The 123,064-nt window shown below is 35.9% G+C and overlaps 2 protein-coding genes across 2 annotated transcripts; both read left to right on the top strand.

The window, feature by feature from the left end:
- Positions 1–1,060: 1,060 nt before the first annotated feature.
- Positions 1,061–10,789, top strand: LOC149800915 (uncharacterized). The gene is made up of 2 exons (XM_089954978.1): positions 1,061–3,257; positions 7,410–10,789. Exon 1 carries the CDS (start codon positions 1,547–1,549, stop codon positions 3,233–3,235), a length of 1,689 nt encoding a protein of 562 aa, XP_089811104.1. The 5' UTR covers positions 1,061–1,546; the 3' UTR covers positions 3,236–3,257; positions 7,410–10,789.
- Positions 10,790–40,324: 29,535 nt separating this feature from the next.
- Positions 40,325–97,321, top strand: LOC149800916 (protein misato homolog 1-like). The gene is made up of 14 exons (XM_089954979.1): positions 40,325–40,492; positions 48,115–48,204; positions 52,252–52,370; positions 59,705–59,777; positions 60,569–60,674; positions 63,674–63,809; positions 64,927–65,044; positions 72,273–72,407; positions 75,953–76,105; positions 77,533–77,661; positions 83,770–83,945; positions 85,554–85,655; positions 94,591–94,706; positions 96,873–97,321. The coding sequence occupies exons 1-14, from the start codon at positions 40,415–40,417 to the stop codon at positions 97,079–97,081; spliced, it is 1,740 nt and encodes a 579-aa protein (XP_089811105.1). The 5' UTR covers positions 40,325–40,414; the 3' UTR covers positions 97,082–97,321.
- Positions 97,322–123,064: the final 25,743 nt, after the last annotated feature.

Below are 123,064 nucleotides of genomic sequence, written 5' to 3' on the forward strand. Positions count from 1 at the left end.
ACCTTAAAAAATAATGCAACAATTTGTAGCAGACCATGTCCATGAAACTTTACTAATAATAATAATAATAATAATGAGGACTTTGTATAGCGCCTAATCTTTAGAAGCTCTAAGCGCTTTGCAACATTAGACAACACCTATAAGATAAAAAACATATAATATTATTACAAAAACAAACACCATGAAATTAGAAGAAGAAAAAACATTTAAAAAAATAAAAAAACATGCTGAGAATATTTCAGGTAGGAAACATTATTTAGATCTTTAAGTTTGTTCTTGCAGTCGAAATGAGTGAGTTTTGAGAGCACTCTTGAATGTAATCACTGTGTAATTGTGTCTAAGTTCAGTGGGCAATTTATTCCACGTTGCTGGGCCTTGGAATGCAAAAGAACGCTGTCCATACGACTTTGTTTTCATAGCGGGAATAATGAGTATACGATTGTCAGAAGAGGAGCGTAAGTAAAATGAAAAGTACATGGGTCGATAGTAATGGTCCCCGTTAGATCAATCCTACCTTCAAACTTTTAGAACTAAAGTGTGAAAATTTTCTTAAGATGTTATTGAACAGATGAAAGCGTAACCTTCATCACTGTGAAATATGCCCTTACCATCAGAACAATTTTGCTCAGTGTTTATCTATTTTACAAATAATTCTTGAAAAAGTGTATTGATTGAGGCATTCCAGCAACATGGAATCACTTTTCACAAATATAATGCATTATTTAAAAAATAATAATATTTTATTTCCATAAACATATTTCAAGGACTAATATTTTTTAATAAACTATTTCATTAAAAAAAATCTGTCAATAAATATATCCATAATTCTTTGAAAACAATTAGATACTTGAGATAAGTAATAATATTCTATTGAGATTCTTTTATTATTTTACTTAATGTACTTTATACACACACACACACACGCACGCACGCACGCACGCACACACACACATACATACATACATTAAAATATATAAGAACTTGAAAATTCCAATATTGGTTGCGCGCAATTTCTGGATAAATGAGCTGTTCGAAGTTGAGCACAATGACTACACTGGTCAACAGTGAAATCATTACTGACTTGAAAAGGTCCTAATCTGTAGTATTTTGGTGTGCCGAACACGAATATAACCGTGAAAAATTTGTATTGGCTCTCGTTTTGAAGATATTCATATACCTCATTTTCTATGTTTCACTGTGTAAATTTCTCCAGTAGGACTGCAGCAACATCCGGAATAATGATGTAACATTGCATAATACCATCATGCTCACATCATCCACAGTTGATTGCATCATTTTCTCATGCAATGCAATACTAATGCCATGCGGCTGCTGAAGTAAGTTGACGTCAGCAGTGTACTATACATGTGTAGGCCTATTATACTAATGCCAGGCGGCTGCTGAAGCTGACGTAAGCAGTGTACTATATAAAGCCCAATCAGATAGGTTCAGCATTTAAAATATTTTAGACGTTGTGCGAGACAGTTCAAGCTACTGTTACATAAAACTTATTATTTTATCCATTTACGTACAATAAAGAACAGTAATGCCTCGAAAGTGTGTTAATACCGCGGACAATTTTTGCTATATTTGTGGGGAAGTGACATTTGCCAACCAGAAGAAAAGTATCAATTCTCAAGTGAAGAAGGCATATCATCTTTACTTCGGATGCAAGGTTGGTGACCAAGACAAGCCTTGGGCTCCGCATATATGCTGTGCTACATGTACAACACAGCTTTCACAGTGGTTGAATTGCAAAAGGTCATCAGTGCCGTTTGCAGTCCCAATGCTGTGGAGAGAGCCAAGCAACCACCTAAATGACTGTTACTTCTGCTTGGTTCCTCCTCTTTCCGGCGGAATAACGAAGCAAAAGAAGTCGAGAATAGTCTACCCAAACATTCCGTCTGCATTGAGACCAGTTCCACATGGTGAGGGACTTCCTATTCCAGAACCTCCAGCAGAATATTCTCTTGATTCATCTGACGAAGACAAAGGTGAGTCGACCTGTTCTTCTCCTGGTCCATCAGCATGCAGTGATCCAGATTTTCACTGTGGTGCATCATCAACCCCACACAGAATAACACAGGAAGAACTAAATGACCTGATTCGTGATTTGGACTTATCAAAGAACAAGGCAGAATTGCTAGGATCAAGACTCCAACAATGGAATCTTCTAGAAGAAGATGTCACAATTACTGCATATCGAAAGCGCCACCAGCAATTGGAGCCTTTCTTCAGAAAGGAAAGTAATCTGATATTCTGTTCCGATATTGAGGGCCTCATGAATGCTTTAAAAATCACTCATGACCCACAAGAATGGAGACTATTTGTGGACTCTTTGAAACTGAGTCTCAAGGCTGTGCTTTTGCACAATGGAAACATTCTTCCATCTATTCCAGTAGCGTATGCTGTCCACATGAAAGAGACATACGATAACTTAAGGCAGCTACTGAATTCCATTGAGTATAACAAGTACAGCTGGCACCTCTGTGGTGATTTGAAGGTAGTTGCCCTTTTAATGGGACTGCAGCAAGGATATACAAAATACATGTGTTTCTTATGCGAGTGGGATAGCCGAGCAAGGGAAATGCACTACATGAGGAAGGAATGGACTCACAGGCAGAATGTAGCCATTGGAGAGAAGAATATCCAACACCCAGCTCTGGTTGAGGCTCAGAAAATCTTGCTACCACCCCTTCACATCAAACTAGGTTTGATGAAGAACTTCGTGAAAGCCATTGACCGGACTTTGCCAGCATTCCGATACCTGCATGAAAAATTCCCTCGACTCAGCGAAGCAAAGATTAAAGAGGGAGTTTTTGTGGGTCCTCAGATTCGAGAGCTTTTCAAAGATGACCGGTTCAACAACTTGCTGGAAGGTGACGCGAAACAAGCATGGAATGCTTTTCACCTAGTTTCTACAAACTTCCTCGGAAATGTTAGGGCAGAAAACTATAAGGAACTAGTAGAAGACATGTTGATGAAGTATAAGAAACTTGGCTGCAATATGTCTCTAAAGATTCACTTCCTTCATTCCCATTTGGATTTCTTTCCTAGCAACTGTGGTATTGTTAGTGATGAACACGGCGAACGTTTTCATCAAGATATCGCAACAATGGAACAAAGATACCAGGGAAAATGGTCCACTACAATGCTGGCTGACTACTGCTGGACACTCCTCAGAGATGCTCCCGAACAGCTGTACAAGAGACAGGCGAAGAAATCTAAGATGTAGTCAATGACTTGATTTTTTATAGGTAGGCTATTACAGTTGACCTTTTACTATTGGAATGCATTTCGTTATGTAAACATTAATTTCTTGCAGATTACAAAAAAACTAGAGCCAATTTTGCAATTTGACTGTCATATTCGTGTTCAGCACATAAAAATTGATAAGAATTGACTAATTTTATTTCAGTAACATGACTTTTGTAAAAAGCTATCCGATTTCTTGAGAAAGAGCGCAACAATTTGGAATCCCAAGTTGTTGCGCGCAATTTGCGGAATAGGCTGCAGGAGACACGGTACTAATTCAACTCCAATAGTAAACATATGGAAACAACATCATATTCAAAATTCAATAACTTAAAATTTCTGGGTGCTGATGATGAGACCTATAATTCTCCATGCACATCTAACCTTGGTGCAAGCTTATGTGTGGAGAACACCATATGACCCGTGGCATTTTGTTTACATACTTGTGCATAAAACACGTTATTCATTCTGCACCAAATGAATCAGGTGCTACTTTCAGTATTGAGTACTCCTGAGTCAAGCCTGTAAGAATGCTAAAATTGCATCAGTAGAAATTTGTCAATATTTTTTTTACCTTATATATAGGATAAGCTCTCAAAATATATTTTTCCTAAAATTTTAACTTTCATTATTAACCAATTATGGACCACCAAACCCGTAAATACTGTATTATTTCTTTTGCCCATTTCTAGACTGGTTCACAGTTCTTCCGTATAATTAGTACCGTGTGTCCTGCATAGGGCCAATGAGAATCTGGCTCTTATATTGAAGTTTGTTTAATATCATACCTAATTTCATGAGATGTTTTTCTGTGTGTGTCTACATTCGTTTGTCTTTTTTGAAATCGTTGAGACCCAAATCATTTAGTAGCACATAAAGAAAAACGGTTAAATTTAAGGGACAATGGCCGAAATTGCGATCACAACGTGGTATGTCACTATGTGCTGACTATCGATTAAACGAAGTAGGCCCCTGGGTCCTAAGTCTCCTCTCTTTTTATTTTGTCTTTCTTTCCCACTATTGCATTGCTGATGGCGAAGAACTTGTTGCTCTAGCTGTGGACTAAATATTTATGATTTTATTGTTGGCAATTTGATTTAATCGACTTGAAAATTAGTCCTACACATCACCCGATAGTTTTGTTCAGGGGTGGCACTAAAACAAAACCAACATGTGCTATATCTTACATTGTAGGACTAACTTTAAAACTAACCACCCCATGTCCTACAATGTAAACACAGCACGTTTTTGTTTTAATGCCATTATCACCCACCCACCCCCCAGAACAAAAATATCGGGCGATGTGTCTTACGTTGTAGGACTACAACCACCCCCACAACATGAGCGAAAGCACATGTGCTTCAATGATCTAAAGGAACAAAATCATACCAAGTGACAAAATTACTTCAGACTACCCTCATGACGAGGGGGCCCCGAGTGGTCTCTAAAGCGCTCTCCGTTACGGATCACTGCCATCTCACCTCTGGCTGCGTAGGTTCGAGTCTCAGATTCAGCCAATGTGGGTATGTGAGAAAGCTTTCCAGTAGCTTCTCGAGGGTCGGTGGTTCTTTCCTGTGTTTTCCTGGGTTCTTCCTCCACCATTAATACTGGCCGCCATGTATAGCCTATCATGTGCTGAAAAATGGCGTTAAACCCTACAACAACAACAACAACCCTCATGACCCTTTCTGGGTTAGGACCCTGTATATGATACTATACTACTGTATAAAGTATGCATAGTTACTTATTCACTGTAGCTGCCTTGTGGTTAGACCATCTGCCTCGGATGCCATAAGACATGGGTTCGATCCCCGGTCGAGTCATACCAAAGCCTTACAAAAATGGTACTGAAACCTGCATCACTTGGTGCTCAGCATTAAGAGATTGGTGTTAGGACTGGTTGGCCTGGTGTCAGGATAATGTGACTGGGTGGGACATCATGCTGCATATGATGCCCCAGTGCTAGACATCACTATAAACTGTCATATTGCAGATATTGTAGCGATGTGGCTGAAAAATTGTTAAAGCTACATTAAAAATCCAAATCACACACACATATTCACTGTAGATCTTACAAGTATATGCACATTTCCAGGCAGACGCAGTATGTCCTGTTGCATATCAGTTTTGATAATAATATATGTAGCAGATGGAAACAATGTCACGGTGATTCTAGAGATGTTTTACTGATATTGTCAGATATTATCAACAAAGATAGGTGTTACAAACTAAATCCCTTCAAAATAAGAAATAAGTGATGCATCAAGTATGGCGTGCACATTATATTCTTGATCTTAATCGACTGTTTAGTAAGCCTAATGGAAGGGGGTGTAGTTTCCTAATCATTTTGATTACTGCAAACCATGAATACTTGTAGAATTTGGACTAAATGTTGCAGCCTTACGTAAAACAGTTAATTTAAGCTAAAAGAGTTTTACAGCTCACCTTTAAAAAACTGGATGTATGGCACCACACAGGATTGAAATTGTTGATGTCAGTCATATCTCATTTTTAACCAAGATTGAAAATAAAGCAAAATAATGAAAAAAAACCACTATTTTATTTAAAAATTCAACCCAAGAAAACATTTTCATAACTGTCCAAACATTGGTAGATTCTCTTTGTTTATTTATCTTACTGTAGTTAACATTTCTTTTACAGGCAGTCAACAGAAAAATAACTGACATTTCTCCTCATTCGACAGCTTCTGTAACAATACATCTGTTGTACTCCTATTGATCCATTATTGTCAAACACACATTGTACATTCATATGTAAATTTCTAGACTGTTATTGCAGCTTATTATGTAAATAACAATGTATGTCATTCCAAAAAATAGTTTTGAAAATAATACCTGATTTATTTGTTTTACCTGGGCAATTGCTTAGATTTTTTGAGTAAATCTTGGAAATATGTTTCAGATTGATGCTAAAATATCCCTTTATTCGGAAGAATTTTTCATTTTACAGACCTATATTAGACAAACTATAATATCATGATGCCCCAGTGCTGGATATCACTATAAACTGCCACACTGCAGACATCATAGCGATATTACTAAAAAACTTAAAGCTATGTTAAAAATCCAAATCACACACACACACAGGTTGTTACAGCAGTTGTTTAAAAACAACATTCAATTCATTTACTTTTTTTGTTACTTTCGGACTTGACTTTTTTGACAAAAACCTTGTTAGAATGCTTGAAATAAAGCACAAATTTAATATGGCTTTTTCAGGGCCTTCCATTAGATTTAAAGTTGGGGGTTGAGTTGCCAGAGTAGGCAGGGGCAGGGAGTTTGGGGGAATGGTGGTGATACCATTGTTGTTGTTTTTTTAAGTAGCCAGGTGTAAAGTAAAGGTAACCTGACTGCTGGCTGATAAGGAAAGCTCTGTATTTGTATGCCAGTGTGGATGATGTTAATAAATTCTACTCCAAAGCACTTATTTTTAATATTATTTTTTAGATTTGTATCCTATTTCAATATATATTAAAAAATTGAAAAATATGTGTGGTAGTCAGAGGAATCTCGGTATGCATATTATTATGCATACTCTGTCATTATTATTTTATCAATAGCCATTATATTTTGTCAATGACCATTTACTTCATCAGAATCTGTACAACCCTACATGATCGTACAAACATTTTGGTCTTGCAAAGGTTTTTGAAATCACGTTCATTTATGAAAAGTTGATCAGTCCTAATAAAAAGCTGCAGTTGATAGTTTTGACTATATATATTTAATAGTGATAACTCTACATTACTTGTATCCAATTTCTCAATGTTTTCATTCTGTAATAGCCATTATATTTTGTCAGTGACTTCATCAGATTCTGTACCTGATCAAACAAACTTATTCTGATGCCACAAAGAGGGAAAGATTTTGAAATCACATAAATTTACAGGAAGTTTATTTGACCACTCCTCCTGAAAAACCACAATAGATTGTTTTGACTAAAATATATATTTAATGGTGATATATCTTCATTATTTCAGTTTCTCTTTTTATGTTTTATTTTCTTTTGAGTAACAGATGACAATTTTTAAAGGAGTGTTCCATTAAATTATTCTGTATTATGTGTGTGTGTGTATGTATATATATATATATATATATATATATATATATAATGTACATATCTCTATATTTAAGGCTGTCTGAGAATCTCTTGATTGAAGGAAAAAGAAACACAAGCCTTGATGATATTATTTCTAGGCTGACCCAAGATATTCCAGCATCTAAAGATGTCTGCAATCCAGGATTGCTGACTTACATAATCTTCAGAATATTTCCAAATGTGAGGAAGTCTTCTTTGAGAGTTAAGGATAAGGAGTATACATGGTATAACTATAGATTCATCAAGCAGTAAAAGTTGGCAGATTCCATTTGATGCATTGTTTACCATGAAGCCATCAGAATGGTTTGTGCTTGAAAAATCTGAAAGTGTTGGCAGGTTTGGATGTTTTTCAAGGGAGACTTTTAATGGTAACCCAATGATAATGGAAATCAGCATAAATAAGAATGGCATTGTACAGTTGTCTGTAGCTGGAAGATTCATAGATCTTTCTGAGTTCAACATCAGTAGCAAACTGGTTTTCAGTGCCAACGCAATAAATGCTTTCTTTCGTTCTCTGAGAGTTATTTCTCTGTGTCATGGATACCATGACAAGAACAAGGAACAGCCATTTGTATTTTTTAATGATAAATATGTGTCAGAAATATGCATGTTGCATAAGGAGACTGAACCGAAAAGAGTAATCAGGCATATTAATTGCTATAAAGTAGTTCCTATAGGCAGTGTTTCTCATACATGTAAGAGGTGCATTAGGTGTAAAAGCCGAAGTAATGAAAGAAAGAAACAGAAGCAATTAGAACATGCCCAAGATTCCCATTAGGATAAGAAAAAAATGAAAATTCCTTTGCCAAAATGCAAACATTTTCAAATGTAATATCAGTTTTCAGAAATGAAATTCGACTGATATTTAGCTTACATTCCTATGTTCACAAATCATGGCTACTAATATGCAAAACAGTGAAGGGATGAGATGGTGATGGTCTGCATTGCCATTTACTGAGGAAGATCAGGAACAGTGTTTTCGAAGTACTGATTTTGTGAACTTTCATAAGGGGCTTTTTACTGTAGATGGCTTTATCATCTGGAAGATGTCGATAGATGTTTATTAGTGGGACTGGAGTACAAACCCATTTCATCACAAGCTGTTTGTTGAGCATGTTTTTCCAAATGGTGCTCATAACATGAGAAACAAACTTGCTTTCACAGCTCTAAACAAGGACATGTTGAATTTGATAGTATACCAAAAATATCTGCCTGAGCCAGCAAAGGAGAAACTGACAGCAGCAGTTAATTTTCTGCAGCATACACGTTTCATGGTTTCCATTTATCAATGACAGTCAACCTGTAAAAGATATAATAGAGGAAAGGCTAAGAAGAAGTACTTAAGCATATGACTGATTCAAGTCATGGGAGAAACAAGCTCAGATTCCGATAGTGTCAGTAATAGATATCAGAGTTCAATGACAGTGGAGTCTAGGGAAGATTTTCATTTTCATGTATCATTGATTCCTGTCATTAACAATGTTGTGTGTGTCAAAAATAGATCAAGGCATTGTACCTTCCTTGTCATTAACAGTGTTGTGTGTCAAAATAAATCAAGGCATTGTACCTTCCTTGTCATTAACAATGTTGTGTGTCAGAAATATATCATAGCATTTTAATCAAATGTGACATTGTTCAAAATATGTTCAGCCAAAAGAAGTTTCTGTATCATGGTGCTGCTACCAACCCAGCATAGAATTCCTGTCGTACAATAACAAAGTCCAAAGTGTTGGAACAAGCAATAATTCCAAAGTGTTGGAACAAGCAATAATTCCAAGAAAATCAAATTCTGGTGGAATGCATGCTGAACCTGAAGCAGCTGCAAGGTAAGCTTTGCAGTCCAAAACATTTTGCCTACTGGTTGACATTTCTGCAATTGGATCATTGGATGAACAAATCAATAATTTACATAATGGAGTCAGTGGAGTTTACATCACTTTTATTTTCACATGATCTGGATACAAATATGAAATAACATCAAGTTATTGATGACAAGGAATTGAGGAATTTATTCTAAACATGATAATACAGGACACATTAAATCCAGAGGTTGTGCAGATGAAAGGACTTCACATTATGTTTGAAAAATAAGCATTGATCTAATTAGATTCAAGCAGACCTCGTTTTTACTTTTCAAAAAAGCCAATCATATGATCATGAATATGATGCATAAGCAACATGGACAAAGAAATAATTTTTCATACAAGGCAAATATGGTAGCTGTCCAAAAGACTGAACAGGGCAATAGCTGTCTGAATGACTAAACATGCTCAGGGCAATAGCTGTCCAAAAGAATTAACATGTACAGGGCAATAGCTGTTTGTATGACTAAACATTTACAAGGCAATAGCTCTATGAATGACTAAACATATACAGTGCAATAGCTGTCCAAAAGACTGAACATGTACAGGGCAATAGCTGTCTGAATGACTAAACATGTACAAGGCAATAGCTGTCCAAAAGACTGAACAAGTACAGGGCAATAGCTGTCTGAATGACTAAACATGTACAAGGCAATATCTGTCTGAATGACTAAACATGTACAAAGCAATAACTGTCCAAAAGACTGAACATGTAGATGACAGTAGCTGTCCAAAAAACTGAGCCTGTATGAGGCAATAGCTGTGCAAATGACTGAACATGGGAAAGACAGAATAATTTCAGTTCATTTACACTATCTGGTAAAGTAAGTTGAAGGACAGCTATCAGTGTTGTACAGTAATGAATTAATAAAGTAATCAAGTAACTGATAACTTGAAATATAAAACTGTAATTGTAATTAATTCCTGTACAAAATAATTAATCAGTAACTATAATTGATTACAAATTCTGAAAAAGTTATGCAAAGTTATAAGTACCTGTAAATTGCAATTACTATGTGTCATAGTTACAGTTTAACAACATAACATATGATTGGAATAACGGAGATTTAAATTATTATTTTTTTACAATTTTTAAAAATTAGTTGTACAATATTGTATTCAATGTTGTGTTAACATTGAACTCTTAGTGAGAAAAACATTGTTCTGTGCAAGAAGTGAATTAACCTATGAGAGCTATGCTTTATGACAGACCGAACAGAAGTAATGTTTTTCTACTCTAATTACCTGGATTAAAAGTTTAATTGTAATTGATTACTTAAATGTGAAAGAATAGTATTAGTTGTAATCAGCTGATAGCAGATTTTTAGTAATTGTGATTTTTATCTATTACCTTTACAACTGTAATCTATATAACACTGACAGTCAGGTATGGGGTCGATTACAGGTGCTCAGTTACAATTATGATTACAGTTACAGGTTATTTGGCACTGATGATTATGATTACAATTACAGGTTATTTGGCACTGATGATTATGATTACAATTACACTTTATTTGGAAACCATCATTACAATTACAGGGTTATGATCTCGATTGTATTGTTTTGTATTTACTTATCTTTTTTCATTATGGGCAGATATCATACTGGACATTGTTTTTAACTCTTTGTAAAAGTTTATTGACAATTCTTTACATACAGTTTAACGAAATGAGCTCTACTTGGCAGTGTTTACATCAATTCACTTCAACAATTTTAGTTGTTACTGTTGTTACAATGAACAAACATGATTACACTGACAATGAAGGCCAGTTATGATTATAGAGATTCTCAAATCAATAATTCCAGTTACAGCTCACACTGTAACCAATTATGATTACAGCCATAATCGACTATTACCAGCAATGACAGCTATGATACAGAATTTACTACTTAGCATAAGAAAAGTTAGTACAGTAATAAAAGAGAAACTTAATTCCATATGGACAGCAAGACTATACAGATACATGCCACATACTCGCTTATAAGTCAAACCCAGTGGCATAGACCCAGATCTGCCTTCGCATAATGCTGCAACAGATCTGGCTCTTTGAAGTTTGTTAGGAATAATCACTAGAATAAACGATATATACCATCTAATGCAGGTACATTATGCAAAGGCAAATGATGATCTTTATTATATGCAATTAGACTCAACTTATAAACTAGTATATATGGTAGTTTTAGTGACCTAATAGTTGTTGACATGGAAACATGTAATATATTTCTTGCTGGATTCAACTTTATTGATGCAGTGACTTTCCCCCCCCCACCATCAGAATAGTGCATTGTGGTGGGACAATAGCGAAAATTCATTGTATCTTATGTAGTCACTCATATGTCAAGTTAAACTGCACACAACAAAAATCCTGATCTGCGAAAGCATAATACTCCTAACAAACTGCACAGACCCAGATCTACTGATTCATTATGTGACGATAGATTTGGGTCTGTGCAGTTTGCAGTTGGATTCATCTTGTAAGTGAGTATATACAGTAAGTTGTTTTTATGAATAACATTGTTAAAACATGTACAAGACTTGTAAAGTGATAACTTCATATAAAGACCACCTTTTTTTAAAGCATATTTACCTCAGACTTTCGCTCTCCATTATGAATCACTGCCATCTCTCCTCTGTCTGCGCCGGTTTGAGTCTTGGATTCAGCCAGTGTGGATATGTGAGAAAGCGTGCCAGTAGCTTCTCGTGGGTCTTCCTCTACCATTAATCCTGGCTGCCATGTATAGTCTATCATGTGCTGAAAAATGGCGTTAAACCCCACAACAACAACCTCAGACTTTCATGTACTGTTCTGATGAGCAAAATAATTTCTGTACCTGCAAGTTTAAAAGTATGTTTCTGTTATTATTTTTTCTTCATAAAATAAAGTTAACAGTCTGATATTTAGACCCTTCTATGTAAATTTGTTTTCTGAATATTTGGTCTTTGGAATATTTTATAATGATATAAAGAATACTTGATAATAGTAAATTTTAATGTAAGACATTTGACAATTCAAACACCTTCTGTTTGGTAAAGACTAGGTGACCGTGTATTTGGTAGGGTTTTTATTCATCCCCACCAGTGTTGCATAGAAATGAGATAATTTTATTTGTTTTGACAGTTTTTCCATATTACTTTTGGTTGGTACTATAATATTATATTTTCCTTGGACACTTACAGTATTGCAGTTTTCTTACGTGTTCAAGCAACTTTTGAAAATGTGGACGTGTTTGGATATCTGGTTATGAGCTGCACCATGGAATCTCCCTCTTATTTAATTTAAGCATCTGCAGTTTTCCAGTTTCAATCACAAGCTCAACTGGGTCGACACCAACAACAGCCCATTTACTCAATACCAGCAATCCACTTTGGGGGCAAACCTGGTTAAATCAACACCGGGGCTGTGTGTTGTCGCTGTGCTTGCATGTTCATGACTATCAACAGGCGTTGTATGTTACTATCAGGCATAGTAAGTTTCTAAGTGACAGCATAGTGCCAATGAGACCTTGTGGTGTCCGTTACTATCAGGCATAGTAAGTTTCCCAGAGACAGCACAGTGCCAATGAGACCCTGTGGTGTCCATTACTATCAGGCATAGTAAGTTTCCCAGAGACAGCACAGTGCCAATGAGACCCTGTGGTGTCCGTTACTATCAGGCATAGTAAGTTTCCCAGAGACAGCACAGTGCCAATGAGACCCTGTGGTATCCATTACTATCAGGCATAGTATGTTTCTAAGAGACAACACAGTGCCAATGAGACCCTGTGGTGTCCGTTACTATCAAGCATAGTAAGTTTCCCAGAGACAGCACAGTGCCAATGAGACCCTGTAGTGTCCGTTACTATCAGGCATAGTAAGTTTCCCAGAGACAGCACAGTGCCAATGAGACCCTGTGGTGTCCATTACTATCAGGCATAGTATGTTTCTAAGAGACAACACAGTGTCAATGAGACCCTGTGGTGTCCGTTACTATCAGGCATAGTATGTTTCTAAGAGACAACACAGTGCCAATGAGACCTTGTGGTGTCCGTTAATGCAAGGTGTACTCAGTGCCCTTAAACTAAAATATCCAAATGCGTGGTCATTTTTTTTTTTTTTGAGTATTCAATAGTAGCATTTAAAAAAAACAGTGGTCAAGAAACTCAGCATCTGTGTAAATAATCAACAGCTTCACATGTCGGTGGCAAGGTGTCACTGTGTAAGCAGCCCAGTGAGTTCCGGGTCCTGCTGAAAAATCTAAGTTGATGATGCCGATTTCCTGTATCCTTGGGATCATCAATTCTAGTTCATCCTGCATAAAAGATGCCACAGAAGCACTTCATTGACTTTGTCATCGCAAGTAAATCAGAATATCTCAACAGACATGCTGCGGTCATCAGCAGCAAGGCCATAACCGGAGTCGTCATTGGTAGTCAAATACATCTTTCGCTCAGAGTCATCTCCGGTAATCGATTCCATTACTTACAGACCAGCCAATTTCCTTTTTCAGGGCCATCCCGGGTGTGGTTCCGACAGCCCCTAATGCAGCTGCTTTTGCAACTACAGTCGCCAACAGCACAGGAATCACTCCAAGAAATCTAAATTGTATTTTGGGATTTGCATCGCCTTTGACTTTAATGTTATTGATGTGTTCTTTAGTTAGGCCGCATTAAGCTGATTCAGTTGCATTTTAGTTTAACACAGAGGGGGGGGGGGTAATTTCCAGTCAGATTTGTTGGAGAATGTATTGTTGTTACCAGACAACCATTTCTAATTGTTCTCTTTATTCTTGCAAGCTGGTGTTGCCGAAGGCCAATCTTAACTTCATGTTTTGACATTATTTTCGGCCCACTTGGAACAGAGTATATATGTAGTTTTGCACATCTTTCGCAAAGTTAAATTTCCTTATTGCACACCCAGTTTGGAACTATGTTTACAACTTATAAATTATATGAGAATGATTTATTACTATACGTTTTAAACTTTAAAAAATATCAAAACATGTTTGTAAATTTAATACTGGTTAAAAATGGCACTTTTGCTGCTGGGGATAATGGGGCAGTACCATAAGTAACGGCAATGAGATCTGAGTAAGTCATTGATTGTATTTACCCCGAGAAATCAGTTAGGTGAGGTTGACAACACTATTTTGGACCATGAGTTTTCATATGCAGTTGGTGTTTCCAATTGACACCAAATATAAGTGAAGAGACCAAGTACTTTGCGGCTGAAATCTTTCGCTGAAAGTTAAAAAATCCAGACTAAATAAGAAAGACTTAGAGAGTCTTGTGAAGATTGTAGGTATGGTTAGACATGCCTATGGCCACTACGGTGGTCTAGTGGTTAGAGCGTCCGCCTTGGATGCGAGAGGTTGCGGGTTCGAACCCTGGCAGAATCATACCAAAGACTTACAAAAATGGTACTAACAGCTGCCTCACTAGGCGCTCAGCATTAAGACATTAGCGTTAGGACTGGTCAGCCCGGTGTCAGGATAATGTGAGTGGGTGGGACATACGTGCTACATGTCTGCGGCATGATGCCCAAGTGCTAGACATAACTATGAACTGCCACACTGCAGACATTGTAGTGATATGACTGAAAAATTGTTAAAGCTATGTTAAAATCCACATCTCAAACACAGATATGTCTCCACGTTTGAAGAAATCTTGATCCCTCTTTAATCAGACACTTAAACTGGTGCATAACTGATTAATTTAATGAAACCGGATGACGTTTACTTTGAATCGGATCCTCCTAATACAGTGTAGTTACAAAACAGCTATAGACAGATAATTAAGGGACATTAACTGCATCTACAGCATTTGATCAAGAAAGAACTTTTATGCATTTAGCCAATTGACCATCAGCAAGTATATACATATACATTTGTTATAAACATTGATGGTGATACATTTAATACATAATGAAAAACAAATAAATTGAAATTACAAACATTCAAGAGATACTAAAGATATATACTTATGTATACCTAAATTCCCAAGGACAATGATCATACATGCACATATCACAGGAGTCTGACATTTTATCAATAAAGAACAACAAAATCTCGGACAACATGAAATCACCTTATCGGTACTATAAAATGTATAGTACCGATAAATGTGATTTCATGTCAGATTTTGTCGTACTTTATTGATAAAACGTCAGACTCGAGTGGAACATATACACGTGTACATTATATATGTATATGTATATACCCATTGACATGCTTACATAGATGCACATAGATAAATACGCACCGAGCTAGTGATAGGCAAACACACTTACATAAGCATCCATACCTGCATTGAGGTATACAGGGTGCATAATATGAAGTAAGAATACAGCATGCTAATTTGCAACCTGTAAAATACCCCAGAATATGCTTGTTGAATCACATGCCTGAGCTTCAATACAAACTCCTTCGGGAGAAAACACAAAAAGTGTCATCAATATATAAACAGTATTCAGCATGCTTTTACCTCATAGTATCATCAGCATATTATACTTGAATTACGACATAGTCTTCAACAATGTAAAGAAGAATATAAATTTAGGTAGTATTCATCATATTACGTTCAATTAGTGATCTATGAATATAATTTCACAGATTTCCAACCTCAATGGTTTTAGTGGAATTGAGTAACTGGATAAACACCAATAGTAATAAATTCTTCAATGTCATTAATAAACATGGAAAATAAGAAGATCGACAAGTATTCTCCTTGAAGCATGCCAGTTACACATATAAAATCTCCCGATAAGGTATTCTTGAATTTCTCTCTACTGCTGACACTTTTATACATTGATATCCAGTATTAAATATTTAACCTTTTATCCTAATTTAATTTATACCATGAAATATACCATATAACATAACAAACGCCTAACAAAATCACACAAATATGTTTTACGTTAGTTCATATAGTTATTTATGGATTATGGACGTTTCGCCCCATGGACGTTTCGGCCCAGGACATTTCGCCCCACTTCAATGGACATTTCGCCCCATTTCAATGGACATTTCGCCCCACATGGTATATGGACGTTTCGCCCCATGGACGTTTCGGCCCAGGACATTTCGCCCCGCATCAATGGAAATATCGTATATTATAGAAATTCACAAGCATTACACCATTGTCTTCATTTTACTTTAGGGGCCTACCGTTGAGATTTAATTTCATGCCCCATAATCCCATCACTCTCATCCGTTTCAATTACATTCAGCGTGCCGTTATATCAGACAATATTTTCCTTTTTCTTTTTCATTTATGTAATAAGACTGATCAGAAAATTAATATATAGTTTACAGTGATCATTTTCTATGCGGCAGTATTTTTATTTTCGCTGTTACACAAACTAATGAAAACCACTTTTACCGTTTGTAGGAAACTGGCATATCGCCACTTATCAATCATGCTGTTCGTTTACCCAATCAGTGAGCGTAAATTAGACACAACTTAAAAGGGGACTTTGTAATTCTAACAGTCAATATTAAGCTCGTATATATGGAGTTAGGTTTATTCCTTTCGCGAAACATAAAAACTACGATGATTAAAAGACTTGTGGTCGCCCGCAAAATAGCTTTTTTTTTTAAATGTTGAACTTTACTCATTTTTTTCAAGCTCGGGTTAATTGTCTTTTTATCTCCTGCCATTTATTGGCATTGTTACTTTGAATTTTGTAAAACTAGCTATAAATCGGGTCCTAATTACTCGACTGAACTGCTGACAGAAACAATCCAAATTAATGTATTTCATTTCTATAGCCCGATCGTTATACATTACATCTTTTCAAAGCTGTGCACAGAATAGCCCGACATATCGCGAGCAAGGAAAACACGGGGGCGAGGAATGTTAATTGTAATTAACAATAAAGAGATATAAAAATGGTTTCAGAGAATTATATTTTTGAAATATGAAGCATGTATTTGCATTTTTAAATCAACACACATCACTAATCAAAATTACATCTCATAACAAGGTATAGGTGTCAAATTATGATGTGCAAAAGTATACTTCTAAACAGTAACTATCTACGATTTTATTTTTTTTAAAAATGCATGCAAGTAAAACATCAGCTACTACTATACGAAATTGAAATACAAATATACATATTATCTCTACTGAAGTATAATGTTTGCAACATATGGACAACGCAAAAGGCACGTGTATATAAAATATGCCCAGTTTTGGAAAGCAATACTCCGTCCAGCTTTACTGTTGCTATGTCTAACACGGGCCATACAATTTGGCACAGCATTTAAGCAAGGTGTTCGTGCTGATTTGGTGGTTTCCATACTTCTCCCATAACTTGATAAGGCGACCCTGAACTTTTGTTGTCTGTTTCTTTTGATGCCGTCTTATCTTTCCCTCTTGCAATAGACGAACTACATTTCCAATTTCTCTGTCTTCCTTTTAAAGTAAAGTTATGAGGAGATAGAAAGGCAAATTTCCCTTTCTTGCTCTCCTGTTCATACGATTATGCCACCCTTCCACATCATTATTGGTTCGGATGCTTCTGTCATAAACTGACCAGGAGTCAACAGTCCATATGTCATTGTGAATCCAGGTGTCTTCCACATATCGTAGGAATGACTGCACATTCACTGCCTCTGGATCAATTCTTCGTTGTAATTCTGCAAATGACAAAACTATATCCAGCACTAGATATTAATTTCCTTTTTCCTCGAGTGGATCCTGTGGCTACTACTTCAAAGGTTATACGATCCTCAGAATCCACTGGCACTTCTCCATAAACAGTTTCATTCCTAACTGACCTAAAGAAAGGAGAAAAATCGTGATTATCAAAAAACAAATATTTTACATGAACAAAAAATATGCATCAGTAAAATAACACATGTTTACAAGATACCTAACAAGACTGAGTAAAAGAGGATCATTCTTTGATTAGAAGATAGGCTCTATAATGATTTATGTACATCAATATTACTGAAATAAATTGTTGCGATTTTCTGTGCTTTCTTGTCCGCTTCGATTTTTAACTTACGCTTCTTCTTCTTCTGGTGTCAAAGATCTGTGTGGGCGCTCAACGTCAAATGAAGAGATATCGGCTGCAAGTGTTGATGCAGCATCATTGTTGACCATAAACTCGTTCACTTGTTGACTTCTATCCAGCCTGTAATTAGAAATATGTTTGAACTTGTCAGAAAATGTTGAAAACATACAAGCAAATATATAGAAAACCAAGTTTAACTATACCGAATATGGTATTTACACATAAAGACGTATGCAAGCACCCGTACGATTCTAATAAATAAAATTAATGTGGGGCGAAATGTCCTGGGCCGAAACGTCCATGGGGCGAAACGTCCATGTACCATGTGGGGCGAAATGTCCACTGAAGTGGGGCGAAATGTCCACTGAAGTGGGGCGAAATGTCTTGGGCCGAAACGTCCATGGGGCGAAACGTCCAGGTACCGTTATTTATCAACCCCTGTAATGTGAAAATGTTATCAAATGTGGACATATTTTTCCTAAGACCAGCCTGAGCTTCAACACACACGTGGTGATCCTCAACCCAGTTAACAAGTCTGTTCAAGAGCCAAGTAACCATTTTGCCCACACAGATAAAAGGGTGATACCCCTGTAATTAAATACTTTATTTACAAAGCCTTTCTTATCAATAGGTAATAACCATACCTTCAGACCTAAAGCCTGGAAAGCATCCAGTACTGAGATCAACATTCAAAATATGAAGTAAATATGGTCTGAGACCATCCTTGCCATATACCAAAAATTAATAAGGTAGATTAACCGGGACACTACTTTGACCAATCTTTGAATCTTTAATTGTTCTCTGCAAGTCACCTATCGTAATAGAAATGTTTAATTCATCAAGCAAAATATTTTAAGTCACATGTACATAATCATTACAGAAATATATTTCCTCATCGTCTGCAATAAAAAGTTGGTCATCAGGCATACTGGCATGCTTGAAAGGAGCTTCAAATTCATTTAAATATTTTTAAATATACGCCTTACAAGAATATCGCATCTTGACCAAACGTTTCCCGTTTTCTTCGGACTCGTGTTTTTTTCTTTCTTTTTCTTCTGTAAACCCATCCCCATTTGTGAAATTATTTTCGTTTGCTTTTCTATTCACCGACAAATCAAGATGAACTCGAACTCGAATGTCTCCGCTGATGAATATGTTTAGGCATTTAAAGTTTTATATGTTGACCATTTGCTACCGAGCTAATTACATCTGAAAATCTCGTAATCGATTCGTTAATCATTTCATGATTTACATTAATACTTAAACAATTTTCAGTATTCATCGAAATTCTCTCTACTGGTGGAGAGCTTAATTTATCAGTAAATTCATTAATTACAGCAGGCTTCTAAGTATAATTCGAATCAAAAGTACTAGTTTCAGGATTGATACTATTTTTTAAAAAAATAATTATTTATGTTCATAATAAACTTTATCGCACAATGATCAGAATACGAAGGGTGGGCTTACAAGATAAGAATCAAAGGTAACGGCAACTGATTACATATTATATAATCGACTACACTTCCACCTCTCGTGTTTACAGAAGTTCTCACCTATATTTGAATCACAGCCGGCCCATCAAACCATCCCAAAGCTACGAAACACTCCAAACCACCCAAAATCCTCGAAAACACACCAAACCCTGTCGTTACGTATATCAAGAAGTAAAAAAAAAAATACTTTTTTATTTATATAATTTACTGTAATTATCGGCAAAAGTGAAAAAGTGCTTTATAACAAATTTACATAGAAATACATACATACATACAAACATTAAAGAAACTTCACAACAAAAGGAACAAAATGACCATTGAACTTATTCAAACAAACAAGTGCATATTTAGTTTTAGTTAATGCATACATAGGTACATAAATATATACACATAAGCCTACTAAGAATACGTACATACATTCATTCATTCATACATAAATACATGTAAACCTACGAAGACTTCATTACAAGAGAGAAATAAAGGGATACATTATCGTAGAGAACGAGGGACAGAAGGACGGTGGCATTTGGGTAGGAATGCTTTTGGATTATATAGATATATAAATATATAGACTAACAGACATGTAGAAAGACAGATAGACAAATATAATGAACGCACAGACCTATTTACTGAGTGCACGATACTAGAAAACAAGCAACTAAAAATATAAAGGAGAGAAGAAGAGAAATAACTACACTGCTCCATAAATATCTAAATGGACAAATAATACATAGATTGATTCACAGGTACAAGTAAAATCAATCTAAAGCTATCCAGCCCACTATGTAGTCAAAATAATATATGTACATAAATTAGTACTCTTGCTGATCATTATCGTCATAATCATCAACTTTTTATCATCATCATCACGAACAGTATATTGTTTTTTCTGGTCAGTCTGTGGTTCTTGTAAACAATTGTTGTGATATAGAAGTTGCTAAGATTAAATGTTCTGTCCATTTCCACTGGCTGGCACTTCGCATATTTCGACCGCTAGTGATCAGAGCGTCCGCCTCGGAAGCGGGAGGTTGCGGGTTCGAACCCTGGCCAAGTCATGCCAAAGACTTACAAAAATGGTACTGGCATCTGCCTCGCTTGGCGCTCAGCATTAAGAGGTTAGTGTTAGGACTGGTCAGCCTGGTGTCAGGATAATATCATGACTGGGTGGAACATCATGCTACATGTCTGCGGCATGATGCCCCAGTGCTAAACATCACTATAAAAACTGCCACACTGCAGACATCGAAGTGATATGACAGAAAAATTATTAAAGCTAGGTTAAAAATCGAAATCACAGAGAGAGAGAGAGAGGAAATATCATATCTTTCATCTGGTCTGAAATATAACAGATGACTGATGGGACTTTATTTTTATGAGGTGTAATTGTTTGAACGAGAGGGTGGCGATTTATCATTCCAGCTGCTTCCAGTAGTCCTTCAAAGTAAGACCTATCATATGTTACGTATGGTTTAGTGCCATCACTCCCACCCCCAAGCAAAATTAGCAGGTGATGCGTCTTACGTTGTAGGACTATTACTTCCAGCAGGTAATCGGCAATATTGGCAATGTTTGACGTGACTTTCTTAGCCTTTATCTGATCACAGTAATTTTATTTCTGATAACTTCGTCATCATGTACACATTTCTTGATAGATATTTCTCGGCTTACGATTGAAGTTTTTCGTCTACATTATTTTGTCAGATGTTGAGTTACCGCTGAAAGAAACGAACAAAGATTACATTCACATTTCTATTATATAAATCGTGGATCAAGTATGTAATGGGCTAAGTACAGTATAGTCCGAGTTGGGTAGGCCAGTTTTGTTATGGACCGAGAAAGTTATTGGGCATACTCCTCACTAGACCAAGTAGTCCCGGGGCCTGCAGTTGAATATGTGTTAACTGATTACACTATTTAGTACCTTTTGCATTTTTCTGCATGTTAATAATTAATACACCGGCATTGCAGCTGATTAACACTTGGTAAGTTTAAATAGTTTATAAACACGCATACAGATATCTTCGCTAGCCAAGGTTCTGACAACCATATCTGAGCATTTTATAGTTTATTTCTACTGATTTTGGGATTGTATGTTCCACGTTGTGTGAAGTTAATAAACTGATAAATTTTGGGTAACTACCCGTTGATCCAGCATTCGTAATGTTTAAGCAGAATTTCATGAATTGTTATGTTTTAGGTTTTAAGTTTTGTAACTACTGATCAACTTGTACCTGTATTAATCGGATTAATTGAGAGTAATTGTAAGGAAGTTAAATTTCATTGCTGAAACACTGGCTGCATACATAGGAACTGTCAACATTCCGAAATATTCCAAACTCCTCAGAATTTAAATTTTCACAACTTGAATGAAGCCACTGGCGGCAAGAGTCACACAAAAATGTAGTCTTTAACGCAATCCAAATGAGAGGAACCGCAAAGCCAGAATACAGTTCTTCTCGAACACGTAATTTTGAAGTCATTTTTCAAGGAAAATTATCCTGATACTACTGATATAATAATTTAACACCGAAAACTCCTAAAAAAACTTAAGCACAGTACGTTTCATTAACTTTATATCCCGCTTACGAGAGGGTTTGTGGTTATTCGAGGGTTTGGGGTGTCTAGTGTAATTTCAGTAACTTGTATAAATACAAATTATTTTTATTTATTTCTTTATATAAACGTAACAAGAGGGTTTTGGGGTGATTCGTGGGTTTGGTTTGGGATGTTTCGTGTAATTTTAGTAACTTGTATAAATAAAAAGTAGCTTTATTGTATTTCTTTACATATACGTAACAAGAGGGTTTTGGGGTGATTCGTGGGTTTGGGTTGGTTTGGAGTAGTTTGTGGTGTTTCGAAGGTTTGGGGTTGTTTGTGGTGTTTCGATGGACCCGAATTCTGGCATGCTCACCCGTATGCCGAAAAATCAGACCCTCATCCGAGATGATACTGATTGGCGGTTTAGGGACTTATATCGCCTAGTCTATTCATAAAAACCTGCAAAGGTTTACTGCCAATTTTGGTTAGTTTTCATTACATACTAAGGAGCAACTCACGAAATCCAATAGATGTCGCTAGGACAAAGCACTAACATATCTGTTCGATCCACCAGGTGTAGCTAGAGCTAACATATCGCAACCTTGGCTAGCGAAGATGTAATCCGACGTACATGGCAGAATTGTGGAACACGTCGTTAATCCAACAGACAGACGGTATACCTGTATTACCGTGATCATCTGCTACAAAGTCAGACATTGTGTTAGTCCTAGCCCTCCCCCCTCTTTTTTTTTTTTTTTTTTTTTTATTTATACCAACAATCGCATCTCGTTAAGCTATCAATACGCGTTATGTGATCATTCAGTCTTTCAAAAACACTAATATCAATCATGTCTTGACGACTTGAGTCTTCGGCCACAGAGCAACATAAATACGTATAAATATATTTATCAAGTTTTTTTTTATTTAAAAAATCAGATCTTAACACACAATGAACAATCAGAATCAGAATGAATTAATTTTATACCTTATGCAATTGAATTATTGAAGTAAAATAGTAATCCTACGGAATCTCTCATCGGTAACTTTTCTTTCTTTGAGCTCGATGCAATGCAAAAAAAAAAAAGTTAAAAAGCTCGTTTGTCCAAGTGTCCGTGAAAAGAATATCTTTAGTTTGAAACAGTAGTTTAAATTCTTCTAGTTTTCATTCATTTAGCGATTTACTTGAGAGTTCTTGTACATTGAACAGAACGATTCGTAATAATGTCTTCTTCATTGTTTCTTCATGGAGTTGTTTTTGTGGCATTCGTCCTCCTGTATACTATAGCCTTGGTGGAAGCCTCGTATCTTTCCCCGCGCTCTGCATTTCACTAATGGAACGGTGTTACGGTTTGGGGGTATATTCTGACTAGGTACCGTATATGACGACAAACGCGTATTTGAAGCACGCGCTTTTGATTATCCAAGAATTGATTGAGTGGGCTGAATGTTCTGGTTTTGATTAGAAACACGTCCATTGTCATTATTTTGTACATATACTGGTCATTTGTGAGAATAATCCATCACTTTTGGAGTCACAAAGTTATTATTTCTGGTCGCTTTCTGCTGCCCTCTTCGATGCTTTGATAAAGCAACCATTCTAAATCATCAAGACTCTCAGATTATGTTGGCTTATCATCGTCAACCTCCTGGTCTGGTCCAATAGTTGCGTCAAGATAATGACCTAACGGAGCAAAACGGTTTGTATGACCTCTGATAACATGGCCAGGGTTTCGATATTTATGAGTAGAGACAACTGGAGCAAATACCACTGCTGAACGATCTTGCTGAACAGCTTTTGACAGTGGATGAAAAACAATCTCTCCCACTTCAATACCCGTTCCTCATTCCCGAGATCAAGACCGCTAAAAACGCAGCGACTTCCCTTCAACACTTCCTTCAAGTATGAGAACATCATCTCGTGCTCTAGAATTCCATCAACAACAAGTTTAGATGGGAATCTAAAAGAGGCAAGTTTACCGTTCCGTTTCCAGCTTATATCTTGGCCATAAATATTTTCCTCGCTTCGGCAATCTCCTTGGGATAATCCCTACGAATTTGTACCAACTTATTGAGATTTTATTTTAGCGCTATTCATGGTCAATTCGGTTTCCTGATAATCCCTGAGCGCAGCAATTATAGGACGATTGTATCATTTTTATTCGTGACCAGAACCACAAGTCATGCGCTTTGTATGTTGATCTCCTCGTGGGTCAAGGTCAGCATGATAGCCAAGAAAATGCTTAATCATGTCGATATAATTTTCGCCACATGCCTCATGTATCCCTCTGAATAAAAGATTCCATCACCTGCTTCTCGCTTCCAGGTCTCTCGACTTGTGTTACATCAACTTTACATTTCTGCTGATAGTTTCGTTCTGCGCATGCAGGTCGCCAAGCATGCGTTCACTAGCTGATACATGTTCACTCAAGCTCTCAATGTTTGATAACTTCGAGAACCGAGCTACTAATTTTTCATTCAAAGACATGTTTTTGAACGAATCTAAATCCACAGCATAACTAGGCCTGATCACATCAGAGACACGGTTCCCTCTAGTAGTAGTTTTCCTCTTCGTTATCTTCAAAGTTTGCCAAGCCGATTCTCTCGATTCGACAACATGTTCTGCACGTGGCGCTCTCTTGGACAATTTTGATCTTCAGAACAGTTTGCTAATTGCCACAAAGTGCTGAATTCTAGGCGCAATGACCATAAATAACAAGGTTCAATAAATCGGAGGAAAAAGAGTAAACTGATGTCGTACCCAGCTGCAGCACCGACGACACAGAAAAGAAATATTCCACAGTTCCACAGCGTTAATGATCTAAAAAAAAATTCTTATATATTTTTCATGAGCACGTTTAGGAGGACGAATTTGTCTATTAATATTACCACAGTAAATATGGGGATAAAACTGACAAACAATTGCAAGTTAAAATGTAGACGTATTACAGAGAGCAGCAGTTATTTTGAATATGACGTAAAGTTAGAGAAATAAACATCTTGTTTACATTTTAAATTCTTGCATTTATTCAAGTAGAAAATAAATTGATGAAAACAGAGCAATATTGTTAAGACTTTTCTTGTTAAGAAATATCCAAATGACTCCTAAAAATGTGGTCCTATGTTAGAAAGAGACATAATCTTCATTTTGTAAAATAAAAAGATATGTCTAAATTATCACTGTAAGTTAAATGAATCAAGAATTTCTTGAAAAGAAAACATAAAAATTAAAAGTTTGAAAGTACTATAAAATAATGGACGTTCTTTATAAAATTTTTTAATGTTTTTAAATACTTTTATTCTGTGGAATTTGCCCTGAAATTTATATGGAAGTAGAGTGTGTATTCAGTTAGTCTGGTAAATGAAAAAGGGTCACTTACTGGTCCAAACCATAATCCATTAGAGAAGTAAGGAAAGATTCGTTTGCCTATGACTGCAGTCTAAAGCAATCCAAACATCCCATACAACATTTTAAAAACATTCAAATTTTAAAAGTGAATCATCATCTCGCAATGCAGACAGATTGATGACACAACTGCCAGGGGCGTATTAACCATTAAGCAGACTAAGCACGTGCTTAGGGCACCAGGGCCAAAGTGGGCACCACAAAGTTGAGAAAAGGGTGAGAAAAAAAGAAAGAAAAAACGAATGAAGATTTGTATTAAAAAAAAAATTGATAAAACTAGTGCAAATTGATCATAATGTTCTGTTTCTTGATCATGGTGCACTCTAGGGTTATCTTCCCAGGTGTACGTGGAAAGGACGGGGGCACCAAGATTTGTCAGTGCTTAGGGCACCAGTGAGCCTTAATCCGCCCCTGACAACTGCACAGTATATCTAGGCCTAGTTCCTGTTGCGTATGTCACATGGGGATTTTTCAGGCGTTGTACAATATCTATCATTATGCACAAATTGCCGAATTCATGTTTCTATATGTATACTCTACAAAAATTGAAAAGAGTGTGTGACTAAAATGGGAATATGCAATAAATACAAAAACACGTGTTTTGTTCCAAGTCGCAGAGAGAACTCTTTTGATACGGAGTAGTAATATACATCTCGGCCTTGTGGCCTCGACGTATTCCTCCGCTGCATCAAACTCGTTATTTCCGCCTACTCGGAATAAAACTCGCGTGTAGTTTTGTTTACGTATTTTTTATCCTTTAATCACATGTTTGACAGCATACCAACGCGGCGGTCAAATGGAATGTTGTGAAATACAATCCAGCCAAATCGAACATTCGGAAAAATTTCGGATAAAAAAGTGCCATGTTATAGTTATTTACTGGCGTATGTGAATTTGTCAAGCATATGTATTCCTTTACTTGGCTGCGTATCACGCTACGATTTTCAGGAGCGCACTTGTTTCCTGGCTATAATTTCCCTAACGTTTAAAGTATTTTCTTCGTTTGTTGAATGAGTGTGTTTCATGTTTGCTGCTTTCTCCCTCAGATACCAATAATATTGCTAGTAAATCGCTGGCTTCGGTTTGAACACTTTTGATTTGTATCAATGGGCTTTCAAATGTTAGCACGATGTCTATAACAGTATCAGCTATAGATCTAGTGTAGGCTTAATCATCCTACTTTAGTCATAGCTTTTAAATTCCAACTTATACAACAGTTAACATACTGTTACACATATCAAATTCATATACTATAAGGTGTTGGCCATTTAATTTTCGGGAACGGGTGGGGTGGGACAGTGATTTTCTTTTGAAATGAAATACACTGCGTTATTTTTTATTTATATTTAATTGACTTTTAACTCAACCACGGTACCACCACCACTGCACGCGAGGGTTATATTACAGTGCGTGAGAAAGTAACGACTCACTTTCTGAATAAATAGTGCACTATAATTTATAGTACCGATTAGGTGATTTCATGTTGTCAGGGATTTCATCGTACTTTATTGATGAAACGTCAGACTCCTGTGTAATAGTGCTACCATACGTTGTTACGAAAATTGTGGACCTGTTTATATGATTGGAATGGAAATAATCTCTTACAATATGATGCATTACTATTCATATGTGTACATAACATTTAAAAGAGAGCATTTATTGTTGTTTTTTTCAAGACATTCGGGGACTGCACCTGACATTACCAGAGCAAGCGAGTACATGAAGGTTTCAAAGTGCCCGCTTGGTGCTCGTCTAGAAACTAAGGCTGCAACATGTAAACGGCTTTGTGTCGGTCACATGCGAAGGCCATTTTTTAACCAAGGTTGGAAGTAAAAGTAAAGCGAAACGGTGAAAAATACCTACTATTTAATTTTTTAAAAAAATCAACCTGAGAAAACATTTTCATAACTGTTCACATGCTATTAGATACTCATAGTATGAGGCACCGAAGCGGACTAAAGCTGGTCCAATGAGAAAGTTACAGTTGAAATTTCGATGTCGTATGTCGAGAAATCCAATATCACGTGTTGTATCAAACTGAATGTCCTTAAAGTTTCATTTCTATATCGAAAATTTAGATTTTCTATGTTGAATTAAACAGTGTTGGTTTATAGTTCTATTTCTTATTTCGACGTTTTACAGTGTATATTTTGAATCGCACAGCGGTGGTTGAAATTTCAAAATCATATGCCGAGAATCCCGAATTCACACGTTGAATGTTACAGTTTGTGATGAAAGTTCCATTTCATATGACGAGTATTTAAATTTCATCTATTGAATTTCACAGCAACGAGAAGCCGCCTCCTTGTTTAAAAATAACGCGGTCGTTCACGAGAGCGACCTCTAGCGAAGAAACTTTTAGTAATTCTCGACCTGTGAATGGTAATTTTCAAACTGTAGGCCTAAATGCATGAAATGTAATGACGCCTCGTAATTGAATACACGAATGATGTATCTTAATACTCGATATTATTTTGAATTATTAAATTGGACATTGTGTAATGTTATTTTTAACACCAACACATCATTTCACCATATAAAAATGAAATTCTGACAAGAACAATAAAATGTCCAACCACCGCTGTGTAATTCAACAGATACAATAAAAAAAACTCTACATATTAAATGGAACTTTCAGCACAATCAATGAAACTCTTGACATATCACATTAAAATTTCAACAACCGCTGTGTAATTCAGAAGATACAATCTAAAAGCTAGACATTGGACATCGAATTTTCAACCAGCGCTGTGTAATTCAACAGACGAAATCTAAATACTCAGCATATGAAACGGAAATTTCAACATAAACTTTTTCAATCAAAACCTAAATTAGGAATTCTCGACGTATGACATTGAAATTTCAATCCCCGCCATGTAATTCAAACGACACAATCTAAAACCTCGAGAGAAAATATAACCTTCGCCTACTACTCTTTAATTCAACAGCTACAATCTAAATTCTCGACCTAGAAAATCGAAATTTTAGTACAAGCATTTTTATCACTGTCTTCACCAAAAAATGAGCCAGCCTAGATGGACAACATTATCTTAGAATGCTGACAGTGAACTCTTAAATGAAACTGGTGTTCGAAGTGACATCAAACGAGAGAGAGAGAGAGAGAGAGAGAGAGAGAGAGAGAGAGCATGTTCAACAATGGGTGTGTGTTATGACAGAAATCATTCATGTAGAAATCTGTTATTTTAAGAATACATGAAGCTGTCATTTGTAAACAACATATTGCGTAGCTAATTTCTGTTCATGGTTAAATTATATTTTTAGATAATTATAAGTTGTAAGCAACATGTTTACTTGAATTTGAGTTCAGGTCAAACGACTTTTCCCTTGGAGAAACCATTGTCTACCTTATGTTTTTTTTTCTTCTGGTGGATTCGATAGAAGTAAACAGACCTGACCTTGTTTACAGTTTTGATTAATTTTCCATTAAAATGACGGATTATTTTCTGATTTTGTTTTGGCGAGTTAGGTCAAGTGGGGATGTATATAAGTCTGATTACATCAACAATATTTATTCATATTTTATTATTGTTCTGTGTTAGAATCAATGTTGACTTGCAGTCTGGTATAATTTGATAGGATTTGTTTATTCATTGGAATTACAAAGTGCATGTTGACTTTTGAACTAAATCACTATATTAGCATTATTTCGAATTTATTCAAAGAACATTCTGGATTATGTCATTGTGATTCATCAAGACTGTTAGCACATCGACACATTCAAGTCTACGAGCACATCAGCACATTAAATACAGGATTTCATTCGGAACAATCTGTACTCTTGAACTGTGATATCACGTGACTATTTGATCTATGTCATCATTGACATGTAGGTTACGAGATTTGTGTAGTCATGTGACTCTGAATGCAAATGAGTTCCAAGTCAAATTTCATCCAAGCCATAGTTTCGGTTAGTCTGTCAACGGATTAAAGAAATAAACAATGCTATACTCGCAATTTCTGAGAAAATAACTCATATTCCTATCGATTTCATGCAGGTATATCTTTTCTTTTTCCTTTGGAGCACCAGACAGATGCGCACCCCCCTTTCCAAAAAATAAGTGTTTTATGTGTTTGTTTTTCCCCCGAAAGGTGTGTGTGTGTGTATGTGTGTGTGTGTGTGTTTCCTTTTTATAAAAGAATTTTGATAAAAAAATTATATAATGTCAAAGTTTTGATGGGGTATTTTTCCTAGTGTAATCTATGGGTTTTTCATCTGATCTAGACTTCAGTGTTCTAATCGAAATCCCTTCCCTTTTTATTTGAAAGTGACCTTTGCTATGGGTCCCCTACGTCCTGTGAATGCTATATGTGTATTTGCTATCTTGTTTGTGTGCTACAGATACGTGTGTTACGACAGCAGTTGGATCAAATCTTCCCTCCACTTTCCGTATGGTTTGATTGATTTGGTTTTGATTTGAGGAGAGAAAATAGAAGAAAACAAAGAAGAATGGGAGAGAGCCGGTTTTTTTTTCTTCTTCTCCATTCTTTGTTTTTTTAATTTAAGTTATAGGTTTCAATTTCGATTTGAATTTCAATTTAAATGGGAACTGATGCATTCTATGGGATTTAGATAAAATAAATCCTATTGTTTTATCTGCGTGTTCATGGTGTGATAGACAGACGTACCTCGTTTAGATAACCACATTTCTTGTATTGCTTCTTCTAAACTCTGGGCATAGTCATGTCCATCGGTATGGTCTAATTGGTCGAAATGGTGCTAGAAGGCATAGACGGTATCATTTAAGGACAGGAAGAAAAGAAAAAAAGAAACAAAAAGGGAACGTTTTAGTTGGTTAGTACCTATATGTTATATGTGTAACCACTAATACTATATTCTTCATATATCCCGTTGTTGTGTCTTGTATGTCCATGGTCCAAGTATGGGTTTTTCTGAGACTCACATGCCTGTTCACTTCGCGTAGCGCCATGTGGCATAGCCCTTTGACGCCTGTGCCTCATACTTCTCTCATACGTAGGTTCCCTGTATCCCTATATTATAATGAAATCAAAACAAAAGGGAACTTATATTGGTTTTAGTTATATTAGTGGCCTTGATTCCCATTGATTGTAGTGTTGATTATTTTGTTAGCTGTTTTCTACGAGGCATCGGAGGAACAATTATATTCCTGTTGTTATGAGTTTATTTTATTTATTTCCATGAGGCGAGAGACGAGGTCAAGGTTCCATCCCGTGCATAGACGGTACTCTCCCCTACGTGGGAGGTAAACCGAAGCCCTCTCCCCATCTTTCCCTCCCACCTGCTTTTAGTGTCCAATAGTAATTACTTGTCCACAGGCCATCATAGTCTTTGTTATGTAGTATGTTATTTTCATTACTGTTTTTTTCTATATAAAACCTTCCGTCTAAATATAGTGCATTGCTCTTCCGATACCTCTATTCTTTTATATTTTTTTTTACAAATCTCCATAATTAGCCTTAATATTTCGGGTTGCTGTTTGTGACATTGGACCATTGTGTGGTACTTGGTAAAATCCGCCCGTTTACACAAAGGGCATTTTGGTATGACTCCAATCATACGCCTCCTCACAGCAACTTCACCAGTTAACCATGCATTGTGCATGCATTTGAATATTAGGCTTTGTATTTTAGCGAGTTAATTTTAGCCCAGTGCCCCCATGCTCTGTCCCAATTGACTTCAATATGTTCCTGTTCTATTTTGTACCGTATTTTTTTTATTTTGTTAGTAATCTCTTCCTTTATAAGTTTTATCTTTGCTTATCTCCCATAATTCTTTTTTTTTTTCATCTCTATACTTTACTAGAAGCTTATTTATGTACCTAAATTTTCTAGGAAATTCCAATCTTTTTGTTAGTTTATATATATATATATATATATATATATATATATATATATATATATATATATATATATATATATATATATATATATATATATATATATATATATATATAATGGAAAACCCAAACCAATATATGTATAATCCCTCCCATGGCGATCTTGGATCCGAATTTGTCACTTTCATTATGTTTAGTATGTTTGTCCATTTAATTAGTAATGGGCAAGGTAAGGCTATCCCTCCTCTTGTTTTTGCTCTATAGACATTTTTTATATATTAATATAATGGGTTTTATAGCCCCATATGTATTTAATTATTTCATTATTTAACTTGTCTAATTTTCTGTTGTCTATATCAATTGATTTCAGTGTATAATTTATATTAGAATACATATAAGTTTTGGCCACCTGGGCCAACTCCAGTATGCACAATGGCGTGAGTGTCCAGATGTTTATGTTTTCTTCTATTTGTTTTTCCATCATTTTATAGTTTTCTTTTTCTTCTCCCTGTTCAAAATGTGTCCCTAGAACATTGACCCGGTCTTTTATTAACTGTGAGGTAATCCTGGGTGATTTCCCCACCAGTTTCTTATTTTTAAATATCTCAGTTTTGTCATGATTTATCTTTTACCCTGATGCTTTTCCAAATGATTTGAATCTTTTTTCAAAGTGTTTAAATGAATTTAGGTCTCTTATAAAGTTTTTACAATCATCTGGGTGTTGGACCATTTTCAGTTCTTCTTTTAGATTCGGGATTTCTATTCCCTCTATTTCCTTGTTTTGTCTTATTTTGTTACTTAAGATTTCAATTGCTATTACGTATAATAACATATTAACATTGACAGTTGGCACCCTTGCCGCACTGATTTTTGTATGTCAAATTTCCCTGTGACAGCCCAATTTACATGTACCATTGCAGTTATTTTATTGTACAGGATTTTTGTCCAATTTTGGAACTATGTTCTAAATCCAAATTGTTCCAGAACTTTCTGTACATAGTTATGTTCCAATCTATCAAAGGCTTTTCTTGGTCGAAAAGTACCATGGCACCTTTTTTGACCTGTTTCCTGAATGTAATCAATCACTGATCTTATGCTTAAAATATTGATTTGGATGTCCCGCCCCTTTGCACCGCATGTTTGGTTAATGTTTATCATTGTATTCATCCATTTTTTTGAGGGGGGGTGGGGGTGGGTACGAGGCCTGGGCCTGACGTCCCGCTTGTTAAAGGAAAGTGAAGCGTCTCTCATAACCTCTCCTTTCCAGGCGTAGTGATCGCCGCAGGACCACTGTCTCGCTCTGCGGGGCAGGAGGTTACTTGCATATGGCCTCTCCTACAATATTGTGTCCACAGCAGCACCTTCACGCGGAGCCTCCTGTTTTAAACAGAGCCTGCTGTGTGGCGCGACCGAGTGCCCGGCGGTATAACTGGGTGGGCAGACAGGGCTCGTTAGCCTTGGCAGGCAACAATCCAAGAGAAGGGAAACTCTGACTTCAAACCCGGGCAGATGAAGCTCGTTAGCCTTGTCAGGCAGTTCATCTAGGAGAAGGAAACTCTGATTCAAAACCCACCAAGTCCCATCCATTGGATTATGGCTCCACTGCCTTGTGGATATCTTCGGGAGAAGGAAAGGCTACGGGAGTAAACCCAGACAGAAAATCCGGAGTGGAGCCCCTAAGGCAGCTGGGGGTCGACTACGACCTCCTTCTGGCAGCTACTGCATCCAAACTGGTGCCAAATGTCACGCTCAGCATTCCTTTGGATCCCACCAGTAAGGACGAGAGGGGGACCCTGACGTCTGGGCAGCCCAGGATCTCCATACTCCACGCCCAGGCTTGCGCCCTGGAGAGGACACTCCAGTCTCGCTACTGAGTGAGGAAACAACAAGGAAGCTGACAGTTTACGGGTTATAAGTCCAAACCGATTGGCGTATGGATGGGGCGCCATGGATCAGCTTTGACGGTGGGAGGGATCATCGTGTCCCACTGGCCAAACTATCGCCCGCCTCAAGCCGGGCAGCCCCCGGTCAATAAGGTTTTGACCCGCCATCGTCTGCCTGCTCCAGTGGGTGTCTGGAGCTCAGTGTGCTGTTCAGCATGACAAGCAGACGGTAATTCCACACCAGACAAAAGAAACAAGAAACTAATAAAGAAGACTCCAGCTCTTCGATTTGCAAGCTGGAATGTGCGCACCATGTGTACAGGCATCTCCGACGACCTCAGAGAAGTGGACGACACCAGAAAGACGGCTATTATCGATAGAGAACTCACCAGACTAAATATCAGCATAGCTGCCCTCCAGGAAACCAGGCTCGCCTCTAGTGGCTCCCTCAGAGAGGAAAACTTCACCTTCTTCTGGAAGGGTCGAAAACCTGAGGAGCCCCGCCAGCACGGAGTGGGCTTCGCCATCAAAAACAATCTCCTGACCTCGGTTGAACCTCCCACAGGGGGCACTGAGCGTCTCTTATCCATCCGCCTCACCACTGCTTCAGGTCCTGTCAACATCATCAGTGTCTACTCCCCAACCCTCACGTCGTCAGAAGACGCGAAGGATCAGTTCTATGGGCAGCTGGACGAACAGATCAAAGGATGCCCCAAAAACGAACCACTATTCCTCCTCGATGACTTTAATGCTGGAGTAGGTGCGGACCACGAGTCATAGCCTACCTGCCTCATATATCATGGCACTGGAAAGACCAACGAAAACGGTCAGAGACTTCTGGAGTTATGCACCTACCATGGCCTGTGCGTCACAAACACCTTCTTCAAGTGTAAGCCACAACACAAAGTGTCATGGAAACACCCCAGATCTCATCACTGGCACCAACTCGACTTGGTCATCACGAGACGCTCTGCCCTTAACAGCGTCTTCTCCACCAGAACCTACCACAGTGCAGACTGCGACTCCGACCATACCTTCGTGAGCAGCAGAGTGCGACTACAGCCTCACACGCTACACCGCTCAAAACCAAAAGGACGTCCTCGCATAAACACTGCGCAGATGTCAGTCCCTGCCAGGGTGAAGGAGTATGTGTCCGCCCTGGACGAGGCTCTACAGGACCTGCCGGAGCACGACGCTACAGCCAAGTGGAACGCCATGAAGGGTGCCATCTACAGTACAGCTATGTCAACGTTTGGCAAGAAGAATCGACCCAGCCAGGACTGGTTCAACGCACACCTATCAAGGATGGAACCACAAATCGAGGAGAAACGAAAATCCTTCATAGCTTACAAAAAATGCCCTAATGAATGGACGCTTGCTGCTCTCAGAAGTGCCCGAAGCAACACCCAACGCATTGCTAGACAGTGTGCGAACGAGTACTGGCAACAACTGTGTGAAGGGATCCAGCGCAGTGCCGAGTCAGGAAACATCCAAGGTATTACAGTGGCATCAAGAAGGCTCTAGGCCCTACAGTGAAAGGGGTCGCTCCTCTGAAATCTCTGACGGGAGAGAAGATCACAGACCGTGGGCAACAGATGGCCAGATGAGTAGAGCACTACTCAGAGCTATCCTCCCGAGAAACGTCAGTCACCGATGCAGCCCTCAGCAGCATAAAGAATCTGCCCACCATTGAAGAGTTTGACAAAGTGCCAACCTTAGAGGAGCTCAGCAAAGCAATCGACTCCCTTCCAAACGACAAAGCACCAGGTAGTGACAGCATCCCGCCCGAAGCCATCAAACGTGGAAAACCAACATTGATTAAACCACTGCACGAGCTACCTTGCCTCTGCTGGGAGGAAGGAGTAATCCCCCAAGACATGCGCGATGCCACCATTGTGACCCTTTACAAAAACAAGGGCGACCGCAGTGACTGTAATAATTACAGAGGGATCTCGCTCTTGAGTATCGTTGGTAAAGTGTACGTCCGCATCATACTCAACAGTTGCTGGCGGACCGTGTGTATCCGGAATCACAGTGCGGCTTCAGAGCAGGCAGGTCGACGACAGACATTATCTTCTCCCTACGACAACTCCAAGAGAAGAGCAGAGAGCAAGGTCAACCAGTCTACATGATGTTCATCGACCTCACCAAGGCCTTTGACTTGGTCAGCAGGAAGGGTCTTTGTGAACTTCTGAGTAAGATCGGTTGCCCCCCAAAACTCCTCAGCATGATAATCTCTTTCCATGCAGATATGAAGGGAACAATCCTGTATGATGGATCCTCCTCAACCTCCTTCCCAATTAACAGCGGCGTGAAGCAGGGCTGCGTGCTAACACCAACACTTTTTGGGATCTTCTTCTCACTGCTCCTGTCCTACGCCTTCGACACGTCCACCGATGGCATATATCTACACACCAGGTCCGACGGGAGGCTGTTCAACCTGGCACGACTGCGCTCAAAGACCAAAGTGAGAGCTGTGCTCATCAGGGAGATGCTTTTTGCAGATGACGCAGCTCTTGTGACCCACACAGAGGAAGCCCTCCAGAGACTGGGAGACCATTTCGCTGATGCCTGCATGCAGTTTGGTCTCACCATCAGCTTGGAAAAAAACAAATGTCAGCGTGCAAGATACCACCATTGCCCCTTCCATCAAAACCAACGGTGTCACCCTGGAAGCAGTCAACAACTTTACCTACCTAAAGTCAACCATCAGCAACACTGTCTCGATTGATATGGAGATGGACAGAAGGCTTGGAAAGGCAAACACCATCATGGCTCGAATAACGAAGAGGGTGTGGGAAAACAACACGCTGACAGAGCACACCAAGGTCTGAGTCTACCAGGCCTACGTTCTCAGCACCCTTCTATATGGAAGTGAGACCTGGAGTACCTACATGAGGCAAGAACGCCGACTCAACTCCTTCCATATACGGTGCCTAAAACGCATCCTGAAAATCAGCTGGCAAGACCGTGTTCCACACAGCGAGATCCTGCAGCGTGCAAGTACCACCAGCATGTACTCCCTGCTGAGCAAACGCCGCCTTCGATGGCTAGGACACGTCCGACGCATGGAGGATGGAAGGCTGCCAAAGGACATACTATATGGACAACTGGCCACTGGCATGAGAAGAGTCGGACGTCCCTCACTCAGTTTCAAGGATGTATGCAAGAGGGACATGAAGGCATGCAACGTTTCACCCGATGACTGGGAAGAGCTGGCCGAGGACCGAGACACCTGGAGACTAACGGTAAACAATGGCATATCAGTCGCTGATGCGAGGAGAGGCCAGTTGGCGGCAGAGAAACGTAAGAGAAAGAAGAACGCGGCAGCAACCACAGTAATGCAGACTTGCCAGTATGTCTGTACCAACTGCAATATTGACTGTCACTCACGTATAGGCCTGCACAGCCACAGCAGACGATGCCAATAGAGACAGACAACACCCCAAGGGCGCTATTCGCATGGTCTTTCGAGACTGAGTCGCGATTAATGATGACATCCCTTTTTTAAACCTGTCTGCTAGTATCTTACTAAAAAATGTATAGTCAATAATGAGGAAAGAGATGGGTCTCCATTTTTTTTAGATCTTCCTTATCTCCCTTCCCATTATAAATTAGTGTGATAAGCCTTCCCCTCATTGTATTTGTCATAGACTCATTTCTGAATATAATGTTGTTTTATAACCATTTGAGAATCGGCGACAACTCACCTTGGAATATTTGGTAGAATTCCGCATTGAGTCCATCTCCACCTGGGGATTTTTCTTTTACTAGCTTATTAGTGGTGTTTTTAAATTCACCCATCGAGATGAATTCATGGCATAAGTATTCCCTAATATGATCCATAATTTCTGTTTTTCCTGATGTATCTTTGTTGTAGTTGTCTCTTAGTCTTTCTATATGTCCCCCCTCTCCTTATCTCGTCTTTTTATATAGGTCCTCTGCTTTTTTTAAATAGATCTTCGTAAACTTTTCAGCTCTTATTTCTATATATTTCCTTCCTCTTCCAATATTTTATCTATTCTTTATTTTAGTATTTTTCCTGTCCTTTTTTTTCTAGTTTATTTAAATCTTTTTATGGCGTCTTTCTCCAATTTTACTATAACTCCCTTCTTTTTGCAGAAACTTTGGTGGCTTCCTTTTTAAATTGCTTTTGTAGTATAATCCATTCTTTAATTATGTCCTTGTTTTCATTATTTTTTAATTCTCTTATATCTTTATTATTTCACTGAACTCCTATTCTTCCAAAATTTTGTTATTCAATTTCCAAATTCCTTTTTCCCATTTACTCCTACTTTATAAATTAATTTCAATATTAAGTATTTGTGGTCGGAGATTTTAACATTTGTAATTCCAGCATTTATATAACTTTTGTTTTCGTAATTTGTACCGCAGAATTTATTTAATCTGTTTGCTTGTGTGTTTTTTTTAATTCATATGTGTATTCTCTTCTCAGCATATTTAACCTTCTATATATATCGACCTGTTTGTTTTCTTTTTATATTAGGTTGCTCATTACCCTTTTAAATCTTTTATTGTCATGTGTCAGTTCACCTACTCTGTCTATGCTATCTCCCACCAAATTAAAGTCCCCTCCTATTATAAGGTTTCCATAGAATAGTCGTAGAGATATTTGTACATCTTTTCTGGGAGCTGTTGTTTTTTATATTTATTTTCAGGTACATATATGTTGATTATATGAGTTTTTCCTATCAGTATGTGTGTCATTCTACCAGCAAAGAATTTTCCTTCATGAATTCTCTTCCAGTTTAAGACGCTTCTGTTTTTAATAATTGTTGTGCCCCCCCCCCCCCATTATGTCACGCTGTCTAAAATCGTTTAAAATAACCATTACATTTCATTTCTCTTCAGTGATTGTTACTAATTCTTTTCAAAGTTTATTGTCGGTTTTTTGAATTAGGATAATGTCGTAGTCAATTCCTTGGTTAGTTTAAGTACTTTTCCCCTATCTATTCCATTTATGTTAGTTGAGGCTATCTGGAAGTTTGTTCCTTCCATCTTTTTTCACCATCAGGTTGCCGCATTCCTTTGTATTATTATTTGTTGATTTATTTCAATGTTAATTTTAACGAAAGTAATTTTATTTAGATCTAGGTCGCTCGGGGTACTGTCCCCCTCCTTTGCTATCACTGATTGGATTTTCATTCTCTTCAATTGTTTCATTGTTCTCCGTGTTTTATGTCTCTAGTCCAGTTTCCAATTCCATGTCTGTGTCCGTGTCATTATTGCCTTGTCGTTCGTCCTCGCTTTCTGTCTCCAAACCGGTTCTTATTTCCATGTCTTTATCCGTGTCTTCGTCTTTATATTTGTCATCGCTTTCGTTGTCATTTCGTCATTCGCTGTACTGTCTTGTACTTGCTTTCCCTTTTGGAGCTTTTTTCCTCTTATCTTTTTAGGGCCCATTTTCGGGTTTTCCTTATTTATCATTTGCCTGGTTTAACCTTCTGGTTTTGTGTTATCGCTCCTCTGAGATGAGCTTGATATTGATGTCTTTTTTTTCTTCTCCTTTTTTTAATCTCAGTTTAGGCACCGGTGTGGAAGTTGGAGGTTTTAGGCCAATAAGGTCCACGGGGTCTTGCTCTGTTGCTGAGGGTTCCCCCTCCAGTGAGCTTTCGTCTAGCAAAATGGCACACATATTCTTTAGTGCTATAGGACCCCCCTTGCAGGGTGTGGGTGCCTTTCCCGTTTTGTTGGGACTCAAATATCTCTCCCACTCCAACCTTTGTTGGGAGTTGTCATTCCCCCTTATTTGCCGTTACGAATATAATGTGTATTGTACGTCGTTTCCAATGTTTCCTCTTCAATTGTTTATATTGTATTTTCTTTTTCTTCTGGGTTTTCTGTCCTCCAGTTTTGTTCAGGTTTGTGCTTTCGTTTCTTATTTCCCCAATTAGGTTTCCTATTTGTGTTTGCAAGTCTACGTGTTCTTCCGCTCTTAGATTTATTTGAAATTATTGATGGCATTTGTTCCAAGTCCCTATTGTACGTGGAAAGAAACTGAACTTGAAACAATTTGTCAAGGATGACTTTAATTGGAACTTTTTCTTGTGTTTCGTCCTAGTTTGGCTATATGCCAGGGTCAGGTTCTTGTCCGCTGGTGTCCACTAGGTTGTTCGCAATATTGTACAACATTGTCAGCTGGGCATTGGTTCGCCTGGATTCGAGTGATTCCCTCTGGAGATGGTTCAACATTGCACTGACACCTAAGATATACAAGATATTTTTTAAATAAATAGCCGGTATAACCAGTGAGGAAACCCCTGGAAATTCTTTTTGACGTATGTAAGGTGAAGTTGTTTGCATTTGAAACATGCACAGTGGAGAGAATGTTGGCATACCTGACATTTCATTGGATATTGTACTTATGGCAATTGTGCATGATCTACGGACACTGCTAACTAAAACGACTGAGCCCTTGTGCTAAAAAAAAATCAGTCTGAATTTGTCTAAAATGTACACTATCTTTAGCAGCTATCAAAATAGGGCGAATTAATTTTGCCAGACTAGACAATACCAGCTTCAGAAAGTACAATGAATGAATTACCAAGTACTATAAAATGAAGAAGAAAAAATAAGAAACAAAAAGAAGTGAAAGTTGTCGGCAATTTTTCAATATAAAATTTACGTCTGAAGTTGAGAAAGTGAAAATGATCAAGTGGAGCTAGCAGGTATTTTTTAAAGATGCACATCTGGAGTAAGGCCAAGCTGTATACTCTATAATCCATATTATATCCCTCAATCATGCACCAAAATAAGGGAATTAAGAATATTTGAACAATACCTGAGATGTACAAGGTTTTATTTAAATAACTAATGTAACCATTGAGGAATTCGGGGAAATTATTTTCCTTTAAAAGCCTAATGCAAAATACGAAACTATTGAGAGCTGCATAAATAGGAGTGATCGGTATTGAGAAACACCGGAACTTAACGTTTGTACAAGGTATCTGTGCGAATAAACACTGTCATCTCGGAGACATACACTTCCGATAGCATGCAGAGAACACAATGACTACACGAGAGATAATAACGTTGCAAGTCGGTCATTATTCCAACTTTATCGGAGCACATTGGTGGAATGCACAGGTAAAATCAAATCACATGTCCACAGCGAAAGTGTGATTGACTGTCTTATCTACGTTTGAAATAAATATACGCAATAATGGATAGTCTACCAAGTTTTCGAGGATTTAACATATCCCGTTTCGCATAGTTGGTGCCACACAGGTACTTGATTCCGGGGTAAACTAATGTGTACATTCACCAATGAACACCAGTTAATTGTAGTCGTACAATGCAAGACATAGTACATGTTGATTTTGTTTTAGTGCTATGTGTTACTTACTACCCAAATAACGGCCTTGTATAGCGCTCAGGGAGGTTCATGTGAATGAAATACGTCTTGGTTAAAAGAAAATGAAGTCCTGCATTTATTTATAACTTATTTTCAGTTGGCCAGTGAGAAGGTAGTATTCTATTCAATGCAATGTTCTTGCATAGTAAGTGGGTGCGATCACGGGCATGTGAGTGTGGGGAAAATGGTCTGCTATTCCTTAAAAGTATGATAGTAGCCAAATTTTGGATATGCATACAAAGTCGAATGTCTGAGCTAAACATAGGTATCAAATTTATTACGCTGTGTGAAAATATAGCTTGAAATAACAGCGTTTATTTGAAATGGGTCGCACAAGAAAGGAGAGAAGTGTCCTCCTTTGTAGTTATTATACAGTACACGTATGATAGGTCAGTTGTAAGAAATGATACAAGCCCCTGTAGTATAGCAAGTGGTAAAAGTTTCAGGAATATCTCACACTTGGCAGCGTATATCAACACTCTTCTACTAATTTATGTGTAATTAATATACTTACTGTGCTGTCTTTATCCTTGCAGAATGAAAATATGACACTTGCAAAGGATGCATTTTCATGTTCTATTGACATACACTTGAATTTGTTGCAGTGCGATGGTAGTTGAAATATGCTAAAGTAGGTTCATGTAGGGGAAATGTTTCTTGAATGAAATGAAATGTTGCTTACAGTTCCGATAGACATAATATACTTTTGTTTGTTTCATTAAAGAATAATATTTCAACTTAACCCGATTTTGGCATTCCCAACTTTCATCGCTTTCCAGCCAACTGAAATGTAGGCCAATGAAACTTGAAAACAGATCCATTTCTTTTGCGAGAATTTGAATTTATTAGGGAAAAGATATCAGGGTAGTAAAGTCTGAGAAAAACAATAAAATTTTACTTTGTAGAAAAGCATTGTTATTGGTTGCCAGGTGTGTGTGATATTCCTGAAAATTTGACTTTCATTACACTAATACTTGACATCAGAACACGCTAACACAGTGCCATTAGTTAGGCAGTAGGACCCATCACCCCCAAAACAAAAATATTGGTTGATTTTTCTTACGTTGTATGACTACAATTAATTGGTGAGTGTACACATTAGTTTATCCCAGAATCAAGTGCCTGTGTGGTGCCATCATACTTGTTCACATATTTGTTACTCTCAAAACAAATTGCCTAGCACTCTAAGTGAAGTAACTAATGCCATATGTGTTTGGACTTTAATATTGATAATATGTATTGTGGAAATACTTTTAACTTTGTATTGTGTTTTCGACGTATACAGATTTTGAAGTTGTTCCTGTCAAATATATGACAAAAGCTGGGGAAAAAAAATCACAAACCAAAATATCAGTATATATACAATGCTGTCTGGCATTTCTGCGCAGGTAAATTTTCCATCTCCAATGCCGTAGCAAAATGCCTACCAAATTTGACCAATCGATGAAAGTAAAATACTGTATGCTTATCATTTGAAAAGAGCCAGTTGTCACCAGAATATTCTGTTCAAAATAATATTAATTTTGGACACACATGATACCACCCCATTGTTTTCATGACTCATGATATGGCGGCCTATTCTGCGCACAGCTTTGAAAAGATGTAATGTTTATCCATCGGGCTATAGAAATGAAATACATTACTTTGGACTGTTTCTGTCAGCAGTTCGGTCGAGTAATTAGGGCAGGTTTATGGCTAGTTTTACAAAATTCAGTGTAACAATGCCAATAAATGGCAAGAGATATTAAACAAACTAAACCAATTTTGTAAACAAATTAGTAAAGTTCAACATTTTATAAAAAATAAACTATCATGTGGAAGAGAAACAACAGTGAATAGGATGCAGTGTGTTTACAATGTCTTGTTTATGGGGATAAATTACTCAAGATTTAGAAACAGACTATACATTCGGAAATTTCTTGAGAATCCCGTTCTAGCTGCAAGTTGACACATTGGGTAGCAGATGATTTTATACGAGTGGGACAACTTCTTGCAAAATTGGAAACTTGGATTAAGATGCAGAATTGTTTTAAGGTATACATTTCCATTTTTATATAATGTATTTATTTGTATGATTCTAAAAGATACATAGTAAATAGGATTTTCTGGGTTACAGGTTCAATGGAGCAGGTCTTCATGTTGAGATTTAGAAATCACATTTTCATTTGCATTTCGAGTCTAAATGTGGGATATTTTTATACACTATATGAATATAACTTTCCTTAATTAAAATATGATAGTTCTTTCTTGACACAAAATGGATTTTTGACCAAAAATAACGTGATCCGGTGTTCACAGAAATGATATATTGTTGCGCAGAATTACCCAGTGTGCAGAATTGGCCAACATGGTGGTATATGTGAACCCAAATAATAGGCCGTTTTACCACAAAATTGACCACTCTTGTGACCTAGTGGTTAGAGTGTCCGCCTCAGATGTAAGAGTTCGTGTGTTTGGACCCCGGCCAAGTCATACCAAAAACTTATGAAAATGGTACTAACAGTTGCCTTGCTAGGCACTGAGGATTCAGAGATTAGTGTTAGGACTGGTCGGCCTGATGTCAAGATAATGTGACTGTGGGACATTAAGCTACATTTCTGTGGCTTGATTCCCTAATGCTAGACATCAGTATAGACTGGGTGGGACATCATGCCACATGTCTGCAGCATGATGCCCCAGTGCTAGACATCACTATAAACTGTCACACTGCAGACATTGTAGTGATATCACTGATTTTTTTTAAAAGCTATGTTAAAAATCCAAATTGCACACACACACACACACACATAGATATACAAACATACACAATCAATTGAAAGAAGACTGAAGAACTGCTTTTGATCAGTGTTGATTCGTATAGTTTCAGCTATATTTTTTCATGTTTTTTAGGTTGCCTAAAAACAAATATCATGGAAGGCATATTACATTGTAGGACTAATTCATTTAGTGATATTTTTTAGTTATGCTTTACTACACATATTTGAGATGAATTGTTTTTTATGTTTTCTTATTCATTAAATGCAATAGGTTAAGTAAAATTGTATCTTGTAGCTGACCTTGTCCAAAATCAAGTTCATTGTCAACCTGATCATAATTATTGATTTTTTTTAGAATTCTGTAAATAACTAATTCATACCTAATATTTTCTCAATGAATGGGTTTAATATTAGGATCATTATCAACAGAAGTAGACATATGTATTTGAGTCTGATCTAGGTTATTGGAATTCCCATATGAAAATACCTGGCCTACCTGATGTATACCACATTCTGTATTATAATTTGGTAACATAATTCTCTAGAATGGATGAATTTCATTAAGTCATAGTATTATCAGAAAATGCTACTTGTGACCTAGGTCCGGTAGAGAGCTTATAATCTTGTTTATCTAGGAATTATATATTCTGGCAGGAAGATCATGCAGACTCTTTTATATTGTTGTATTCAGGACAGTATTTAATTTGGTTGAAATTATTTATTTGTATTCAGATTATTTATTCACTGAAAATACAAAGTGCTCATAAAAGTATTAATGGACAGAGATATTAAGTGGGATATATAGTGAATTCAAACAGGGACTTTGGGAATTATATTACTGTGAGTCATTGAAAGACTGTTGGCACATGATAACAATTCAAGCCACTGGTACATTAGTACATAGACTGCAGGCCATTACAAGCACATCTGCACTTTCAGCATTGGATATTATTTTGGAATATCACTAAAGTTTATTCAGAAGGTTGCATTTGGACCTGTTTTTTACATGAATATAAATGGTACCTATACAAGTCAAAATAGTAATTTATAATGAAAAATTAGTATGCTTTTCTCTTGAAAGAATTACAGATTGATTTACTTTGGGTAAAGAAAACCATAGCTTGGGCTAAGAAAAATACATAAAAACAACTTGATATAATATTTGGGAATTAGTTTGTTTTTGCTGTGTTCTTGGTCCCTATTCTTTGAAATCTGTCTTGATTGTTATGCTGATTGCTCAAATAAAAATTTTGAATGAGAGTTCTGTAAAATTTAGACCGCTCTGGTGGTCTAGTGGTTAGAGTGAAGATTGTAGCATTGTTAGTCATGCCTCTGACTGCACAAGTGGCATAAGTGATGGGAGCATCCATCTGGGATGTGGGATGTCATGGGTTTGAACCCTGGCCAAGTCATATCAAAGACTTATAAAAATAGTACTAATGGCTGCCTTGCTAGGCACTCAACATTAAGAGGTTAGTGCTAGGACTTGAAACCAAGACTATGCCATTCAAAATGTGCTATGCCATCATCACAATTATGGCTATGGGTGCAGTTGTAAGGCAGCACATTTTTTGCAATGTCATTTATCCAGCATGTACAAGACCCTGCCCACAATGAGTCCTCGGTGTAATGTTAAATTTGTCAGTGTCTGATGCCCACAGTTGGGATGGAAACTTCAGCTTGAAATGAATGTCTTTGTTAGCTGGTAACAAAAATATATATTTTGGTACTTGTAAATTTATTCTTTTATCGAAATTAACTTATTTGCTTCTGTGTAATTATGCAAAGTGAATTTCCATGCAGTTCTGCATTCAGCATAGAGCAGCATCAGTTATTACACTCTTTTTTTCTTGGCTTTTCATCATTTTTGTATGTTCAAAACATCAAACACCCATGCAGATACCAAGTCTAGAATGAGCATTAAACCTCAGTGCTTTATTCATCTGGTGGTAGAATGTGTGTAAATGAGCTTTTTCTGCCTCATGGATTCATTTAGATAGGTGTTTGGAGGGATGTCTCTGAAAAGGAAGGCTGATTTGGACGATTAGAACTGAGTCGTGGTCATCCAAGAGTTATGCATAAGTGCATTAGTGTCAGTTGAATTGATATTTATTGTGGAGAGTTTTCAGTGTTGAATATATATGTTTTAAGTTTTACATTGGTATTTGTTGTGGGTTTGTCTTTTTCATAACTTTCCATTCCATTTTATAGACAGATGTCAAAATTTTTTTGAGGTAACAGGTTGAAATGGAAAAAGGTAAAGACATTGAAGCAAGTTTACCTACAGTAATATATAGCCTAACTGACAATAAGCCTTCTGGCTTGATGGTTCTCCGTACTTTAGAGCAGTGGTTTTTAACCTTTATGGGTGATAACCCAGATTAGGTTTGTGGTGTTAACCTTGCCACCCATCATATGATTTAAAAAAATCACTTGGATAGGAAATTTCAAATTATTACAGTTGATCTTGGTGACTCATCACAGCATGGCAACCCAGGTTTGTATTGGAACCCATGGATTAAGAACCACTTCTTCAGAGTTATCCATATGACCAAAAAAATTCTCATGCAATGAAATTTATTTTACTTGTGAGCACACATGCATTCTTTGTCTGCACAAAGTAAGGGGTAATTTGTTGTATTAGAGATAGAGTTGCCCTATTTAAAGTTGAACAAGACAAAGGATATATATATATATATATATATATATATATATATATATATATATATATATATATATATATATATATATATCAGTAATCTTACTAGAACAGTGAGCTATCTTTGTTTGTATTGAGAGCTCTCCACTTCAGAGGTTGATTCTTTCTCTTAGTATGGTTTTGCCCAAGAAAACACATTTTAGAATTGTTTTTTACACTGGTTTAACTCACAAAGGTAAGTGGTAATGAGACAACAGGCATGCATAGTGGTAGTTTGCAATGAAATTATGATGGTCTAGTACTTGGGTCAGCAACCTACGGCACTTTTGCCATAAAGTGAATTGTCAAGAGGTTTTGTGTGGCATGTGAAGGGCAGCCAGAAGTCTTGATTTTAACAGTGTTACTCTCTTACTGATGGCACGAGCTCATTCATTTTGTAATTAATCTGGAAAAAGTGGCACACTATGTAAAATAGGTTGCCAAGCCTGGTCTAATAAGATTCTAACAGTCACTTGCCATCAATGAGTGGGTGGGAGTATACTTATCATGACGTCTATGTATTACATTTGTTGGTTTGATATTATATGGCACTGCAACAAAAGTACTTTATTTACTGCTGAGGTTATTATAGAAAAGTAATTCTGTCTCCATTAGTCACGATATGCAGGAGTATGCATCAGACCTATTATACATTCCAGTCTGCGGGGTGAAGGTGTTAAACTGAAAACAGTACATAACCACTGCTATATCCAGACCCCTGGCACAACAGGATTCATTTGTGATAAATTTAAGATGTTGGATATTTATCTGAAAAAATGTATTGACTATCACCTATTTGTTTTGACTCACCTATTTGTTTTGACTATCACCTATTTGTTTTGACTATCACCTATCTGTATTGACTATCACCTATTTGTATTGACTATCACCTATCTGTTTCCACCCCAACTTAAGAAGCTTTATCTATTGTAGATGCAAAATATATTTTTTGTTACTTGGATGTGGAAGAATTCTGGCAAAGCAATTAAATCTTAGGATATTGGTATATTAAACCATGAAATTCCCATCAATCATCTTTACACATAGTCAAGGGATTATGAAATGTTTGGATTCAGTGAACAGTGTCTTTGTTCATTCCTGGGACAATGCATTAATTACTGGCCTTTCAGTCCTGGTTAATAACATATGGTATCACTACTGGTGCCAATATTGAAAATTTCCATATCTGTAATAACATAGTAGACAAAAGAAATCAGTTTCTGGTGTAATGGAAAACAATGTTTTTATTCTGTGTCAGTTTTTATGAGTCAGATATAGACCACTCCAGTGGCCTAGTGGTTAGAGCGTCTGCCTCAGATGCAGGAGGTCATGGGTTCGATTCCTGGCCAAGTCATACCAAAGACTTAAAAAAAATGGTACTAACAGCTGCCACGCTTGGTGCTCAGCATTTAGAGGTTAGTGTTTGGACTGGTTGGCCTGGTGTCTGAATAATGTGACTGGGTGGGACATCATGCTACATGTCTGCGACATGATGCCCCTGTGCTAGGCATCACTATAAACTGCCACACTGCAGACATTGTAGCGGTATGACTGAAAAATTGTTAAAGCTACATTAAAAACCCAAATCACACACACACATGAGTCAGATACATCAGGAATACATCGATGCAGCAAGACACCAGGTTCTGCAGGACACATGTTCTATAAAACAGTAAGATCATCTGTCATATTTTCAGGACATCTCAGCATTTCATACTTCTATAAACTTGAAGGACAATCAAGATTTTATGAGCCAAGGGCTCAGTATGTGCTTGCAGATTCATAAACTAGATGAGTTCATCAGCATATGTTAACTGCACTTAATATTGTGCTCAGCTTAATTATTTTGTATGCATATTTTTCCAAATTATTGAATGAAATTTTTTAATTACATTTTCAGGAATCCACTTTTGTTTATAACCCTGATGATCTGTCGCTTCCCAAAGAAGTCAACCATGATGTACTTTTCAGAGAGGGGGAAAATCCTAGGGTATGGTTTACAAAAGTGTTTGTTTTGGCTCTGGTCTGGATACAAATCTTAGGAAGTAAAGATATTGGAGAATAGACATTCACATATTCCAAAGCATTTGTTGTCACGTGGGAGTATGATTGATCGTTGATTACACTCCTAATTTTTTTTCTTCTGATATGTCTTATGTAATATTGAATACTTATTACAGGATAAACCTGAATGGATGTTTGGATCAAATAACAACACAGCACAATGTGATAAGAGATGAAAATTTATAAAATGAATTAATAAAAATATATGTATATACTAAAAATACAGTGATACTTTCACGCTCCAAACATACGTCTCATTCAAAATACTCTATCCAAACATTCACAAATTGATAAACTAAAAATGATTCAAGTATTCTCATGTATGACTAAGATTCAAAAAATCTTATGTTACCTCATGTAATGAAAATGAGATTCAACTAATCTTATGGAATGAAAATAAAGATTCAAATGAAAGTGAGATTCAAATAATCTCCCGGAATGAAAGTGAGATTCACATCATCTCATGTAATCAAAATAAAGATTCAAATAATCTTATGTAATTAAAATGACTCAGTTGTACTCAATTGAAACAACAACCAGTTGAAGTAAACATGATTCAGTCATTTGTACAGCTGTATGAGTCATAAATATTTGTAAAACTTGCAAATGTGTCCACTGACAAACCACACAGCTCTCCTGATTTCTTGGGTTGGCCCTCACTTGTGTTGGCCATACACACCCTTCGTGGATACACCATGTGCACAAGTTTACAAACTAACGGTTTCGTCTTCATATGACCTTGATGGTTATATCATCTTCCATATTGACACACAGACTGCCCAAAATACCTGCACATACATATGTACAGACAGCACACAGTTCTCCTGAATTGGGTTGGCCCACTTGTATTGGCTACACCCTCCCTTCATTGATCCACCATGTGCATAGACATATGTATAGACAACTATAGACAGCCCTAAACAGCTTTAGACAGCCCTAAACAGCTACAATAAAACCAGACTGGTCATAACAATAGGTTCGGAATTAAAATCTATAGATATGTGATACTAAATTAAACTCTAATAGCAACTTTTAATTCAGAAGTTCACACTGTTCAAATATGTGTACAGTAATACCTTGAACATTCATGAGGTTAGGTTCCAGAACCATTCATGGATCAGGAGGAATCGCGGATGTTTGGTACGAGTCACTAAAAATGCTAATAAATGCTTATTTCTAGGGTTTAAACCCTAAATATGACCCAAATCATGCTCCCAAAGCACTTTAATTTCATTTAAAAGTTAGCTTAATACATTACCCTTAAAAAGAGAAATAAATGGTTGACATAAAAATAGAGTACAGTATCGACTAATGGGTATTTGCCACACTAGTGCATTTACAGTACGGTACATGTATACTAATATTACTCCTATACTAATTCATTGGCTGCTGTTTTCTTTTGCACTCACAGTAAGGTAAAACCAAGTAACGAATGGGACTGTAAACTTAATGACTGACATTTTCTTTGTCATTGTCAGGAAGATAAACTAGGTAAACTTCATATGTCACAGAAGTCATATAACGAAGGTAGAATTCAATAAAATAAAGAAAACATGTACGTAGAGGGTACCAATGAAAATTTTGCGAATCCGTGAATTCGCGAATCCAGAAACGCGAATGCACGAGGTATTACTGTAGTAGTAAAGGCATCATATCATGATATGACATTAAAAACTGAATACGCTTCACATATCAAATAAAATACAAATGTAACACTTACCCCTATGGCTGGAGAACTCAAATGGAGAACGTTCACTCCTTGACAAGATCCATAGACCAGTGTGTCAGTTAGAAACGGAACTTGCCTTAAATCCACAGGAGAATGAGTATTAGTCCGGGTACATGCTAGTTCATTTGCTTACCTAGAAAAACAATTATTCACCCTAGGTAACGAAAATGATCAAATCGTTCTAAGGCGAAACCAAGTTATTTCTTGCCTTATTGTATGACAATACTAGAACAATAGCTTTTATTTTCCAACTAACAACAGGGGAATAAGTTCAACTTGACTATTGAGGGATCCAAACATTTATAAATGATGAAAGTGCACTTAGTGTCAAATTAAATGCATGTACGATCAAACTTAGAGAAAATTGCATCCAAAACAAGCCAAGATTCTGCTTACTCTGAGGTTATATATCAGACATTTTTAAATGTTTGTATTTAAATGAAGAATCTGGACTTGATTTCACTAAATCTCTCAAAGTGTCCCGTATGATTGCAACATTTTGTTTTCACATTATCCTGCTTGTTATTCTTTAGACAACTTTCATGTTTGTATCAGAGGTAGAGACAGTGGAGTTTGAGTCTCACGCTTGTCCATTGTGGGTTTGAGAGAAAGCTTCCAGTAGCTTCCTGTGGGTCTACGCTTCTTCCTGAGGTTTTCTCAGGTTCTTCCTCCACCAGTTGTACTGGCTGCCATGTATATCATATCTTAAGCTGAGCAATGGCATTAAACCCCAAAACAACAACAGCAGCAACAACAGTGGAAAGGATGCTAAATCACTTTATAGTTTTAAAATTGAACTGTTGGAAGCCTATTTATTCCTGAAACAACAGTTGAGGAATTCCTAAAATCACAAATTAGAGTAAACCCTCAGATTTCCTCAGAGAAAAAGCAAAACACTTATAAAGAAAATTTAAGATTTTACACATGTATATTAATCCCAGAGTTTTTTAAATCATGTTTTAATATACAACATTTTTCTTTATTGTTTGTGGAAAGATTAATTGTGTTTCCTTTCTTGTTTTGATACACAAACAGATTCAACCCTTCAAAAACATTAACAATAATGAAGCTATACTTTTTGGTAATGATTAATTTATACTCATGTGAACAATTGAGATCACTTTCCTTTAGTCCACATGATAATGATGAGCTAGTGACTTTGAAGTCAGTGGCATGCATTAAAATAATCTTGGACAATCTGACTTTTGAAAATGATTTGAAAACTGTTATTTTTAACCCATATGTATTGGCCAATTGTAATTATTCCACTAGCAATTGATGATAAACACTTCTTGTGGATGCTAGAGTTTAATTAGATTGATCTCCCTTTTAAAGAAACCTGGGTAGCTAATCATTTGAGACAGTTACGGTACCTTTTATATCCAAACACACCTGTGAAACAAATATCAGAAATTAGATTTATAACCTTGTCACCTTGAATTTGGCATCATGCTTAAAAATGTTTTTTGGGTGGCAAGTCCCTTTTGAGATTTGCAAGCTTGGAACATTTCAGAGCCAACTCACAAACTGTCTGTGATTCCCTAAGTGTCAAAGCTTGCATCAGATCATTGTCCAGTAAATTGTCATGCCTGACCTTGACATTCACTACAAGATGGAAATGATAGACTTTGACAGTGTGTCATGTGAAATACAGGATGAAAAGAGACAAGAAATTCATGTAATAGAGTAGAATTTGAAAAAATAAATACTAAATAAAGATGCTCATGTGTGTACTGTGGTGAAAATCTGCAGAACCTAAAGCATTATGAGCTGAACCCAACAATATCTCCATCTTACTTTCCCTGTCTCTCTTTTTTTTTCTGACTTTCAAATGGAAAGGTACCTTGCACACTTGAGCTTGTCCAAGCCAAATTTGAGCTTGCCCATGGTGTAGGGCTAGTTGATTTGTAATGCCCAAAATATATATAACATTAATGTCTTGTAAACATTTGTAAATCCCAGATTCTTAGAGACCTGTTTGAATGACGTATTATGAAAGCCCTGAGTTTGTAAACCATATATATATATATATATATATATATATATATATATTAAGAAGGAGGTGAATGCATTACTTTTTAAATAAACTTTGGTGTCAAACTGCATAACTGCCAATGTGCATGTGGAATATAATTTGTAGTGATATAACCATCATCATGCAGGTGACACATGTTTGCAAAAGAATGTGCAAAGTTCATCATATTTGTTGACAATTTTTTTACTATATTGCTGGTTGCTTTTCAGGGAGAAGTGACTTACACTCCCAGAGTGGTGCTGTTTGACCTAAAGGGAAGTCTAAATAGTCTAAAACAGAGAGGCACCCTGTATGAAATTCCACAGGAGGAGGAAGAAGATATCAAATGGTATAACTATTACATTGAAAAATTATTCTTTACTTTGTACAGTTTTGATACATTCATAGATTTATAATTGGAATATTCATGTTAAAGTTAGGGCCTATAAAGAAGAAAAAAACATGCTGGTTACATTAAAAAGATTGGGATAGGCAGGTCAGTCCAAAACCTTTTTCTAGGGGTCCAGGGAGATTTAAATTAAGCTTAAACTAGAAATAAGCATCAACCACATCCTGAATTTAACTTAAATCATTGTTACGTCTCTTTGTTAAATTTTTCCTCTTCCCTAAATTTTTTTTCCTGCTTTGAATATGTTGCCCAACGTTATGAATATTGGTCTGCAACCTTGCAAATCCAGCCCTACCCAAAAAACAAAATCCATCTTTTTCTGTCTATTTCTATAGACAACGGCAATAACTCTTACCCAATACCTACCCTTGGCACTGCAGTTTTTAGCTTCCTTGCTGTACTGGATAAACTCATCCAGTTTGATCCTCTGACAATCCAAGCCATTTTTGAATTCAGATTGACTCACTGAGCATTCCTTTTGGATTTATTTTGTGGATTAATCAGTCTGCTGCAGGTTGTATATATTCTTTTTACAGTTTCTGCCAAATTTGGGTGATTTTTTCCCCTTCCTAATTTATGCTTTGCTTTTCCTTTCTTGAGTAGTTTCGGTAGAATTGTCAACTGAATACTTGAAATGCATAAGTTCAAAGCATAGTCTATAAGCTTTGAATGCAACACTTACTATTTTGATTCCTTCATTTGTAATGTAGAATATACTTATTTTAGCAAGTTAGTAACTTGTTGATTTACAGTATTACCTGTTATGAGCGACCAACCACCTGTCATTTCCGACCACAATTGTAATGCACAGATTGATTTTATTATATAAACGCTCTGTCATGAGCTACCACCTGCTGAACGTGACCAGTGACCATGATGTCTTGGCAAAAAATGCAGTTCGCAACTGTTATCAATGACCGCATTGCAAAAATGGTATTAAACTCCACCAACCTTGTCTAAGTTTCTTTTACACTGACGCTTACACTATTCTAAAAAATAATACCTCCCAAGAATAAACCCCAAAACCAAAAAATAGACTCGCTACCAATATCTTAAATAGTTTAGGTATGCTCATTGTATTTATATTTTCTATTGTAAATCGTGTTGAAGTATATGTAGATTATCCCAGCACTTAGCCTGGTTCTTGGCCTTTTCGTTGATAACACTCATATGTACGTGTAAGACCCAGTATCCCTATCAATGAGCATATCGCAAGAACAGAGACAGACACCACTGATCTTTATGTAATCATTTGTAACAACGACCGCATGAATGGTAAAGATTGTTCTGATAAAAACAAACATAACAAGAAGAAACCAAAAAAGAAAAAAAAACGAAGTCTGGTTACTGGTTTGTATATAGTCTGTAAACTAGGCTAATGTACATGTCGTAAATTGCCATAGTCATGCTGAAATTAAAGTAGTGTTCATGTATATTGTTTTGTCTTTAGAGTTAATCCATATTGACTGAGGGTGAATAAGGTCTTTGTCTGTCAAACCAGCAAGTGAGAATCGTTTGCAGGATTTGATTGATAGTGTTAATGGGTTGTTACGTTTGTTCTCTCCCCCACCAGGTTAACTTACAGTGATTACATCCCAATCACTGAACTGTCGTCTATTTAAGTCAGTGTGACAGGTTACACACTTTTTTTATAGAGTTAATTCTTGTATGTCTTCTTTGAATTAGGCCGTTGACTTTTGTCTCTGAGTTTATGATTCTGTTTCTGGATGAGATAGCTGTTTCTTTTTTTATTTATTAATTGTTAGATATGCAATGTACATGTATATATTTTTCATATTTCCCCAAATCTTAGTCAAAATCGTCTTTGCAGTCAATATTACAACTGAGCACAAATAATGTTAACCCCTAGAACCTTAATAACAATGGAAGCACCTCCATCTAAGAAGAGACAAATTTTAATGCAGGAGAAAATAACTATTGTAACTGAAAGAAGTGAAAGAGCAGACCACTTGCAAAATAGCGGTTTAAACATCAGTAAACAAATTTAGGGTGTTTTAAGGGAAAAGGATTATATCAGAAACAATTTCATCTGCTTATACATGCATATTAATTATATCTTTGTTGCTCTATGATTTTGTTTCCAGATTAATGCATACAATATTTTAGCAAGAACTATTAATAAAGAATAGAATATATGTACAGTGTGTTTTTTCTTCTTTAAATTGTTCTGAAACTGGACTTTGGAGTCTTTTGTACATACATGTTATGAGAGACCATCTGTCTTGAGAGACCGTTTATTGTTGGGAAAAGGGGCAGTCTCTCATAACAGGTTTTACTGTACTAATTTATGCTTTGCTTCTCTTCTTGTATCATTTCAGTAGAGTGTCATTTAAAAGCAACTTCAGAGCTTGAAAGTCTACAATGACTCTAGGTTTTTTTATACCAAGTATACACTGTCTATGATATGGAGAGTTTTTAATGCTATATATGCAAATGTTAGGGCATGGACTTATACCATGACTATTATTTGTTTATACTAAGTATATACCATCTATGCAGTATCTGTAATATGTGGTCAGAGGAAGTCTGGGCTACCATATTAGCTAATTAGTCAATTAATGATTTGGGCCTCAACGCAAAGTGAGTGCAATTGAACTCCTTCAAATCCACCATTCATCTTACTCAGATCCGACCATGGAATGGCTGAAGTTAGCTTTCATGCTGCCATAGAGGACATTTTTAGGGTGTTGGCTACTTCAGGAAGCCCTCCACCCCCAACCGCTATTCTAAAGGATCGGTAGATCTTGACAAAGAGGATGAGATGGACTTATTACGAAAGATGCCTTTAGTACTGATCTCCTGGCACTTGACAAGAATATAGTAGCTGTTGTTATGTCCACTTTTCTTTTAAAAGATAGACAGATGTGCTTCATGCCCATCAGAACTGGTTTGAGATATTGTTGCACCTTCTTCATTATTGGATTTTTCCTCACTAGCACACTTCAGACTCAGTGGAGACACCTGGCAGTAGCCACATTTTTGAGGCCAGGATTGATAGGGTCATTGACCAGGGATGCTTACCATATCATGGCCAGACTATGGCAATCCACGTCTCTCAAACCTAATCATACCCTTCCTTTCTGGACAACCTTGTTCGGGTCACCATTGCTTTGGAGGAAGAATAGGAGAAGTTCAGAAGTAGGCAGCTCAGGAACTGCCCCTTTACATGGCCACTCAACCCACACATGTGATTGGAACCACTCAGCCCCTGCCCATATGACAGGATGTTAAGCAAACCTCAGGACTGGGGATCTTCTCATCATTTGTACACCAATATCAATCCTAGGAAGCAGTCATACAGAGGCAGTAAGACACCGAATTTTGAGTTCACATGATCTCCCTATTCCCTCAGAATGGGGGAGGGATGATCCATGTCATTTGGAAGGGCTGCAGGTTCATTCATCAACAATCCCCTTTCCTCTCCCCTTTTCATGGATGCACCATCAAATCAGGAGAAGAATGCCTTTTTACAACAGGAGATATGGTTGCTTATCAAAAGGCAGTGGAGCTTGCGCAAAGACCACAATTCCCTGGGTTTTGTTCAAGGCTATTTCTTTTTTGGAAATCAGTAAGTTGACATCTATCATTGACCGGAGTCACCTCAATCAAAGTTGGAGACAGTGAAGTCAATCCACCTCTCTGTTAGATGGGATGAGTATGCCATCAGTCTCGATCTGATTGATGCATATTTTCACATCCCTATCCACCCCATGTCACAAACATTTTCTCCAATTTGCTTATCATGACACAGCTTATCAGTTCAGAGTTCTCCCTTTGCACTCAGCCCATGTGTTTTTACTGAGATTATGTTGTCACCTGTTCCGATTGATGTCATCTACAACGATGTCAGCATACCTGGACAACATCCTCCAGAAACATGTGGCAAGTTCCATTCTACCCCAAGGCAGGAATGTTCTCTCTGTTTTAGATCATCCAGGCTTTCTTTTGAATTGGGAAAAGGCAGACCTCCATCCATCCCAGAATTTTTCCCATCCAAACATGGCAGTTTTAAACTGTCAGAATCTGGTGTGACTTCTTCACATAATCAGAATTGTCAAGCTTGTTGAGTCCATTTCCAACAAGACCTGTTTTCAGTGAGAGAGTTTTTTGCAACTCCTCTGTTTATTCAGTGCAGCAGCAGACACTTAATCCCACTTGGCCGTCTTTTTTATGCGGACATTGAGAAGACAATGGCACCCTTTTCAGATCCCCTTGATCAAACAGTCATGATCATGCCTGAGATTTGATCATTCCTGTGTCAGTGGTGCAACCTAGGTTGACTGACCATAACAATCCCACTGGAAAAGCTCCATGTGGAAATAATGGTAGGTACTGACGCTGTTGCACATGATTGGGGTGTACACCTGTTACTGACCTTCACTACTGTCAGCGACACATGGGATCTGGGGGAACAGCCTCTACACATTAACATCCAAGAAATAACCACTCTCATCAATGCCTTTCACTTCAGAAAAGATTGACAAAAATGGTCCCCATTTGGTCCAATAACTCTGGTTGTGACCTGTATCCTTAAACAGGGAGGCACCAAATCACGTGAACTGTGTGTTCTGATTTGGCAGTTTCTACCTAGGTGCAACAATCTCCATATCAATGTAGAAATCAGACACTTTCTCAGCAGACTCTTTGGCTGACATTCTATCTAAAATTCTCTCCATCGATCAGTTATCACTTGGATTTGCATACTATGTGGGTGTCTGATGATCTACCTCTTTGCGACAAGGTGGAATCACAAGCTATCCACCTTCGTCTCTCCATTTCCAGACATAGAAGCTTGGGCTGTGGATGCAATGTCAGTCATTTTGGAGGGTTGTGGGCATTTGCCTACCATCCAACAGTGCTGATGCTGAAAATAATCCAGAAGTTATGGGGTCAGAATGGCAAGATGATTCTGATTGACCCTCTTAGATGGGACAAGTCCTAAGTCACTTATCTACTCATTCTTGCAATAGATCTGTCCAAGAAGATTCCAGACAACCCATATCTTCTCCAGCAACCCTGGTCCCTGGCTGGACCATCCTCTTCTTCTACACACTTGGCTCTTATCAAGACAGACTTGTGAGACAAACCTTCCATTGTGGAAAGAATCTCAAGAGCAAGAAGGCCCTCCACTCTTCAGGCTTACGAGGGAATGTGGCGTGTACTCAGGACTGGTGCCACATGAACAATATTGTCCCTCTGTGCTTCAATCCCTCAACTGGCAGACTTTTTCTCTGGCTCTTTGGGTTTTAACATGGCTTGATTAGAATCCTTTCAAAACTCAACCCACACTTTGCATAAGTCACTATCACCATGTATCCTGATAGCTTTAGCTTCTGCATACAGGTAAGTGAGCTGTTTACCTTTATGTCAACTGAACGCGTCAGTTCAGATCAGAGGATTTGGTGGTTCTCTTGAAACAACCATCCTTTGTGCCCAAAATAGGTTATCATTTGTCAGTAACTAAAAGAGTTGTCACTTGCTTACTCTCTTCGATAGGCAGGTCAAGATTCTTGGCTGAAGTGGGTTGTATGCTCGGCGTACTCTGACATCTCATCAGATCAGAGTCACCTCACGAAGATTACTGCTCAGAAACTTTGAGCCATCACTTCAAGCCTCACATTGGAACACAACATTTCGATCCAAGATATAATAGAAGCTGTTGGCTGGCATGTGGAGTCAACCTTCTCAAGCCTTAATCTCGGAGATTTAGTGTCACAGAGGCAAACCTTGAATCTGGTAGGTCCCGGTCAGGTGATGCCAGGCTGTGTTGCTGATGTCATTAGGAGAACTTGTTTGTTGTTCACTTGGAGAATTTAGCTGTTCTTTCCACGAAGGATACCTGAGGTGAAGGTTGGATGCTCGGCATCCTCTCCTCCTATGACTTATTCTTCTCATGTAATGTGATAGGTGAATGTATTCAAATGAGCAAGCATTTAGAGCGTCCGCCTCGGATGCGGGAGGTCATGGGTTCGATCCCCAAGCCGAGTCATACCAAAGACTTATAAAAATGGTACTAACACCTGCCTCGCTTGGTGCTCAGCATTAAGAGGTTAGTGCAAGGACTGAAAAATTAAGATCTCACACATACACATACACACACACACACACAAAGGAGCAAGCAAATTTTTAAGTAAATTATGTTTCTGAGAATACTTACCCAATCAAATTACTTAAAAATACTATGTCATATTAGTATCCTCATTAGCATCTCACTCAGCTAAAAACTAATGACACCTGGCAGTGCCAAGGGGAGGTAATGGGCTTGATTTATTGCCCTTTGTCTATTGAAATAGTTAGAAAAAAAACAGTTTTCATCTTTTAGAAAGGGCTGGATTCGTAAGGTAGCAGGCTAATATTCCTAATGTAATGTGATTGGATATGTATTCTTGGATAAACAAAATTTACTTGAAATATGCTTTTTACAGTTTATTATGGAACATCATAATCAAATGTTGCTTCAGACTGTTCATATTTAAATATATATTTTAAGCAAAGGTGTTATGTCATATAATGCAAAGATATAATGTTTTAGACTTATAAATGTACTTCAAACCTTTACATTATCATCCAGCTGCTGGCCAATTTGCTATCTACGTTTCCAGCTGAGCCATCTGTTGTTTCTGTTTCAAAGATTGTTTTTGCTGCTGTGCAGTATGGTAACTTGTCAGTTTCAGCCTAGTATTATGACAGATAACACCATGACTGTATTTATGTCATTTTAATGTACAAATTTGCAATTGTATTGAATATTGTCAATACACAGTTTTGTGAATATCAGTTTTCATGGTTTAGCCAACAGTGTATTCTGGTGAACACAAAATTTCATGAATCTGGCTAAGGGTTTTACTGTTTTTCCTTTTTTTAAATCACCGTTCATTGGATCTTTAAATTCATGGTTGACAAAAACCACAAAATCCATGAACATTTTGGTAAACAGGAATATGTAAATAGTTCATGAGAAAGAGTCCAGTAATAGTGTTTCTTTTAGTAAAATTTTAAAATTGATTGAATAATTTCCCTGCCAAAGCTGACAAAACATGGAATCGTTCAACTCATTTCATAAATTTCATTTGAATAGGGCACTCCTGTAAAAATCTTCTTTATATGCAATCTTTACACTCAGATCTGAAATTTATTCTTTCTCTTTGACTGTCTTCTACATCTCTCCATGAGATTATTTTAATCGGGGTGGGGGGATGTAGAAAATGTGCAAATTATTTATCAAGTTTTGAAGAATGATTTTTACATTATAGGTCTGGAGACATAACAATGCACAAAGAGGCTGCACCACCCAAGAACAAGTTTCTAAAAGAGCTGGAAGAAACTGTAAGGTTCTATTTTAATTTAATAAAGAACTGTAAATTGGTTCAACTTGAATAAGATTTGTCAATCTTTTTGGACAGAATTTAATATATGTTACCCCCACCCCATTTTACAAATATCCCTGGATAAACTTGTGGTTGTAAACCAGATGTACTGCTCAACAATGGTAGGTACTAATTAGAGTAGTGCCCCCTTTGCCATGTGGTTTGCTAATCAGATTTTCCAAAAGGATAATTAATCCAGCATGAATATGACTGATTTGTGATGAAAGAATACTTCTTTACAATTTTGGGAAGTTTTGAAAGAGACATTCATTTTTAAAAAAATGTCAATAGAGCTGTTCAAACTCTGTGAACCAAGAAGTTCACAAATTTGTTCTCACCTACATTGACAGACAGCAATGACACTTAGCGGCAGTGACAGTAATGGCAATTGTAGTCATATGAACACTAAGTTTTGGGAATGGTGAGATGTTGTGCCCCCTTTTACTGTATGTACTTGCTTATAAGTTGAATCCAACAGTAAACAACATAGACCCTTATTTACCCTTGCATAATGTGCCAGCAAATCAGGGTCATTATCTGTGCAATTTGCATTTAGACTTAGTTTATAAGGGAGTATATTTGGTAATTTTTGTGAATTGGCTGAGTAACTGGATTCATGAAAGATAGTGTTTACATTACAGGCTTTGATATTTATTTTATTATTTAAATGTAAAGATTATGAATATGCTTACTTCCTTTTTTTATGATAGTACAGTGATGCTGAGATTCATGATTAGCCTTAATTTCTAGGAAGGCAATCAAGAAAAAGATTCCCCAGCAGATAGCACTGAAACTGATGAGGAGAGCTCTGAAAAAGATAATTCACACAAAGAAGTGGCGGAAAGAAAACCTCAGAGTAATAATATTTTAAAATAGTATCAGTACAGTTGATCTAGTTGATGTCTAGTTGCTTGGGTCTTAAAATCAGTTAATTGATAACTATTGATAAATATTTTGGAGAATATATTTTTACCTTTATATTTTATTTATATACATTTTACAGAATCGTTAACTTTTATTTTTTCTTGTTGTATATCACATGTACATTTATTTGGAATGCTTTATCTTCCTAAAGTTTTTGTGCAATTCTTTCTTGTTAGATTTCAGAACTTTGGATTGGTGCCATGTAATGATTTTCATGCTGAAGTGCTGTTAACAATATAGTACCTTAATGTCTTGTCTGAATTTTAAATTTGCCAGAAATATTGTGGTTTGGAATACATGCATTGATCGACCCATTGCTCGAGCCAAATTACCATGTTTGTATGAATGTAAGCCATGTCAGATTATTATAAATATCAATTCAGCTTGTGTCAGTTCCTTAACCTTGAAAACACTAATGAGCAATAATTTGACTTGGATTAATTTTAAGATAAATATTTATCAGAACTTCAAACCATGGTCACTTACAGAGAACGACATTTTGAAAATGTTTGATCCAAATACTTTATTTACAATCAGTCGATTCTTAGATGTCTTGAAATAATTTTGTTTTATATGGTTCAGAGGTCTCGGAAACGCTTAATCTCGCGTATTTGGATGACAATTTTTTATCTGGGACGTAGAAAATCACTGAGGTGGGAGTCCTCCATACACATGTAGTAGGCGTGCAGCAAATTTCAAAGACTTGCCAGTCCTGCTTCAGCCACCTGCTTTGTGGGAAAATGTGTTGATCAGTTAGCTGTGCTGATATTTACAATGACAGAATTCAGTGGCTGAAAGACCCCTTGATGTACATGTTGTCATTATAAGAGTACATCAAAATAACATGATGCAATAGCTGGGTGGCAAGTTCAAAGGCTTTGACTGGCGGCTGGGTGGAAAATGTACTGATATCTACATTGATTAAATTCAGAGGCAGAAAGACCCAGAGATGAACATGTCATTTATACAAGTACATCAAATAAACAACTTTAGCTTTCATTATTGTGTTCATTTCTGAATGTAGCGGAATAAGCAGTGCACGTGACCTCAGAATCAAGACATGTTGAGACTTAGACAGAATGCCATTCACAAATTTGGATAAGTATTTTGGGGTTAAACAGCAAACTTATGAAGATTGTAACAAGATTCAGAAGAGTGCTAAGTTGCTAGAATTGATAGTTCAGATGGGACAATAGCCAAGTATAAGAAAGTGTGTGATGCTTAGCTTAGTGCTTGGAATAAGACCTCTCTTGGATTGACAAAATTCAGACTCACTCTGATGGACAAACAAGAGCTGTGTCAGAGTTTTTAAGAGTGTAGAAATTAAACTCATTGGCAACCAATAGCTCTTCTACTTTGCATAGTCTTTTGGGAGGACCAGAGGTCATGCTACCAGGCAAAGTGGGCAACTTAAGATGCTTTAAAAAATGTAAACTCTTCCTTCCTCTGTTAGGAAAGCAAAAACAACTTCACCCTGTGATTTTTTAAGAGGTACATTCACTGGCCATACGTTTTGAGATGCTCCTCGCATTAGCCTATTGGTTAGTTCTAGTGTTGTAGCAAAGTGTATTCATCTAGACATCAGTAGCTAGGCCTAGTTTTTATATCAGTTACATTAACAAACAAACTCTTGCCCACTCACAAGCATGTGTTTTGATAGCTGATTGACCATTAACCATTTCCCGAGTAAGGTAGCAACTATCACTGCCCAATTTCCGCATGCTATCCTTTGATGATAAAAACATTCAGACTTGGTTTTAAAACTTTAAATATAGCGTGTAAATAGCAGTTTCTGTTTTAAGATCAGAATCGGTGATCTGGATATATATTAACTGCCTCTCGTACACTATTTTGTCATAAAATTAGTTTGAAACTATAAGTGAATCAGTAGGCCTAACAGGAAATAATGGCGGACATCGCTAGGTCTGGGATGTACCAGTTTATTAGATTTACTGTTTTCGTAAATCATCGGGCAAATATATTCAGAAAAATATACAATTCATTGAAAGCAAAGCCTGGGTATTATTTTGTTACTGATTTAACTTTAAAATGCAAATGATGAAGGTCAAAAACATTGAACAATGCTATGTAGTATGTTGTGGAATTCGCAAGATGTGTTTTATGGTCAAAGTTATTTTCTGACTTGACACGTATTTGTGAAAATACGGAAAAAAGCAGCAAAGCAGATACTATTTAACCATTGTCTAAAATTACTACAAGTACATAGACAAATAAATAAACCATAAATTTGCAATCCTGTCATTGGACTGTTGTAATGAGGCTATATTAAAGTGAGTGATTACATAATGAAAACCTCCTTCTAAAATTAGATGCACTCACGTCTATGTTGATTCTGTAGGAAAAAAGGGTTTAGTTCATATACCGACTATAAAGGAGACATGTCTGTAAATTTATTCATTTTAGTGTGTTATGTATGAATAGTTATGGTAATGTTTTACCTGAAGCAAAGAAATGAGGACAAATGGTATGATCTGAAGACAAGTGTGCATTTGCCCTCGTGCATGGTACAGGGGTTGTTTCAAACACATTTAGAAATCTTTAAAAGTGCCATTATTGTGAACATTTAGAAAGTATAAATAAATTAAAGAATTTTAAAAAATTTGATTAAGGGTAGTTGATTAAGCATTTTTGCTAACTTGAAGCTACAGTAATATAATCTAGTTACTCAGTTAATATTTGTTACAATGTAGTTTCTTTTATTCTCTGTTAGAGTAATATGGCCAAAAATAACTCTTAAAATTGTCTACTTGAAAATAAAGTATTGCTTAAATCCAAAGTTAAATGAATGCTGGGAAATAGGGGGCTTAATTCAAATAAGAGAATATATAAGTTAATGCAAGTTTGTTTGAGTCTGCAACTTTTTCAAAATTGTTTTTGACCTTCTAATTCTTTTTTCATTTGTGCTGTCAGAGGCTGATGATAGTCATAAGATGTCTGATCACACTCTGCTTGACCTTGACGAAATGTTCAATGTGTGGTCGGACTTTCTCAGAATTCACTTTCATCCACGAACTGTCCAGATAATTGAAGAGTTTCAACATGGAAAGTAAGTGCAACACAGTGACATTAATGGTAGAGTGTAATATTATGACAGGGCAAATAAAATGGCAGTGTCAGAAATGTAACACAGAGATGTTGAAAGGCAAACACAGAGATGTTGATAGGCAATGTATGACAGTGAGATAAAAGATAAGTAAAATGAAAATGTAGCATACTGGCATTGGAATGAAGTGTAACAAAGTACTATAGAATGTATAACAGTGAGATAAAAGGTAAGGAAAATGAAAATGGTACATACTAACATTGGAATCAAGTGTAACTAATTATTATCGAATATATGACAGTGACATAAAAGGTAAGTAATACAGAAATGAAATGGAGCATACCAACATTGGAATAAAGTGTGACTAAGTATTATGGAATGTATGACACTGAGATAAAAGATAAATAAAATGAAAATGGATTATACTCACATTGGGATAAAATAAGTAAAATGGAAATGTAATTATCATATGCAGAGTCAGCATAATAAAGAAACTCAGTTTTAGAAATTGACATGGATAATCACTTGTATTAAAGGTAACAGCATGTCTGTCTGCCTTTTTTACATGTCCAGTATATATATATATATATATATATATATATATATATATATATATATATATATATATATATATATATATATATATATATATATACACACACACACACATATATATATAGACACACACACACATATATAGATTTCAAGTTGGAGGGTCAGTTGCCAAGTAGGCAGGGGGGTTGAGGAACCACCCCTAATGGGGAAACATTTTATTTTTAAGTAGCTGGGTGTAAGGTAAAAGTAGCCTGGTAAATCGCCCAGCTCCTGGCTGTTAAGAAAAGCCTTTTGTTATGTGTGTGTGTGTTCAGATCTAACTTGTCCAACTACTTTTGGATTTTAATGAATTGATCGAGTGGAACCTTTGTACAAAATATTGCCTTACAGATGAGCATATTCGGTCTATACACCAAGTGTTTCCAGAGTTATGTTCATTTCATAAAAGTGCATTTGGCAGAGGCATTTGAATCCTACACACATCTTTTCCTTTGTTGTTTAAATATCGTCATGTATGTTATTGACATGTTCAGTACTTTATTGTAGTATATCCTGTATATTTCAGTGAGCATCTTCCATTTGATGTTTTTGGTTGTGGGCAACAGGTAGTTTCTGGTGACACCTTTATGAATGAATGGGAGGACAGGCTGCATTTCTTCACTGAAGAATGTGATAATTTGGAGGTATTTAAAAAGTTTATTCTTGCATACTGGATTTTTTATTACAGTCCTGGAATTAAATAGAAGAATGTACTCCATTATCACAACCATTTGTATAAACAACATACTTTTTTGAAAGACTCCTTTAACGTAGCAGTACCTCTCAAATCTTAAATATAGCTGCCATAATATTTTTGAGCACACAGTGGAAAAGCAATACAGAGCCTGCCATTTTTTTCTAACAGTAGCAATGACTGCATTGTTGTCAAAAGTTTTGTTGCATTGTTGTTAAATGTTTTGTGTTTGCTTCTGTTTTCATCTGGATTTTATTTGTACTTGGAATAATTAATTATAGAGTACAGAGAGTTCAGTATACGTCTTAGTTTACTCTTTTAACATTGGGGTCAAGATAACATAAATAGACAATTTGCTGTAAAGCTTACTGGAATTCACAATTTTTCATGTGTTATCAGTTTGTGTGCATTTTGTAGTTACTGCATAGCTGCCAAGTGTCCCATTTTTTCCATATTTGTCCTGTATTTTGGACCTGAATATGGGTGTACGTTTTTTGTACAAAAAATGTTTTTTATTTTTAAATAATAATATAAAAATTCCTTGGAATTTTCAGTTTCAAACTGGCTTCCATTCTGATAGAAATGTTATCACGTGTATATAGGAATACAGTTCTACAATATAATTGGTTCATTCGAAATCGAGGCTACAATGCCTGTTTTTATCCGCCATATTAGATTTCGCAAACAGTTACCGCTGTCACTGTGTCTCATATTTATAGTATTCAGCTTCTAATCATGTTGAACAGGAAAGCAGAATATTCAGAATTTTCTCCAGGATAGACAATAAAACAGAATTGGAAGTACAATTGTGCCATCTTGTTTAGGTTTGTAAAACCATCTAGTAAAGGAGACAACTTTACGTTTTGCAAATTATGTAATGTGATTTCGCTGTTGGGCATGGAGGCGCCTATCAAATACATGAGCACGAAAAAGGTAATAAACATCAGCTTGCTGCTTCATCATATACAACTCAGCCTGAACTTACGACGTATATAAATACCAGAGAGAACCTTGATGTAATTTGATCGAAATTTGGTTTATTAAATTTCTTTTAGAAATGAACCTTCCTCGTTCAGTTACTAGAGTTGCTGGTGATTTATTTTGCATACGTTTTCCAGACTAAAATTGCAACGGATTACTCATATAATAGAAACAAAACAGTTCATTAAGAAAATAACACAGAATAGAGATCATCAATGAAAGTTGGTACATTGGAATCGATAATGATTGAAGAAGAAAAAACAAAGTGTGGAAAAGGCTCCTATAAACAGCCTGTGTCTGAGTGTGTTGCGCTCTTGCACCTTCTGAATGGGCACCCGAATGGAACATGGTGCCCATCCAGAAGGTACAAGTGTGCAACATATGCATCTTTGACATTAAATAATTATGTAAGGCACTGTCCTACTTTACTGATGGTTGTATATATTGTAAATAGTTACATAACATATGCATTAAAATTTTATAAATCAGTATTTGTTCCTGAAAATCAGTATTTTTGTCACAAGCAGTCAGTATTTTTGTACTCAGTGTTTGGCAGCTATGTTACTGTATTTACTTGCATATTAGCTGACCCCCTCCCCCCCTCAACTGAATAGGTAAACCATGAAAATGTGCATGGTCCATGCATAAGCCAAAATACAAGTCCAGGATGCCATCACAAGATGCACACAGTAAAATGTAAATCCATTTATTTTGATAAGCTTATATTAGCAAAAATTATGTGTATACCTCTCTTAGTGTTGGCATGTATGATTATTACATGGAAGTGTTATAAGTTAATATATATTGTTTGGAAAGTAAAAAAGATGTATTTATTTTTCTGTTTTATTATTCATTCTGCCTAATTCAGATTTGTATATAATTTGATGGGATGATGACAAAAATTGAGCATTTGCAGGTTGCTGTAACAGTACCTCTCCATTTTGTGTCTAGTTAATTATTGTTGGTTGATGCATTATTGCATTAGAATTTTATATTGATGCACAGTAATTATGTTTTTATTTGCCTTGTAATTGTAAATACCTAACTCATTAAAATGTGATCCCAGGATTGTAACAAAGATCTCAATTTACTCAGGAACATCACAGGGACTGACTGGGGATCCAACCAGGAAACCCTCCTCACGATATATAAAAGCCTAATTAGATCAAAACTGGATTACGGTTGCCAAGCATATAACTCGGCTAAGCAACCTGTACTACAAAAACTTGACACTATCCAAGAAAAGCCTTACTATTATGCACAGGAACACTCCCCTCAACATCATTAGAAGAACTACAAACACTAACAGGAGAACTACCCTTAAAATTACGTAGGTAAGAACTGCTCCTCCGATACTCCATTCGATTAGATACCCACCCAGACAACCATCCCACCAAAATAGCTATAAATAAGTGTAAAGTTGTCTTCAAACCCAAAATCATACCCATCACACCAAGTGGCAAAGTAATCCTTGAACTAAGAGAAAAGATACCTCTACTAAAAAAACAGGTAACAAACAATACAGACCAGAACAAATCACCATGGTTACAAAAACCACCAAGGATTAACATTGAAGCTACCAAATTAGGCAATAAAGAAGGACAAGAAAACTTACTAAAACCTGTACTGGTAAACGAAATCAACCAAAAAAAACCTGGACTATGATATATACCGATGGATCAAAAACAAACAACCCACCAAGAACAGCAGCAGCAATAGTCATCCCTGAATTCAATATACAAACGGGATCCAGATGACCTGACTATTGCTCCATTTACACGACTGAATTCTGGGCTATACTTGAATCACTACAGTAGATCAAAGACAACCAAATACCTAAAGCAGTCATTATAAGCGATTCCATAAGCGTTATCAAATCGTTCCAAAATAGCAATACACACTCTAGGGAACATTTCCTCGACAGAGCATGCCAATTAATCAACGATATCACCACAGCACATCAATTAGTCGAGCTCATGTGGATACCGTTGCACATTGGAATCTCTGGCAACGAAACAGCAGACAAAGTTGCAAGAACCAAACTAGGAGATCAAAACTCTATCAAGCTTAACTATAGCTCTACAGAAGCAATAAGCTTCGCACAAACATATATAGACCAAAAATGGCAAGATTTTTGGAACTCCTCCACAAAAGGTAAAAAGCACCATGAAACCCAAAAAAACGTAGATAGGAACATACAGCTACCTAAGGGTACCTATTTAGAACAGAAAACCATAAACAGGATAATAACTGGAAAAACTAAACTAGCAAGTAGTTTTGGAATGTTTATAGGACCCAAACCAGCAACCATTAACTGCTTTAACTGCCACACCACCGAAGAGCTACACCACGTATTCAATATATGCCCAAAATATCAACCCGCTAGGAAAATATTTATCAAAAACCAAAAAGAGATTGGATCACCACACACATACCCAGAGTTACTTATGGACTCTAATAAAAATAAACAATCAGCATATAAAAATATAAATCAATTCATAGACTCAGCAGGACTTAGGAACAAAATATAATTACTATCCCCACAAAACCAAAAGACCCAGTAACAAGCTAAATAAGTTTAGAAGCCACCACATAAAAACCCATAACATATCATTCAATTTTATAAAAGTATTAATAAATAATTCACTTACGAAGCACCTATAAAAAACTAAGGAAACCACAAAATCGGATGTCCTAGATGTCCTTAACAAACTGAGTAATCAGCTAGGATTCTGGTCCTAGATGTCCTTAATGAACCGTGTAATCGGCAAGGACTCCGGTCTCTTGCTAAATAAAGTATAAATAACATTCAATCTCTAAAAACATTAATTGATAAATAACTTAAAGAGGTAATATCTAAAAACTTATAAATAACATAACGTAGGAAACACACCGTAAACACCTCGACTAGTTATACCATAATAACCTTGAAAATCTCTCTTCATTCATGATATCTACTAAGAACCTCTATAAACAGCATAGAACATACCCCCCCTCCTTTTAGAACATTTTGAAGAAGAAAAAAAAAAAAAATCAAAAAAAAAAAAAAATTGCAAGAAACACCAGGCAAATGCAACAAGAAACCAGCAATGTAAACCAAGCAGGACCGTTCCCGAGCTCTCCTTCCCACTAATGACAGCCAACCATTCAACTGTAGGGACCTTTATGGACCCACAGATTGAGGCCAAACTATCAGGGTTCCTTGAATCCATAAAAGCCTGGGGGAGGTGGCACCATCCCCTCCCCCAGGAACATCTAGTAGGCTGCGGTGCAGTCAGAAAAAAGTGACACATGCACAGTTGTGGCACGCCACTATAATTAAACTCAACAACAACAACATTTGGGTTTGGTTCAGCGCTTGCATGTATGCTAGTAAGCATATTTACATAATGGTGCCACCACATGTGCATTGAAGTTTTAAACTTGCACTGAATGAAGTACATCCCTTGGATTTGAATCACATGCACCACTGCATTAAATTTAAAATCTCCAAAATACAAGAGTGAATTTTAAAAAATAATGCTTCATTATAATACCATAAAAACTGAGTTCTAGTTTGATGTAAGTGACCGTAAACCCCATTTACACAGCTACATTAATTGTGTTAATATTATAAAGGCAGTTACACATCAAAGTACTGTTGTAGCTGCCAGACAAAATTTCCTCATAGCCCAAGCCAGTTTCAGATTTTTAATGATTAACTGGCCTGGATTGCTATCAGAAAACAAAAGACAAAATCCACAAACTATAAACAAAGGAAATGGCAAAACAACCAGCTTTCCAGTGTGTGGAGAATTATGATTTTGTTCAGCCAAAACACAAAACTGAAATAGAATGATAATGATCTTTGTCGATCTATATTCAGAATTGTAACCTTTATTATCATCATCATTCTTTCATGAACCTGTAACAAGTATGTGAATGCAGATTATGTGCCTTGTACAATTAAATGTGTGTACCTTTTCATAAATATTACCTCAATTTGTAGGATTGCTTATATCATTGAAAAAGAGTAACTTGTGCGTGTGTGAATCAACATTACTGAAACAGCTATGCATGTCTAGCTGAAATGTGATCTCAAAAGAATACGACTTGGTAAAAACAACAAATAAAGCAAAATCTGCATATAATATTTTGGGAAATAAACAAGGATTTAAGTGATGCTAAGCTTGATTCGCATTGTGCACATTCTGTACATTAAATTTCAGCGTGGTCTCTTGTATAAACTCGAACCAGTCCATTAATTATGAAGTCTTTATTTACCTTCATTTAATTTCCTCTTGGAGAAATCAGAAAATATGCTTATGCAAAATAATAACAAAAACAATCAGAGTAGTTTATAAGTCTATTAACATGGTTATTGAAAGTTATTGAAAGTTCTGATTCTGTGTCGATCTTGCCAATTTTGTCTTTACATTTTTCATTTTTACAAGTGTTGGGACCCTGAAAATGTTGCATTTTTTTTATGCATGTAAGTCTTGGGATATGGGAAAAAAATTTGTTTGCTTGTCCCAAGATTTACAGCCATTATTATTCAAAATTGTCAAGATTAGACTTTGTTCTGTGGACAATGCAACCCCACCCCCTTCTTCCAGGCTTTTATTCCTTCCTAAATTATTTGGTTTATATGCAGGTATATATGTACTTAAAACCTTGAATTTAAAGACTCAAGATACAGTTATCTTTCTGTGAAAGCAATAAGACTTCTTTCACTAAGTACTGATGAGAAAGTAATATTTTGCATAACCAACAAAAATAAATGAATTCGCAGTAAATTTTCCATTACCCCTTCATGAAGTAAAGCATAAACATAAAGCATCACTTTCATTTGTGTGTATTTCCATAATTCTGCATATATCCTTTTCGTACATGGGATATTTCATTGTAAAGCAAAGACAAATTTTTCTCTGACACACTTGATGTCATCCTCAACCTTGATCACAGAAGATAAGTTTTGAATTCAAAAGGTTGAGAGAAATGGGTTGAGTAGTATTGGCGTGATTGTCATTATTGTTAAATTTGTTCATTCTTAAGTTTGGAACCCTCCATATCCTGAGCTAAATATTTGCTCTCTTTAGCTAAAATCTTGTAACCTTGTGACTTTGTTGATTGAACTCACCTTCCAATTTTTATATGATGGGCATGATTTTATACAATTTTTGACAGTATTTAAAAATTTCCTAGTAGTTTTAATGGTTTAGTACTCTTGTAAAAAAAATATGTTTAAATAACTTTGTTGGTTTATATGGTGATAAGCTGGACAATTAATGAAATTAGTGGTAATTGATTTTATGCTATGCAATATTTTATGGAGGGAACACAATGTTGCCAGTGTCTGTTAGTCATGTAACATTACGTTGCGTACATTGCAGATTTTGTTTTGGCTGAGTGACTTTCAAAGGAGTTAATGGATTTAGACCAATTGCAATATGAGGCTTTATATTAAAAAGACTGGTAAAATTTGATTTTCACCCTCATTCTGACAAAATTTGATCAAGTGACAGCAGCGTTTGACTTAAAACTTTGCCTTGTATATTGAGTTAGGTATTTTTTTATTTGCACCAAATTTGATTTGGCATCCATGTCCTGAGGACTTGTTTCAGGTTCTTCTTATTAGCTTCAAGACTTATATAAAAAAACTGAGTAGCAGCTTCTTTAATGTCCTTAAATAATTAACAGTTGAATAATAATCTCTTTGCCCATATACCCAACATTATTTAGGTTTAGTAATTGTCATCTTTTTCTGCAGTTACCACTCTGCTTTCTGACTGTAGTGCAGTAAAGTCAGACAACATTCAATAGACAAATTCTGATATTAATTTAAAATAAAATTTGCCTTTGATTTCTTATACTTATTAGTTATATAATGCATAAAAAATATGTTATTTCCCGTATTGATGACAGTAAACAGTACCATTGTCAAGCAAGTCAGGGATTTTCTTTGAATATTTTCCTAAATTCCATTGTCAAGAGGCCTCAGTCCCAATGTTAAATACATTTTAATACTATAACATTTTAATTTTAGTCATTTACTCCTAAAATTTTTTTAGTTTTTACAATATTTTTCCTAAGATGATTGACCTAGGCCCATCTCCTACAACGAAAGGAAAATTGCTGCAACTTTCCAACTTTTTTTTATTTCCGTTAATACTACTAGTAATACTGCAATGTTAATCAGAAATAAATTTTCTCTACAGGGCTTTCAGATTATATTAGATACCCATGATGCTTTTGGAGGATCTGGTGCCATGCTGCTTCAATACTTGGAGGATGAATTCGGCTCCAAAGGACGGTTAACCTTTGGTGTCACTCCAGCTGTATTACCAGATGATGTAAGCAAAATTATTTTAATGAATTAATTTTTACAGCAATTCTTTGTTAGGAATTTCAGTTCAAGTCACAGAAAGCATTGAATGACTACACTTAGCTGTTGAAGATTTGAATCCTAATTACTGCTGGCAAAATGTAGGTCATGATGACTCACATTCCATGTTCTGGTGATGGCTTTAGGCTTCAGCAAAGACTGCAAAACATCATTGAACATACTTGCTGATTTTGTGATTTTCCTGGCCATATATTTGGTTACATGCCCGTTTGAAACTTTGAACATACATGAGCCATTTCCAGGAACAAATTGATTTTTGTGTCTTGCCTGCTGAAGAAAATATATCACAAGGTTCATAGTCAACCTCAGAAGCATTAAATTTAGCTGTTAGCCCATAAAACCTTAAATTACCCCCAAAGTTTAATCTTGCTTGATGTTTGCCTTAAAAAGCCTTAAAAAATCAGCCATGGATTATTTGTATAAGTATCTTACACATATTATGGTAGATTTTTGCTCATTGAACATAAATTTACATACAGCATCTTAAGCAAGAAGCAGTATTCATAGTAGTATTATTGGTATTGTCAAATGATAGCTTCCAGTGTTTTTCGTTTATGAAGTTTTGCTTATACTGTTGTTCCTTTTAATGATTTTAGTAATTTTTGTGACAGATGGGGCACCTTAAAAATTGACTTGATGCCATTAAGAAACATTAAATTAGCCTTAACTGCCTTAATGCCATTAAGAAACATCAAATTAACATTAATTACCTTGATTCCCTTAAGAAACAAAAAATTAGCCTTAATTGTCTTAATATCATTAAGAAATTTCAAATTGGGCTTAATTGCCTTAATGCCATTAAGAAATATCAAATTGGTCTTAATTGCCATTAATAATGCTATTAAGAAACATCAGATTAGCCTTAATTGCCTCATGCCATTAAGAAATACCAAATTGATCTTACTTGCCTTAACGCCATTAAGAAATATCATATTAGCCTTAATTGTCTTTAATAATGCTATTAAGAAACATCAAATTAGCCTTAATTGCCTTGATGCCATTAAGAAACACCAAATTAGCCTGAATTATCTTAATGCCATTAAGAAACATTAAATACTTTACCAGATTGCATTTACATTAGGGATTGCTCTCCACTGTCTCTGAATCAAGCCCTCCCTGAAAGTGAAAAAAAATCCTTCCATCTTTATAGCACATAGATGAAAGGGCAAAACTCTTGCAGATTAACTCATCTAGTTCCTGCTAGGAAGCCACCATTATCCTGGATGTTACCATTTCAAATTTTCACTTGCAACTGTGAACCATGTCTTTGAAGAATACATTGCAATGATTTTTTTTGCTTTAGAGAAATTATTTCCTTATTTTGTTATCTTCACTAAAATAATTTTAAAAAATGTAATCTTGTTGTTTGGCAGAGACCTCTACTTTTATGTATTGTCAGATGAACAGAAGACTTTTTGTCAACCAACATAACCCTTACATTATCAAAGAAGAATCCACCTTGATGTGTTCCTGGCAGCAGTAATTTAGAAAAGCTGTTAATTAAGAAATAGGTTTTAGAAGATGCTTGAAAAACTGTTAGATCAAATCCAAATGAGCATAAAAATTAAGTATAGATTTGCAATCTATATATAACAGTTGTATAGTTTTTGAACTGTGCAGTGCTTGATTCACTGACCAAGGGACTGGAGACTATCGTCAAACAACTATCTTGTGAAATGCAAGAAATTATGCATGGAAATGATTTTAAAATGATATTTACGTTAAATAAACATTAAAAAATATCGAAAAAATTTCTTTAAAGACTAATCCTATCTCTGGTGGTAATAACAATAACCAGTGCTCAAATAATCTGATAGCCCGATGCCCAAGGCCTCTGTGTGTACCATGTTGGTCAAAATAGGAGACTACCAGTATGTAACATAGTCAACATGCTGAATTGAAAATTCCAATTAGTTAATTGACCTTTGCTTTTCTGTATGATTTTAGCCATGAAATAGATTGATTGATAGACAGTAATAAGAACACACTTGTTGTTTTTTTTTCACAGTTGATTTGAGTTGTTAAAGCATTACCATCCATACTGGACAGAGGCATTTAATTGATATTCAGTCAGGTGAAATTTGAATCATGGCTTGTGATTTTTTATAGTCACCAGCCTTGGGCCTGGGTCCAAATTTTTTTATCTTTGAGCACTGATACTATTATTAGAAGTTTATCAGAATTTGCTTTCTCATCTGAATGTTGGTTTTTCCTTGTTTCTAAAAATAGATGAATATTAAAGGACTTCACTTGTATGTTATTTCTACTCCTTTGGTATTATAATTAGCAATGAAATGTTTGTGACATATCAGAGATCAATATTTGTGACATATCCAAGATCAGTGTTTGTGACATATCCAAGATCAGTGTTTGTGACATATCAAAGATCAATGTTTGTCACATATCAAAGATCAATATTTGTGACATATCAAAGATCAGTATTTGTGACATATCAAAGATCAATATTTGTGACATCAAAGATCAATGTGACATATCAAAGATCAATATTTGTGACATCAAAGATCAATATTTGTGACATATCAAAGATCAGTATTTGTGACATATCAAAGATCAATGTTTATGATATATCAAAGATCAATATTTGTGACAATACAAAGATCAATACTTGTGACATATCAAGATCAGTGTTTGTGACATATCAAAGATCATTATTTGTGATATATCAAAAATCAATATTTGTGTGAAATCAGTGGTTCTTGGCCATATCTTCTTGCTGAAATGGCAAATATAAAAACTTAAAGGCAGTGTGTACATTACTTTTGGCAACTTGCCTCATTCCACAATTCGATGTTTGCTCTAAGCATCCTCTATTGCTGTGAAACCTTGATAATAATTAATTCTATTGGTTCAAAGGATGACATATTCTCATTTATAAATGTTTCAGCTGTATTATTAAATGTTTTAAATGTCCCTGCATTGCAACTGCAGGATACTGAGCATTTTTTACAAATGGTGGACACATTGTTACACTGAATGAATCAGGTGTGTGGATTGAACTATGTATTTGCTTTAAACCTGCAATGAAACTAATAACTTTTTTCATATTTACTTTCCCAATTCATTTTGTCATCTGTATTATTGATAGTTTTAAATGTAAAATAATTTTGGCCATACTGAGTATCTTAATAGGGTTGTCATTTAAGATATCCAAAGGCGTTATTGTGCTTTGTAGTGTTAGTTTTATAATACAGAGTGTTAATAATGACGACTGTGTGTCAAGGTTTAGTAATAAAGTTTTACAGTGTGATACATCATAATATAGGTAGTGTAACCAGTAAAGATATTGTATCAAGGTTTAGTAATAAAGTTTTAAACATTATGCAGCATAAAACCAGAAGTGTCAGCAATGCAGATTTTATGCTGTGGTTTAGTGTTAATATTTAAAAATGTCTTATACTGTATAATGTAGGTAGGATGTAATTGGCAGACAAGGTACAGTATTTAAAAAAATCCTTGTTTTCTTCATCACAGACAGCCTTATCAAGAGCGCAGAGAATCCTGAATTCAGCTCTAGCCTATCAGAAGTGTTCCAGTTTTAGCTCTTTGTTTGTACCTGCATCACTTGCAACTACTTTGTGGAGGGCCATGGGTCCTCCAGTCCAGTTCCCATACCTGCAGTATAAGGTATCCTTTAGATGTCACCTTTGTATCAGTTAAATTTAGAGCATATTCAGGTGTTTTCTTTCTTTTTTCTTTAACATTATTTCAAATGAACTATTGCATAAAATATCTTTTTCCCAGGGCAGGATTCAATTCCATACCTTGATGACAAATTTCACCTAGCAGGCACATCTCTAGGGTGCTGGCTGGATAAGCAATTTTTAAGGACACACCCTATGATGTAAATAAGCAGATAAAACCAGGTCATGGGTTGTAGGTTACACATGTCTGATATATTGTCTGAACCTGATAAAGGAATAAAATATTTAAGTTATCTGGCAAACCATGTTAAATATTTTCTTTAAAGCTAATGTACGTTTGAGCATACCTGAAGATGGCATATGGCTCTAATAAACTTTCAAAGCCAAAATCAGAAAGTGCAGCTCTGCAAAAACTGGGGGGATCAACAATTAACACTTTTGAAATACACAACCTTGTTTAACTAATTGCTGCCTGGTGCTTGAATTTACTGTATATACTGACTTATTAGTCCGGTCCATTTGCAAGCAACATAGAACAAGATATCCCATCACATAATGTGCCAGCAGATCTGAGTCTGTGCTGTTTGGATTGATGTGCAGAACAAACAACATAGACCCTGATCTTCTGGCACAGCATGTAATGGTCGATGAGGGTCTATATTGTTTGCAGTCGGATTCAGCTTATATGCAACCACATAAGGTAGATGATAAAGACAGAGTGTGTGTGTGTGATTTGGATTTTTAATGTAACTTTAAACAAATTTCAGTAATATCACTATGATGTCTGCAGTTTGACAGGCTATAGTGATGTATAGCACTCGGGCATCATGCCGCAGAAATGTTGCATCATGTCTCACCCAGTCACATTATCTTGACACCAGGCCGACCAGTCCTAACACTAACCTCTTAATGCTGAGTGCCTAACAAGGCAGCTGCTAGTACCATTTTTATGTCTTTGGTATGACTTGTCCAGGGTTTGAATCTGCATCTCCCGCATCAGAAGTGGATGCTCTAACCACTTGGCCACCAGAGCAGTCTGTTTATAAAAGTTGCAGTTAGATTTAGAGTTAAATTATCTTGTTTTGTGTAATTAAAACTGACACACGTAAAAATATTTAACCTTGGAAATGACTTTGTTTTGTCTTGTACATATTCTGTGTTTGTATGTATGTACCATTATATGCAGAATAAAAATTGATTACAGCAGTTCTAAAAGAAGATAAAAAATCACTTTATTTCCATTGTCAAATTAATAAATGTTTCAGAGCTTTATATTTTGGATCTATTCTAGAGTAATACCTCACTTAAATACCCAACTGAAGTTTCATAGAAACATTTGATAACAGTGATCAACTGATGATGCTGGAGGACCTTAATGTTGAATTTTTTTTTTTATATATTGTCTTACAGCCAAAACACTACCACACCAGTGCAATCCTAGCAGCCTGTATCGACACCTTGACGTACCCATACAGACAGGTGATGGCACCACTTCACATGTGTGATATCACCAACACCTTCAATTCACAGGGCAGGAAGGTAACTGAGCTATCCAGGTATTTCATGTATGATTAATGGTTTTGAAGTCACTGAATCTGGCTGATTCGATTTGATTTTCATGGGTAACCCATAGAAGTCACTAAATCTTGGCTGATTTGATTTGATATTCATGGGTAACCCGTAACACTGACTTAAAGAATGATGACTTGAAGAGCGATATTTTTTCAATAAATATTTGTATTCACTGTACATTTTCAACTTTTAAAAAAACAACTTATGCCTGCATAGGGGTGTAGCGTTCTACGAATGTTCTGTTATGAGTTGTGGGTGGGGTGCTCCCTATATTTATTTGAATTACTATGGAATTTCCACCCTGGCTCGTTTTTGTAGGAAGTGAAATTAGTGATAGGGAGAGATACAGCTCCGAGCCCCCAGTCAGCAATACCAACAGTTAAATTATTAAGAACACAAAGGTGAAATTCAAAAGAATAACAATTTAATACAATTTAAACGATATTAATTTCTCAACCAATCTCCTTCCTCTCGACCATGTAACAACTTATTTCATCACGTGATTATAGTGTTTGATGGCTTTTCCCTGTACTTGGTTTCTACTCATCTGTGCTCTACTCTGCTAATTCCTTTCCTCCTTCTGGCATTCTCCGTACTGCAATTCTTCCTATTCTCTTCCCCTTTTGTCTCCTTTTCTCCTCCTCCTTCTCTCTCTCTTTCTCCAGCAACTAGGCTTATTCTCTGCCTACTGCTTTGTTCTGTCCTGTCTCTCTGAGACTCGGGACTTGACTACCCGGTAGTTCTGTCCCCAAAAGCTTCCTGTGAAAAACACAAGGACGTTAGCATGTTTCGTTAGCCATCTTGCCTCACAATAAATCAACAATCAATCATCAGATAAAGGCTATCTACATCTTCGGTCACGCATTCATGCACATCGAAAACCACACACGTTCTTATAGAAAACGTTGCAATAAAGAACGGTATCCTACTTATCATACAGACATCACTAAATTGCATCACATCAATATATATTCTTAATCTCATTATTCTGAACAATATCACAACAATCAGACACATTTCTGTACATTACACTCCCACAAGTGTACACAAATATTCAAATGTCCATATGATTTAAATTTACACACTGCAACCATTTACAAAGTTACAATTTAATTCAAAAATTGCAAAATCTAGAATATCACATAAATAAATACACTAGTTTACCCCGAAGTAACCTGATAGCTAATTACAATATTAATTCTGACAAGCTAGCAATCTACATAATCATAGCTCATTTCTCAAGTAGGCATGTAAATTAAACACTACAAAAGTAATTCTACGTACTAACAATTCTAGTAAGTAAATATACATACTGCACATGATTACAATTACAATGCCCTAACATTCTGCAACAATCGAGCAAATAACTCACTGACCTTTACGAAGCTTTCTGTCCTTGAATGTACCAAGGTTTCTTTTCCCACCAATTCACGAGTGGCTTCCTCGGAGTTGTTGCTACAACTTGTCAGCACGATGCTTCACAATGACTAATTCGTTCCCAGCCCAAGTGACTGTTAAATTCTGGTTCGAATTGATGGCCCCACTCTTCCTCAGTTCTGATTGGATATCAATTCTACCCCAGTCGGTTCAGATTAACAGATGAGCCTCAGGCCATCTGTCAAAGCAGGGAGATTTACAACAGCATCGAGGGTCCTTTGTTCTTAGAACAAAGCTTCCAATGTCTACATGTTAGTTTTGACACCTAACGATGTGGGCTCTGCACAACATGAATCGCTATGATAGACACAGGGTCTACATACACATGTCGCTAACCCATTCCTTTGTTCCTGACTTACGTAATCGTGGGCAGGCAGACGTGACAAGGGGGAAATTTTAGAGAGAATTGCAGCACTGAAAAACATTTATATTTTGAAATTAATACTTTCTTTCATGCCATAAATTAGAAGATTTATCTGTAATGCAGGATAAATTAACCATTTTGCAGTGTATGTTGTAGGGGGATAAAAGATGGGTTTGTGTTAGAATCAGGCACAGGAACTGTAAATAGTTTCTTACAAACTAACTGTTGGATTCACAGTGTTAACATTGAAGTAACTTATTTTGTGTACATTGTGTTTCACAGTGCCAGCATTATAATACCTTATTTAACTATGTACAGTGTGATTCACAGTATGTTGCCTTGTTTACTTGTGTACAGTGATTCACAATTTGGTATCTTTGCTAGCAATACATTACCATATTTACCCATGTAGAGTGTGATTCACAGTATGCTACTTTATTTACCTGTGTACAGTGTGATTCACAGTATGGTACCTTATTTACCTGTGTACAGTGTGATTCACAGTATGGTACCTTATTTACCCATGTACAGTGTGCATCACAATATACTACTTTATTTACCTTTGTACAGAGTGATCCACAGTATGGTATCTTATTTACCTGTGTACAGTATGATTCACATTATGGTACCTTATTTAACTGTGTACAGTGTGATTCACAGTTTGGTACCTTATTTACCTGTGTACAGTGTGATTCACGGTATGGTACCTTATTTACCAGTGTACAGTGTGATTCACAGTGCTGGCATTATGGTACCTTATTTACCTATGTATAGAGTGATCCACATTTTAAGATATGTTCATTCTGATGGGGAAGAGAAAAATTGAGAGAGAGAGCAAAGAAAAAAATTAAATTGACTAACATACACGAGGGCAAATATACTTTCTAAATGGGAAAAGAAATTAGTTCCAAAGGTGATATTGCCCACTGTGGCAATAAAAAGTTACCTGTTGAAGTTCCTCTTTCCTCTAAGTCTACCTCACAGAAAAACGTTGAGCCGCTTTGTCCTGACTCTCAGGAGAGAGCAGGATGAAGACATCCTTCCGGTTCACATTGATGCACATGAGTTTGTTACAGAACAGGCTGATGTGGTTCCCCCTCCCCTTGGGTCCTCTGTCCCTTCTCACCTGTAGGTTTAGGTGCCACAGGAGGAAAAGAGCTATTCTTTCAATAAAACAATAAAGGATGTTTGCTGCCTCATGCCCAGTGACCTGTGTCCATTTAAATTACAAATATTTCTTCTTGTTATTATCAAGCTCAAGACATTCTACAGAATGACCAAAGGTGCACAGAATAAGACTTCTCATGTGTACAGATGGGAAGATATAAGACAAATCACACTGGTTTAAAAAGTGTGTTATGAAACGATGTTCTAAATCACCTTTTATGTCAAGAAATCTAATAGTCTAGCATGTACTTCTTGAATATCTTTACTTTATCTACCAGAAAACCCATATTCTTGATATTAGGTTAAGATCTACAATACAGAGATAACAAACCTCAGGTGTAAATATAATCTGATATATAAATTTATTATTTAAAAACAATCTAGAACCACTTGCAATGTAACTTAAAGAAACCTGGAGAAATTTTAAATAAAGTTACATACAAATCCCATTATAAAAGTTGTCTAATATCCTGACTAAACCTTCGACCACCCTGTTCCGTGATCTTTTTGATCCTATGATCTTTCCCAGTATGAGACACAATACCAGACCATTCATACTGTTTCAACTCTGCATGAAGCATGAACCCTTCCTCCCTCTGACACACTTTTTATAGGTGGCAACAGAGCTAATTTGACAGTGCAGTGGGTGGCATATGTCTTAATTAACATGAGTTTGTTGGTCTCTAAGCAAGTGAAAGGCTGACAGTGGACAAATATGTTGGCAAAATCAATAGTCTGTTACATCAAACATCACCATTGTGTCATGTATGTAATAAGACCTATTTTATCAGAAACTTTTTGTGCTTATCAAATCAGTCACGAAGGACTTGATGGTTCCTTTGTAATGTTGCCTGAAATTTTGTAAATTGAAATTGTAGATCAGAAAAAAGAATGGGCCGGGGCGATAGTAATGTGTTACTATATAGGTAGGTATGTGTCCTGCAACACCTGTAATATACGTTATCTGATATGTGTTATGAAGGTCAATTTATTTGAAGCTTGCCAATCCCTCTAAACTGGAAATATTTGGAAATACAAGTCCTCGAAAAATGGGATTCTTTCAGATGAACTTGTAAAATTTCACTGTAAGAAGTGGACAAGGACCTGCTGTTGCTGGAGGATGGCATTTGCCACCTAGCTAAACAAGCTCCCCTTCTGTGTTTCCTCAGTCCCCGACCAGAGGGCCTGGGTAGTGGATGCTTTCAATCTGAAGTGGAATCATCTGTTTGCTTATGCTTTTTCACTTTTCAGGATGATCCTACAGGTTCTAAACAAAGTCAGACACTCCTCCTGCTCAGCTCATTTAGATAACCCCTGTGTGGCCCCAGCGATCATGGTTCAGTAATCTTTTCAGTCTGCTGGTGGACCATCCCAGGACCTTACCTCAGAGGAGGTACCTCCTATTGCAGCGAAGGGGCTCTTTCCTACATAACAGTTCACAAATTCTCCACCTTCACAGTTAGCTCCTGTCAAATGATCTCTCCGAGAGAAAAAAGTTTTCTATCAAAGTTGCATCATTCAGGAGAAGATCATTTTAGGTACATGATGCCAAATGGAGACTCTATTGTGATTGGTGTAGTAGAAAACATGTCAGTCTAGGCTGTCTCTCTTTGAGCTGTTTTATATGCCTTTCTTTTCAAAGAGAAACAGTGCTTTGTTTTTACTATTAAGGGCTTTTGAGAAGCAATTCCCAACGTTCTCAAAAATTTTCAGCCCAGCTTTTTAGATCAGTTTCTTGCTCTCTAAATGCCTAAATGGAATCTTTCTTGTCTTTTATTGTCTTTTAATACCCACTTATCAACATGAACGTTTGAGTGAGGCTTCCTTGAAGAAACTTTCCCTCAAGATGGTTTTCTTGCTAACCATAGCATCTGCTAGATGAAGGAGTGAGTTTCATGCCCTATCCTTAGAGTAGGGCTGTATCAGATTCATTGGGAATTATGAGTTAGTTTCTCTCCTTTGCCAATCAGATTTCTTTGAGCACAACAGCAGTTGTCAGTTGCTCCATTCCTGATTGATATTGCCAGTCACAGTCATATCTCTGCTGGGGATAATAAAGATTTACTTTTTTGTCCATTTATGGTTTTACATTTTTATTTGGCAGTCTCAAAAGTGAGAAGGAAGTTTAGAAAGCATCTTTTTCTCCCCATTAAAGTTTTAACTGATGTTTCAGCTTCCGCCATTTCTAGGTGGATTGCATTAACCATTGAGAGAGCTTACTAGTCTCTACTGATAGGGACCTGCCTTTCATGAAAATTAAAGCTCATGAGGTTATAGCCATTGCTGCCTCATGGGACTGTCTAGCTCATTCATGTTTGACACTCTGACTACTTTCTCACCAAAGTGATGGCATTTTCTCACCGGGCCCAGTCGTTGTCCTTTGGTAGCGGCCTGTGCAGATTCCATCCTTCATTAGTCTGCTACTACTCTTCAATGAGGGTGAGTATTCCTTGTGTTTGCTTCCCACCATTCTGACAATTTCAGATATGCAGTAGCAACATGTATGATAATGCTGATATAAAAATGTAGTGGTTCGGAGGTGGGGGGGTAAAACAGATGTTAATGATGTAATTTTTAACTGTTGCTATTACAAGATTGTCTCCTCCCAGTTGCATTGATGTCCCACTAAGTTAGGCTGCTCCCTCAAAAAGAATGAAGGGACAGGATGCATTAGCAAAAAATGTGCAGGGTTGTCTCAGAGGTAATCTAGTATTCTAGAATCTTCTGGTTCAACCTAATGGGAATATGAATTGTCATAATACAGTAGGGTATTGTCCTCCCAGAAAAGTACTAGCTATGCAGTAGCAACATTAAGTATTAATTATAAAATATAATTTAAATGTGGTTGAAGCAAGTACATTGATCTGTTCTTTACTTTATTTTGTAAAGGAAAATTGATTTAGTAACACATAAGTTAGTAGGAAAATGGATTTTTTTTAACTGTTACATAATTTAAGTCCATAGAGTGTAACCTTTGTATGGTGGCCAGTAAAGGGACAGTCTATTAGTGGTCTTTTTGAGCAAGTGGTCTTTGCATGCAGTTGGTCACTGTAGCAGGTTTAACTATACAAACACAGAAGATTAAGTTATTATTATTTTAATTTCAGATGGCCTCCCTCTACACCTCCCTGCCATTTCCATTATCTGCTGAGGGCAGTTTTGTTGATTCTCTTATGACAGATACCTTTCCATGGTTACCTGTCACCCCTCATCTTAAAAATGAAGCTTGTCCATCAATGCAGTCAGTTGTTGTGAGAGGAATATCACAAGATATGGTCATAAGGTGAGTGAGAGTAGTTCAGCTTAAAGAAATTTTATATGATGGATTTTATATTTGTGTTGATTAAATAGATATTTATCAAAGAAGAAATGAGATGAATAACATTACAAACCGAAAACTGCTTGCAGTGACTTGCATATTGTATTAATCAGTGGATTTCAAAACTTTCATGTTTGCAGGAGTTTGAGATGTTATTTGCATATAAATGCAAAGACTGTATTACTCAGTTAAATAGCTGTTAAATGTCTAGTTGTTGTTTCACATGGTGATATACAATACTTATGGCATGTCATTGTAATGTTACCATAAACATGCTGAAATAAAGAGTCACATTTTACTTTGTTTAATATGACTCTTGCTGTGCTTCAGGTAAGAATTCTCATGGAGAATAGAATGATGGGCACTTTTTTTGAAGAAAAGGGCAGTTTTGAAACAAAGAGCATCGTTTGCAATAAAATAACTTGATGCAAGTGTTTAACTTTCAACATTTTGGAAGACAAGCAGACAAATGCAAAAAGAATATGCAAACAGACAAATGCACATTCATGTGTTTATTCTGCATTAACAAAAAACCCAAAATAAGTGGAATAAGTTGAAAGTATCAGTTGTAAGAATATCTTTTTTGCCTAAAGGGGGTCAGAGGGGAGGGCTTATGAAAGGCAGCAGGAAAAGGCTAGAAGAACACTGAGAACAGTCAAGGAGATTGCACTTCTATTTCTGTCTACCTGGGGCACTGTCTAGGTCTAGTGACAAATTTAATTACCTTCAAAGTACACAATATACATCTCGACATGTGGCCTTCAGACTTTTGTCATAGCAATCATATGCAGGTAATTCTCATTCTCTCAAAACTGTGGTCCTATGTGTAACTTTTAAAATAGAACTTAATACCATAGCATCCAAAACAAGATATGCATGCACTATTTTAGGTCATTAAATATATTCTCAACCCAGATTGCATTCTAATTTTAAAACTGGTAGAAGTATTTGTTGATGTTCCAGTTCTTGCCAGGATGAGGAAATGACAGATTTCGTGGCGTGGAAGATTTGGCCAACACCTTAAAAAAGTAACTTTTATACAGTTTGAATTAAGAAAAAGAAAATAGATAGACTCTTACCTATTTGAGAGTTTGAATAATTTATTTCTAGCAAATGCTTTCTAATGGGATTAAAATTCTACATATATAAACAATTCTGATAATTTGGGATCTAACCGAGCCTGTCCTTCCCTGTGTGTGCATTTGATGTCATGCAACTCCTATTACACTGTTCAAGGTGGAAAATTGTTCTCAATAAATACAAACACACAGACACAGAAACCTGAATAAACCCTCACATACAAATTTACTGGGTCCTTGAGAGGTTCCACTGTATATCCATTTATGTTCAAGCCAGCTTACCCTATATTATTTAGGATGGAGGTTTAACATAAGATTAAAGTTTACTAATGGTGGTTAGGTAACTGGTTGAATGGAACAGTGCAATGGCTGGATGGATGAGACCTTTTCCTACAGCCATTTGCATGCAAGGCCACAGTGCCTACCATGATGCCACACTGCTTCTTTGTGGTGGAGACATATTTTTAATTACATCGAATCTATTTATCTTCAGACCAAATCAATTGAGCCAGCTACCAAGGCCCCTCTGGAATTGTACTTCTGTGGATGATGTCCTACAGGTCTACTTACCTGAGAAATGTCCAGGGGCTCAGAAGTAAGTTTTTTGTTTGTTTTTTTCTGTTATGCAAGAAAGAGCCATACCATTATTTCATTTTAAAATAATACACACATTGATAAAATTTATGAAAAAGAATGGAGACTTAAATGTTAAAATTGTACCCCCAAACCAGTGCTCAAAGAATTTTTTTTGGTTATACACAGGTCCAGGGCTGGCGACTTAAGAAAAGAGTCACAAGTCCTAGCTGAAATTACACAAGCCCAGTCTCTAATTATCATATGCCCCAAATTTCCCCTTTTTTAATATTATTTGTCACACAATGTTGCAATTGCTATAATTCAAATATAAATTCAGTAGGGGTTTGAAAGTAATGCAAGTGTCATAAGTGTTCATCACTACACTCACTAAGAATGGATGGTCCTGGTGTTCAAACTTCTCTGCTGGATTCTCTGAGTGAATCCTGGTCAGAACCAAGTTGACATATGTCAGTATGTTGTTTGCAGTATGTGTGAATAATTAATTGCCCCTCCCCCACCTTATTTTTATTTTGCTGGGGTGCTTCACATAGTCAGACTCCATCAAACAGTTCTGAAATGTATTTTTTGGGGGCTTTTCTGATACTATTGATGGCTTCATGTAATTACATCCTGAATCAGCTTTAGACATGACTCACACTCTAACACTATTCTGACAATTGAAATTGCGTTTTGTAAATGAAGTAAAATCTGAATTCAAAGAAATGTTGATGTTGTTCAAAAACTTGTCAAAAACCCATAATACGTATGGCTTAAACATTTTCCTTCAAAGCAATGATATGTAACAACTTTTGTTCTCCTACACACTTCTGGCATCTCTTTGATTTACCTATATTGGGTTGTTCCACTTCCTGATCCTACCTATGTAAAATTAGCACAATGGGATCAGCCACTGCAGTCTTCAAACACTCCTCACTATCTGTTGTTACATATTAAGTAATATGTGAGATGGTGGTTTATGCATGACCTCTTTGCCCTTTAATTACCACTATTAATACTACCCAAAGAGTGGGTTCAAGTCTTGGGTTCGGCCAATGTGGTATGTGAAAGAGCTTGCCAGTAGCTTCTCGTGGGTCGGTGGTTCTTTCTGGGGTTTTCCTGGGTTCTTCCTCCACCAGTTATACTGGCCGCCATGTATAGCCTATCTTGTGCTGAAAAATGGCGTTAAACCTTACAACAACAACAACTACCCCAAGGATATCTTTACATCAGCTCCAATTATATCTGTTGACTGTTTGTAAATGCTATATGTAATGGGCACTGAAAGTGGTGGGGTTTTGTTTCTTTTTTCAAAGATTACAAAAAATTGTTTTCTTGAAACATGACCATGTCAGGGTTTTGGGGAGAATTTTTTTTTGTTTGATATGACATGCTGTGTTACAATCTCCACTTCATGTATGACATTGGTGATCTGATTTTAATCAGATTGTACTGTGTTTTGGCATTTATGTAAACATCTTGAAAATACATTTCCACATTTCATCAGTGCAATCTCTGAAAATTTGATTATTTTTTTGGGAGTAAGCCCCACAGGCACTTCTTTAGAATACAGGAAGGGACCCATCTGTAACTAGAAGGGTCACAGCCCTTAGGCCGTAAGATTTTTTTTAGTCCTGCCCAAACTAATTTTCTCTCATCATCTATCACCACATTGTAGTTGTATCACATGCAAAAATTAAAAGCTCAAAAAATTGCATTGTTGGTGACTGAACCATATATAAATAAGCTCTTTCAGTGGATATGGTTCTTACTTGAAGAATTTTCAAAGTGTATGGAACCTCCTGATCTGTTTTTCTAAAACCATTTTTAATCATGAACAACAGTATCCCAGTAATTTCTCATGGTATCAGATCTGTGTCTGTGCAAGGTTTAGAGACTTTGATCAATATACCATACAAATTAAGGCACACTTGCATTGTATGATATACATACCTTTCAGTAGGAGTCAATGTGGACTCTAATCAAAAGTTTGAAATGCAAACAGAATACTGGTGGTGTGTTAGAATAAAGAGGCATGGTTTTGATAATAAAGAAACATGGTTTTGATAACAAGATGCCTAAAGTGGGCATGATATTGCTCATCTGACTCGTCTAATTTAACAGGTATAAAGTGTGATACTAATATGTGCAGATCTCATGTAGCCAATCAGTATAAAGTTGTGTCCTAATATGTGCAGATCTCATGTAGCCAATCAGGTATAAAGTGTGATACTAATATGTGCAGATCTCATGTAGCCAATCAGGTATAAAGTGTGATACTAATATGTGCAGATCTCATGTAGCTAATCAGGTATAAAGTGTGACACTAATATGTCCAGATCTCTCATAGCCAATTAGATAAATAGTATTTTCATAATATGCAAAGGTCATGCTCATAATCAAACTCATCCACCATCTTGATAATGTGAAACTATTCAACAATTTTAATTAAAATCTGATGAGAAATACCTGGTAATGTTGGTAATGTGTTGACATGCTCAGCCAGTCTGATTCAAAAGTACCTTATTAATATGCAGGGATTTTGCTTATTTTAGTACTGAGTGTTAACACAGTTGTTGACCAACAATTAACATTTAAATTATGCATAAACAATTTCCCACAATGGAACTTTATAGTAACTGATAATTATTTAATAAAATGGATTCAACAGTGGTGACATTTTTTATTACTGGACTGAAGTTCTAGAATAAATTCTTTGCCATTCATTGCTGTGAATATCTAAACCATGTATATATTTCCATTTTGTCTCACTGTTAGGTATTTTATTTGATTTTTGTTATATCTTATGAAGATCCCAACAACGTCTCTCTGACATAATTATAATATTTAGTTAAATGGTTTAAAGGCAAATTAGCTAAAAATGCGGAATTCTGTATTTTATTTTAATTGCATTAATAATCCCAGATACTTGAAATAATTAGTGTTGATCTGATATTTTTCTGTAAAAGATTCAAAATTCACCATTATGCCATCCTCATTTAAATCACACTTAGAATTCACATTCCTATATTTCCCTCCCCAGTAAAATATTGGCTTATTACAGTATTCACTAGTGCTGTTCCAATTAATTGAGTTACTTGAGCATTGCTTATTCTGATTGATAAATCATGTATGACTTTTCATGGTTGAGTTTCTATATTGTACTGATAAATTTATTAGATAATTATTATTCTTGAGTTGGAATAACTTCACAATATTTAAATTTAATAATACAATAATAGAAATGATAGTATAAACCATGCTAAATTAATGACCATGTGAAGAATATTTTGTTTGATTCATGCTTTTTATCCATTTTTGAAATATAATTTAGCCATGATAGAAGTGACTCACTTTGAAAATGGCAAGCAAAAGTGAAAGTGAACTTTCTGACTTTCCTGGAAAGAAGAAACGATTGAAAGTGTGGGCTTACTTTGGGTTTCGGAAACAGGGATGCACTGGCAAATAAAGACAATTTAGACCTGATAAAAGTGATTTGCAAGTTGTGCAGAAAAGAATATATGTTCCATGATTATAGTAAATGTCATACAGGTTATGTAGGCAGTCATTACCAATTATTTTAGCAGTGGGTGTCATTGTTCAGAATTTTGAATTTACATGCCTGTAAATGGCATTTAGTCAGTTTATTTGGATCCTCATACATCCATATTCCTTTGGGAAGCTGTGATCCAGTACAATCTGGACTGAACATTGTATGCTGTGATGTCACAATGTAAGCTACGCACATTTATAAACAAATTCATACTACCCTATATTGTGATGACTAGAATGAACATGTTCTTTTCTGGACCCAGTTTAGTATCTGGCCACCATTGTAAAAGAACATAGCAATCAATAACTTTCGTCTGGAAGTTTCAGTTGACAGTTGATGTCCAGAGCAATAATTAAATAATTAGGATTGAATAGACTTTGGTTAAACAAAATTAGTAACAGGGGTCACACTACCAGGCAAAGTGGGTGATTAAGTCATCTAAAATATGTAAACTTTGCCTTTTTCTGTTGTGAAGGCAAAAACGACCTTGCCCTGTGATTTTTGGGAGGTACATTTAGTGTTCATATGTTTTGAGATGCCCCGTCACTTTAGTCAGGTTAGTTCTAGAGTTGTGTTGTAGCTCAAAGCCAGATGTAGGCATCAAGTTATCAGGTACCTTGTGTTGATATCAGTTGCACCAACAAACAAAGCCTTGCACATTTACAGGTATGTATTTTGATTGCTGATTGACCATGACCATTAACTCTTTCATGAATAATTTGGCAACTATCACAAGTCATCCTTTGATGATATGAAAATTCAAACAGGTGTTTCGAAACTTTAACAATAATATATGAATAACAGTTTTCTGTTTTAAGAACAGAATCGGTTATCTAGATTTTTTAAGTGCTATTTTTCTTCCTAAAATCATCTTGAAACCGTATGTGAACCAGTAATGGGGAAATAATGGCAGACATCGCTGTCTATTTTTGTTAGCCAGATATATTCATAAAAATTTACAATTGATAGAAAGCAAAGTCTAGGTATTAAGTTATTGAAGATTTAGTTTTAAAATGCAGTTATGTAGGTCAGAAACGTGTCGGACAATGCTGTGTTGTGGAATTCACAAGAAGCGCTGTAAGGTTAAAGTTCTTTCCTGACTTGACTCACATTTGTGAAAATATGAAGAAATAAAATCACCGAAGCAAATACTATTTAACCAATACCTAACATTACTAGAAGTACTTAGACAAATAATAAAACCATAAATGTGCAACCTTTCAATGAACTCTTTTAATGAAGCTATGAAGTGAGTGGTTACATTATGAAAACCCCTCTTTCTAAAAATAGATGCACTTGCCTGTCTGTACATTTGCCCTTGTGTACATGATACAGGAGTTGTTTCAGATAAGTTTAGAAATCTTTCAAGTGCCATTAAAGTGAACTTTTAGAAAGTAAAACAAAAATCTTCATTAAGGGGAGTTGATTAAGTATTTATACTCAATTGCAGTTATAATAATGTAATCTAGTTACCGAGTTAATATTCATTATAATGTTTGGCTTCTGTTATTCTCTTTTAAAGACATTTGGCCAAAATACACTATGTATGGATATGATAATTTTTATCCATGTACCAAATGTGTTTATAATATATGTACAACTTGGAAAATTTCTACTTGAAAATAATGTATTGTTTAAATCCAATGTTAAATGCAAATATGAATTCAGTGAAATAGAGGGCATAATTCAGATAAAAGAACATATAGACATTAACACAGCCTGGAGTTGGTTGCCACGGTGTGTCTTTGGGAACATAACTAAGCTCTCATTTCCTCAACATGATATGGCCTGTAATGCATTAAAAGTGATAGTCAAGCTAACCAAACCAGGTCATTGAGATTCATTGGTCAGTAATCTCTGGAGTCAACTATGCTACGGGCACCTGGATAGATGACAGGGCATGCTTACCGTATAATGTGCTTTTCGTGGTACCATTGTTAACCTGTTTGACTTATTACATTGATGTAATTCAAAGAAATAGGATCATACTTAGTAAACTGAAAGAACACTAATGTACATTAATAATACTTGCAAAATTAACAGGTCCAGTAATTGTTTACTTTAAAGTTGCATTGCCTGTATATTTCATAGGTTTAGAACTGGTTAAAATCTATGTGTTCTAGTTGCCTCACTTGAAATAGTAATTTAATAAATTTTCAGTAACATTAACAAATATATTCTAATGGAGTTTTAACCCTGGTAGTGTGGAAGCCATATATTTATGGATGATGTCAACTGGCTGTGCGTGCAGATACCATATTTTTATGGCACAAGACAGTGATGTCTACGGATGTCCAGTCTAGGCCAGTCATTAATTGTGTGTGACTTCTTCAGTGGCTTAGTGGTTAGAGCATCCACCTCAGAAGCAGGAGGTCTTGGATTCGATCCCCAGTCGAGTCATACCAAAGACACAAAAATGGTACTAACAGTTGCCTTGCTGGGTGCTCAGCATTAATCATTAAGAGGTTAGTGTTAGGACTGGTCAGCCTGGTGTCAGGATAATGTGACTGGGTGGGACATCATGCTACATGCCTGCAGCATGGTGCCTCAGTGCTAGACGTCACTATAAACTGTCACATTGCAGACATCGTTGTGATATGACTGAAAAATTGTTAAAGCTACGTTAAAAATCCAAATCACACACACACACATAATTAAAACAGCTTGATAACATTGATTTCTTTGAAAAATGAATGCTGTATTTAGTTGGATAAAAGATTCTGCCAACAATATTATTTTATACAGTCTTTTAAACCTTTCAAACACTAACAGTACTTTTCGGTTGCTATGGCAACCAGGCAACCAAAGTAAATTTATAATTATTTATCATTTTCTGTATGATTAGTATTTGTTCCTTATCAGTGAACTATACAAGTGACTATAATTATATTTTATATGGAGAAAAATTGTGAACAATACTTACATAAATATTGCATCAACTAAATATTGTAACATAGTGAAATGTAGAGATATGTTTGAATGTAAAGTTTTAATTATCTGGCATAGGCCTTAAAGTAAAGAACTCAGGATATGCAATATGTAGAAACAAATTAACATGTACACATTCAGAAGGGGCCCTGAGTGGCCGAGTGGTCTAAAGTGCTCACTGTTACGGATCACTGCCATCTCACCTCTGTCTGCGTAAGTTCGAGTCTCAGGCTCGGCTAACATGGGTACATGAGGAAGCCTACCAGTAGCTTCTCGTGGGTTGGTGGTTCTTCCAGGGTTCTTCCTCCACCAATTATACTGGCCACCATGTATAGCCTATCTTGTGCTGAAAAATGGCGTTAAACCATACAACAAAAACAACACATTCAGAATAACTATATTTGATAGAAAAGTATACACTATAATCAATATTTTTTTGGTCAAAAATTTCTTTTCCACCCATTTTCTCTATTTGGTTGCTATGTGAACACACATAATTTCACCGACATTTTTAGTGTTTGCAATCAGCATGCATATATGCATCACTTTGTTCAATTTCAAAGCAATCTTTTTTTTAATAATAGTTCTGAGCTGTTATATAGATTTGGCCCAAAAAGTCTGTATTGTTATGAAACAATTCAGCATGCACCGATGGTGAAATTAGAAACAAATCAGCACTGGTTTCAAAGTCAAGCAAAACAACACAGCGCTACCGGGGTTAAGACTTCATAGTTTCTTAGGCTTGTAGGATTTGTTAATATGCAAGTATTCAAATAGAATGGTAGAAAACATTAACAAATGTAAATATATTGGCAAGAAACATGGGTTGTTTATGTAAGTAAAGACATGATTTCACTCCAAATGATAATTTTAAAGTATGACTTGGTAGTGATGAAAATATATGAAAGTGGCCACTCATTTAAAACAGACTAAAACTTCACTTGTTGAGCAGTCCCTGCCACATTTGCACTAATCTCCTTAAGACTAACATCAGTATAGCATGGTTATAACTGAAAATGTTAGCAAGAAATTTGAAAATGCAGCTTTAATCTTGTGGGATTTTTATTTAGTTAATTTCTGGAAATTTCCAGAGTATGTTTTTATATGATGAATCACAATTTAAGCTCTGCATTAGTATAGTATAGCTTGCTGCTAATGAAGATCAACTTGCTTCAATGGAAACATTATGATATATGTGATTGTACCTTCTACCAGTGGTTGGTGAAAAATAATGTTTTAAATGCCATTGACTGCATATATATATATATATATTATATATATATATATATATAGAGAGAGAGAGAGAGAGAGAGAGAGAATGAATTATAAATATACACCAAACAGAATGGAAAGTGCTATCCCTGGATTCCTATAGAAGAATGCTTGATAATAGTAGGCAGAATTAATCTTTTAATACAAATAATACTATCGTACAGGTTAGAGAATTTTTAATTCGTACTCTACGGAGATTCGAACCCAGGTCCGCGGGTAAACAGCACCCATCGCCTTGCCTGCACACATGAGCCCATGTGCCCTCACAACTAAGCACACATCACCAAAATATGATGTTACTCAATCAGTGTTACATGCACTCTTGTGTAGCAGACACACTCGCACGAGGACCTAGTAATTAATTCTCATGTATCTACACAGTCATTCCGGATTCCTCTGAAAGAAATCAAGGTATATAGAATTAATTATAGAGAATTATAAATATACACCAGACAGAATGGAAAGTGCTAACCCTGGATTCTTATAGAATAATGCTTGATTATAGTAACATTATCAAGCATTCTTCTATAGGAATCCAGGGATGGCACGTTCTGCTACACATGAGTGCATATAACACCGATTGAGTAACTTCATTATTTTGGTGATGTGTGTTTAGTCATGAAGGAATGTGGGCTCGTGTATGCAGGCAAGGCGATAGGTGCCATTTACCTGCAGACCTGATATGAGGATGAGACTCAGGAAGACATCTTAAGTCCAAGCCAGGAACATCCTTCATGGGATGAACATAATGTGGATGAGTATTGGAGAGCAGTCGACAACCTTACAGCAATGTGATAAATATAGTTTGAGCATCTCTGCATAATTGCCCTGTCATTGCCACATTCTAATGTTGACACAGAGAGGACAGTCTCCATTATTTGCAAACTAGAAAGTGATTCAGGGGCATTGACTGACTTTCCTGTATAATGTAGATAAATTTGCAGAAAAGCTGAAAACTCTTGCTATATGGTTCATTGGCTCCCTTGCAGATATTGCATGGGAAATCCATATTTGATTTAAGTTTAAAGCTTTACTGGAAGCCAATTTTTATTTTTCATTTACTGAATTATATATTTTTTTAAATAAAAGAGCTTATACAGTTTGGTTTTGCAGTTGTTTGTCACTCTTATTTTATGTTTCTCTTAAATGTGCATTTAGTTATGAGTTGCTTTTCATAATAAAATATAATCTTGAATCTTTGCAGTGCTGGCCATGTCATGAAAAATCCATTTAAGATTGGTATGCCGTACCCACAGATATTTCATAAATACATTGGAACGGATGGTTTACTTCAAGGAATAGAAAGATTGCCAACAGTAGGTTAGTATAGTTGTTCTACTTTCTGCCATGTCAAAAAACGTGACTATTTGTAAGTGACTGTGAGTATCATTATAGTGCACTTGCTAAAGAAGAGTTAATTGAAAATCCTTGCAACGTGTCTGTGTATGAGTGTGTGTGATTTGAATTTTTAACATAGCTTTAATAATTTTTCATTCATATTGCTATGATGTCTGTGTTGTGGCAGTTTATAGCGATGTCTAGCATTGGGGCATCATGCCACAGGCATGCGGCATCATGTCCCACCCAGTCACATTATCACGACACCAGGCCAACCAGTCCTAACACTAACCTTTAATGCTGAGCGAGGCAGCTGTTATTACCATTTTAAAAGTCTTTGGTATGACTTGGCTGGGTTCCATCCAAGGTGGATGCTCTAACCACTAGACCACTGGAGCAGTCAAAATCCTTGCAATAAATTTACAAAGAAATTATATTCATACTTGTGTTCTGTATGTAATTGTACTTGTTTGCCATTCTGTATTGTTAGGTGCCAAATAGTATTTTAATTAAATCATAAAAATAGGTTTATAGAATAAAAATGTGACATCTTTTAAAATTTACACCAGTCAGCAATGCATGCTGCCCAAGAGGAGATTAAAGGAAATTTAGGGATGAGATAATCTTGCCAGTCCATGCATCTGTGTCTGGCGGTGTAAATTTGCTAATATTATGGAATATTAGGGACAGAAGCCTTATTCTTGGGATATGATTAGATATCAGTTAAAGATTTTTAACATTGAATAATTGTTTTGATGGGATAATAACTTTGTTGGAACTAGAAAGAGCTTGGACAGTACACCAAATTTTATTTGTCTATCTAAAGTAGTTTTTTGTGTTAAATCATGCTAACAAAGAAAGTTCAAAAATGTGTTTCAAAAACACCCGCAAAACATGAAATATTTCTTTAATGGCCTGAAATTATAATCAGATTATCTATATATAAATACAACAAAGCCTACCTGATTTTACTTGTCAGATATGAGTGGCTTTTGCTTAAATGTGCTAACAAGAAATTTGTTTTTAATAAAGTCCAGTTTGAAATATGTAAAAAAAAATACATTTAAAAATTGCTGTAATGGTCTTAAAAAGTAATCAGGTCATTTACTTTTAATAATTTAAAATTTAATGGCTGTTAAGTTAAATAGTTTTTATGCTATCATACTAAAAGAGATTAAGGACAGACGTAGAGACATAGGTGGACAGTAGAAAAACAATATGCTTCCCTTTTGCTGTCACAGTGGGGAATAAAAACATTGTGACATGCTTATTTACCAATAGGAACACCTCTGTACTTTCTGCCACAAATTACCTTAGAGATGTTATGATGCTGTGATGCACAGAGAAATACACATTAAAGGTAGAGAACATAATCGTACATAAAAGGTAAAGAACTTAGTCATACATAAAATGGTTATAGGTGAAACTTTTCCATTTCATGAGCAGTGTTTACCTTTGTTAAATCACTGCCACATTGGAACTCTCATATGAATTTGTGCTTTGAGAGATACATCATTCAGTCTTTAGACAAGGTTGTAACCGTAATGTTTTCTTTGGGAGTGTTATTTTATCAAGAGGGAGTTTGTTTTTGCATTTTTTACTTTATGTAAAAAGTTTACAAAGGGGAGTCGGGGATCCCGAGTGGCCGAGTTAAAAGTGCCCTCCATTACGGATCACTGCCATCTCACCTCTGTCTGTGTGGGTTCGAGTCTTGGATTTGGCCAATGTGGGTATGTGAGAAAGCTTGCCAGTAGCTTCTTGAGGGTCGGTGGTTCTTTCCGGGGATTTCCCAGGTTCTTCCTCCACCATTAATACTAGCCGCCATGTATATCCTATTGTGTGCTGAAAAATGGCATTAAACCCGACAACAAACAAACAAAGGGGAGGCAGACTAACACCCCACCCCTTCCATATGCCTCTGTTAGGTTAGATGGAACTTCTGTCTCAGCCAATTAAAAAATGTTATAAACACCTGTATGATGAGAAATACAGTTAAGTTAATAAGACATATTTATGCATGTTCATGCCTGTTTAGTGTATTCCGATATTTTTATCCCATTAATGAGTCTAATGATTGAGAATTTTAGAATTAGCTCCCCTGTAGCAGATATATAGTTCTAAAAGGAAATTGTATGTTCTTATTTCTAGATGTGAGGAGTGTTCCAATGATGACATCACTCCAGTCTAGTCCAGAGATTGGGGGTTTGCTGGAAGAGCTTTACAAGGCTGCCAAGACACTGGACATCAAGAAACATCACCGATATATTGATGCTGGTTTAGATGAAGATGATTATCTGGAAACTCTAAATAGTCTAATGTCACTCAGTAGAAATTATAATAGTAACGGTAATGATTGACGTTTGCTGCTGAAGTTAGGGATATAGCTTTACATTTCTCATAGTCCTCAAAAACGGTGATTTTCTAAGACTGTGGAGGAGTTACAGTCATCAAAAACGGTGATTTTCTAAGACTGTGGAGGAATAACAAAGCAGCAGCAGTATTGTTGTCCATTTTTACCAACATGACATATAGTTAAATCTGACAGTTCTGACTTCACGAGTCAAAATAAAATCTGATTTCAATTTTGTCCAGTCAGATTGCTGAGTTCTAGTCTAAATTGCTCCAGACTTTGCATAGAAAATGGGGGATATCACATTAGGCATGTCCTTCCTTCCATCTGCCAGCCCTTCAGGTTTTCTATCCTTCTCTGTTCCACTTTTGTTTTCACACATTAATGCCATTATTAAATTCTTATTGGATTTGGCATGCAGTGTGATACTGATGAGACTTAGCTGAGTTTGATTGTCTACATTCTGTTATTGTTTAGCAGAGTTATAGCCCCTGATTATCACACCACAGTTTCATTTCCGAGTCATACCAAAGACTTGCAAAAGTGGTACTAACAGCTGCCTCGCTTGGTGCTCAGCATCAAGAGGTTAGTGTTACGACTGGTCGGCCTGGCGTCAGGATAATGTGACTGGGTGGACATCATGCTACATGTCCGTGGCATGATGCCTCAGTGCTGGACATCACTTTAAACTGTCACACTGCAGACATTGTAGCGATATGACTGAAAAACTGTTAAAGCTACGTTAAAAATCCAGATTACACTCACACACTTGTGCACTTTGTTATCCACACAATAACTACCTGAATTATAACTGGATTTCAGCCTAATTTGGTATGCAGCTTGATTTTCTTGAGACCTTGGCAAAGTTTGATTGTGTGCATTCTTCATAATTATAACAAAGATATGATAAAAGAAAACAATTTTTCTAACAAAATTTATTTTAATTTTAATAACAAATGTTTCAAATGCTAAAAGCCATGTGCTGAACTTCCATTTATTATTCCGAGCATCATGTTCCAATGTAATGTTAGTCCAATAAATCAAATCCCAAATCTGTGTTGATACTGATAGATGATATGTGGGTCTGATGTCACCTGTTCATTAAACTGTGCAATTTTGCAGCATGTAAATTGTTCCAGAACACACCTCAGTACAGTTTAGACACTTATCAGTAATTGGTAACAGTAATATCCAGTGCAAAAATTCAAAATGGCCACAGGACAGAGGGTTATGCTATTCCATGTTGATTTACAAACCACGAAACACATCTTCACAAACTTTGCCATGAATTTGCAAGGCAGTCTTTTTAAGTCAGTTTTCAGGAAAGAAGGCATCAATTATGCATTCATCTGTGTGAATTGCTGTGCAGAGTTTATGTATAAGTTAAGTGTAACAGATGAGGTACTTGTCTATTTCATCTGGTACATATTACTGTGACTTTTGCCAGCTCTGTTCTCTCTGCCAAGATCTTGCTGCTGTGCTTACTGCACAAATTACAGACATCAAATGTAGGTATCTGGTCACTTTTTCTTACCTGGACCTATGTCTTTTCCAAATCAGAATTATATTTTGTTTGATACAAGATTCTTTTCTCTTTTGGTAAAGTCATGCCCACAGTGTTTTGTTTGTTTGCAAACTGATTGAGATTTGTCTAGATATTTCAACCCCAAAAAGTAGTCTATTTTTGTGAAACTTGTCAACAACTCATCCTCTGTCTAAGTAGTGCATTTAAAACATTTCTTGCTCCTCCATCAAGAAAGACCAATTACTCTTTGAGGTCAAATTTTCAGTGCAGAAGGAGATGTTCAGAATATGTGAACCATTGTTACAGTATTTCTCTTGAATGGATTTTTTGGGTGTGACAACATAGTGAATAGAGGTGGTGTTGCCAACTTTCTAAACTTGAATATTTTCAACTCTTGCCAGAAACCTTGATCAGATTGTCCATAAACCATTTTGCAAACACAAAAATGACCATGATGACTCGGTGTAAATTGTGTCACATCTGTATTGCATCACACCATCACTTAATATAGTTACATTTCACAAGGTTTGCAGTAAAAACAGAAATAAAAAAAGAAACAACTTAATTTAAGATTTGCAAAGACATTATATGAGTAGCGCTAACTTGGCTGATACTTGAGATACATTTTCCTTTTTTATGTATTTAACAATAGAGTAAGAAAAAAATTAAAATTTTGTACAGTAGACCAATTAGATGCAATGTATTGTGCACTCACTTGCTGTGCAGATAACTGGAACTTTGTTCATATAATGTAGACACTGCACCAACAGTGCCTGAAAACTGACTTAATAATTTTAACTAAGGTATGATGGACTCAAAGACTGATATATTGGCTAAAATTCCTACCAAATCATTAAATTTTATGATAAATATGGCATTAAATTATTATTTACATAAATATGTTCCCATTCGGTACTTTTCCAGAAAATAGTTTGACCATGACTGTTTGTTTTAGTGGGCACATGGGGCTGACCTGGTTCCCAACCATGATTCAGGTTTGGTAGGGGTCATTTTTTAATTTATTTTTATTGTGGGACTAATAAGAGTGAGATTAAGGCTGTATTGAATACATGACCCTAGACTTGTAGATAGTTTTTAGTGAAGTAAACAACTTTTATTCTTGGAGTAAAATGATTGGTTCTTATCAAGGACATACAGGGGCTACATCATTTTTTATATGTAGACGTAACCACGTGACCCTTATCCGGGGTGTAAAATTCAAGTTTATTAACCATCGTTTTAGAGAAATAAGGACAGTCCGGGCTTAATAACACTTGATGTCAAGGTGTTCTTTTGTTGTGTCAGTTTGGAGTTATTTTGAATTATTTGGAATCAGAAGGATTAATTCTTTTTTCCTGGAAATATAGGTGTGCTCATGCGAAATTCTTGAACAAAGACATCTCTTATAAACATTGATTTGGATTTCCAAAACCGGAGTGATATTTCTTGTTTCTGTAAGGAACTGTAGACTTCAGCACAGTACAGGTTACAGCATACGTCATCACCTTCCATCTTGGATTCTTTGTTGGGTCTCGAACTTGAAATTATTAGAACAATTTATTATTAGGACTTCTACAATTTTATTAGTGGCTTATTATTGGGTTATTTTTGGATTTGATTTTTAAAACCATAAGTTCATATTTTTTCATTTTTAGAGTATTTTCCAAGGAAATAAATTATTATATTTTTCAAAGCTTGTTGTTTCACTCTTGTGTTACTGTTTATTCGAGCCTAAACACGTAACATAAGATAACGCTTACCTAACCTTTAAGATTTCAATATACAGTATGCTGCATATTTACTGGAATATTATTCACTGTTGTAGTTCATGCTTATGGTGCAGTGTGTCAGTCTGTGATAAAATAGTGATGTTAGCATGGATATTAAATACGATTAAAATAAAATAGTCATGTACATATTTGTAATCCCATTTCTCTCTCTCTCTCTCTCTCTCTCTCTTGCCATTTTCTGATTAAATTGCTTGATTCCCTAAGCTGTTTTGGCTAATATTGTTTTCTTTTAAATAACTGCCACTTGAACATGTCATTAGTAATGAAACCAGACTTGTGTCTTCAAAGCAACCATGGACATTTTTGCAGTAAATTTTCCAAGCAGATTTTACACTGACTGCCAACTAGACTGTACTGATAGGAAATATGCCCCAAAAAAGGCTTATTACTCATAGATGAGATAAAAACTAATACATCCTGAAGACTCCACCTTCAATAACAAAGTTGTGGACCACATGACTAGGATTGTTCATATCATACAGAACATTCTTACAGTTTGATAACAGATGGACTCAAGACAAATTGGAGTATGTACTGTAAGTACATTTTTTTAGGCAGATATAACAAATTTTAATTTAGTGAGGAAATTAATTTCGGGGTTTTAGCTCACCTGTTCATAAGGCTAAGTGAGCTTCTGGTACAAGTCCTGTATCCAGCATGCATTGTACATCATGCATGGATATCGGTGGCTCAGGGAACTAACCCATGGACGACATTACTATTTGTTATGTTTGACATAGGTTTGTGTGTGTGTATGTTTGTCACATTTTTGAAGATGAATTAATGTACAGGAAATTCCTGTACATTAAGAGTAGGAGAAATAAATTAGTGTTAATAAAAGTTATTTTTAAAAAAAGAGTCTGATGTAGGAAGTAAAAAGACTATAAATAGACAAATGTATGTGGTGTTATCTCTGTATTTTCAACCAGTAAAATTGCCGTTATTTTCCAGCAATATAGGATTGTACATCATATATATAAATTAGAAGTTAAAATATTCATTTAGCATTCATATTCAGCTATGATATATGTCTGGAAGAAAAACGAAAGAAGAGAAGGAGGTGTGGACAGAAAAAATTACAAAATAAGAATTGAGAGTAAAAAGGTGTACAATAGATACATGTAAATGCATATGTCTTATAAAACAAGAGTAAAATAGCGTGCAAACTTAACAAAATTAGGATTGTGAAAAATATCAATTCACCTTCTGTGGATATATGATTTGTACCTAAGCAGCCTTCTAAGAAATGTGTGTGTGTGTGTGTGTTTGTATTGCAGTAGCAGGAGGTGATTGCATGTTTAACCAGCTGTGGATGGTCTGTTCTTGTATGAGAGATATTGAGATACAGTAATTATAGCCGCAGGGAGAAGCTGGCTATCATCTCGTTTCTTTAAAGAAGCTCATTCAAGAAGATCTCCAATTTGTTTGAATGTCCTTTTTGTCTTCTCTAAACCTTCTGGGAGACGCTGGTTCATTGATGTCCGTGAATACTGGTTAAAAAAAACCAAAATTAATTTTCCTATGTCGGCCGACTTGGTATTAAAACAAATTGGCATTCTTAAAGGAATTCAAAATATTCTTTCAAGGCCAGCATGCTTTGTCATAAAATAACTTTAGTTTTGATATCATGTAAGTACAAACAATGAGTTTATTGCATCTCTGCCAGTTGTGTTTATTCACCACCTGGACTTCTATTTACTTGCCATCTATAGTTATAATTGATACAAACAGGCATTGATGTTTGCAGGGTAAATAGTAAACACAGCAATAACTTGCCTTAATAATACTTTTTGTCATCTGTGCTAGCTAAAAGATTGTCATTTGCACTGATGTATTATCCACACTTTCGGTCCATGAATATTTCTTAGCTTCCTCATGCTGTGAAAAATTCTCATTTGAGACAACACATCTCCCGAAGCGGAAACTGCAAGGACTAAAGTTAGATTTTTTAAACATGCACCGTCATGAAAATTCACACACTTTTAAGCCCCTTTTTATCGACTGTCCATCCAGGAATGAAAGCAAAATATAACGGAGCTTCATCGATAATAATGATCATATTGTCAGCGAAATCATCTCTTCTGGCTTTCAAAAATTCATCGAATGATTTTATTTTTATTTTCTCATCCAGATCTTCTGGAAAACGCTAGATCTTGGATTTCAGTACACGACGCACTAAATTGTATCACTTCAAAAACCGTTCCATTGTTTCAATATTTATTTTTAATTTGCATATCTAAAATAATCTCATTTCCCTTGGATTTTTTAGATGTTTCTCCTTTTGTATTTGTCACCTAAACCCTGACAGTTCATTTATGCAAGGTAATTTCATCAATCACTTAGTGAGGAAAATAATCCCAACGTTAATTCTAACCGGAAAACAAAGCTGGTCGACATATCAAGCAATTCAGTGATACATAGTCTATTTGCGCATACAATCTTCAGTTTCCCTACCAAAAAAAAACCCAGCAGTTTTGTGCGTTCCTGCTTGGTCTCAACATCAGTCTATTGACGTCCACAAAATTCATCAGCTTGTCCAAGCAGGAATGAAGCACCTGAGACTGGTCTTTTGAGCATTTTGGTCTTGCTGGAATTTTCCTGGGAAAATTTATGGCTGGATCAAACAGATCGTTCACCCAGGACTTGTTCAGCCTGAGAGGTGGACGAATAAGATTTTTGGTTTTTTTTTCTTCAGACATTACTAGGGCTATCCATGAAACTCGTCAAATTTTGCCGTCTTTTTTCTTTAGCAACAAAATAGTTGGTTATTTGTTTTTGGTCAGTTACGTTAAATTGGATCCATTTTTCATAATAGTACTGGAATAAACAGTTAATAATTTGAAACCATCGCAGTGAGAAGAAAGGTTGTGTATGCTTTATAATAATATTTCTATAATAAATCTTTGTTCCTAGAAATTAAGTATATCTCCCAGGAACCCAACGGTGTACATCATTCTTATGTGGGGAAAGCCTCGCCACGTGCTTTTCTTGCTGTGATAATGTTCTAACGTGAAGTCTTATAATAATCCATGTAATTCAACATAAACATTAATTCATTCCACATAGCGTGTATGTCTGTGCTTTGCTTAATGTCATAAGAAGAAGAGGATTGGGATGGATTTTGCAAAAATAAAATGCACAAGTGCGAAAGAGAACCCAACTTTTGGATTTATTAAGATATGACCTTTTTGAGAAGTTCGCAGTAGTCAGCCTGAAAAAAATTAACAGACTTTAGACTGCAAATAAAAAAAAGTTACCGCCAAAAATGTACAGGAAAAAAAGTTAGTTTACAGTTAATATTTTGAAGCCAAAAATGAATCCCTCTTAACGTAATTGCCAGCGTGCCGTCTAATTCTTTTTGGGGAGCCGTGTGCGCATGAAAGTTTTTATGTGCAACATTTCAGAAGCAGAATAAAAATTTGTGCCCAGTGCGCACTCCCCAGTCAACCGAAAATTGGGCAGTGCTCAATGCTGATTAATCACGTCACATGTGACCAAAATTACGCAGAATAATACGTCGTTGCGTGGCGCCATTTGATATTTGTAAAGTTTAGTACGCCAGTTTAAGCTAAGTAACTGTACAGTGCACACACAAAAAATGTCATCGAAATTGTATTTTGTGTGCGCTCTTGTTTTCTTGCGTGCGCTGGTTTTGTGCGCGCGCACAGCTTAGAGGGAACATTGTTCATAAGAAATATGCATGTATTTAATATGATATGATGCCAAAATCGATAGTTTTCTTTCTTAACCCAATTGCAAGTCAGCCACAGCGATTGGTAACTGGCGATAATGAATAGTTCTAGTTCCTGTGTGGAAACGAAAATGGAATCCTGACTTACATCATACCATTATACATTCCGCCTCGAATATCTGGGCTTACGCCACGAGTCCTTTTTACGGTTAATCCAGCTTTGACTAAAGTACCCTTGAAATTTTACTTCCTGTATTGTGACAATGAGGCATAACCATGGGTAGATGCTGGAAAGATGTATTTTCTTCAAGTGCAATTCATTTTACAAGCATGAGGCTGAAAACTCGATATAGTTTTCACAGCTAGCTTTTGAGTTCTTGTTTTTTTAATCCCTAACTTCTTTTTTACCCCCAAACTCGTTAGGGTTCTTCCTTATCCCTAGTACAAACGCTCCATAACATGGCTTTCTAGTTAATTTGGCATCATCCCTGGCATTTAACCAATCAAAGACCGCTATCTGACGAATTCGAATAGGTGACTGTCTCAGTTTTATTATTTTAGACCTTTGTATGGGTAGCAAAGAAAATCCAACTAGCCTACTAGTTTAGTTTTTTTTACAACTAAATATTTATAGCCAAAAATGTGTTGAAATGTATTCCGAAGATTCTTTTTGATAATTATATGATGAAATTAGACACTTGTAAGGCATCATAAAGGATAAGACCTGAGTAAACCACATGTTTTCCCCTATCGCAACCGGGTCTGAAGCCTGTTGTAACGCGTATGTCGAAAGTATCTATACTTTGGCTTTCTTCATCCATGCCCTGTATTTGCACAGGCACTGGTTTCTTTTGAGTTTCATGAGCCCGAGATTTGAAGTCCTTAGAGCTTTTGCGTAAATTGTTTGATGTAACCAGCTGTAAAACGAAACTGTTTACCTTCGTCTCCAAAATAAATTAAGGTTTAGAAACCAATTTTTAAAAATATATTTTTAATCGAATTTGTCGCAGTGTTTCGTAGGATATGCTCAGAAGGATTTGTGTTCGCGTGTCTTCCTTGATGCAGTCCACAGCTTACATATCACCTAGTGTAAACCCTATTTTTCACTTCACACGTTCAGAATGGCCGAGTCAATCTTTTTTATTAACTTTGCATATAATTCCGTAACACAAATTCTACCAATTTTTGTTTCCACAGGAGCAAGGTGTAACACATTTTTTCGACATCTCTAGAAAACCTGAGACAAATTTAAATCAAACCTTGTAGGAATGTTCCTTAGGATATGCTTCACCACAAATAAGTCCGTGGTGCATCTACTATCAAAGGTGTGACTTTTTTTACTATTCAGTGTGAAACCATTTTTAAAAAAATCTGCGGAAGGGCCAAGTCATGCTGTGTTCAAACTTGATATAGATGTTCAATCAGACAGACTCTACCAACATTTTTTTAAATTTAATTCAGTAGCCTCTATAACATCCTGGTGCTAAAAACTTTTCTTAGATTACTTAACAATTTGTAAGTAATTTCGATCAGACTTTATAAAATTGCTGTGTAGGAATGTATCTCCTTGGATAAAACCTTTGAAATCTGTGCATTTAAAAATCTCTGAGCGCGATAATATTGGCTAGGTGAGCAACATTGGGACTCTAGTTAACTCTTCTGATCTCAGTCGTCTTTATTTCCTTGCATACAGCTTATGCGTTTTATAACTTTTTCAGCTTTTGTACTGCTCTTTGTATCTTTATCATACTCCTCTCTTTATTTCCCTGACCTTTGGCATTCAGGTTCTTTCGCCAGTGGATTTTTTAAAATTATATACCTGGCCTCTTGGTTTTAAGTTCTTATATCTTTATTTTTGGCTCTTTTACCTTTGGTTTCTTAGCTAAAGGATAATGACCTTTTGATTTCAAGGTTAAGGGAGGCTTGATTAGGTAGATGAAGCGCGTGTCTTTCTGTCCTAGTGCAGACGTGATAGGTTGTGTCCTATAACTTTTATTTTCTACGGTTATTTTTGCTTTAACCTCTTAAATGGAGTGCCCTGGGAAAGACCCTGTTTATTTAGACACAAATACACTTGAGAAATTGTACAAAAGCCATCCCAGTGCGCATAAAAAACTAGAGTTTAAAGATGCTATTTAGAATAATTAGTACCGTCACCTGGGCCGATCTTGCTTTCAAACTTGAGCATTACCAGAAAAGTATAGGCGGCCGTGACCGCCAAAATTACATTACTCAAATGATGTAGTATGAAATCAAATGATTTAATCCAGCAATGAAACGATACATCCAGATTCCAAATGACGTGGTGTCACATGAAATGATTTAACAAACAAAACCAAATGATGAATTTAGATTCCAAATGACGTGTTATTAAATGAAATGATGTAGTGTGAAATGAAAAGATTGAACCCAACAAATGGAAGGATGAATTCAGATTGCAAATGATTTTGTGAAACGATGTAGCATGAAATGAAATGATTGAACCCCAAAATTAAATAATGAATTCAGATTCAAAATGACGTGGTATTAAATGAAAGCACGTACTATGAAATTAAATGATTTAAAAGAACAAAACAAAATGATACAAGATGAACTTAGTATGTTTTTCAAACTGTCTGTAATTATTATTCAGATACAGCCGAACACCATTAGTGATGGCATATAAAAAATACAAACAATACAAACTAAAATATTGTTTTAGTTTGTTAACAAAAATACCCCCCACTCCGAATGGTCTACCATGTTTTATGGATTTTAACATCTGGTACCTTTAGCTTTTATTTATCATACTTTTACATAATTTTAACATATTTAGGTTTTATATTTTATTTTGTTGTACTTCGTGTTTACATTAATTTCGAAAGGTTTATCTTCATAATTTTTTAAGATACGAGTCTGCATACTTAATCTGATGATCAATATCTTGGATGATTCTTTTTAATGAGGAAACTTGTTGTTTTACTGACGAACGCATTTATTGACTTGGGAGATGCCACATTTACAAGTCTGAGCGAAAACAAATGACGTACATGGTTTCTCCAAGTTCTCTTGCCCGTTCGCTTGAGTGTTCCTTGATTATTTATTTATGTTTTTGATCACCAAAAGTTTTTTCGAAGATGTTTGCAGGTGAATATGGTTTTTTACTTGAGATATTTTTAGTTTTTAAGATTACTGTGAGAGCGAAAATTTCCTAAATACATTTCTAAACTTAACTTGTAAATTTAAGTTGACAATCGTGCGGGTATCTTTTGGGAGTTTTGTTATTTTTCGTTTGCTTGAGTTCATTATTATTTATCTCACTACTTTATTACTTCATTATTTATTTATTTGTATACCCAGCTGCTGTCCATTGGGTATTACTATTTATCATCTAACACTGTTCGTACTGTTATAGATCCAAGTGTTGATCCTATATTTCATATAGTTTAATACTTGTGTAGACTGAATTATGCCGGTCAAAGCGGAGTGCCCTCCGGCTACTTCACTTTAGAGTTTTCACGGTTTTATTTCCTTATTAGTACTGAGCAAGAAAATGTAGGCAATCCTTTGAGATTATTTACCTTTGTCTTTGATTGCAAACAAATGATTGACATTTTTTATGATTGCAGGTAATTATATCTGTACTTTGTAAGTTCGTTTTACATGGAGTTCTTATTATGGTAATTCAATAAAATTTAAATTCATGTTATTGAAGGATAGCCACGTAGATGACCTTTGAGTAGGTCCTGAATCAATAATTCAAAGCTGTTTTCCATGTGTATAGGAAAGAAATAAAGACCTCAGTTCGGATGATAATATATCAGCATGAAACGCCAGGGTACAGTTGCTTCAAAATGTGTACTTAAAAATCATTTAAGTTCTAACGTATCTTTCAGTTTGAAAAAAAAATGTAGATTAGTTTCAGCTTGAAAAGCATCGTTCGGACTTGATGGAACATGGGCGCTTTTAATCCAGCTTCGAGCACAACAAAACCTATTTGGAGTCTGATAACCTTAAGAATGCGTTGGGTCCAACAAAAATAATTTTAGAAAAAGCAGATGAATCTAACTGGTGCTGAAAGTTTACATTATGAGACCTTTGAACTTATGAGGGCAAATCGGATGCATACTGTTTGCAATAACGAGGGGAAAACAATCCAGAACAATATCAACATATAAAACAAATAAAGCTAATATATATATATATATATATATATATATATATATATATATATATATATATATATATATATATATATATATATATATAACTTTTATTCATATTTCACACTGTTTATACCAACACATATGTATGCGAAACACATGTTAATTTTCGCGATTGGATTTGAAACCAGCTATACGGCAGTTGTTTTCTCACGCATCACCAGCTGGTATAGGGATATGGAATAATAAAATCAACATTAAAAACCATTAGGCCGCTGCAGTCAAGTCGGTTAGTGCAAAGGTGACATTTATCGGATTGATTAATGAAATATAGCGTAGCGTACAACTTTTTTTTTTTTTTTTTACCGTCTTGCTGTCAACAAATGCCACCTACTATATACCCACTATATATATATATATATATATATATATATATATATATATATATATATATATATGACTAAATAGATATAAAGTTTTATTAATATTTTTATTATGTATAATGCACATTTATTAAAGATAAATTTGAAAAAGGCCACACAAAAAACCAACAACAACAAAAAAAAAACGCAACAAACAACAAAAAATATAAATACAAAATTAAAAAATACAATTAAAATAAAAAAATATATTGATATATTATTGACGAATGTTCATGATTTCATGAGAACTCAATTTATATAATAAAAAAATTATGGTGTGCATAATACTTACGATCAAGTATTTTATAAATAATTAAACATAATATATTGAGAATTACTATAAAAAATGCACTTTGATTTTTAAAGAATTAGTAAACTTATTTTTATGATATTAGTTTATACTTTCACTAATTAAGTTATTCTGCAAAGTAGAATAATATAAAAATAGTTATAGTTATATATTTATGCTTCAGCTGTATATCTGAAAGAGTTTGGTGGCCGAGTGGTTAAGGTGTACAGACAAAACGTTCAATCGACAAGTGAAAACGACTTCATGTGTTTGATTCTTAAAACGCGATAGACATATCGCCGGTATTTGGTGACAGAAGTTTTTATGAGGGGGAATACGATATATACTTAAATGGGTAATTGTAAACTTGTATATAAAAAAACTAATCCATGTGCAACTCGCCTGGCCCCTCCAAACATAAAAAAGTGTTCATTTTAAAGAGCCGGGGTTCACTTACGGGTGTGTGCTTGATTACAAACTATTTCGCGCTCAGCAACAATTACAACGGAAAAAGAAAAATGGAAAAAGAAAAATATTACAATAACCCAAGATTTAAGAGATATCCAACGTCATTCAACCCGGTCGCAGGTAATTCCTTTTGCTATTTTTCAGCGTATTATATTTTTTACTTGTGGAGATAGCTTTAACATCCCAGCTTTTGCTATTATATAGCTCTCATCATCATGACAGAACAAGTACAAATTAGTCTTACCGCTGATAAGAGAGCAAGGTTCTAACAGCTTGATAAAATTTCCATTTATCGACATAACATTTCTTTAGCTTATCATCAGCTGTGATCTGTGTATTTATTCTGAGATATTGGATTGTAAAGATTTTCAACAGCATCAGAAAGTGAGTCCGTAACCCATGCAAGCTTAATAAATTAATCTGAATTTTCTGTGCAAACCAAAGACAACTTTATCTTATTTATACTTTTCAAATACGTGCTGTACTTTTCATTATCAAGCATATTTGTCATATGCTTACCTCGGAAAATAAATATTTTCATCATTAACGTGGTATCTTCCATGTAATATCCTCCATATTACACATTTCACACAAAATTTACTGAGTAATGTTTTTCGTATTTCACAGCTCTGTTCGGTATTATATTAACAAGCAAATCGTCTTTGACACGTAGTTCCTGTGTCAGATCTAGCATAATAAACTTCTCACCACTCAGATAAGATCGAAGTTGATTAAAAATGTTGTTGTAGGTAGCTATGGCTATTTTACATGGCGTTTTTTTTGTTCTCGTATTTTGGCTCAATCTTTTTATTCACCGCTGATAATACAATACCTGCCCCTGACACTATAGGAAGCGACGGATTTGCGGTTCCTCGGCTGATACGATTCCTGATGTTGTTAGTATCATTGATTTGTAACTCAGCATACTTATTATTTTACTGCATAATTTCTTAGCTTATCTGACATAGTATAGTTTTTTTATGGTAATATTTATAGCATTTGATGACCTCATCTCTATCATTGTTCGAGCGACACGATGAAATATGAATGAATTCGATTATTTCTTGTCTTGTCATTATGAAACTGTTTCAGTAATTATTTCAATGCTGCTTGAGAATTGCAAATGCTGTTGCAAAACTCAAAAGACCGCGAATATCTGCTTGTTCTATACTTATGTCATTGACAGGTAGGTTTAGGTATCCAGCAATCAGCTCTCTAATATTCATGTATCTTACTTCTGTCAGCAACTTTCAAGCTTTTTTTAAATATAGTTTTTAAAAACATTTTTTTAGAACTATTATGTATTTCACAATCTTCGTCAATACTAGGTTTTACAGTTGTAATTTGGTCAAGCTCCTGATAAAATATATCTCGTTCAACATCATCATATAACTCAAACCTTTGCTCAATATCTGATATTGTGTTTAGTGTAGCATTAATGTGATATATGTCATTTTTTATCGCCGGTGAGAGGGTCTAGTCGAACTAGATCTATTATCTACTTTCTAACAACGTCACTTTATCACAGTAGTCCATACCTAGCACACGAAATACTCGACGTTTAGCAAATTTGTCTTTGAGCTTACGATTTTTAAGAAACGTTATGTTTTCTTGTTTCAGTTAGTTTGTCAAGCTCATCATAATCTTCTTTTGTCTTTCTTGTTCTGGCTTTTTACCACCAATACATTTTGTTTTTATAAAGTTAGATTTTTCGATCGTCAAAACATTTTCTTTATTTAGCCAAAGCAGTGTATTTATATTTTTAAAAAAATTCAATCTTTAATCGCCGTTCCTCGCATTCACTTACATTACAGTATTTGCTAATTGTATCAAAGTCTCTGTTCAGTATTTCAGTTGAGGGCCTCTCATTCCCGCAATTCTAGTGAAATTGTCCCTGTTCTCATTACCGGGTGAATTTAAAGTATTTTTTTTTCTTCATTCGAGCAATTATATTTACTGCTATTGCTTCCTCAACACTTCCTGTGTCTAGCTGATCAGCTAGTATTATTTCCGCTTTCGGGTTTAGTATAAAATTATAAAACTCCTTTGAGACTCTGATCGATGGAGGATCAACAAAATTACATTAAATCGTCAAGTGTATATATCTGAAACAACGTCAAACCTGTTTATGGAAGCTCAGTGTCGACTACATAAATCCGGAAATACGAGCACTTGATTGTGGTTACTGCAGGATCAAATGTAAATTGCTGAGAAACACTAACAGAAACATTCGATACCTTATACAGCGCAGTCCATTTTGAATCACCATCCGATCCGTCTAATTGCCAGTTATAAACTCTTCCGACATTAGCATTTAGTCGACCTCGTAGTTGAAATTTCCAAATCGTAACGGCCTATGGACACTTAATTTGATCCAAAAGTTAAATCTTTCTTCGTTTGTGACCCACTCTGACAACTGATATAAAATTCTGTTAAACGCAAACGCATAACTTGGATTATTTCTCGGATAATAACTTGCTGCTGTTGCAACAAAAAAAAAAAAAAATCCCCCAACGGTTATTAGCAGTACCAGCGAGTTGTGGGATGGAGCGAACGCCATTTGTTAATCGTTTTGTACTACCACCAATTGCAAGCGAGTGGGTAACACTATTCATGTACTGTTTATTGACAGAAACGGGCACATACATAGAAGTAATCTTGGTGGCAGCCATATCAATTTCACATGTAGCTGTGCCTCTGGATGTTTTAAGATAAGTTGCATCTGCAGGAATAATTGCACTTGCTGATGCTGCATTTATTTCAGCGTCCACGAACTATTTATTTGTTAGATCAAATGGACCGACTGGATTATAAGTCTTTGTTATTGTATTCTAGCCTATCTTTAACGCACCAGTCATCGTATCACGGGATTTTATCACAAAGTTGTCTTTGATAAACTTGACATTTGCTATAAAATCATTATTAGTCAAAGTTTTATTATCAAGTTGATCATTAAATATTTATTTTCCTCCCATATCCAAATTTCTAGCCATCGTCCCACCAGTCATTTAAAACTTATTATCGACCGCGCAAGGTTGTGCATAACTAAATGTTTGTGAGTTATTTATGTTAGGAGGGTAATTGGTTTCAAGATTTCCTAATTTTGTTTACTCAAATTGACTTTTCCGGTCATCTTTCCACCAGTTATTGATAACTTATTATTACTGACCGTGTTTAGTTGTGCAAAGCTTACGGCTTGTGAGTTTATCTGCATAGATTGGTCGATATGTTGTCTCAAGGTCTAGCACTCGCTGACCTGACAGATTTAAGTCACCTGTCTTTGTTATCTCCAGACTTCTTGAGACAGTTTGTTAAGTTTGCGCCAGCCGGGGTGTTTGTAGTTACTTTTGTGTTTTCGTTTGTTGAGCTGTCCATTAACGTAACATTTTATGAACATCTAGTATAGAATGAGCATAATCAACTTTGACACGGAGCGATTAATAAAACATCAACATAACCACCACCTACCTGATTGCCATTATCTGATACTAGGACGAACTGGAACGGACAAAACTAACCTTTCGATGAATCTGTTACTTAACAACCTCTTCTACAACAATCGAGTTTATATCTACACGATCAATCCACAACAGGATAAAACACAAGTTGCTTAGCGAATACAATGAAGCATTTAAAAAAATGAACTTTGCGCTGTCGATGATATATTTATCATAAAACATTTTGAAGATCTAATTCCAGTTGCCGAGCTAGATTCAGACCAGCGCAAAATAATTGTCTTTGATGACATCTCTCTAAGTAATGTCGAGATGGATAAGATAAAAATCTTATTTTTCACTATCGCGCAACAGAAAATGTAATGCAGTATATCTGGCACAAGGATTTTATAACATCAATCGATTTAACAGGCTAAATACAGGTTGTCTCATGCTTTTCGCTGGGCAACGTAGATGTACAAAACATAGCCCGATAGCAATGCGGGGGTGTATTAAAATATACATTTGCTGATCTTTATCAAAACGCTACTGGCATGATGCCAGTGTCGGAACAGCCTGCTGCTCGGGCATATTACAATTTCTTTTTATTTGTTAAACTAGCACGAGATCGAAATCGTTTCTTTAGATGTGGAATAGATAAAGTTTTGGATTATGAAAATTAATCTAATAGACACTTATAAAAATGGATGCGAAACGAATATAAGTTCATAAGAAATTTGTTGCAACGAAGGCCGCATTTAAGAAGAAGACTGAGTAGGAACTTCAAGGTCTACAGCTAACTGCAGAAGAAACTGCTAGACTTTTTAGACCAGTGACTGAAGCTGTACTTGGCAAACAACCGGATGTTTCTGCGGCATCGCCAGAAAATGTTAAACCATTATTAGAGAAAGGATTTCTTGGTCTACTTGAAGAAAGACAGAAGAAAGTTATTGCAAAAATAGGAGACCCTAGTACGCTACAGGAAGAGGCAAAAATTTTAACTTCTGAATCTATACAGCGTCAGGAAGTATTGTCAGGGAAACACAAAGCTCTTACCGACATCAGAGTCACAAAAATGTCAGAGGAGGATCAAATTAAGTTTTATAGAAAACGTACCAGAGTAGATATATCGACAGAAGATTACATCAATTTTTTGAGAGATTATATTCCTAGAGAACAACATAACGTTTATCAAATTCACGAATGGCCAGCAAAGAAATACAATAATTTTATTCAAACTCTGACAAAATTTGATAATGAAGGAAAACAAGCTTAAGAAAATATGGACACAACACAAATTACAGCAGAAATTTTAAATTTGTATATTAAAATGCGTGCTAGATTTATTGCTGGTGTTATGTTTTATACTGCTAACTGGTACAAAACTATAAAATTTTCATACAAATGGTCATTTTATGATCTATTTAAGGATTCTAATAGAAGGCGTGATAAATGTCTTCCCGAGGAAAACCTGAAGAAGAAAAACATCTAATGGTCTAAAGATCTTTAACTCGACCGTTGAAATAGTTGATACTATTAACATCATCAAAGAAAGCCGGAAATGCAAGCACATAAATCAACAACGAAATTGTTGATATTTTAGATAATCTCAGAACAAACCGTTATCTAACATCCGAGGAATATTATATTTTACATAGTGATTTGATTCGTGGCGAATTAATTCGCTAACAGCAAAACACAAACTGCCAGCAGTTCAGTTTCATCTGTCTGATAAATAAAGAATGTTATCAACTGCATTACTGCTTGACTCATCGTAGACTACAGCGGACAGTGCAAACTTCTCTGTTATTTATAATCCACCAATCGAACTTGATAGCGATAAACAATACGAAATATGACTAGTATAAGCTACAGCTTGGCTCTCAATGGCAAATGTGAAAACAAGCATCAATGATGATTTCACATTTCAATCGATCCAGTCAGACTCGACTTGGATATATATTAAGATGCCACAAGGCGCGTATAACGTTACAGATCTAACTAGTCATTGATTACAACTAAAGTTGAATCTGCATCAGGTAATTTTGAACTCATTCCAACTTACAACACACTGCGTGCCAGAATCCCTTTGAATATTTTTAATTTTTTGTATATTTTAGTACCGCCAGCAGCATCGGATCGATGCTAGGTCTTGCTCGAAAACAATTCTGGATCGCAAAGTGATTTAATTTCATACAATGGCGAGGTACCAGTGGATATAAGAGAAGTAAATTCTATTTTAGTGAAGTGCTCAATTCGCAGCGGTCGTATTTAGTACAAGGTAGTCAAGATCAATCTATTTATTATTTTTCCCCTAACGTACCACTAGGTTCGCTGATGCAAATTACTTTTCTGAAACTTATATTACAATGTACACCTAAACCAAGCTTGGAAAACAATAAAATTGCAATTTTAGTTAACAAGCAAATATAAAAATGACCACGTATTGCCTGAAATGCAGAATTAAAACGGAAAATACAAGCGAAACTACGGAAATAACTAAAAATAACTGACTAATGCTGAAAAATATATATGCTACCTGTGGCAGGGAAAAAAAGTATGTTTCTTAAACGTGATTCACTATTACCTGGACATCAAAGAAAGCAAAGAATTCCTGAAATTATTTTAGTCGATGGTGAAATTGTAACAAAAATGCAAAGCAATTCGTGTGAATGTGAAGCTGACTATGATCTCTGTACAGAGCTAGATAAAATAGTAATTTACTGCCAGTGTTGTAATCGGCGAGCTGTAATCGGATCCGACTTAAATAATCATAAGCTAATTGGTAAATTACCGAAACTCAGAAAAGGATGGACACTGCCCCGTAGCCTTGGAATCACCTCGATAAACAACTTGATGAAAATGACAATCCAGTCTCGGGTCAGGAACCATATAACCAGGTCGATGCAATCGCAATGCGTCATGTCAAATGTTACCGTGACACCGAAAATGATAAATCTGGTTGCGACCGTATTATGCTTGATGAGCTAAGTTATATGAAACCAAAAGGAATAAGAGAGCGAATTGGTCCTAAGCTAGTACAAGGTATCACTGGAGCGAAATGTAAACTTGGCATCGGAACGATGCCGCTTGGTAAAAATGTACTTAAAGACAATGGAGTGCAGAGCGCTCTAGCACTTGTACTTCACAAACCTAAAAAATGGTTCCTGGACGAAGTTTATCGCAAATGCAATTGATGACATATGGGAATATATCTAGTTGATATGTCAAATATTTCACAGCATAATGAGAACAAAAGGTACCCGATGAACGTAGTTGATATTTTTAGTAAATGCGCGTTTGCAGATAATAAAAAGAAAAAAACTATAAGTAATGCCAAACGAGGTATTATGATCAACACAAAACGAAAACCAAATAAAGAATGGACCGATTACGGAGCAGAGTTTTTTTTTATCAGCAATTTAAGCAGTTTCGAAATCAAAATAACATCAGCTAGTACATCACTGGAAATAAAGGAAAAGTGTCAACGTCGAGAGATTTAATCGTACGCTAAAAGAAAAGATCTATAAGCAACTCAGAGCAAAAACACTAACAGATATCTAGATGATCTGCCAAAGACTGTGTCGAATTACAATACAATACACATAAAACAATTGGAATGTCGCCCAACTAGACACTAGTTAATCCGGTGCAAGTGAACGAGAATATGTATTGAAGAGATAAATTTAAAGTTGGTGATCGTGTTAGAATTTCACTAGTGAAGAAAACGTTTGAAAAGGATTCACTCCGAAATGGTATGAGGAAGTACTCGTTGTGGATAAAATTTTAACAATACCAGCAACTCACAAACTAAAAGATTCATTAGGAGAGAATGTTGTTGGAAGTTTCTAGGAATAGGAGTTGCAGCGGACAGAGCAGGATATATTCGTCATCGAGCGAGTGATAGCAAGAAAAGGTGAGCGAAGTTTAGTCAAATAGAGAGGTTATAGTTATAGTTTTAATAGATGGAAACCAACTAGTTTAATAAAAAATCTTTGACTGGGTCGTTAGCGATCCGGTCAAAATAAATTTTTTCGTATTTCAAAAGGACAGACTTACATTTTACTGACCTGCACAATGGTATCATATATTCTCTTCGCGTGAAGTGTAAATCGGAGTTCTCGAACTCTCCCATCAGGTGAAAAGTCTTAACAAACAGAAAATCAAATTTTATATTTCTTCGACGGCCATGAACTTCTAACTGTACACGATTCATAAACGCCTTAAACATCTTCCAGAATATCCTATGCTCAGAGATAGTAAAATTAAACTTTTTTAATCTAAGAAGCTAAGAAGCGAGGTGATATTTTACATTATACCGTGATTTTGATGCGATATAAACTTCTTCATCTTCTTGTACCATACCTGGCTCATCTGAAAATTTATCCTCAATAACAGGAAATAAATAGTTTCAAAATCAAATTCGAAGTGTAAATATCTCTGATTCTTCAAATCTGATGCAGTATCCCCAGAATGTACTCCCTGCTGAGCAAACGCCGCCTTCGATGACTGAGACACGTTGGACGTATGGAGGATGGGAGGCTGCCAAAGGACATCCAAAATGGACAGCTGCCCACTGGCACCAGAAGAGTCGGCCGCCCATCACTCAGTTTCAAGGATGTGTGCAAGAGGGACATGAAGGCATGCGACATTTCATCTGGGAAGTGTAGGCCGAGGACCGAGGCACCTGGAGGCTGACAGTAAGTAGGGGCATAGCAGTCGCTGATGCGAGGAGAGGCCAGCTGGCGACAAAGAAACGTGAGAGAAAGAAGAGTGCGACAGCAACCTCAGACTTCCCATTATGTCTGCACCAACTGCAATAGGGACTGTCACTCGCGCATAGGCCTGCACAGCCACAATAGACGATGCCAAAACCAGACTGAGCTGCCAATGAATGAATGAAAGACTGTCGAGAAATGGGCTCACTGTTGTTTGACAAGGGAAGATCTAGAAATATTCTGAAAATTGATCTGTAAATAAACTGCAATTGTATGTTAATTGTCAAATACGGATAGATTTGTTACTCAAGCTAATATTGTAAATCTTTATCAGCTGGAAGAGTCTGTAGAAATATGTTCCGTGGTGATGTTAACGTGGTAGCTCTCTTTGAAGCAGAACGAGAAAAAATAATTTGATGTTGCTCAACTGCATAGAATTTCATCATATACTTGGACATGGAAATATCATAGTCGAATACGATAAAAAAAAAACTTGAAATAAATACGTCAATTCCTGCTTGATAAATAGCGACGTTGCGCAAATACTAAACAGCAGATGATGGATAACAAATGAGGATTCTGACATTACTTTTTTTTCGATAATGCTGATTTAATGATACCATATGCGACAAATTTGACTGAATGTTTATTAATCTTAAAATACTTTCAGAGAAGGAAACGACATTTCTTCTTTAGTTTCAGAGTTACTTGATACTACCGGTCTTAGATTTTTGAAATTGTTAGGATTTCCAGCATTACCTCTCCTGGTGTTTTCTTTCTGTTACAAGTTCGATATTCTTAAGTCTGTTATCTGTCTGGATGTTGTTAAGGTGATCAACTACCAAGTCATTTTAAATTAGTTCACGAAAAACTTCAAACAATAATATTTAACTTGGTTAGTATTACTTCCTCTAACATATACACCTTAATAACCATCATTATTTATATTACCACAATTGTTTTGTTGATTTAATATATATCACACCTCTGTCACTGGCCTCGTACACATACTAAACAGGATGACATTGAAACTCGTCTTGTAAAGATAATTGTTCGATATTATTGTCTGTTACACTACCATTTGCCTGATAAACTCGCATCCCCGTTGCAATATCATCACAGAACAGAGTATAAATAAAGTCCTTGATAAACATTTCAGTATATTTCAGCATAATTCTCCGATTTCACTGCTATCTTATAAGCAGCCGGAGTTCTAATCTGAAATCAAGCTTTAGTTTTAATATTAATCATCACTTCCAGCATATTTCCTGCGTAGCAGTTGTACTTCTGATGAACTTAAAATATCTCCTGCTCAACAACCGTTAGTTCATGTCCACTAAGCATAATTTCGTCCATTTTATAATAGTAGCAATTCTTTTCTCTAATTCACAATTTTATATCTTACAATTAGAGAGATATAAAAACTGTATATAGAGGATGTTGAAATTTGCTGATATCGCAAAAAGAAACGTTTATTCTCGACTGAAAGATATCAACCTAAACAAATTGCAGCTGCATTTGTTGAGATCGATAACAGCTGAAGATCTGATAACAAATTCTTACTAGTAAATTTCTCTGCCAAAAATTTATATCATGTACTTCTGCCAACAATTAAATCTGAGCTTGCCACGCATAAGAGTCTAAAGATTATAGTTCAGTTGCATGTTCAGGTTTCTAAGCTATATATATATCTTCGGGATCACAGCAGCAAGCTGATGACAGGCTTGCCAATCCAACACCTACGTTAGAGCAGTTTGCTGCTCAGCAACACGAGGAATTTGCTAATCCATGTATCACATCAAAAATTCATCGAATTGTAACCAGGGCAGATGTAATGTCGTTGTCAGATAATATCTTTCAAGAGATATGGAAGAAAATTGATGAGTACACAGCATCAGGGTCTGGTTGGAGATTTGATAAAGTAACATAAATTTTATTTTACACCATGAAATATAATCCACTGCGAAGTAGCTCGTATGTCGAGCTGCTAACTAAAAAAAAAACACAAAATGTTGTATTAATATCAGCAATGTGACATCAAATGTTTTTCAGCAGGCTCTATTATCGGCAATATTTCCAACACGAGATCATCCTTATCAAGTATCAAATTATATTAGTCATGTTAATAAACGCAATTTTACTGGGTTAAGTTTTCAGTCGCTGAAAATCAAATTCCAAAATTCGAAAAGCAAAATAAACAGCTGTTACCTGGTGGAGTAAACGTGTTTGGTGTTGACGATAATCTTAATATCTACCCGATATACAATTAGTGAATGTGCACGTCAGCAGACAATAAACTTGCAGTTTTAGAAAAATCATTATGTGTGGATCAAAAACTTTAACGGGCTAGTCGGAGCATAAGGAAAAGAAATATTTCTGTTTCATATGCTTCCATGGCTGTAAGTCTCAACAGGTACTTGATCGACATCTCGAGTATTGCTCTAACGTATAGCAAATATCTATGCCTGGCGAAGACGACAAAATATTACAACTTAAAAATTTCAGACACAAGATGAAATTGCCTTTTATAATTTACGCAAATTTCGAGTCTATTTTACTTCCAGTACGAGCAGCAGAAAATAACCCTGATGACTCTTCGACAAAAAAAATCAAGAAAATATTCCTTGTGGAGTAGCATATAAGGTTGTTTTCGGTGCTGACAAAAGTTGATCAAAATCAATAAAAGTTTATCGTGGCGAAATCCTGATCTTTGACTTCTGAAAAACGTCACGGATAAAGTTGATTTTATCCTGATGTTACTCCCTAAGACGAAAACTAAAATGGAACCGCTAACAGTAAAACGAGAAGCTTTGTGAACAGGCTCTTTTGCCTCAAGATCATGTAAAAGATCATTGTTATATTACTGGTAGTATCGCGGTCCAGCACATAACAAATGTAATTTAAAATATCCCGCACCAGATTTCGTTCCTTTTGTTTTTAACAATTTCAGAGGATATGATTCTCATAATATAGTTAAAGCGTTCGGAAAGAAAGATATAATAAACCGCCTAAAATTAATAACGATAAAATAAAAAGCATCTCAAATGACACTGTAAAGTACACGTCTGTTACACTCGGCAAGATAAGATGTAATGATAGTCTGCAGTTTATGGCTGAATCGTTAGACAAGTTAGTAAAAGGATGCGATAAGTTTTAGAATTTGACTGAACATTTCGGTGAAACTGCTAGCAGTTTATTGACGCAGAAAGGATTTTTCCTTACGAATATCATGATGATTGGAGCAGACTTGATAACACGTCTTTACCTGACAGAGATAAGTTTTATTCTCGGTCAAATCTTGAAAATGTTAGTATGATGACTATGATTATGCTAAATCGATATGGGACTCGTTCGGCTGCAAAAAACTTGGGAGAGTATCATGATTTGTATCTTATCACAGATGTGCTGTTGCTCGTAGATATATCTGATAATTTCAGAGATGTCAGCGCTGATAACAACGGAATCGACCCAGCTTGGTATTATTCAGCACCCGGTCTAAGCTGGGACGCATTACTGGAGTATAGCAAAATAAAACTGGAGATGTTAACAGACCCAGATATGTTCAACTTTATAGAATGTGGAATCCGAGGTGGAAAAAGCGTCATAACATAAAATATGCTAAAGCTAATAATAAATATCTACCCGACTATGATAATATGGCGCCATGAAGTTTTATAACCTACCCTGATAACAATAACCTTTATGGATACGGAATGTCTGAGTGTGTGCAATATGGTGGTTTCAGATGGATCAGTGAAAAACAGTTTTTGGATGAAACTGATAAGATCATACCATATGGATGTGAGAATTCTGATGCTAGTTATTTTATTGAAGTTGATCTTAACTATCCTGTTGAGCTTCATGATGCGCATAATGACTATCCATTTTATCCAGAATCAATGCTGATCGACTATAGTTTATTATCTGATGAGCAGATAAACTATTCAAAGGGTAAATCTAAAAAAATTCAGTTGTTCAAAAATTAGTTCCTGTAAGGGTGCGAATTTCTGTCGATATATAAACAGCGTATTCACTTGGGCACGAGAACAATTAATTAGATTTATGGGGACAAGTGCTTGGTAAATCGCTATGCTGCAGTGATTTCTAATGTCTGTGTTGGGAGGGGAAGTGTTTCATCATTAAGCCTTTGTATATTTAATCGTTAGACGACTAGATTTGGATTTCGATTTTTAACGTAGCTTTAATAATTTTTCAGTCATATCGCTGCGACCTCTGCAGTGGGGCAGTTTTAGTGATGTCTAGCAACGGGGCATCATGCCGCAGACATGTAGCATGATGCCCCACTGAGTCACAGTATCCTGTCAGAAATGTCAGATTTGAGTTTTTCTAGAATCAGTTTTGGAAAACTAGAAGTCAGATTAACCACAAATTTGGTATCATGAAAGTCGGTATATATATATATATATATATATATATATATATATATATATATATATATATATATATATATATATATATATATATATATATATATATATATATATATATATATTCCTGATTGGTAACGCTAAAGAAGGAGCGTGGTTCCCACACGAAATTTCATAGTTTTAAAACTGCCCTTATCGAAAAATCTAATCAGTCTGCATTTTTTCCAGCAATACTGCAAATATAAGGGATTCCGAGATTGAATTTAGAAGAAATTCTCTCGCAAAACATTTGTCAAAAGGATCGGATATCTGGAAAGTCGACGCACACAATTCGGGCAGTAGAAGCGAAGAAAGCTTTAAAGCACAAGGTATTTGCATCAGTCTCATGTAATTTGTTGATACCAATATAATGATATGCTTGAATTTATTTGCTTATATTTGCATGGATTTATTTGTTTAAATCCGTAGATCAATTTTCTTGAAATGAATGTAAATGTGTTTGAGTTCATCTATCTGAATTCGTACAATGATCTTTATATAAGTTTGACGAATTGTTTGAATTTGTCGTCTTGATTATTATAGGAATCTAAGAATTTCATGCATTACTTTAGTTGATATTAGTTACGAGAATCCGTGTGAATTCTCCGATCTTAGTTGATTTCACGTATGATAAAGACTTGAATGTGTGTACTTGCTGAAGATGCCGTAGTTAAAGCATGTAATGAATTTCATTCATTCATTTGTGTAATTGATATGAGAACGGAACTGTTATTTCTCGCGTGATATTAATGTGAGTCAGGAGGGAATAGCCATTAGGAAGTATATTAATCATATGAAACTTTGTTTATGGTCTGCCATGTTTAGCTTGACCAGATAACCTTTGGTATCTGTTTAAATTCCGATAGAACGAATTCTGACATAACGAGAGGGGAGTAATAATCTATTCCCAGTAGGACAACTGACAGAAGATTTAGGTTGCTTGTCTGTTTATTTTCAAAAGGGAAATAACTTTTATTTTGAAACTGGAAATAGCTCCATGAACGTATCCACTGACGTATCCACGTACCTACGGATCCATGTATCTACGTATCTACCTACTTACGTATCCACCTACCCACATGAA

Source organism: Sinohyriopsis cumingii, chromosome 4, assembly GCF_028554795.1.
Source record: "Sinohyriopsis cumingii isolate HCF-2022 chromosome 4, ASM2855479v2, whole genome shotgun sequence".
Lineage (NCBI taxonomy): Eukaryota > Metazoa > Mollusca > Bivalvia > Unionida > Unionidae > Sinohyriopsis > Sinohyriopsis cumingii.

Coding starts and splice junctions, on each gene's coding strand:
- LOC149800915 (XM_089954978.1), top strand. CDS start 1,547: ATGCCTCGAAAGTGTGTTAATACCGCGGACAATTTTTGCTATATTTGT.
- LOC149800916 (XM_089954979.1), top strand. CDS start 40,415: ATGACTACACGAGAGATAATAACGTTGCAAGTCGGTCATTATTCCAAC. Junction 63,810..64,926: donor GAAGAGTTTCAACATGGAAA/GTAAGTGCAACA, acceptor TGTATATTTCAG/TGAGCATCTTCCATTTGATG. Junction 65,045..72,272: donor AAGAATGTGATAATTTGGAG/GTATTTAAAAAG, acceptor TTTTCTCTACAG/GGCTTTCAGATTATATTAGA.